The 125575-nt window shown below is 37.0% G+C and overlaps 1 protein-coding gene across 2 annotated transcripts; it reads right to left on the bottom strand.

Annotated features, from left to right (window-relative positions):
• Positions 1–17162: 17162 nt before the first annotated feature.
• RDX (radixin) lies at positions 17163–101850 on the bottom strand. Of its 2 annotated transcripts, XM_019715274.2 has the most exons (16): positions 101669–101850; positions 84623–84695; positions 77492–77575; positions 73408–73503; positions 72651–72925; positions 67903–67986; positions 67554–67700; positions 65028–65124; positions 63745–63908; positions 56429–56559; positions 46338–46498; positions 45346–45438; positions 41266–41508; positions 38004–38164; positions 20280–20376; positions 17163–17777 (listed from the first exon to the last, which is right to left on the bottom strand). In XM_019715274.2, exons 2-15 carry the CDS (start codon positions 84632–84634, stop codon positions 20310–20312), a joined length of 1815 nt encoding a protein of 604 aa, XP_019570833.1. In that variant the 5' UTR covers positions 84635–84695; positions 101669–101850; the 3' UTR covers positions 17163–17777; positions 20280–20309. The 2 variants fall into 2 exon arrangements, with proteins under 2 accessions (XP_019570833.1, XP_019570835.1); XM_019715276.2 differs by lacking the exon at positions 41266–41508 and having other exon boundaries at positions 17640–17777.
• Positions 101851–125575: the final 23725 nt, after the last annotated feature.

Raw genomic sequence — 125575 nt, 5'->3', positions numbered from 1 at the left:
GTTATCGGTATATATTATTATAATTTTAATACAGTTTTCCTCTCTTGAAATGTTTATACTTTTTTTTGGCACCCTTTGTATTTACCCACGGATCTTACAGACTTAGGTAATTTATTTGAACTCCATTAGCAGATTTGATTATTGATGTTCAGCTGTAGTTGGCAGAGAACTCGCATATTCAAAATAAGTATTAGGTGGGAGACGCTGAGCTGAGGATCTAGGAGAATATTAGACTAGGCTACAGTGTTCACTAGAGCTGGTAGTTTATCCCCCGTTCCACTACCCCACCCCCACCTAGTGCCTTTGTCTAAAGAGAAAGGATTCATACATATTAATCAAGTAATGTTTGGGAAGGGAAGACTTGTAAAAAGCAACTACATAATGGTGAGTTTGTTCAAAACAAAAGAACTATAGTCGGGCTTCTCATTGAACATAGGTACTTATTAACATTTGTGCCTCAGCCTCAGATGCTGGTTTAGAGTTAATGATGTTCATTTGGTATTTTTAAAGGCTTTTAAAAGGATTTTTAAAAATCTCAACATTTTAAAGGTTTTATTTTAAGATTTTAAAGTAAGCTTCTAAAAAATGTATTCCTCTCTACGTGCAATCATCAGCCTCTGGACGCTAAAACCCGCTGCACACCCTATAGGTAGAGATGGGCAAGTTACTAAACGGAGGTGATAATCGCCTCATCTCCTAAGGTTGTTAAGACTGAATAAGTTAAATCCTTTGAATGGGCAGATCCATCGTGTGTGTTCCATAAGTGACAGCCGTTGTTACGTAAATCGAGGTATTTAAAGAGTCATTTTCAGACATTCTCCTTAGAGCCTTACTATCTGTACAGGGATATTGTGGAAGAATTTCAATTCTGGCCATAATGTAATGTGATATATTCAATGGTGAGGTTTATTTCAGGAGTGACATTTTAACCTTTAAAGAGTTCTTGACCTGAAGGCTAACTGAACAGCTTCTGCATAACAAAGGAAAGAAACCACAGAAATGGGTAGACGAGATAGAGACATGACATGCTAGGAGCCCCACCCCCAGTGCACAGACCTGCAGTAGGGAGGTATCAATACTAAGGACCCACACACAGACTCGCCTGGACACAGTGGAAATTAGTGGTTTAAAGGGCACCCAGACTACACAGGAAAGAAATCCATTTACTAACCCTAGAGTATCTGCCAAATGGGAGGGAAACTGGGGGAACTCTCCCTGGTGTCGGAAGCACCAGAGAGCACCGTTTGTTCTCCCCCTCCCCCTTGACTGCAGGGGCAGGAGCACTAACTGGGTGCTCTACCCATTGGCTAAGGCCATCCCAGTATGCCCCAGGCCTGCAGCAGTTCCAAGCGTTGCCCTCAGGATTCCTCATGGCCTGCACCCTTTCCAGCTCCCAGCTCACCAGCCAAGATGGCCCCAATGCTGCTTGCCCCTGGGACTCCCCACAGCTCTCGCCCCCGTGCAGCTTGTCCCCTGGACTTCCTGCAGACCACTCCCACTTAAGCTGCAGCACTGGGCTTCAGCATGGCTTGCTTCCAGGACTCCCCATGGCCTGAGCTTGCCCCAATTACAACTCCAACTGGCCTGCCAAGAAGATCCCAGAGTAGCTTGCCCCTGAAACTCCACAGCTTGCACATGCTCCAGCTAAAACTCTGGGCCCCCAGCACTTCCCACAGCCTACGCCCACTCCAGCTACCGCCCCAGGCCTGAGCTCAGCTTACTCCCAGGACTCCCCTTGGCCCAAGCCTGATCCAACTATAGCCCCAGTCACCCTGTCAAAGTAGCCCCAGTGAGGCTTGCCCCCAGGTCTCTGTCCCACACCCACTCCAGTTCCAGCACTAGCTGGCCTGACAAATACACCCAGCATACACAGTGTGCAAAGGGGAAGCTACTGAGGTTGCTGTTTTACCTAATTCATAGAAACAGAGCTAGCACAAATGAAGAGACATATTTCAAACAAATCAGAACAAAACTCCAGAAAAAGACAAGCAATCTACCAGACAAAGATTCCAAAGCAATGGTTATAAAGATGCTCAATGAACTTGGGAGAAGAATAAATGAACTCAGTGAGAATTTCAACAAAGAGACAGAAAATTTAAAAAAACAAAAAACCATTTAGAACTGAAGAATAGAATAATTGAAATGAAAAATACACTAGAGAGAATCAACAGCAGATTAGATGATGCAGAAGAATAAGTGAGCGAGCTAGAAGACAAGGTAGTGTAAATCATTCAATTGGTACAGCAAAAAGAAAAAAAGAAAGCAAATGAGCATAGTTTAAGGGACCTCTGGGACAATATCAAACATTCCAGGATTCAGATCACAGGGGTCCCAGAAGGAGAAGAAAGGAACAGAAAACATGTCTGAAGAAATAATGTCTGAGAACTTCCCTACCTGGTGAAAGCAACAGCCAAGTCCAGGAAGCACAGGAGTCCCCAGAAATATGAACCCAAAGAGGCCAAGACGAGACAAGAAGGTTAAAAGACAAAAGTAGTAAGAGCATGTGTAACTACAGTGATGAATTAAGAGATGCACACATACACACACAAAAAATATGAAACAATGTCAAAAACAAGTGGGGGTGAGCAGAAAATGTAATGCTTTTAAAATGGGATCAAATTAAGTGATGCTTTTAAAATGGGATCAAATTAAGTGATGCTTTTAAAATGGGATCAAACTTAAGTGATGCTTTTAAAATGGGATCAAACTTAAGTGACCATTAACTTAAAACAGACTATAAACATAGCTTGTTATATATGAATCTCATAGTAACCACAAACCAAAAACCTATAATAGATGCACAAAAAATAAAGAAAAGGGAACCTAAACAAATCACTAAAGAAAGTCATCAATGTACAAGAGCAACAGAAGAATAAAGGAACACAAGAACTACAAAACCAACCAGAAAACAATAAAATGGCAATAACTACATAACTATCCATAATTACTGTAAATGTAAATGGACTAAATGCTGCAATCAAAAAACAGGGTGGCTGAATGGACTGAAAAAACAAAATTCGTTCTAATGCTGCCTATAGGAGATTCACTTCAGATGTAGAAACACTGAAAGTGAAGAGCTGAGAAAAGATTTTTCATGCAAATGGAAAAGAAAATTTGGGTAGCAATACTTACATCAGACAAAATGAACTTTAAAACAAAAACTAACAAAACAAAGAAGGACATTACATAATGTTAAAGGGATCGATCCAACAAGAGCATATAACACTTGTAAACATCTATGCGCCGTAAACATCTATGCACCCAACATATTGGCACCTAAATACATAAAGCAAATATTTACAGACATAAAAAGAGAAATGGATAGTAATACAGATATTTAACACCCCACTTATATCAATAGATAGTTCATCCAGACAGAATTTCAGCAAGGAAACAATGGCCTTCACACATTATATCAGATGAACGTCATAGATATTTACAGAACAGTTCACCCAAAAGCAACAGAATACATATTCTTTGCAAGTGCACATGGAACATTTTCCAGGATAGACTTCATGTTAGGCCTCAAAACAAGTCCCAGTAAATTTAAGAAGACTGAAATAATATTGAGCATCTTCTCTGTTCACAATGGTATAAAACTAGATATCAATTACAAAGAGAAAAATGGAAAAAGCAAACATGGAGGCCAAAAAACATGCTACTAAGCAATCAACGGGTTAACAAAGAAATCAAGGAGAGAAAAAAAATCTTGAGATAAATGAAAACAGAAACAATTATCCCAAATCATTGAGACACACCAAAAACAATTCTAAGAGGGAAATTCATAGCAATACAGGCCTACTTCAAGAAACAAGAAAAATCTCAAATAATTAACTTTACACCTAATGGAATTAGGAAAAAAAAAAAAAGGAGAGGACAAACAAAGCCCAAAGCAAGAAGAAGGAAGGAAATCATAAAGATCAGAGCAGAAATAAATGAAACAGAGACTAAAAAACCAACAGAAAAGATCAACAAAAACTAAGAGGTGGTTTTTTGATAAGAAAAACAAAATAGAGAAAACTATAGCCAGACTCATCAAGAAAAAAAGAGATGGCTCAAACACAATCAGAAATGAAAAAGGCGAAGTAACATTTGACACCGAAGAAATACAAAGGATTATAAGATAATACTATGAACAATTATATGCCAACAAATTGGACAACCTATGAAGAAATGAATAAATTGCTAGAAACATACTCTTCCAAGAATCAGGAAGAAACAGAAAATCTGAACAGACCAATTACTAGAAACAAAATTGAATCAGTATCCAAACAACTCCCAGTGAACTTGAGTCTAAGACAAGACAGCTCCACAGGTGAAGCCTACAAAAATTCAAACAAGAATTAATAGCTATCCTTCTAAACTATTAAAAAAACTGAAGATGAGGGAAAGCTTCCAAACTCATTCTACAAAGCCAGCATTACCCCGATACGAAAACCAGAGAAAGACAAAGCAAAAAAAAAAGAAAGAAAGAAAATTACAGGCCAATATCCCTGATGATCATAGATGCAGAAAACCTCAGCAAAATAGTAGCAATACATTCAGCAATACATTAAAAAGATAATACATTGTGATCAAATATCCCAGGGATATAAGGATGACTCAATATTTGCAAATCAATCAACATGATACACATCACAACCGAAATCACAACCGAAATGAAGGATAAAAATAATATGATTGTCTCAATAGATGCAGAAAAACCATTTGAAATAAAATCAACATCCATTTATTTAAAAAAAAAAAAAAAGCTCTCAATAAAGTGGGTAAAGAAGGACCATACCTCAACACAGTAAAGGCTGTATATGACAAACCCACAGCTAGCATCACACTCAAAGGTGAAAAGCAGAAAGCTTTTTCTCTAAGATCAGGAACAGGACAGGGATGCCCATTCTCACCACTCTTATTCAACATATTATTGGAAGTCCTAGCCAGAGCAAATCTGACAAGAAAAAGAAATAAAAGGCATCCAAATTGGAAAAGAAGTAAAACTGTCACTATTGCAGATGACAAACTATACATAGAAAACAGTAAAATTGTCATCATTGCAGAGGACATGATATTATGTGTAGAAAACCCTAAAGATTCCACCAAAATACTTTCAAACTAATGAATGAATTCAGTAAAGTTTCAAGATAAAAAATTAACATTCAGAAATCTGTCGTATTTTTATATACTAATAAATTATTCTAAAGAGAAATTAAGAAAATTCCATTTACAATTAAATAAAAAAGAATGAAATACCTAGGAATAAAGTTAACCAAAAAGGTAAAAGACCTGTACTCTGAAACTGTAAAATATTAAAGAAATAAATTGAATAATACACAAATAAATGGAAGGATATACCATACTCATGGACTGGAACTTGTAATATTATTAAAATGTACATAATACCCAAAGAAATCTAGGGATTCAAAGCAATCTCTGTCAAAATACCAATGGCATTTTTTACAGAACTAGAACAAATAACCCTAAAATTTATATGGAACCACAGAAGACCCCAAATAGCAAAAGCAATCTTGAGAAAGAAGAACAAAGTTGGAGGTATCATGCTCCCTGATTTCAAATTATGCTACAAAGCTATAGTAATCAAAATAGTATGGTACTGGCACAAAAACAGACATGTAGATCAATGGAGCAGAATAGGGAGCCTAGATATAAACTCACATATATAATCAATTAATCTATGACAAAGGAGGCAAGAATGTATAGTGGGGGAAAGACAGTCTCTTTAATAAATGATGGTGGGAAAACTGGACAGAAACATAAAAAAATGACCACTTTATTACACCATATGTAAAAATAAACGAAACGGATTAAAGACTTAAATGTAAGACCTGAAACCATAAAACTCCTAGAAGAAAACACAATAAACTCTTTGACATTGGTCTTGGCAATATTTTTTGGATATTTTCTCATGCAAAAGCAACACAAGCAAAAAGGCAACATAAATAAAAATAAACAAGTGGGACTACAACAAACTAAAAAGCTTTTGCACAGTAAAGGAAACCATCAACAAGACAAAAAGGCAACCTACTGAATGGGAGAAAATATTTGCCAAACATATATCCAGTAAGAGGTCAATATCCTAAATATATACAGAACTCATAAAACTTAACACCAAAAAAAATAAACAATCTGATTGAAACATGGGCAAAAGACCTGAATAGACATTTCTCTAAAGAGGACATACAGATGGCCAATAGACATATGAAAAGATGCTCAGTTAGTATCACTAATCATCAGAGAAATGCAAATAAAAACCACAATGAGACACCACCTCACACCTATCAGAATGGTTATCATCAATAAATTAACAAACAAGTGCTGGTGAGGATGTGGAGAAAAGGGAACCATCGTGAACTATTGGTAGGATTCCAAATTGGTGCAACCACTAGGGAAAACAGTATGGAGTTTCCTCAAAAAATTAAAAATAGAACTATCATATGATAGCAATCCTACTTCTGGGTATTTATGTGGGGAAAACGAAACAATAATTTGAAAAGATACATGCACTCCTATGTTCACTGCAGCATTTTTTACAATAGCTAAGATATGGGCGCATCCTAGGTGTCCACTGATTGATGATTTTATGAAGAAAATGTGATACATATATACAATGGAATATTATTCACCATAAAAAAGAATGAAAGCTTGCCATTTGCAACAACATGGATAGACCTAGAAGGTATTAATGCTAAGTCAAATAAGTTGGACAGAGAAAGACAAATATAATTTCACTTATATGTGAAATCTAAAAAACAAAACAAATGAACAAACAAAACCAACACAGAAACTAGCTCATCGATACAGAGAACTGATGGTTGCCAGAGGGGAGGGGGATAGAGGATGGGCAGAAAAGGGGAAGGGGATTAAGAAGTTCAAACTTCCAGTTATAAAATAGGTCAGCGGGGATATAAAGTACAGCAATATATACTTTATATAGTCCATAATGTCGTAATAACAATGTAGTGACAGATGGGTACTAGACTTGCTGCACTGATCATTTTATAAAGCATATAAAATCGCTGAATCACTATGTTATACACCCGAAACACACAATATTGTACCTCAACTATAATTAAAAATAATTTTTTTGAAAACGATCTTGGTATCCCATTTCCTTGCTACTCCCGTTGTCAGGCCCTTCCTGGCTTAAAAGTTTTCTACATATCATAATAGGGAAATAAATGGAATAACAAAAACACTGATAATAAAACCAAAGGTGATCCTTCCAGAATGTCACAGTTCAGTAGTTCACGGACTGCATTACTGACCCCGTCTGAGCTCTACTTTCATTCCTGAAGATGACATTCGGCAAACCTGTCTGTACCCCTTCCCTGACCTGAGGGAAAGGGAATGACGTCCCACAGTATAGGAACCCAGGGGCCAATCTGGACAGAGCAGTAGGTGCTCTGGGGCCTCAGGTGACAGTGCACATTTCTGGGGAGATGTCAGGTGAAATTAGGTAACTGGTTTTCTCTTTGAGCATTTCCTCCTAGTTTATAACTGCTGCTCTCAAAGTTGGAGAGACTGGGCTGATGGGGAGACCACTCACGTTTGAGGGTCCAGTACTGTACATAAGTTAAACTAAAAATCCTCTGAAATGGGCATTATCCCTATTGTAGAGGCAAATCCCACTCTACATGCTTCCAAAATTCTGTTTTTCCTTTTCACTGTGCTGCAAGTACTAGGAATGGGCCCACAATCATCCTTATGTGGGTCATTCTATAAAAATTTAGGTGTGAAGAATGAGCATCAGTGATACTGTAACTGGACGTACTTACATGTGCTATGACTACCCTGGGACAGGGAAACACTAGGGAAAAATATGAATAAGAACTTCGTTTCTCTGCTTCAGTAGACACACACACCTTCACTCTGCTTTCGTTTATAGTCATGACAAAGATGTCACTTGTCTTGGAGGGAAAGATTACCCAGTGATCGACCTGTCCTGAGGCTTGTGATGGTGGCCCAGGACCCACAGCTGACCAGGGCTCAGTGCTCGAGGTCTCAGGAAACCCACTGCCTGCAGCCTCTCTGATAAGCAAGACCAGTCGGTAGATTCTATGCCAAAAGGAAATTAGAGTCTGGACTCATGTCTACAGTCCCTAGTGTCCTTTGTAGTCCTAGAGAGAAAGGCAGCACACTTTCTCAGGTTTCCAGCCATGCACAGAGCCCTTCTCTGGTGTCTTTCAAGAAGCCCCACGTGCAGACTATTGACAATACCCACTGCAAACACAACACCTCAGATGAAGCAGCTGCCATTTGCGTTTCCCATGCTTTCTAGTTGCACAAACGCAGCATGAGATTAGAAATAGAAAGGTTTAATTAGGTGGTGGAACAGATTCTCTTCCCAGTTCCCCCGGAGAGCTCAGCAAGAGACAGAATACTGAAAGAATAGGAAATACAGTGTTGAAATGCACTGCCCATTGGCCAAGTCTCTGGCCTGCCCTGCTCTTACCCAGAGGCTGTGCTGGCGAGCTCAGTGCTCACCCGCTGATGAGGTCACCCTTCAGCCCCTCAGGGGCCCCTTACAAGGGCTAGACAGCTCTTCTCTCACCCTCTGCTTTCCAAAGATGTAATTATCATTCATTTAACTAATTGTTTCAAATATGCATATGAAAAAAAATAAAGGAGATGGCAAATGCAATTTTGTAACTACATGAAAAGCTCAGGAGGAGATTTAGGGGTTTGCTATGTACGTTTCCAAATTATCAAGACCAGGACAAAACACACTGCGCTGTTGTGAATGCAACACCCATTAAACACTGCTAATTATACAGCGAGCAGTGAGCAAAATGCCTGTCATGTGGAGACCCTGCTCGCTGCACCATTTGTCATGCTAGGCGGCCTGTGGGGTCTCTGGTCCCGCTCCCCACATAAGAACGCAGGATATGGCTAGGTCAAAAAGGAACACCCACGGAGCCATAGGTAGGCGAGTCATACCACTATGGTCTCACTGGAGGCTGGAGCCACACGACCTGCAACCTGCTGTCCATTTTTCTGCCTGCCACCCTACCGACCAACCAATGCAGCCACGGCAGTTATATCAGTGGCTAATTGGCTAACTAGTAACAGCTGACGGTCAATTAGCCACAGCTGACGGCCATCTACTACCCAAGTCAGCACCTTTCCATGTGAGGCCAAGGGCCTGGAAACTGCTCTCTGGGACTGTGTCCCCACACTCCACCCCTACAGGGTCTCGCCTCACAATCTATGTGACAAGCGTCTTCTGCGAGGGTCCCTGTGCCATAATAGCCTACAGGCACCTACGGACAGAAAGAAACAGACTTAGGAACCAACAAGGGCAAATCCCTTCCATCTGGGAGGATACATGCCAGCTTTTTGTCCTGGGAAGAGGGCCACTGCCACTGGCACCTTTCCCAGTTTGTGGTACCAGACTTTTATGGCAGTGCTTGGGGTCCCTTGCATAGTTTCAACATGTAACAGAACAGGGGACCCCATAATAGACCTCAGAATAGTGAGAGCACATAGGTTCCCCGCATATTAGGGTTGAAAATAGCATGTCTCATACCCATTTCACAGATGACCTGCGTAAGTTCCGTATATGACTGCCATTGACTCACAGTGTCTGGCAGCTCGCCAGCCTGTCCCCATACTGTGCGTACCGCAGCAGTCAGCCACTCCATTAGAGAATGGTTGCCCTGGTCGTGGGCCAACCTATGGCAGTGCTGTAACCTTTGTCGCAGGGACGGATGCACTGTCACGAAGGCTAGCTTTTCCATCTCGCCTGGGGAGCAGAGAATGCTGTCTGCTCCCTCATCCCATAAACGTAGTAGCCAAGCCGAGACTGGCTCTCCAGAGCGCTGTCGGTACCGCCTCCCCAGCTCCTGCAACTCAGTGGGAGTGTACGGGGTGTAGGCTGTGCACTGGGTCACAGCTGGCTTGCCGGCAGCAACGCCCCCGGGGCCCAAAGGTTGCTCACGTTTTACCCTTTGCTTCAAGATTGGCCGGGCTTGGGGCTTGGGAACCACGTTGTCTCCACTCGCTTCCTCCGCCTCTAGCTCAGAGTCTCCACTGTGGGGCCCCTCTTCCAACAGGCGGACCCGAGCTTCCAGTGCCTCCAACCGGGACACCTGGTCTGGCACCTGGGCCATTTCATGAAGCGCGTTTTCCGTGTTGAGACTCAAGGCCGTGAGGAACATCCGGACCACATGGCCAGCTGTAGCGTTTGCCTCCTCCGACAACCACTCAGTCAGAGCCTGCAGGGCCCTCTCCCCGCTGGTTAGAGAGCCATCCATGTCCTCCCACCCCTTCTTGGGGGTCCAACTCCTGAGAACAGTGGCCACTGGGCACCACACACTGTGTGGGAATCTTGCTCGCCACGCCAGGCATCTGAGTGGGTGGAGGTCTCGGCGTAAGATGTCTGCAACTCTCGGAGCCTACAGCAGCAGCCCACCAAAAAGCCGGTAATGCCTGCTATAGCCAACAGGGCGCATGACATCCGGAGGCTCAAGAGGACCACCAATTCACCGAGGGGTCACGTCTCTCCCAGGCAGATTGCACTCCCCATCTCTGGCACTGCTCCTCATGGGCTTCCCAAGACTGAGTTTTCACACTCACAAACTGCTCTACCATTCTTCAGAGAGTTTTGGCTGGCGCCATACACTACTCGCTGAGCCATTTGTTGTGTGAGAGACCCTGCTCGCTCCGCCATTTGTCATGTGGGGTGGCCTGTGGGGTCTCTGGTCCCACACAAGAATGCAGGATATGGTGAGGCCAAAAAGGAACACCCACGGAGCCATAGGTAGGGGAGTCATACCACTATGGTCTCACTAGAGGCTGGACCCACACTACGTGCGACCTGCTGTCCACTTCTCTGCCTGCCAACCCACCGACTGACTCGACTCTTGATTCCGACTCACCAACCAGCGCAGCCGCGGCAGTTATATCAGTGGCTACTTGGCTAACTGGTTACAGCTGGTGGTCAATTAGCCACAGCTGACGGCCATCTACTACCCGAGCCAGCACCTTTCCACGTGAGGCTGAGAGCCGGGAAACTGCTCTCTGGGACTCTGTCCCCAAAATTTCTGTTCTAGTTCAAGCTCACCTTCATGGACTATGTGGGACTCAGCAGGTGGGGAGCAGTGGGAGGGCCTGAGTGGCTGCAGGAGGCCACTGGCCCGGGGAGCCGGTCCCCCAGCGGCAGGTTCTCAGAAACCTCAGAGCAGAGCTTCCCCAACTCACAGCCCATTTCTTCCTGATCATTAGTTACCAAATTGTCAGTCCCGCACGCCCTCTGTGATGGGCCCTATTTATATCTCCTCCACAGCCCTTCTCACCATCTGACACACCACATAATTAGTTTATTGTTCACCTCTGTCATCTGGAAATGTAAACTCCATGAAGGCAGGGACTTGACTTACTTGGTTGCACAGTCCATATACGATGAATGAATAGACAAAGCTCCTTTGTTGCCACATTCCAGGTAGCACCTTGGAGTGTCTAGCTGTGCCTGAGTGAGCACAGCTTAGGTGGCAGCTGGGCCCCAGCCTACTACTCAACCTGTGGCTCAGGACTGTGGGTCCTAGCCCCCCTCTCAGGTTGGGGCCCCTTGGGATTGGCCCCTTCCCAGTGTCTCTCACTGCAGGTCTGGGTGGGCAGGAGGTCAGGGCTTGGCTGGGAATCAGGCAGTGGCCCCTGTGCCCTAGTGTTATGCTGTGTGGATTTGAAGGGTATTTCCAGAGAGGACAATGGGCTGTGCAGTCCAGAGCAGAGCTACTATTTCCCAACAGAGCAAGGAAAGGGGTCATCCAAGGCCCAGTTACCACATACACCAGGGAGAGATTTACTAGGCATAGCCATTTTTAATCAGCTCCACTGTTCCCAGCAGCAGCTTTTACTCCCAGACACTGTTAGTCACCTCAGACCCAGGCCCAGGACACACCCACGAGTCAACTCTTGATGGGCTGGGTATAAGTGCTCTGTCATGTGGCCATCCATATACCCTAGAGCCCTCCTTGTCCCTCTCAAAACTTGCCTTGACCTCTCCGGCCGGCCTCAGGACAAGACCTGAGCAGAGAGAAGGGCTACACACAGCAGCCAGCTCGCTGTATGAGTAGCTTTCTCAAAGGAAAAAGTTGCAGCTTCCAATGTCACCATGAATTATCAGCCTTGCACTCTCCCTTGAATCATCAGCCAGCGAGGACTAACGAACACTGCCAGCGCCTTGCCCAGGACCAGCGGAAGCAGGAGATGTGGAAGCTCAAGGGTGTAAGAGGCCCTTGCAACCTCTCATTCTGAGAGCAGGGCCCAGGACACAGTCGATGGTCCTAAATAGTTTTTGAATGAATGAATGAATGAGTGGTATTCTCTAGGGTCACCCTATTTCTTTAAACTTGTACCAAGTCTCTACATTTCTACCTTTAGGACACCTCCTGGCATGCGTCCCCCAGGGCTAAGTGAGCAGGCTGCACCAGGATAACAGGACACCTGACTAGCATTGCTGTGTTAAATTAAGATAAAAGGAACTGAAAGTGGGTTCTAAGCACCTATAGACTTTATCTATTTGAGGAGAAAAAATATATATGTAACAGAAATCAATTCATTATTTTACCAGTAGAAATTAAAGTTCAGAGAGGTTAAACAACTGGCCGAAAGTCACACAGCAGAAAATGATAGAGTTAGAATTAGAATGAGTCTCATTTTCAAACCACAGAGGCTTGTTCACCGTGAGGACAGGGAAGAGCAATGATGTCTCACTCGCTCTAACTTGGGTTGCCTTCACCTTGGGTCAACCACCAAACCAGAAAAAAAAGCAGTGCCAAAAGTATATGTGAGGTTCAGGGTGCAAGAGGTCTGTGTACACCCATTCCCAAGGCCTCTAGTTCCTCTCAGAGGGGGCCCGAGGTGCTGGCCCATGTGCAGTGAGGGGCCACCAGGTGAGAAGCTTTGCTCTGCCCCGGGGCTTGCTGTCTGCTCTATTTCTGAGGATGGGGAGGAAGCTGGGTATATCGCTCAGGTCCCCTTCTTTCTCAAAGGGTAAAAGGGGACATAGTCTGACCTTAAGGCACAGTGGGCGCAGCAGAGACAGTGGTGCTCACCAAGTATCCCCCTACCTTTCCCAGGCCCCGTGTGAGTAACAGTGGCCCGTGACTACTGATCAGTGAAATATGAGCAGAAGAAACCTGGGCCGAGGTGGTGGAAAGCCTTGCAGGGTTCTCCAGTCTCTGTGCCCCTGCCGTGGTGCCTGAGAGCCTACATGTTCCACATGGCGCAGGGAAAACCAGGTCCCCCAGAACTGTGAGGAGTGAAATATGCCCAATGCACATGAGCGAGGGATGAGCCTGAGGTGTGCGCATTCTCACTGACCAAGCTAGAGCCTGGCCTGTTCTGACTAAAGGAAATCTGACGGGTGGGAAGGAAGCCCTGGAGGTGGGAGGGAGGTCCAGCTGTTGACAGTTAAGGGGGACCTGGCTCTAGGGAACAGCCACACTGTGGAGGGCAGTGGAAAGGCTGGTGCAGCAGGCAGGCACGGCATGCCTCATAACAGAGGCCTGAGAGGTGGGCCAGAGCGAAGTGGGAAACAAGACAGACTGGGTGAGAGTGATTCTGAAGAATTCAGGAGTTTGTTGAGTAAAAGAAAACAGACACGAGCGAGGACATGCTGAATGATTGCATTTATATAACGTACCTAACAGTAAAACATACCTCCCATTAGAATTCAAGGTCGTACTCACCCTGGGAGGGAGGATAAGTAACTGAGGAAAGACAGCAAGACTCTTGGGGGGTAAATGTTCTCTTTCTGGTCTGGTGCTGATTCCACTGGTGCTTTCAGTCTGTGAAGATTCTTCACGTTGTCCACTAATCTGCAAATGTTTGTGTTTTATATTTCAATTAAAAGCTTTTAAAATGCACTAGCTTCATCATTACTGAAAAGCCCCAGTTAAATGTTTATTCGTGCACAGTGTTCTACATGGTTTTACCAAAGGAGAACTGCACACATCTCTTGGATTCGGTGTTTAAATTGGCATTTCAGGGCTGATTTATGGCTGGCATTGATTCTGCTGCTGTTCTACTTAGAACAGAAACGAGTATAATCCATAACCATTTGTTTCTCCCCAAGGCCGTGGGCTAGGAGAGGATATTGATTTGTAAGAGTTACTTACTCATAACTGGCCAAAGAATGTCTGCCGCCCTGGTTTCTGAAGGACGCCCAGCTGACTCAGACAGCCTGGAGAGAACACTCAGTGCCAGAGTCTGAGGGACCTATAAACAGAACTCCTTACCTCAGCCAAGCATTCCCTGGGTCTGTTAAGTGTGGCCCCCAGAGCAGCAGCGCAGCCCACAGCCTCAGTTGGGAACTTGTTAGAGACGCACATTCTTGGGCCCCACCCGGACTTGTGAATCAGACATCGGTGTTTCAACAAGCCTTCCAGGTGATTCTGACGCACATTAAAGAGAACCACTGTGCTCAATCAATTGGGAATGAAAGCAAAAGAAGGAGCAGGTGAAGGTGGGAGAGCACCTTGATCACTGATGAAACCAGTACTGGAGAGGTGGCAAGTGGCTTCCTAATGTTGAATCCCAAATTAGGCAGACTCACGCTTGTGTGGGAGCCCGGGCCTGCCTCTGTAAAACCAGGCCGTAGAGGAGCAGACTGTAATCTGCTCCTGTAGACAGCCAGCTCCCAGCAGGAAAAGAGGAGGAAGAACCATACAAAGCTCCTCTACAAACTCACCAGTCAAGCAATTCATCCCACCTGCCTGGCAAGGGATGAGCGCGGGCCAGGGGGGCAGGACTGTCGCTAGTGTTGTGTCTCTGCTGAAGGTGGGAAAAGTTCCTCACCGACGCGTTCCTTAAGTGTGTGTGTGGATTCTTAGTGACTGGAAGTGATCAGCTTTACTCCCTTTCGTGTGGCTGCACCCGTCAGCTGTGCAGGTCTGACCCGGACTGAAGTCCACCAGTTTACAAGGGCCAGGGGGCGCTCTTCCTGGCGCCGCCCCGTGGGTGGGGTGGGCGGTTGTGGGGACAGAGCCCCAGAAAGTAGTTTCCAGGCTCTCGGCCTCACATAGACAGGTGCTGGCTCAGGTAGTAAATGGCCATCAACTGTGATGGGATGGCCATCAGCTGTGGCTAGTTGGCCGTCAGCTGTAACCAGTGAGCCATTGGCCACTAATATAACTGCTGTGGCTACGCTAGCAGAGAGAAGGAGAAGAGAAGAGAATGGGGGCTAGCAAGAAGATGGCGGCTGGGCTGGCAAGCGTGGATGGCGGTTTGCAGACAGTGTGGGTCCAGCCTCCAGTGAGAATATACTGCCGCCAGAGAGAGTGTAGTGGTGTGGCTCCCCTATCTATGGCTCCGTGGGTGTTCCTTTTTGGCCTCACCATGTCCTGCGTTCTTGTGTGGGGGGCGGGAGCGGAGACCCCGCCAGACACCCAGCACGACAGCGGTTCAGGAAGAAAAGTGGCTTCTTATTCTGAGGCTTCAGCGTCCCACCCGCCTGTCCCAGCAAGTGTAGACGGCAGTCTTTCTGCCGTCTGCAAAACAGACCCCAAGAAGAAATCCAGCCGATAGGATGTGAAAAGGGAGAGCTGAGTATATTGTTTCCTCAGAAGGGTTTGACCAGGTGGTGCTTTGACTTGTCGTTATCTTAATGCAGTTCTCAGTGTCTGAAAAGAAGTGATCTTCCTAACTCTCTTTTGCCTCTCAATTGCCCATTTTTGCCATCCCATGACCTTGCTTTTTAGCATTAAAAGTGTGCTATACTGCCTTCCCTTTCTCAAAGGAAGAGACTCAAAAAACAGAAAGAATCTTAGGAATCACTTAGTCCAAACACCTCGTTTCCCAGCAGATAGATCATAGGTCCAGAGAGTTGAAGTGACGTGTTGTCCCGGGTCTAACTGCTGGCCGAGTCACCACCCACATCCAGGTGTAACATGCACAGGCTGAAAATGCTCAGTAAACAGCTCCACAGCTCCATAAACAAGCTTATAAACTGTTGCTTATGTAGCATTATCTCTAATTGGGCTTATCTTGTATCACACTATAATCAGAAGCAACTGATAATTTATCACGTATCTTTTTAAATAATTTCTCCCTGTATCACCAGTCCTGGCCAGACAAATCTATGTGGAGAATAGGCGTGTCAAGTGGTATCGCAGGAACTTGCCGTGGAAGGCTGCAGCCTACACCATGCCTTCTTTATCTTTTGACCCTGAGCCTCAGGTTCTCTGGTGGATCTATTAAAAGGTGAAAGTAAGAACAGACCTGGCATGATCGTTCAGATAGTTATCTGATCAGTGGTTCAAAGGGCTCAACCTGATGACTTCCGCAAACGCTTCCAGTCACCTTGTTTTAATACATAAAAAGTAGGCTTTCAAGTGCTGCCTGTGAACCTGTGCCCGGGGACACCCAACCTCCCGCTCCTTTGCCTTCCCAGATCTTACGACCAAGTGGTTTTCCAACAACTTCCGCTTATAAAGGAGAAGCCTGAGAGACAGCACTTTGATAAGAAACCACAATAAAGTATGTGGTTATTTTTTAGGGATTAGAAAAAGGATTGATAACCAAAGATTTCAGATAAATTATGAGAGCACTTTGGGAATAAATATTCCTTTGATAGTAGACAAATAGCATAATTTCTGCCAAACAAAAGGTTATTTGCTGATGTGTCTGCTTCAGGAGGACACTGTTTCTAAAACAACTAGACTTAGTCCCCCTGAAAAAAACATCAGGTGGAAAATTCAGTGTCATGTTGGCATATTTTGTGTGGTTATCTGAAAATGTTAAAGGGTACCTTTGTGCCTGGCACGTAAGTACCTGCCATATAATCGCAGCACAATACATTCGTAAAGGATGTAAGAGTGATTACTAAAATAGCTGACTCATGTTGCAAACTGTCACCCAATCCTCCAAGCTTCAGTCCCTGGATATTCAAGCCACCTTCGAGTGCCAGGAATAGTGCCACCTAGTGAATTAATAATGCGGCTTCACTCCCAGCTCTGCCACCGTACGCCTCAACCGCCTTTCTCCAAACACTGGCCAACTCTAAACTAACACTTTGTGAAATCAGAGAAGATGAGCACCTGAGATGGGGCAGGCAGGCCCCACCGGTCAGTAGGGCAGTTCCTCGAGAATGTGATAGTCACTGTCTGCCATCACCGTGCAGAATCAAGTGGAAAGTAATGCCCCAGGCCGATGTTAGAATATATTTATTGCTACATTTATATACAATTATACAAACAGCCAGGATGGGAAGGGGAGTGTTGCATCAATTTCTCCAGATTTCACAGATGCGCACAAGTAAACACAGCTGTACACCGTGCGTCTGCTCTGAGTTCAAAGCCAAAAATAAGTCACATACATTTTTTGAAAAAGTGGAAAATTCTTGGAAATTCTCTCCATATGTCCCTCCTTACAAGCTAGTCATGCAGACAAAAGTGGGCTCTCAGGAGCTGAGGCCTGCAGGCATCTGTTTGGGGGACAGTGCTTCGAAGACGGGATGCAGTGGGTGCTGGCTTGGGACTGTAGGGTGCATTGCAGGATCCCCAAGCCCTGGCCCGTCTTTCTGAGGTCTGTCCCTGGGAAAGGCAAGCGAGGGGTTTGGAGAAAGACAGGAGAGCAAGAAAGGGAAAACCAACAGTCAACTGAGATGTGGAGAGAACCATCAGCGAGAGCCCTGGATGCGGGAACACGTGTCCATCTGGTTCCAGCTGAGATTCTGGACTTTTGGGGATGTACACATTCAGAACATCAGGCATATCTTGGTAGGACCTTATCCTAAAGCTCGCCATGTGGCATATGCCAGGGGCCTGCATGAAGACATAGAAAGTGAACAGGAAATTTAGGTAAGAAAGAAGAAAATGAAACTTAAGTATTACCAGAATAGGATTGAAATGGACACGACCTTAATTGAAATGCACGTATTTCATAAATAACGTTTAGCCGTGGCTGAGTTTACTACTGAATTATGAAGGGAGATGGATGCTGAAGAAATGCCATGACATACAGATTGCACCAACACAAAAGCAATTCGACCAACTCTACACTCTGAGCTCTGCCCGGCTAGAATTAAGTTTGGTCCCCAAGAGAATCTAACAAACTAGTAGATCTTGCAATTCTCAGATCCAGAATTATAATATGGAGATGAGATCATGGTACAAACACACTCCCCTTCATATAAACTTTTGTGACGTGAATCACAAGAAAAGTCTTTGGGCAGCCTGTGGGGCACATGTGCCCAAAAAGGTGAGCTCACCGTACTTATACCAGCTCCATCTGACCCACCTCAGGCCATTTCCTGACCCAGGGGTCCAGGAGAGAGAATCTTCAAATCAGGTCTAACGTGGCCTCCTAAGCGCAAATCAGCCTAGCCCCTCAGAGAAAGGACAAGGCCTGTAGGCTGAGAGAAAGAAGTTTGTGGGTCTGAATACACCAGACTGCCAGAGGCATTTGGGGCTGATTAGTAATTTGGATGTAGCCTGGTACCTGAGATTGTTGGGCATTCTATCCCTGAAAAACAAAACAACCCCCCACCCCCCAAAACAGCCAGCTATAGCTTGTCCATGGCTATAGATGTTACCTCTAATTCCTCACCACCATAATCCCATAGGCCACAGGAAGACAAGACGAGCAGACACCCTAAAGACAGTGGGAGAAGGATCGGAAAACCACTCAGAAGTCCCTGTGCTTTTTCTTGGGTCAATAACACTATAATCAACTATGGAGAGGCCCAGCAGATCTTCTGAGGCTGCCAACTATGTGACATTTCAAGCTGAAGGATGTGGCGACTGCCAACTCCTTTGATCCTTTAATAAATTAATCTCTGGATGATTAAAAATCTCTGTCATTTGATCTTGACTTTTCTGGTGAGTCATGCAGAAAATTTCTTTTCCTGCTTCTGACAACAATAGCACAGAGTCAAATTCACTCAAAGATTTTGTTCTCAAAAGCATTAACAGATAAAAGTCAGTGATGGAAAACTGCAAAACATCAGGCAAATTTTAATTTGGGGGATTTTATCAATCAGCAAACAAAATGTTACATTAATTCCTGCATTAGAAAAAATGATTTAAAGATGAAGAACTGAGAAGAATATTGTTCATGACAATCTATGGAATACAAGAACATGTTCTAAACAAGGATTTTAGCTCAAGTATCAGGAATAAGACTAACTGGATTATATGAATTCGCAATCAGCTCTACCTTTCACACTGAGTGAGAGTGAATGGTGATGGATATGCCACAAGCCCTTCAGGTGGGTTTGAAACAATGAAGTATTTTGGTGATGTCACGGAATGTCAGAGATTCTTGCATGCCTTTCAACCCATTTCAGACTGATCTAAAATCAAGGCCAAAGAAGCAAATCATTTCTAAAAATTCCCCACCTGAAGTGAACATGCCTGACCATTTTTTTTTCATGTCACATGAAAAACATCAAAAAATTAATAATGTTATAATGGACATTTATTCTACATCTTAAAATATAACCTCAAATATTTTCACATATAGCTAGAGTTAGGTTTATAGAACTTTGACAGGCTTAATTAGCAGGTTGAGGGAACGCAAGTGAACCCTTCAAGATCTATAGGATAAACTGCATTGCTGTGGTTTTATTTAGAAATGGGATGGGTCAAAACAGTCTCTGCCAAATAAATTAAGGAATTTTAAAACAACCTGTTATCATGGGAATTAAGTTGATCAATGATTTTCAAATATTTCAAAACTGAGATCAAGGCATAGAAATGCATAAAATCAATGCGTTTTATTCAACATACATATTGAATAAAATAATTCCATTGCATTGGAATTCCTTTATTCAATATATATGTATGGCACTTCATTCTTAAGTATATCCGACTTTTTTTTTAAATAAGAAAAGAACCTCATGGCAGCACACAAGTGTCATACGTGTGAGCTTGCCCCATAATACTGTACACCCAGAGGGTTCTTTCACAAAGGTAAGAGAACAGCCTAGAGTAGCATGTCCAAACATTCACCAGGACTACAGGTAAAATCTCAGTTTAATAAACTCAGACCTCAAAATTATTAAACTGAAGGAAGATGATTTTGACTGGCAAAGAGCCAAAGAGATGTAAATAAATGAGAAGGAACCTGGAGGGGTGGAATTAGCTGCTGTAATGGTAGGGGTTACTCTGGGTCAGCTCCTTTGACTGAGAATCCTCTAGACTAGGTAAAGGCTCTGGGCTATGGGTAAAACACTTCAGGTTTTACGGGCTCCTGCCAGCATCTTGGCAGTGAGAGGCGTGGCAGGTCTCATGGGAAGGTGGGCTGGCCTGGCCAGGTGTACTTACCTCATGTGGTAGCAGCCTCCTTCCTAACTGTTACATTTGCTTTATGCTGTTTTGGCAAGAACGCATCTGGAACAATGCATACAGTTTGGGTCCCCACCTTTCAAAAGAGACATCGAGAGGTTAGAAAGCAGTTAGCAAAAGAACACAGACGGAAGCCAAATAGTACGGAATGCCAGGAGCACAGCCACCGGGGCTGTGTGGGATCTCTGAGTGACTACAGTGCCAAAATCATGTCCTTCTTAATCGTTAACTTTTTCTCAGTCCCCTTTGGAATCTCCATGATTCCAACATGGAAATAAGAATACCTTTAAATCTCCCTTTAAACAGATGTTAGAATTCTAATAGCTGCTGCAACCCAACGCAAACTGAATAGTTTCACAATAATGGATCTCAGAGCTGTACACATCAAAGCTTTGTATTAGAGCAATGCTTAAGATACATTTTACATTTTATTTGAGTTCTCTTTTAATTTAGGCACGGTTAAAATGTCTTTCAGGCACCAACCAGACTTAGGGACCCAAAATACTTTGTGGTGCCTACTTTGAGATCAACAGTTGGCAATCCTTGAATCAGCAAGTTCTCAATGTACTATAGCTGCAAACAAACAAACAAACAGTAAAAACCTCTCCTGCAGCCATGCTGGCTTTGCTGTGGTTAAAGAGAAATTTCAGCCCTACTCTCTCTGGTCTGTTTTCTTCAGCTGACTCATCTGCGTCTGTCAGATACAGTCCTTAGAGCTACCGAAAACAAAGTCACAATTCACTCTACAGAGAAACTGCTAAACCAGCCAAGCTTATCCATGTGTCAGTTCTCTGAGTGTAGAGAATATTGTGTACAGTATTTTTTATGCTCGTGGGTTAAGCAATTAGAAATGCAGTTACTGGCAATTTTTATCTAATAAATCGGTTATGTACAAAAAGGGCATCTGTTGTGCGCTGTTTCCCATGGAAACCATGTTATAGATGGTAGTTCAGTTTCCAGGCAGCTTACCCATAATGAAAAACTGAGTCTTTGCAGTAAAATATAGCAGAAATCCAAATTTGTCAAAGCTAGTAATAAAGGAACATAGAAACAATGAAGTTTATTAGAAGTTTTATAATTTTTCTTTAATGCTTGAGCTTAATGTTAAACTGGGCAGAATCAATTAGATGAGTAAGTAGTACTTGAAATTTAAAAATATTTTAAAGGGAATTTAAAGTATTTTCCAGGACCTGGAAAATTAGCAGAGCTGACACTTTATTGTATCAACTGTCACTTGAAAATGTATTGCTGTATATTTTTCCTTAGTCACCAGCACTATTCTCACCATGATTAACTGTAACTGAGGTAGATTTATACTCATAAAGGAACAAAAGGAGAAGGAGCATGGAAAAGAGAATGGTTTCCATGAGTACACTGAGAAAATATACAAAAGAAAAAGGAGGATGGGGGAGTAAAGTGGATAAATGTAAGGCACGAGAAAGAAAACAGAATTAATGAGCGGTTACAGTGATAACAGAGGAAATTACGTGCACACATTTACCTAAGAGAAAAAGAAAGAAATCAAGTCAGAAATTTCCAAAGTGTGCCACCAGGTGGCAACATGAGATTAAAATAACTTGGTTGAAAACAGCAACTCTGTGAGGGGGAATATATAAATAAATCAGAGGGGCTCGGGATTCATGGAGTGCCCAGCCATTGGTTAGGACATATATCACGTTGTCCCAGGAATGCAAACTTGGTTTAACATTAGAAAAACCTATCTAATTCAGTATGCTAACAAAGAAACAAAAAGCACACACACATATTATCTCAATATATACAGAAAATGCATTTGATAAATTTTAAACCTTTTTATTAAAAAAAAACAAAACTCTAGCAAAACAGACATATGTATATAAAAGGAAGTTTCATTAACCCAAAAAAGGACATGTACCAAAACCTTACAGCACACATGTGGTGGCAAATGTGAGAAATGTTAGAATTCCTTTTAAATCAGAAATAAGAGGCCACTTATGTTTAAAATTGTATTGGAAGTTTCAGTCAAGTCAGTAAGATAAGAAAAAGAAGTAAATCTTATTTGGATTGAGAAAGACTGAGAACTATCATTATTTTCAGAAGATGACTATTCATGTAGGAAGCCCAAAAGACTTCAGAGATTTCAGAAACAATGAGTCAAGCAAGGTCAGCAAACAAAAATTAATTTCATTTCTATACACCAGCCGCAAAGTTTTAAAATGTAACTCTCAGAAGATAGTGAAAATAAGATGCTTAGTAATAAACCTAACAAAAGAAATATATTACCTTAACGCAAACATTTAAACAACTTTACTGGAAGGTATTAAGGTAGACATCAACAAATGGAGAGAGAAAACATATTCATGACCAGGAATACTTAATGTTATACAGATGTAACTTCTTCCCAAATTAATCTATTACTACATCTCCAACCAAAAGTGTTTTTTTTCCCCATGTAATTTAAGGGAAATCCTAAAATTTACATAGAAGAACAAAGGGCCAAAATCAGGAATTTATTATTAAAACATGGCGGGGAAACTTTTAAAGAAAACACCACCCAATATTAAGACTCATCATAAAGCTAAGGGTAGAGGAATTAAGACAGAATGGTTGACACAGAGACAAATTGACCAGTGGAACAGAACAGGGACTATACATGTGCACACTTGATATTGGTAAGAAGTGGCAATGCGATCAGTGGGGGAAGGATGAACTGTCAAACTATCAAGACAACTAGTCATCCAGATAGGAAAAAACAAAACAAAACAGCTATATTGTTTGCAAAAACTGGGATAATCCAAATGTCCATCACGAGGGGAATGGATGAACTGCAGTGCATTCATAAAATGAATATACTCACAGCTGTGAAAATGAATGAGGCACTGCTATATTCATCAACATGGTGTGGGTGTAATGAAACTATATAGAGTTCACATGCATGCAAAACCAGACTATATTGCTTGTGGATACAAACAGTAAAAGTCAAAGAAAAGGATGATGTGATAGAGGAGGAATACAAAAGCCAAAGTTACTGGGAGTGTACTATTTTCAAAACTGATACATGAGTATCTATTATATATATGTTTTAATATATACTCTATATAATAATATATATATTCCTTTATTTATATTTCAACGCACACATCTTTCCCTAATACTGTTGTAAAACAATCTCCAGTTTTTAAGCGTTTATAACAGAAATTGATGGAGGAAAACTACTATAATAAACAGGGAAATTATAAATTTGGTTCCAATTAGCACTGGTCTTTGAACCATTAGAATTTTGACTGTCTCCATGAAATCATCCAGGTAGAAAAGTCAATAGTTACTCTAAGGACACCAAGGAAAAGAAGCAACCTTGTTATTCCCGCAACGTTGGGCACCCTCATCTCTAATAGTGATTCTCCAGGTCTGGTCCCAGAACAGCATCAGCCTCACCTGCTGAAAATGCAAGTTCTTGGGCCCCACATAGATTTACTGAATCAGAAACTCAAGGAGAGGGCCCTGCAATCTGCATTTTAATGAACTGTCCAGGTGATTCTGATGCAGGATTTTGAGAAACACTGCTGGAAGTTTTTCAAATGCATAAGGAAACCTCTTCACTCAAACAAGACAAGATCTCCCCTATGATCCAATCAAAATTACAGACAGCTGAGAAAACCAGACCACTGGCCTTCGGAAGACCATGACTGTTTTTTAAATCCTTCAATTCAGAGATCAGCAAACTATGGCTTGTGGAACAAATCCAGCCTCCCCCCGGACCCCCCATTTTTGTGGAGACCATGATTTAAAAGTTTTTACATCAGAAGTCGAATATTTCATAACAGGTAGAAATGAAATAAAATTCAGATTTCAGTGTCCAAAAATAAAGTTTTATTGGAAGGCAGCCATGCTCATTTATTTACATATGCCTACAGCTGCTTTCGTACTAGTGTTGTGTAGTTGTGACAGACTATTTCTCCCACAAAGTCAAAAATATTTAATATCTGCACCTTTACAGAAAGTTTGCCAACTTCTGCTTTAATTTGATAATTAGAATGTAACAATCTAAAAGCAAAATATAGGCAATCATAGCGATATTCTCTTAAAAAGTTTTCATTTGAATCCTACAGGCAAAAATCTAGCAGTTTCACGAATCGTAAGGAAAGTTAAATCAGATCCTTTTTATCTACAAAGTAAATAACCCACACAGAGGATCTGGAAAATGTTATTATGCTGCTTTCTCTCTTCAAATTAAGTGACAAAGAACTGACGGTAAATTTTAATGCAGTACCATATCACATTTAGTTCTGAAAACTAACTTAGCAATCTCCTCCCACCAACATTTATTCAGGTGGTTAGCTTAAGCTGTAGGCCTGTCTGGAACGCTGCACATGACCGTTATTTCTCAGGCCTCACACTGTGGCCACCTTCCTCCTTTCCCCAGGCTGGAACTCCTCAGGCCAGAGCCTCTTTCCTTTGACCTTCAACCTTGAATTTTTTCCAGATCAAGTTCAGTTCATATTACTGAAGACATGCTCACTGAGTTCCTGAAATATTTTATTCAACAACTATTGGGTAGCTGAAGAATCCTATTTTTATCCATATCCATCTTTACCTCTTGAATTTCATCTTCCTCCAAATTTCTAAGATCCGTTGAGCAGAGACCCTTCTTTTGATTTCGAGGGCTTTAACACAATAAAAAGAAAAGGATGCTTTCTCACCAGAGTATTTCCACTCATGTATTCCCACTTAAAATCTTTAAGCTGTATTCACTTTATCTTGAAAATGAGAGAACTAAGCTCTTGACAGTTTGGTGATACTAGCCCACACAAAATAGTTGAATTAAGTCTGGTCTTCAATTTGGTGGGCTTTGATCTCCCTATGTTCAACTTAATATTTAAAGCATTCTTGTTTGGCCTCTAAATTAATGGGCACATTCACTTTGAATTATGCAGACAAGCAAATCCTCCACAGGGCACTGTCATGTAAACATATCTCAATTGGAAAGGTAGTTTTGTAGTCAAGAGTGGATGCACCTCCAGTTCAAAGGAAACCAAAACCCAAATGTGGACTCTGCCCCTATGGTTGCTTTTGGCCACGTTACTGAATTGCAAAGTGCAAGAGCGCACCTGCCCTCAAGGAAACCTGCAGCACTTAGGACATCTTTGTGTGGATTAGGAAAAGGTACCCCTTTCTCCAGACAGGCAGCTCTGTGTAGCCCCAGGGTACACATTTGTGGAGTGGAGGACACACTAAATTTGTACTTCTGTCTTGAACTTTTGCCCCTACATTTTTGTGAGTGCTTGTGACCTGGCTCTGTTCCGACTTCATCTCACACACCATTCTCCTCTGGGTTCACTTAGCTCTGGATATACTGCCCTCCTTTCTGTTCCTTGAACAAAGTCAAGCCCTTTCTTGCCTAAGTTCTTTGCATATGCTGTTCCCTTTACCTGGAATTCTTTAAAGCAAAGACTATAAATTGGTGTTGAGTGAGCCACTTGTGGAAAGCAGATACATTGCTTGGCTTGCAGAACATTTTCTAAATTAAAAAAAACACAAAAAACTATAGTAGCTGTCATGTAAAAATTGGGAGATTTCACATAAAAATTACATTTCAACTTAAGTATCTAAAGCACTACTTTGGATGCTTTTTAAAAATCCGTTCTGGCTTATCTTGGAAAAGTACAAGCGTGGGCCTACTACCTCTGGGAAGTTGGTGGCTCCCTAGACAGGGTGAGATCCCACACAGCCCCACCCAGGTCCGGGGCACTTGCCTCCCTCTGGCGGCTGCATCCACTATCTTGATTTCAATACCAGGAGAAGGAGCTAGCCTTCTCTTCTTTCAGGTGGCTGCTTACTGTTTCCCCGAAAATAAAACCTACCCAGACAATCAGCTCTAACGCGCCTTTTGGAGCAAAAATTAATATAAGACCCGGTCTTATTTTATACAAGACTGGGTCTTATATAAGACCGGGTCTTAATTTTTGCTCTAAAGGACGCATTAGAGCTGATTGTCCGGCTAGGTCTTATTTTCGGGGAAACATGGTATATGCCACCTCTTCACAGACTGTTTCTGACTTTCCTGTCCTAAATTATCATCCCCATATTTTCCCCAACTCACTCCCTTGTTTCTTTCACAGTATCAAGTTGATATAAATTTGCTGCTTTTTATAGGCTAAAGATGGCTGAATTTTGGCAGTTTCACGATTCAGTCTAATACAATTCACAACTCTTGTTTTGCTTGTGTTTCATCTTTCTATAGAAACTAAGTCCTTCAGGATGAGTCCTATTCTCAGTGACAAGGACGCACACATCACCTGGCAGGCACTAAAATACTTGGATGAATAAATGAAGACACCTTCCACCAAGAAGAGTTCCTTAGCGGCTCCAGAACATAGAGAAAATCCATTTAACCTATCCTGTGGTCTCTAGAATTAGCCTAAGTTATAAGTGGACTTTCCTAACCCTCAGTCCAAGGCCCTCAGGCTTGGATCTGATTCGCTAAAAAAAAAATGGACTAATCATTTATTAGCTGAGGAGAGGAAGACTGAGGCAGGACGAAGTTATGGGGCTGGGATCCTGAGTTGGGTTTGACATAGTAAGTTCGAGGTGCTTATTAGATATCAAAGTGGAAATTTCAGGTAGGTAGTGGATATATAAGTTCAAACTTCAGAGGAGAGGTTTGGCTGGAGACTTGCAAGTTTTCAGCATACTGATGGAACACTGGATAAAGTCACTAAGAGAGCCAAGTGTAGACAGAAGGCCTGGGCCTTGGGACACTGCAATATTAAGAGGTTGACAAGAGAACCTCACTTATCCATAACACAAACATAAATTATTTGTCTACTGGGAGTAAACTGTAAACCATTCACTGCTCAGGACAGACCATGTCTCTTTTTATCTCCACATACTTAGCACAGGGGCTGGCACACATGCTAATAAACATATGCTGAGCAAGACCTTCTAAGAGAATAAGTAAAATCTTTAAAAGGCAAACAAAAGACATTAAAAATGAAATCCAAAGGACTTGGGTACAAATACTAATACCCACAATACTGACAGATGACCAAAAATCATTATGAAAACAAAATGACAGAAATTACTGCTTATTAACACCTTTCATATGCCAGGCTGTAAACAAAGTATCCCATGCACGTTAGTGCAGTCAATGCTCACAGGATCAATAGTGTTACTCCCATTTAGCCGATAAGGAAACAGGTTCCAAATGACTGAGTGGCTTCCCCAGCTAGTAAGTGGCTGGGCCATTCTAATCCAAATCTAGTCCTCCAAAACCCATGCAATTATCTGTACATTGTGCTGCCTCACATCTATCCCAAACACTCTCTGAATACCAGACTATGTATTTAATTCGCCCTGCACTGATAAAACCTGGATCTAGCATTTTCTGTAAAAAAAACCCTAAACATTTGCTGAAGCAGTAGGAGAATCTGGGAAAGGATCCCTGTAGACTGAAGAGAACCATGAGACACAGAATCTGTAATTTGACTACTGAAATACCCAGAAACACTATGCAGAAACAGATGGCAGGCATCAGCAGCACTCACTGGACAGCTGAAAGAGCACATATTACTATTTCAAAAAATTTTTAAACACATACATCACTTATGTAAAAAATAATTTCCTATATTTTAGGAATGCCTAAGATATATTAGGTTGGTGCAAAAGTAATTGCGGTTTTTGCAATTATTTTTAACCTTTTAAATCGCAATTACTTTTGCACCAATCTAACAGATAATCTTATGTAAAGTTAACCCATCCACTGGACTATAACACAATTTCTTAAAGAGGATAAAACACAGCAGTGTTTGTACAAGAATACATCACAGTACTGTTTATGATAGCAAAGGATTGGTAAAGACGTTCATCAGAAATTAAGTATTCATGTATTTTTATACTGTGGTATTTTTGTACTGATATATAATGATTTCAAAACACATACCGTTCAGTGAAAGAAGTGCAAAACCGTGTTTACAGAATGCTATTAACTTATGTAAACAACAAAAAGTACATAGTATATATATGCATGCTTATATAGGTAATCTCCAGAAGGAGGCACAAGTTGAAAACAATAGTTACCTCTGGGGAGAGCTACGGACTAGAGGACAGAGAAAAAAGGCTTTTTTTTTTTTTCATTCAGTGTTATACTAGTCAATTGATTGAATTTTTTCATGTTTATATAAGAATTTTAATAATTTAACCAAGTTTTTAAAAATAAGGCTTTGGCCATAAAGTAGCTAAGTATAACCTAAAGCACCTTTAGTATTTGGTAACTTCAACACGATACCAGAAGCCAATGAAAAATATACTTTCCTAAAAATATTTGTAATTTAATACCTACTTTTCTAAGTTTTTTAAAGAAAAAACAATTTTTTTTGAGCGCAGCTGGAAAAATTTTTTTAATAAAAAGGAGGTAATTTGGCAATTATTTTAATGCTTAGAAACAATCTCCAAAGAAAAAAAATAACTCCCCCCAAATCTTAAATATCCCAGTTTTCTGATGCTTTGCTATGATACAAGCTATTGCTATTATAAACTTAAAAAAATTAACAATTAACAATTGTTTGAGAAGAAAATTCTACCCACACTGTTTGAGGCAAGGGATATCCTGATGTTTACTTGAAGTAGAAAAATCATTTGTAATCAAATGGTTAGCTTAATAGTGAGTTAAATACAGTAGTTAATAAAAAAGGACATAAGAAAACTTTAATATTAAATTATGTTTCAATATTGGCTATTATACTATAAACCATTATTAATAAGGTTTCTTATATTCAATAGACTCTATTATATAAAGAAACCAGATACATTTATACTTGATATTAAAGAATATCAATTCCTTAGTGGCAGAGGACTTAGTTAACAAATCTAAATTACTAGCTAGCCTATCTAGTGATTAATTTATACCTTTTGATGCTAGTTAGCACCTACTAAACGACTTCTCATTTCCCTAACTCCTGCACATTTTATATCAATTTTTCTTGTTATTTACTACTTTATATTCTAGATCTTAGTTTGGGTCCATGTTTCAACTCCCTGACTTAACTACAATTTCCATGCCATAGTCATAGGATCTCATCCGTTTCTCATAACTCTAACGGTGTTTTGCATCCATAGCCATTGCTCTGTAGATCACTGGAAGAATGAATGGCTGTATGAATGTATATGTACGTATGTATTAGTCTTATTACTTTATGGGAAAAAATCCATGCCTCCTTGTCTCCCATTCAGCATTGCTTTCATAACATTATGAAACTGAAAACCTTTTAAATTTCTAATGTCTAAGAACTAAAGCATAACAGATCGAAAATAGGAGGTGGTAGAGAACATTTTCTTACCTGTAGACATCACATTAGTTATCTAGAAGACACACTTGCTTCTAGTCTTCCTAATGCTTGAGAACATTCCAAAAATATTAATTTCAATAATGTCCTCTTAAGATGCAAAACTACTTTTCCAATGAATACACTGTCTATACATTTTGATGCAAAGCCTTTGATACAGTCTATGTCCCTCCAACTCATTGTAAATATCCCTAAAATATCAGCTTATACCAGAATGTAATGTGGCCCAGTACATGAAACTATAATATAAACTATATAGATGATTAGGTTCTGGGTTCTAATTCTATGTTTTATACTGCTTGGTACTCTAGTTTTTACAAAATAGAGGTATTCTCAGGATATTTTAAGAATGCATATAAACTAACAATGACTTTATTTTATTTTGTACCTATCAAAAATATTTTTTCATACTTATGATCAACTTTTAAAAGACGGTTGTATTTCTAGGAGAAAAAAATGATAATCAATGTAAAGGTTCTAAGAAACTAAAATGAGCTACTATTAAGGACTATCTACATATTAGCAGTTGTTATATTTTACAAAATTAGTAGGAAGGAAAATCACCCACTTGTAACTTTGATTACCAAAAGATTGTATTTACCTATATTCAAAAACTTTCATGGCCTAAAACTTTCATGGCAAAAACTGAGAAAAATACGGTTTAAGGGATTGTAAAGAGGAAATAAACAAAAGAGGGGAAAAACCCTAACATATCATTTGGGCATAAGTATGGTTCGTCATACCTCTAGCGAAAGCTAAGTAGATGAAGCAGAATCAAATATGATCAACTTTTAAAATCTATAGGTTTTCCAAAGTAACTTATTCAAGGCTGTCACAGCCACTGAATAATTGTGTGTGTATTTTGAGATAATCTTCACTGAGTTGTGTTTTGGTGAATATAATCCCTTCATAATGATCTTTGAAGAACTATTTTTCTAACTCCTTAAAAACCTGTTTTCAAAACACCCTTCATGTTTCTTCTAGTCACAACAATGTTAGGATCATCTGGGAGCAAAAGGATATTAATAGAACTGCTGTTAGCACACTCTGCAGTGATAGTTTTTAAACTATAAACAAGTATTAATAATTCAAAGTACATGGACATTAACTCTTGGTCAGGCATTACCTTTTGGGGAAGATAATACATCTGGAATCTAAGTCTAAATCTGATTCCAGAGAAATGCTCTGAGACAGACAACCTAATACAGAATTATGAAACTGCTTATAAAAACAAGAGTATAAGAGAATGTAAGATCTGGAATTAGACCTCAGTATCCAATGCATATTTTCTTAGATGTCTTTAATTTCTAGTTCTTTTTGTGTCACTGAAGAACCCATCCAGCAAAGGTCAGATAAAATATAAAACAGGCCTTAACTCACAAAACAGGTCATTTGGAAAATAAGCAGAAGAAAAAAACATTACTACACATAGCAAACATGAGAGCAAATCACATCTAGATATTTCCTTTAAATTCTCAGAACGTAGTTAATGCAATTTTCCCAGGACCACAGCCTTTCTTCAAGCTAATTACAGAATACGTAGTTCTTCTAAGTTCTCTTTATCCTCTGCACTTTCTAGTATACCTTAAATAGCAGCATGAATTTTCCTTTAAAGCTTATTGTTCCCTTCTGTAACTGCACTCCCAAAGGCATCAGATGTCTTCTCAAACTAAACCACCTCAGTACAGGATTTAAAGGTCCATAAATTTCTGATCCAACCTACTTTAGTTTTACCAGCCTAGAGTCAGTGAACAGTGAATCACATTTTCTATTCCAGTCAAGGCAGTCTACTTTTCATCTCTTGACTCTAACCACTGTACACAATACCCCTCCTGGTCTGCCTCTTTTTAGTAATACCTTCTTCATCAAAAATTATTTTTTCTCTTTAAAACACATGAAGGCTAAAAGCACAGGCAATAAAAGAAAAAAATAGATGAATTGGACTTCATCAAAATTAAACATTTTTGTACATCAAAAACATGAGTGAAAAGGCATTCAACAGAATGGGAGAATATGTGCAACTCATACATCTGATAAAGAATTATTTGCAATTCATACTATTTGATATGGAATATTCAGAAAATATGAAGAACTACAACTCAATAACAAAAAACAAACTCAATTAAAAAATGGACAAAACGTGAATAAAAACTTTGGCAAAGGAGATATACATATGGTCAATAAGCACAAGAAAGATGTTCAACATCACAGAGAAATGTATCATAGGGAAATGCAAATCAAAACCACAATGACATATCACTTCATCCATTAGGATTGCTATTATCAAAAACAAACAAACAAAAAAACAATTGTTGGTGAGGATGTGGAGAAACCGGAACCCTTATGCACTGGTGGTGGGAAATGTAAAAATGGTACAGCTGCTATGAAAGACAGTATGGCAGTTCCTCAAAAACTTAAAAGATAGAATGACTACATGATTCAGCAATTTCATCTGTGGGTATGTACCCAAAAGAACTGCAAGCAGGGACTTGAACAGGTATTTGTACACCAATGTACATAGGAGCATTGTTCACAATTGTCAAAATGTGGAAACAATCCAAATATCCATTGACTGATGAAAGGATAAACTGTAGTACATATATACAATAATTATTCAGCTTTAAAAAATAAAATTCTGATACATGCTATAACATGGATGAACCTTGGAAACATTATGCTAAGTGAAATATGTTAGACACAAAAGGACAAATGAGTCCACTTATGTGAGATACCTAGAACAGTCAAATTCAAAGAGACAGAAGTAAGACAGTGGTTAGCAGAGACTAAGAGGGAGGAATGGGGAGTTAGGTAGTAGTTGATGTGTACAGAGATTCTGTTTAAGATGATGAAAAAGTTCTAGAGATGGATAATGACGACGGTTGCACATGTGTTAATGAATGTATTAATATTAGTGAACTGTACACTTGAAAATGGTTAAAATGGTAAATTTTATGTATATTTTAACACAATAAAAAAAAAAAGAAGATTCAACCGAAAACAGCTAATGCCATTTAATTTCTCAACATTTAATACAGATTATTATGATACTAATTATACTTGAATGGTTTATCAGTTGGGTATAAAATACTCTTTCTATATAAAGTTAGAATTTTTTAAATTTGGCACTTTTTTTAGGATATCTTTAAATACTGACCAGAGTTTAAAATCTGACTTATGAAATGAAAATTAAGTAATTTATCAGACAACAGCATACTTGAGAAACTATACTGTGCATTCTTATTCTCTCCATCACTAACTCTGCTCTGTTGATCTTCTTTATGTTGCAGTAGTTTCTTTCATCACGCAAGTGTATATTTTATCCAAAATAGCTAAAATTTTAAAGTGCATTAAGTATTTAAATGGAATGATGGCATATAGAATTCAAATGCTAGACTTGAATCACAGACTTTTCAGTATAAACAACAGGAACAGGAGGATGGAGGTACTGCCTTATGAGTCTAAGACACATGCCATTTCTAGGTCTAACACAGAAGATAAAACATCATAATTTAACTTGTAAAAAACTAAAAGGGGTATTATGGCATATATTATAACAGCGCAAGAATTTCATATAATAAATCCATGTTTTATCAAAAGGAACTCTTCCAAGGATAGTCACATAAATCTCAGACATTCTGATCCCTATAGTATTGCCACTAGGAAGATGGACATTAGGCTATATAAACTTAATAAACTAAAACCAGTACCACTATTTTTAGGAGCAAACTAAATGACATGCATAAATATCAAAGAATATTTAACTTTTGAAATCATTCAATGTGAACAATTAGAACAGAATAATAAAAATAATAAATTACATGGATGGAAGCAACTGACTAGATACAAGTATGGAGGAACCTGGGCATACAAATAACACGAATCAACAAAATGGTACTTCCATTTCAAAAGAAATCTGGTATTGTAACAGATACCTGTTTCCCTGAAAATAAGATCTAGCTAGACAATCAGCTCTAATGCATCTTTTGGAGCAAAAATTAATATAAGACCTAGTATTATATTATATATTATACCCAGTATTATATTATATTATATTATATTATATTATATTATATTATATTATATTATATATTATTATATAAGACTGGGTCTTATATTAATTTTTGCTCCAAAAGACGCATTACAGCTGATAGGCTGGCTAGGTCTTATTTTCAGGGAAACATGGTAAATGCAAATGATCTAAGAGCTAAGATAAATTAAGATTTGAAGTTCCACATGTTAAGATAGGCCATAACAAAGGGTCACAGTCATTCTGATCCTGCTTCTATATCCCAGAACATAGCTGGTATTTAATAAAAATGTACTGGCTATCTGAAGATCATTAAATAAGAACCTGGAACCATTTAGTAGCTAGGGAAGTCCAGAGCCAAACATAAAACTGAGTTTAAAAGATGTGCAATAGGGTAATTATCTCAGTCATGATCTATAACCTTAAAATTCTGTGGAAAAGATGGCTACTCAACTCCTAAGTGTGTATGTAACCTGAAATCAGAAAACTCTTTACCATAGAGTTTAAGGGAGCTGTCAAAACATAGAGGCAACAAAGCCAAGAGTTACCATCTTTCCAGAGGTAAAATGGCAGCTCTTCAAAATCGTGAAAGATAGGCATATTAAGAAGTAGGTCTACCAGGAAAAAAATGGGAGTTAAGGTTTAATTGGAAAAGTCAAGGATGGAAAGGTGATAAATAAGCTTTGACATATGACACACTATTGTTAGCCAGGTTTTCCTGGTTACCAGTGTAGAATTGTGAGGAGTCCGATTGCCTTGACATTTTACGAAACTATCAAAACATCTGCAGAATTCACTGAGCTTTTGAAATGTCCTAGAATACTGTCATTCTACATGATAAACCACATCAGAATATTTGATATATAAATCTTCTAGTTAAAAAGTACAGAATAAGAAAATACTAAAGTTCTGTTCACTTAGAACAAACTCAAGAGAGCAACTTGTCTACCAGTATAACTCCGTATTTACATGTTTTCCCTTATTCTTATTTAGGATATCTAAGCTTTGGTTTACTAATCAATTCAGCAAATTTAATTCCTTATACTTCAGTTTTAAGCTTTAGATTTAAAAAAATGAATTGTTTTATCATGCGTACATAGAATGGGATGCTCTGGGATCTAAAAAGTTTTTATCTTCACTTCTAAAAACATCACAATCAACAAGGTAATCAAAACTGAGACAGTAAGTGGTAGGCATTTATTTTTAATCAGAATACTAACACTGAAACTCCTTTCTAATGATAATCAGGAGTGAGAGTTCCAATACAGTCTAAGAGAACTTTTTAAGTAATTCTAGTTCTTTCAGAAAAACTCTGATTAGATATAAAGCAAAATCTTCTGAAATTCCCTTTTCTTTTCTGACTCGATCAGGATAAAGAAATCACTACCCGCCTTTGACAATGGAAATGATAAAGTGAGTTAAATATTGCTATAAACTGAGAAGATAACTGGCTTTTCCCATTCTTAGATTTATCGCTTGTTTATTTAAGAAGAAAAATCTTAATGTTAAAAATTAGTAGGAAGCTTTTAAAAAGACAATTTACTTCTAGATTTATGGTAACTGCTCTGTAACATTGCTTTAAGAATATGTACTTAACTAAATGCATTTAGTATACTGTTCTTTAAAAAACATTAGCCTTTTAATAGTGAGATTAATCAATGACAATGAAAGTAGCTTCCTTAGGAAAAAGAAACTAAACAATATACAATAAAGGCAATGGCTGAAAATCCTAAATGATTTCTATTATCAAGAGAGTTGATTTAATTTAATGATTGAACTTTTCCACAGAATTAACAACCACCATTACTTCCATTCAAAAGAGGTATAATTTGGGGGAAAGAGTAAGTCTGTGAGGATTTTGAAATTTTTCCTAACCACTTATCATTTTTAAGATGTGATGATTCATGGGTCTAATAGCGATTGTAATTTTCAGGAAATGTACCAAAAAATCCATGTTAAATAACAACAGTGGACCTTAAAGGCATGAGCTTTTGTCACTTTATTGTTAACCAATGAATGAATGTTATCCAAAATTATAGATGTAATTGTAACTTAATTGTACAACACAAAATTATACTAATGGTAAAAAGCCTGGTGGAATTTACCAAATACTCATTAATATACTTTTACATTGCTATATGAACATGTGCTCTCAACTGCTAATAATAAAAGTTATAGTTGGTTTAATCACTATGAAAACCCATATTGCAAATAGTTGTTCCTGTTTAGAAAAATTCACACAGCTTTAAAAATGGATTAAATCCATTTTAATCCTAATCTACAAACTGATTATAAACAGCAAATATAACTGGTAATTTTTCAACACTGATATCAAACTGATGTAGCAATGGTAGTGCACACAATTCAAAATGATGAAAATTAATAAAAATCCAATGGTAGTCCAAGTTTTCACCTGTTGTGGTAATTGCTTTAATGTTTTGGAAAAGTGAACACATGCTTTAAACCATGCATAGTAGGGTTCACCATCTATTCCTGTAATGTGCTGCAAACAGAAACCTTGTCTTGCACAGGGATTTGAAGGATGTGCACAACCACTGTACAACAGTCGCTTCAAGGCTAACCAGTTATCTCTTGTCCTACAAAGTCCAACAAATATATATTAAATGCCACCTTTCCTTTTCATAATGTCTGCCCAGATTAATCCTTTTAAAGTCAGCAAAATCAAAAAAGCACAAGGGATATTTTCAGACACAACTTGAACCTACTGTGTATGAAAAATGTCCTAACAAAATGGCAATTTTAATAGATAAATGTAAATTTGAATGCATAATACCAAATGGAAAGTAGCTGAACCACACAGAGAAAACAAGGCTTTCCTTATCTCCAAATCCAGATGTTTTACAATAAAGAAAATGTTAGAACATGTGACTATTAGAACATCTTTCACACTGGAAAGATTTCTTCATAAGATATAATTCAACTTAATATAATCTAAAAATCATAATTTCTAAAATAGGATTAACAAACCAAATTTAAGTACTCTTATAGAGACTGAAAAAAAAATAAGCACAATGATTTAGGAACCAAATATGCTAACATGATTATGTAACAATTATATCAAGAAATGAAGGTATAGACACTCTTCATATACTACAAGGGCAATATCTCTCTTTTACACACACACACACACACACACACACACACACACGCCCCTTCCTTAGACATTCAACACCCCTCCAGAAAGATAGTATACCAGTGAGAGCTTACAATTTTAATACAAATAAGAGTCCCACAATTCAACTCAACAAAAAGGCAGTTAAAAATTTAGCACTCTAAGATATTCTGAAAGAAAAGGAAATCTCAAAAATATCCCTTCATGACTGAAAGCATCACTATGTATTATAAAACATATAGCTTACACACTCCATTGTGTTTGAACAACCAGTCATCGCAGGTGTAGTAGTGAGGTAGTATTACTGTCCCCTCATGGGACTGATGTTTTCATATGCCACCCTTCCAGGAAGGTCCAGGGTTTTTCTTAATGGTTATAATCAATTACCAACAAATGTGTATTTCCTTTTATTAAATGTCTGTTTGTCTAAATTAATCTATGAAAGAGGAAAACCTTTTAAATCTTTCAGAGAAAACTGTTATCTGCAGGTAGTGTTTCATCAGTAAAGTCTCCTAGGAGCTACTACCTGCTGTGTAAAGGAAAACAGAAGATGAAACACCAATCAATTCAACTGTCAAAGATGACTATAATCAAGTAAACAAATACCAAACATACAATAATGTAATAAAATTTATACTTTTCATGATTCACAGCTATCTTCTTCTACATAATAATCAAAGACTGCCCACCTGTGTGACCTGCCCTCACCTTGAACACTGCCAATGATCTGTTTGGTGGTTGAATTATGGCTTATGGGCATGGCAAGATATGGGAAGGGCACACTGAGAAAATATAATGAGAGAGAATGTGGAAATACATGCAGGTATAATAGGGAAGGGGCAAGGGAAAACAACCTAAACACTCATCAAGTCACCATCATCCTTTAAAATGTACAAAGTGCTTAAATCACACATACACATTTGTCAGACATGATCATTAGTATTAATCTTCAACAGAAAAAAAAAATGGAAAATGCAAAATGTGAAAGGAGGTGATGGAACACTGTTCTCCGTTCCCTGGCCCAAAAGAAAACCAGCATGATATCACACTGCCTTTATGTTGAAGAGCTCCCCTTAATAAATATGTCTTTCAGCCACGACAGTCAAACTGGTATAAGTGCTTTGGCAAGGTGGGATGCATTCCATCACATCTGCAAAGGCCTGCTTTTCTCTGTTGGTGGTTCAGCTTATGAAGAACATGTATGCAAAAATAACAGTTCTCACATTGCTTCAAACTCATCAATACGTTGCTTTGTGTTGCCTTGTCGAATCTGTCGCAGAGTCTTGTATTTATCACGGCCTGCTTTAACATTCTCAGCATGAAGAACATCATTTTGTGTTTTCTTGCTTTCATCTCTGGCCTGGGCTAATTCCGAACTTAATGCCTATGTTTGAAAAATAAAAAAGTACGACAATTATTTTTTCTTACAAAAATACACATAAAAGAAATCTGCTTTTTGGTACATTAAAGAAAAAGATTTCAAAATGGAATTTTTAAAGTGTGTAAGTTTGTTTTACTTTTAGTTAATGGTGGGGATAGATAGGGATTAGGGAGGAATACCCATGGCTTTTCATCTCTACACCCACCAACAATAGTGATTTAGTGTATTATTCTAAATTTCCTTAACTTTCTCACAATACTTGACATGACTTAACAAAAGAGTCAATGTAGCTGTTACAGAATAATGTTAATGTAAGATCTAAAATATACACCATGAGAGAAGCTTTCTCCAAAAGTCTTACTGTATTTATTACAACTATCACCTCATTTTCTTGTCTTTATTAATATCTAAAGATTTCACCAATTAAAAAATTAGGGAACTTATCTGGAAAAGTCTAAGAATATTAATTTCTCATTTTGATATAATTATGTAAGTAGATCAATAAATAATTCAGATTATGTAATGTGATACAGGTAGCCTGTTAAATTATCATTGCTTTTTAACGTACACTTTACTGTTTAAAAACTAAATTCATTTGTTTTTTTTAAACACAGCATTAAAATATTTTCGCTTTGTATTAGTTTCAGGTGTGCAAACCAACATAGTGATTAGATATTTATAAACCTCACGTGATAACCCCAATAAGTCTATTACCCATCTGATGCTGTACATAGTTATTACAACATTATTGACCATATTCCCTATGCTGTACTATATATTCCTGTGGCTATTTTTTTTTAAATTATACTTGACATTCAATATTATATTAGTTTCAGGTGTATAAAGTAGTGGTTAGAAGTTTATATAATTTATGAAGTGATAACCCCGGTAAGTCTAGTACCTATTTGACACCATACATAGCTTTTACAAGATTATTGACTATATTCCCCATATTGTACTTTACATCCCTGTGTCTATTTCGTAACTACCAATGTATACCTCTTAATTCCTTCTTTTCCATCACCCATCACCCAATCCCACTCCCATCTCCCAACCATCAAAACGTTTTCTGTATTTATGAGTTTATTTTGTTCTTTAGATTCCACATATAAGTGAGATGATATGGTTATTTGTCTTTATCAGTCCGACTTATTTCACTTAGCATACCCTGTAGGTCCACCATGTTGTCACAAATGGTAAGATTTCATTCTTTTTTATGGCACAGTAATATTCCATGGTATATATGTATCACAATTTCTTTATCCAATTGTCTATTGATGGGCACTTAGGTTGCTTCCATATCTAGGCTATTGTAAATAACGCTGTAGTGAACATAGAGGTCCATATGTCTTTTTGAATTAGCGTTTAGGATTTTTCTGGATAAATACCCAGGAGTATAATTGCTGAGTCATAAGGTAGTTCCACATTTAATTTTTTAAGGAACTTCCAAACTGTTTTCCACAGTGACTGCACCAATTTGCAATCCCACCAACAGTGCACCAGAGTTGCCTTTACTCCACATCCCCACGAACACTTGTTTGTTGATTTAATAATAATAGCCATTCTGACAGGTGTGAAGTGGTATCTCATTGTGGTTTTGATTTGCATTTCCCTGATTAGTGACATTGAACATCTTTTCATATGTTTATTGGCCGTCTGTATACCCTCCTTGGAGAAACGTCTATTCAGGTACTCTGTCCATTTGTTAACTGGATTATTTGGGTTTATTTTTGGTGTTGAGTTGTATGAGTTTTTTGTAAATTTTGGATATTAACCCCTTTTCACATCATTGGCGAATATCTTCTCCCATTCAGTAGAAAGTCTTTTCGTTTTGTTGATGGTTTCCTTTGTTGTGCAAAAGTTTTTTAGTTTGATGTAGTCCTATTTGTTTATTTTTTCTTTTGTTTCCCTTGCCTGAGGAGATATATCAGTAAAAATATTATGGTTAATGTCTGAGAGTTTACTGCTATATTTTCTTCTAGTTTAATGGTTTTGGGTATTACATTTCAGTCTTTTATCCATTTTGAGTTTATTCTTTTATGTGGCGTAAGAAGGTGGTCCAGTTTCATTTTTTTTACATGTATCTGTCCAGTTTTACCAGCACCATTTATTGAATAGACTGTCTATACTCAAGTGTATATTCTTGCATCCTTTGTCATAAATATAGGGATGGATTTATTTCTGGGCTGTCTATTCTGTTCCATTGATCTATGTGTCTGTTTTTATGCCAGTACCATCCTGTTTTGATGACTATGGCCTTGTAGTATAGTTTGGTATCAGGTGGTGTGATACCTCCAGCTTTCTTCTTTCTCAGGATTGCCGTGGCTATTTGGGGTCTTTTGTGGTTTGATATAAATTTTAGCACTATTCGTTCTAGTTTTGTGAAAAATGCCACTGGTATTTTGATAGGTATTACACTGAATCTATACATTGCTTAGAGTCGTATGGGCATTTTAACTACATTAATTCTATCTTTGAGCATGGTATATACTTCCATTTATTTGTATCTTCTTTAATTTTTTTCAATATCCTATAATTTTCTGAGTACAGGTCTTTTACTTCCTTGGTTAAATTTATTCCTAGGTATGTATTTTTTTTGATGCAATTGTAAATGGGATTGGTTTCTTAATTTCTCTTTTCGACCATTCATTATTGGTGCATAAAAATGCAACTGATTTCTGAATATTAATTTTGTATCTTGTTACTTTACTAAATTCATTTATCAGTTCTAATGGATTTTTTAGTAGAATCTTTGGGGTTCTCTCTATATGGTATTACGTCATCCACAAATAATGACAGTTTTACTTCTTCCTTTCCAATAAAATACTTTTATTAATCTTTTAACATGAATCAAGCTATCATTAAAGAATAAATTATTGGTTAAGGCCTGATTACAAGAGGCTTCCAAACATTTGCTAATGGGGATATACAACGGAAGAAATGAAATGATGTGCCTGTAGGCCAAGCACTCACAAACCAATCACAAGGCCAGCTAGTGCTAAAGCTTCCAAAAATCAAATGTTCTTTTTAATAAGTCTGTCTTGATAAATGGGGAAAATGCAAGCTGTATTTTAAATATGCATATAACTGCAAGTTTTAAATACCTGGAGTTGCTTCTTAACACGCTCATTTTTCTGTGTTTCTGTTACACGTTCTTCCTCACTTCTGTGGTTCATTACCCCGTCATTTGATAATTCAGCACTAGCCTCAGCATTATTCTCATCATGTTCATCGTGCTCATTTTCTGTTGGAGGAATTACTGGTGGTGGTGGAAGTGGAGGGGGGGAAGACATCACAGTTTTTAACTCTTCTTTGGTCTTTTCCAAATCTTCCTGGGCTGCAAAAGCCTGAACATTAAAAATAAGTTTATCAGCAACTTACTTCAAAAACTGGTCATTAAAAGAATCAAGTTATCCTTCCTTCCTAGCAAAAGCTATATTGCAGGGTAATGAAAATAAGCCCGACTGATGAAAGCTCTGTTGTTATAGAAGAATGTCAGCAGGTAGCAGTGATAGAATTAAAAAACATTACTCTGGAAACCCTAATAAAATGATTAATTCTGGCAAGGTTTATCAATTGCTGCTGAAACTGTTCTGCAAATGGTTGATGAGAAGTGGATATTAGTATAATGCCAAAGGATGCCATACCTAATAGATTACATTTTAGTCACAAAAGGGAAAATGTAACCAGCAATTAAGGAATCAGACTATAATTACTCTAACCCAAAAGTCAATTAAAATCACTAATGGTGAGTTAACTAGATATTAAGTGTCTTCTGATATGCTAAAACAGTAAGCATTCAACATCCCCAATTATTAGGGTGATCACATTGTGCTGGTTTGCCTGGAAAGTTCTGTTTTACACTCTTGTCCTGGTGTAATTATTAATAACACCCCCTTTCACTTTCAAAACTACTCCAATTTGAATGATAAATTATATGGAAGTCTCACTTATGAGGTGTTGTAGCCAAAAACTTCTAACTTGACTCCTTCAAGCTTTTATGTCTAATTTTCACTTTACAGAAATACTGGTAATAAAAAGACAAGCTGAATAAGACCATGGAAAAGCAACTAGACAAATATAGGAAGGAAAATCTTCAAGTCCTTTCAATAAATCAATATCATAAAAAGAAGAACTGTCCTACCTTAAAATAGACTTAGAGCAAACACATACAATGCAAAGTCCTACTTTGGACACTGGCCTAGCAAATTAGCTATAAAAGACTTTTGGAGTCAACTTTGAATACAGTCTGCCCAGAAATAAACCCACACATATATGTTCAATCAATTTATGACAAAGCTGCCAAGAATACACAGTGGAGAAACGACAGTCCTTCAACAAATGGTGTTGTAAAAACTGGACAGCTATATGCAAAAGAAAAAACTAGACCACTATTTTATACCATACACAAAACCATAAAACTCCTAGAAGAAATCATAGGCAGTAAGCTCACTGACATTGGTCTTGGCAATGATTTTTTGGATTTGACACAAAAAGCAAAGATAAACAAGTGGGAATACATCAAAGTAAAAAGCTTCTGCAGAGCAAAGGAAACCATCAACAAAATTAAAGGCAACCTATTGAATGGAAGAAAATATTTGTAAATCATATATCTGATAAGGGGTTAATAATATAAAAAACTCATACAATTCAATAGTTAAAAATAAATAAACAATCCAATTAAAAATGGGCACAGGATCTGAACAGATATTTTTCCAAAGAAGATATACAAATGGCCAGCCGGTACATGAAAAGGTGCCCAACATCACTGACCATTAGGGAAATGAAAATCATAACCCAATGAGACACCACCTCACATTTGTCTGAATGGCTATTATCAAAAAGATAACAAATAACAGTGTTGGTGAGGATGTGAGGAAGAAAGAACCCTTATGAACCGTTGGTGGGTGTGTAAATTTGTGCAGCCACTATGAAAAGCAGTATGGAGACTCCTCAAAAAATTAAGTAGAATTATCATAGGATCCAGCAATTCTACTTCTGGATATTTATCCGAAGGACACAAAAACACTAACTTGAAAAGATATATGCATCCTATGGGCACTGTAGCATTATTTGTAATAGCCAAGATATGAAAGCAACCTAAATGTCCACTGATGAATGGATAAAGAAAACATGCTGTGTGTGTAGATCTACACACACACACACACACACACACACACACACACACACACACACGGGAATATTATTCGGCCATAAAAAAGAAGGAAATCTTGACTTTTGTAACAACATTGATGGACCTTGAGGGCATTATGCTAAGTGAAATAAGTCAGACAGAGAAAGACCAATACCATATCACATACATGTGGAATGTAAAAACAAACAAAAACACAGAGCTTATGGAGAGAGAGAACAGGAGGGGGTGGGTGAAATTCAAAAAACGGGTTAATAAGTACAAACTCTCAGCTATAAAATAAATCACGTGGATGTAATGTACAGCATTATGACTACAGTTAATAATACTGTATTGTATATCTGACAGTTTCTAAGAGAGTAAATCTTAAAAGTTTTCATCACAAGGGAAAAAGTTTATGGCTATGTATGGTGACTAATTATGGTGATCATTTTGCAACAGATACAAATATGGAATTATGTTGTACACCTGAAACTAATATGTTATATGTCAATTATTTACAAATTTAAAAATTTTTTGAACATCGTCTAATGTTAGATGAGAAGAAAATTGACTAAAATGAGATAGTAGGTACAATATGTAACATATTTATGTGTACGAAACACATATGCAAACAGGAAAAGATCCTGAAAGGACAATGCACTAAGGTGTTAAAACAGCGATCCTAGTTTGTGGGAATGTGACTCTGTGTGAATTTCCTAATCTCTACAATTCATAGGATTTGCCCCTGTGATACATTATTTTTTTATTTTTTTTACTATTAATGCTGCATGTCTGTTCTTCTTGTCTTTTTCTTTTTATTTATTTATTTTAATTTATTGGGGTGACAATTGTTAGTAAAATTACATAGATTTCAGGTGTACATTATTTTTAAAAGTTTATGTGTCTTGGGGCGGCCGATGGCTCAGTTGGTTAGAGCGTGAGCTCTTAACCATAGGGTTGTCGGTTCCATTCCCATATGGGCCAGTGAGCTGCACTCTCCACAGCTAGATTGAAGACAATGAGCTGCCAGAGGGGTGGATGGATGGCTTAGTTGGTTACAGTGCAAGCTCTTAACAACAAGGTTGCAACTATGCACACCTTTGGGTGTATGTAAAAAGTTTAACTATAGTCGCATTTCAGAATTCATGTTATTTAAAGTTGAATTAAACTCTCATTATCTAATATTCCCCACTCCTCCAACTAAACTCTGATTTTTCACTTGTGTGCTTGCTATTCCAGACAATAGTGGTTTCATCTACTTATTAGAAATCTCAGTATCATCTTCATTGGATCCCTCTAATTCAACCTTATATCCAATCATTTGCTTGCCATACCCCTTTGAGTCTGCATAAACTGTCTCTCAACAATTCATGTTCTCTTTATTTTCACTGCCATGTCCTCAGTTTGGGTCTTTAGCTTTTAAGTAATCTACCCACTATCCCAATCCATCCTTCACAATGATTGTTATTTTTATAAAACCATACCGATCATATTACAATCCTGTTTTGAAATCTTCAGAGCTCAGTGTCTACAGATACTCCCCATCATCTTGCCTGAGCAGGGCTTTTATTTTAAAGCCTTTCGCAACTTAATTTCCCCTCTAACTTTGCAGACTCATCTCCCAAAATGTCTAAACCTATACTCTAAGCTTTGCTTGCCTAGTGGCTATTCTCAAATCTGTCATGTACTTTCATGCTTAATATACTCATGTAGTTCCCTCTGTCTGGAATGACTTCCTTTAGTCTCTAATAACTCCCAATCTTCTCTACCCCCAAAGTGAATTTATTATTTAAGACCCAGCTAAACATATAAAGGTTTCCCCAACACCTGCCTCATTTGCACAGAAATTAATCACCTCTCCTGTGTTCCCAAAGTACTTAGTTTACATCAATAATATTAATACTTACAACAATATACACACATTCATATACACAGGTATCTTTCCCTTCTAAATTTGTAACAGTATCCTATATTCAGCTCTATAAATTCAGCATAAAGCTGGGTACAAATTAGGTATTCAATAAATGATAGTGAAGGAATAAAGGATTACTTTATGTTGCCACTCAGCAGCTTCCTCTTCCTTTTTCTTCTTGGCTTCTTCTAGAAGTGCAATCCTGGCAGTGAATTCAGCAAGTTCTGCTGCCTAAAATAAATAATTACCAATACTAAAAATCAATGTATTTTCAATAATTTATATTAAGTCACCAAAGTTTTACTGTACATACTTGGGTTGTTTTATGCTTTTCTGTGATACTCTTCCATGTTAAAAAAAGGTAGTATTTCTGTAAGATCATAAATATCTTATTCACAGTAGGTCTAATGAGCTAATAATGAGCTAATAAGGAGAAAAAGTGAAAGAATTATTATTCGATTGACAAGAAGTTATTCATGTTTCAGTAGCAGGAACTTGAAAATGTGCAACTCAGAAGCTATTTTTAAACTTTTATCAGTAAAGTATTTGCTAAATCCTACAAAAGAAAAAAAAATGTATTTATATAATGCTTTATAGTTAAAGAGGACTTTTCAAACAATCTCATTTGATTTCCCAATAATCCTATTACGTGGTATTCTTTTTTCAAAGAGAGGGATCTGAGGCTCAGAAAGACCCAAAGACACCTACATAGCAAGGAAATGCCTGAACCAATATTCAAATCCAGGATCTTTAAAGTGACATGACTACCCATTATTTACAAGTCCACTAAACAAACAAAAATCCCAATCAATTATGGTCTGCAGTTTTCTTATAGGAATTAGAATATATTCTCAGTTTATCTAAAGCAAAACATGGCTTATGCAAAGTTTTTGTGAATCAGAATCTTTTGTTAGCAATAGGCTCCATTTATGTTTTATTGTCATTTTTAGGTGTTTTTTTTGTTTGTTTTTAAGGCAGAAATAAAATTTTTAGGTGTATTTCCACCTTTGTTATTTTGTGACTTGTATCTTTGGTTTGCTTTCCAGAGGTATAATATATTTAGTTTTACAAGGTTCACTCCATGGTTTTGTCTACATTTTTCTTTTTCTCTTAGAACTAAGGTTCCTTACTAGCTGTTCCTGAGTCTTCAACTGGTCAGCAGCTTGTTTTGCTATAGCTGCCCTGGCCTCTTCAGCAGCTTGACGCTCCTTTTCAAGCCTTTCTGCTTCTTCTTTTGCTCGTTTTCGTTCCTGGTCCAGTTCTAGAGCTTTTCGAGTCTGTTCTTCTAGTTCTGTCAAATACATGTATGTCACCCCCCACACAATGATTAATTTCAATTATTATTCTCATTATTAAAAGAAGCCAAAATAGTTGCAAGGAATCTAATCTGTATAGTTTCTAAAACTTAGCACATCTACAAACGAATATATACCTCATTTTTAACTTGGCGAAAGCCCAATAATTCTTTTAAAATCTATTTCACAATTTAAAAATGCAATAAAAGAAAATACTTTGTAATTCAAGTTATGTCATAAAATTAGAAGCACATCCTTTTTAAAACAATAAACACTACAAAGCTTTGACCTAAACAATTTGTCATGTTTTAAAAATTTATAACACACTATAAAACTTACCTAAAGTTTTACTCATCTAATTATAAGTAAATCCAAGACATTAAGATTGAAAATAATACTTACGGATTCAAAACAAGAATTTTGATGTGAATTATATGAATTATTGAAAATTCTGAATTATTGGTACATATTCATTCCTCAGGCATGGAGACAATATTTGGAGATGAATGACATGAACTTTAATCACTAAGTGTACCGATCATAAAGTTAATTTTCTCTTTTCTTATTCCAATGTGTTGAATGAAAAAGAAAATATTACTAGCACAAAGCCAAAAATATTTAGTGAGTTAAAAAGTACTAATTTTAAATATTATTCTGACAATTCTTGGTTAATAACAAAAACATTTTGTGACAAAAGACTATAAAAGGCCACCTATTAGGATGCAATATCCTACAAAGAATGAATGACTCTCCATTCTGTACACTTTAGAAAAGAAAAATTGAAAATCCATGTTATGACATTTGTACTGTAATTTACACGCTTCTCTTTACTGTTCTTAATTTTGTTGCTTTTGGTCAGAACTAATTTAAGTAATTGCAGTTAAGACTTGGGAGGTTTTCAGAGGGCTGGGAAGAAAAATGACTTCGGTTAGGCTTTAAATTCTTGACAAAATAATGTAAAAATTCTATGTGGCTATCTGGATATAAAGATGAAATATATATAATGGTGAATGTTACCATAGCTAAATTCTAAGATTATTCATTTTAGACTTTGCCCTCTAAAACTTGGACATCTCTTATGATCGTTCTTTCCATCTGGTTGACTGGTATATAAAATAAAAGTCCACAAAGCACATGGCTTTATCATTCATTCATCTAAACAAGCAAACAAATAATAAAAAAAAACGCTTCATTGCAAATAAAAACAATGCTTCATTTTCTCTCAAAATAAAAATTCTTTCTGTACTATGAGACAAAAAATAAAAATAAGTTTGGGTTAGAAGGTTAAATTTTAAAGTAAATATTCCCCAATATTCATTATTTCCTATTAGTTTTTCTGTAATAGCAATTTAAAAAATGATAGACAAGGCAATAGTTGTTTTGTGATATATTAAGGATTATACAAAAGTCTAAATTTTTTTAAATGCTGTAAATGAATTAAATACTTCAAATCTAACTCTAGTCTCTTCTAGAAAGGAAGGTTTTGAATAGCCATATATTCCATAAATGACTTCTCTTGTTTCTTTCCTCTCCAGTTAATTGAGTTAGAACAAAGACTGGCTAACTATGGCCCACTGACCAAACCCAACCCAATGACTTGTTTTTGTACGTAACAATTTATGTATGAGGGAACATACACCCTCATTCAATGAAGGTACACAATATTCTTATACATTTAGGTATTGTATATGACTGCTTTCATGCTGCAATGGCAGAGTTAATAGCTGCAACACAGACTGTGGGGCCTGCAAAGCCTAAAATATTTACTATCTGGCCCTTTACAGAGAGTTTGTAAGCACATGAATTAGAGTATTTCTATGAAACAAATATCCCTCCAGACCTTGGATCCCGTTAGAACCCACACACAGAAAGAGTCGAAGAGAAAAGCAAATGATATCAATGTTTTACCTATCTGGTTCATAAAAATCTTAAACCTACAATTTTTGAAGTCTGGCATGGCACGTGAGAAAAGGAATCTGGCTTCTTTTAGCATTATCGTTTCTTTAAGGATGAAGGTCAACAGCTGCAAGAATAAATTGCTTCTCTCATTAATAGCATTATATTGATGTAGATGGTTATGATGTTTAATTGGGAGTACACCAGGGAAGTTATCCCAAGTTCAAGCTAATAAAATTTGTGAAAGCTTCTCTTTCTTAATCAGGCATTACTTGATTTTGAGAGGTCTAAGATTTTGCAAGCCAAATAAATGATATCTTATGTTACCCTGAGGGCAAACTTTAGAAGCTATATAACTGCAATAGTATTAGTAAAAGTATTAAAACAAAATATCCCAAAAAGATTATAGATTTTTCTTCCTCTTTCCAGTCTAGGAGAATAGTTTATTAAATTCCACATTTTTTACCCAAGGAAACGAACTAATACTACTGTAAAAACACAAATAAAAATTCCATAATCAAAATTCTTAGAAATCACAGAAGAATGTGATTACAAATTACTCACTGAAAAAGCAATTTTAAAATATCTGTACTACATCTAAGCAATGGAGTATTATGTCACCATAAAAAAAAAGTAAGGAAGAGCTCTATGATTACATATGTAATGGCTTTCAAGATTATATTAATTGAAAACAGCAATGTGTAAAAAGATGTATGTAATATACTGCCTTCTGTGTAAGAAACAGAAACAAGAATAGATTTTTCTGTGCGCATTCTGTATTTGCTTGTTTTGTGTGTGGGGGATGCCAAGGCATCCAAGGCTTGAGAGGCCAAAATCCTGAAGAGGAGTGAATAGAAAAGTTAGCCCTAAAATCTGCATGCTATTTCCCCTCAAGAAGTGCAACTCCTAAAATGTAAACATATGGGGTTAGTAAACAAGCACAAAACAGCTATAAGAGGCCAAGGAGCTGAGCAGAGAGGCCGACACTCTCTTGCAACTGGGGAGTCAAAGGTTGGAGTTCAGAGCCCTCTGAGATAGAAGGGCCCTCGTAAATATGCAGTCTTTCCATGATAGCCCCAAAGGGCTATAGCCTAGCGGTGAGGGAAAACCAGAAAGAGACCAACCTTAACAAAGCCCGAGACCCAGTTCAACACCATCAAGGTGATCTGCACATATTCTTCCTGTCAAAAGAAAATTAAATCCTCTCTAAAGGAAAATAACATTATTCAAAGTCTCTGTAACTTTTCATATACAATGTTAAGCATTCAACCAAAATTACGGGGCATACCAGGAGATGGAACCAAATGCCCCCATCCAAATCCACCCCCCCAAAAAAAGAAAAGCAGACTACGGAATAGGTCCAGAGGCTATCCAGTATAATGGATTATACTGGAGTTGGCAAACAATGTCCTTAAAGTAACTATGATGACTGCCTCTCTAGGAGAGCTGGGAAAAAAGCAAAGTATGAGGAAAGAATCAAAGTCCAGAGGAACACTGACAATCAGTGTAGGAACTGATCTTTAGGCATCATACAAATCCTCCGAAAAGATGCCAAGGGCCACAGTCCCCTTTATAATAAAAAAGTTCAATTTATCAGTCTTTACCCAAGGGTTATTAACTTATTCTCTTTTGCTATCTTCTAGAACCTTCATTTTACCTTTAACATTTAAGGTCCACAATCCAAAGCCCCTCCACAGAGAAATGTCTGCTAAAAATTCAGGAGATCTTAGAGACCCAGATATACTATTAATTTTATTTCAGCAAAACAGTGAGCCACTAGAACCATGCATTGAAACAAAAGCACCCACCCCAAAAAATAACACATAACCACCAAAAAATTAGCAAAAATGTAAATGTGGAGAGCATGGGAAGTTCCTCCTATAATTGAGAATGAAAGGTTTAAGAAAGAACATCTGAAAAGGCCAGACTTGGAGGGTGGGGACCCAGAAGAAAAGCCACATTCAGAAACAGTTATGACATCTTCAACCCACACAAATTTGTGGCAAAGTCATCCCAACAACTGATCTTCCTCTCTTGGACTTTCCAGCTCCAGAACGTCCTCTTCAGAAGCTCTCTGTTCAGAAAAGGATTATGAATAACTAGAGTGGGGCGCTATAGAAGATGGCAGGAAAAGAGATGTGTAGTTTATACCCCCAGCAATACCACAGGAGAAGAGGGCACGTGCTGTAAAACATGCAGAACATCCCAACTGTTGACTCAAACCAAGGAGTCCAGTCTTGGCAGATATTAAACTCTTCTGGAGATTTAGTATGTCCTGTTATAAACTAAATGGCTTCCTATAATACTTTATTCAAGTAATTATTTTCCTTTTTTCAATTTCAGGTTTGTAATTTATAAAAGTATGTAGTGTGTTAACAGTAATTAGTGACATAAAGGGAAATGTAAAATCTAAGTCGTAGGTAAGCCCAAGAGTTGTCTTGTCTTTGAAACATGCTTCCTACTGTGTAATGATTCAATGTATTTTGTTGTACACCTATCAGTTACAAATCTTGCTAGATACAACTGGTAATTGAACAGCGTGGCATTGGCAATAGGATAAATTACGTAAACGGAACAGAACAGAGTCTAGAAACAGACCCATACATATACAGTCTTTTGGATTTGTGACAAAGTTGATGCTGTAGTACAATGGGGAAAGAACAATCTTTGCAATAAAAGAGTCTGTGTCAATTGGAAAGATATATGGAAAAAAAGAAACCTTGATCTTTACAAAAATGTTATATATAAACTGTGGATCTAAATGTGAAAGGTAAAACAAAGTTTCTAGAAGGTAGTACAGAATAACATTCACAACGATAAGGAAAAGAGTTTGATAAATGGAATTAAAATTAAGAACTTCTCTTCATTAAAAGACACCATTGAGGGGCCGGCCCGGTGGCTCAGGTGGTTAGAGCTCCATGCTCCTAACTCCGAAGGCTGCCGGTTCGATTCCCACATGGGCCAGTGGGCTCTCAACCACAAGGTTTGCCAGTTCAATTCCTCGAGTCCTGCAAGGGATGGTGGGCAGCGCCCCCTGCAACTAAGATTGAACATGGCACCTTGAGCTGAGCTGCCTCCCAATGGCTCAGTTGGTTGGAGCGCAGCCTCTCAACCACAAGGTTGCCGGTTCGACTCCCACAAGGGATGGTGGGCAGCACCCCCTGCAACTAAGATTGAACACGGCACCTTGAGCTGAGCTGCTGCTGAGCTCCCAGATGGCTGTTGGTTGGAGCGCATCCTCTCAACCACAAGGTTGCCAGTTCGACTCCCACAAGGGATGGTGGGCTGCGCCCCCTGCAACTAGCTATGGCAACTGGACCTGGAGCTGAGCTGCACCCTCCACAACTAAGACTGAAAGGACAACAACTTGGCTTGGAAAAAAGTCCTGGAAGTACACACTGTTCCCCAATAAGGTCCTATACCCCTTCCCCAATTTAAAAAAAAAAAAAAAAGACACTATTGAGAGAGTAAAAAGGTAAACCATGGAGAGAAGGTTTTTTTACAACACATGTAAAGAACTCCCACAAATCAATCAGAAAAAGAAGAAAATTCAGTATTTTTAAGTGGACAAAAGATGTGGAAAGGCACTTTACAGATCGTTACAAGTACTTGCAAAGGTGCTCACCTTCGTACTGTGCTCATCATCAATGTACTGTAGTCACTGTACTCACTAGGATGACTAAACAAAACAAAAAAGAAACTCTGACAATAACAAGTGGTGGGAGTAATGGTGAAGATACAGAGCAAACGAACTTTCATTCACTATTGGTAGGAATGAAAACTGACACAATCACTTTGGGAAAATGGCGGCACTATCTACTATAGCTGAGTATAGCTGTTATCTAGCAATCCCACTCCTAGGGTATACTTCCCCAAAATTAAAACATGTGCTATGGGGGTGGACGGATGGCTCAGTTGGTTAGAGCGCGAGCTCTGGGCAGCGGGGCTGCCAGTTCAAGTGCCACATGGGCCAGAGAGTTGCGCCCTCTGCAACTAGAATGAGGTCAATGAGCTGCCGCTGAAGTCCCAGGTGGCCACATGGCTCAGTTGGTTGGAGCATGTCCTCAGTTGCCCGTTGGACTCCCGCAAGGGATGGTGGGCTGCACCCCCTGCAACTAACAACGGCAACTGGACCTGGAGCTGAGCTGTGCCCTCCACAACTAGATTGAAGGACAATGACTTGACTTGGAGCTGATGGGTCCTGGAGAAACACACTGTTCCCCAATAAAATTTAAAAAAAACAAAAAACAAAAAACAGGCAAGACTAATCTTAGGCGTGACACCAAAAACACAAGCAACAAAAGAAAAAAATAAACTGGACTCCATCCAAATTTAATAGCACTGGGCTTCAAAGAACAGCATCAACACAGTGAAAAGACAACCATGGCATGGGATAAAATATTTGTAAATCATGTATCTGATATCTGATCAGGGACTTGTATCTGCATATATAAAACACTCTTAAGCCTCAACATCAAAAAGACAAATAATTGAAAAATGGGCAGAAAATTTGAAAATAAGTTTTTCCAAAGAAGACATATAAATGGCCAATAAGCATATGGAAAGATGTTGAATATCATTAACCAGTATACAAATCAAAACCACTTCACACCCAATAGAATAACTATTATATAATCCAAAACACAATCATTACCAAGTATTTGTGAGGATGTGGAGAAATCATACATTGCTGGTGGGAATGTAAAATGGTACAGTGGCTTTAGAAACCAGTTTGGCAATTCCTCAAAAAGTTAAACGTAGAGTTACCATGTAACCCAGCAATACCATTCCCTGGTTTATACCCAAAAGAAATGGCCATATGAATGAATGCGTACAATTACTAGTACACATACCAGTACATTCACAATAGACAAACAGTGGAAACAACCCAAATGTCATCAAACACTGATGAATAAGAAAAATTTAAATCCATAGCATATTACTCAGCAACAAAAAAGAACGCCGTGCTTAGTCTGCTACAACATGGATGAACCCTGAAAGAATGCTCAGTTCAGCGAAAAAACAATCACAAAAGATCACATTTTGCATGATTCCATTAATATGAAATGTCTAGAACAAGCGAGTCTATGGAGGTAGAAAGTAGATTAGTAGTGGCCTAGGGCTGGAGGAGAGAGGATTGGGAAGAAATGGGAGTAACTACTGAAGGGTATGGGATTTCTTTTTGGGGTGATGAAATTGTTCTACAATTGTGCTGGTTACACAATTCTAAGAATATACTAAAAACCATTAAATTGAACACTTTAAATGGTTGTGTGGTGCATGAACTGTATCTCAACAAAGATACTAGAAAAAAAAATAGGTAAGACTAAACTCTATGATGATATAAATCAGAATAACATAAGACACATTTGGGGTGAAAACATGACTGGAAAGGGATACAGGGAGGTTCCCTGAGTACAGGGAATGTTCTGTTGCTTGTTTTGGGTAGTCACAGAAATAAATTTGCTTTGTAAAAATTCATAGAGCCTTACACCTGAAAGGTATGCACGTTACTAGACCTATGCTATAATTCAATGAAAAACAATTTTTTTTAACCTATCTATAAATTTGAAAAAAATCTCAGAAAACGAAGTCAGAGATTTTAGCAATTAGGAATGGAAGGAAACTGAGAAGTTAAAATGACTTGCTGATGGTCATATTCTAATCTAATGACAGAATTAGAGCCTGGCTCCTGTTTGTAAACAACGTATACCTAAAATGGACAACCCCCTCCTACTCACAACTACCGTTACTACTTTCATCACATCAGCATGCTTACTTCCCTCACTGCACTTAAAACTACATAGTAAAATGATTTTTATTATCTGTTAAGAACAATGTCTAGTACACACTAGGTACTTAATAAGTATCCAGAATGAAATCACTATACCCCAACTATTTCTAGTGGTTTGTCTTTTTGAAGGTGGGAATCCATTTTGTTACTTGTTATAACAGTGACAGAATGCACGTCTGGCTGTATTATATCTCAAATATAGTCATTAATAGACCTTATAGTGGTTAAAAAATGATAAATAATTTAACAATGATGAATTAGAGAAATGTAAAATGGCAGAATGGTTCTCTTTGATGTGACATTTTAAATAATTACCTCAATAATTTATTTTTTAGAAATGACAATAAGGAAGTATAGAAAAGTTTCTTCTCAAATGAAAAAATATGTTTATTTACTAAATATTATGACTTAGATATAGTCAGAGTTACTGCATTTGAATAAGAATTTAGCATAAATTACAAGACAATTATGCAGTTAGGACAGCCTGGGAAAGCTTTATTGTTAGGGGGAAAAAAACAAAACACAAATTAGATGTCCTTTGTTTGCCTTAAGATGACTGATTTTAAATTGTCTTGATAGGGATGTTGTATATTCTTTTTTGTGTTCTATCTTCCTTCTATCCTTTAGCGCTTCTTTACTTGAGTAGCTTCCTGTGTGTAAATCACTAATATTTTTATTATACATCCTAAATTAATGACTCAAAATTTAGTAAGTAGCTATTCTCTCAGAAAAGGTATTACGTAAATGAAAAAGTGCTATCATTCAATCTTTTCTTTAAAATCAGACCACGATCATAAATTCTTTAAGCTTTTTTTAAAACATACTTTAGTACATTTCAGGGTTGTTGTTTTTCCCCACATTCTTCCACTAAAACTATTGCTTATACTATTCACATCGCACTTAGTACACAGTCTCACCTTATTAATATTTTTATGTATATATCTTATTTCTGCCAACCACACAGACATCACTCTCATGCATGCTATGTATTTGTATACCTAAAATGCAGCACAAAATAGGCACTTCATGAATGTCTGTTTTAATTAATGAAAGGCAACTAGAGTGGTAGAAAGAGCATCAAGCTGGAAGTCAGGAAACAAGTTCTGTCTGCCCTTACGTTGTGGCCTGTGAACAAGTCTCTGCTACCTCTGCGTTTTGAACTAAATAGTTTCTAAGTCTTTTCTAGCTCTGAGAAGTGAGGCTTCTAATGAATCCAACAGATTAAAATTCAGTTTATTTTCTATTTCTGCCCTTGAAATACTATTTCCAATCCTCTTGGAATTGGAATGATCAACCAGTTTATGGATTTATAGCAATTTCTGTGACATCCTCCTCTAGCTACTCATTTGCAAATTATTCTACCCACTGCTCAAGAGCATCGCCCCACCACAGCAAGCTGGTATAAGGAATAAAAATAAACCTTAAGTAAGGCTATTATTTAATAAACTTTAAAGAGAATAACAACCTTATTCTATTTCCAACAGAACTCATGGCTGGTTCTAGTATTTGTCAGGAAAGCAGTTATTAGTTCTAGTTTTATAAATAGTGTAGATTTTATTGTAACCCCGAGATCCTGTTGCTTAGGAAGGAGGAAAACATCTTCTTTTGCTCAATACCTTTTTTCTCCCCATTATTGTTTGAAAGTAGTATACCCTAGAGTTACTTAATATAAACCACACTCTCTAAATCCAATGTATCCTTTCCATACACTACAACATTTTCATACTGCCTAAGAATTAGGTTCTTCACAACACTTCTAGGTGTTGTGTATTTTTTAACACACTGAAATCAAATTTAGAGACTGAGTTCCAAAACAGTTTACATAGTCAGAATAGCATAAAATGCCTTAGACTACTTAGATGCTTTGAAGTACTTAACTATTCATAAAGCACTGCATAAATATTTTTGTTTAATGCATTTTCAACACAAAGTATTAAAAATATGTTTTTGTTTATGGAACCCTAAACAAGAGGAAGAAAGTAATATATTTAATCACTTACAATACATAAGAGTACACATGAAAACATGTAGTAAATGAAAGAAAGAATACATGAACGTTGCATAGTTGAATGTGCCTTAGTTAAACATGGTTATGATGTGATTCAACTAAGTTTAACTTGGTTAATTAAATTAATTATTCTCTATATGACAAACGAGATTTAATAGTAGTAAGGAAACACTACTATCTGACAACAGAGCAAAAATTTTGAATCCAGTGTTAAAAAGAAACTTTTACCTTTCTGGGCTTTCAATGTCTGTTCTTCAATTTGCCTTAGACGTTCCATTAGCTCTTCCTTTTCACGTTCTATTCTTTCCTTTTCCTTTTCTGCTATTTCTCTTTTCTTCTTTTCATTCTCTAATTGCGCCCTTAAAAGGAATTTCAATTGCTTTGTTAGAAATTAATAACTAGAAATATTCACACAAAGCCAAAGTACTGTGAATCAACTGAGAAAAAACTACAGCATAAATATGTCAACAATTCATTATATTCAGCTGTGTTCAAAAATAAAAATCACAGTTAAAAATATAGGACTACCCTGTTATATACACACATACGGGATTACAATATGTTTCTTATTGTGGAGTCACAACAAATACAGTCAATGACTATTTTTAAAAAATATTAAAAAGTCATTTTAGGAAGCTACTCAAAGGACAAATTTTCAAAACTGCTAGGAAAGTAAAACTGTCAAATACATCTCTTGTGTGCAAAGCAGACTTCTTAATGCAGACTAGTGTGAAGGACAAAAATTAATTTTATCACTTGCATACTCAATGAACTTTGACAATAAATTATAGGTCAGCACAAAAGGATTTAACTTTTGGAGTTGCCATACCCAAGAAAATAATTTCTGTAGATTAGCAGGAACCCTCCATTGGGGGAAATAACAAAACCTTGAAGGGAGTGCACAAGGCTGTTTTATTTAAAATGGTAAAATAATCTGGGAGGGCAACAATTTTCAATCATTAACAATAAACACAAATTTAATTTCTAAGGTAGTGCAAATTTACGCTTAGATACAAGATGGCAAATCAGTTTTATCTCTTGACAATTCCATTAGAATGACAGTAGGTATCTAATGCTATTTTAAAAGATCACCATGAGAGCTTGGTGGGAAAGACTGCCTCCATCACTTAGCTGTACTGCCACGGCCTGAGACTGTTTCTTTTAAATATAGCCAAATTCACTCATCAAACACCTACCAAGAGCCTACCATGGGTCTGACTCTATACTGAGGGCCAGAAATACAAAGATAAATAAGAGATAGGATACTATGTTGATTATCAGATAATATCAATTTAATAAGTTTAATCAATATTAAACATTCCCACTACATTAATGGGAATAACTTTCTAGTTAAGAAATTTATTATATTTTCATCTCTGAAACTTACATGAATACATTTTGTTCCCCCAAAAAACATCACTGCTATTGGTGCCAATTCTGAATGTCAGGCACAAAACCATGTAGTTTCTCAACTTCCAGTCTCTGATAAACTTATCAGCAAAGTTTTGCCAATTTTTTTTCCTTATTCTCTAAAAACCAAGTTTAAAAATTCTTGCAGCTCCTAGATACCTATCTGCCCCCAACATAGAAACAGAATAAAGCTTTGGGGCAAACAGAGTTGTGGGAAGTCAGCAAGAAGTAAGACAGGTAACTGACGGTGACCTCCTAGTGCACTAAACTAAAACATGAAATGTAAGGGTCACCAGACCTCCCCAATGGCTTTAATGAATCCTTGCAGTATTTAAGATTCTAGGGCTTGGAGTTCATTCATTTGAGGGGAGCTCCACCTCTGTTCTGAAGTCCCATTACAAGGTACTTTCTCAGCATCCAGGGGGAAGAGTCAACAACTAGCCCCCCACTCTCCCAACTTGGTCTCACTCACAGCACATTCACCTCTTTCTTCTTATCCTACTTAAATCTATAGAGAATATACAAGTATATTCAGGCAAAGAGATTTAAGGACTTGGAAGCCCTCACCCCTCTAGAAGACATGAGTGAAAGAGGCTTAAAGGAATGTGTGAGTTTCCCAAGTTCCTTGAGCAAAAGAAGGGCCTGGTGCCCCCCCCCCCCCCCCCAAGGCTGCTTGCCCTTTCTGTATATTCTTTAGAAAGCTGAAAACACAGGCTGTCCCTGAAAGCAAAGGCACAGTACTTTTCAAGTAATTGCTAATATGGCCAACCGCTACTCTTTTTTCATGTCAGGCTGCCTGCCGCCCTAGGATGTTGATTAGTCTCCCAGCCTTTGCTGAATCACATCCAGTGATGCCATAGTCCCCAAAGACAGGTATCTTCCTCCCTTCCTCTCCGAGGCCCTAACATTCACACCACTAATCAGATCCCAAGACCTAAGGCCCACAGTAATATTCCATGAAGGCAGAACTTTGCAGGCCCAGCTCTGGCACATATATGGCCCCTTTTGGAGATGTATGCTGATTTTATTTAGTTTGTCCCTATTGATGTTTTGTTCTTCCTCAAGGATGGAGGTAAGGAGATATGCAAACAGAAAAAAAGACTGAATGAAGTTATGTAACCTGGCCACAAGCAAGTTGGCGGGAAAAAATTTAGTCTTCGTAGTGAAAAATGGAATAAATATACAGCAGGTATTTAACTTGATTATAGTATTTTAAACATTTTACAAAGTTTACTCTGCTACACTCTGATGAAGCTTGTGTCTCACATCCTATAAGAATTCTCCCGACTACAGCCATCACCAACTAACACTCCATTCAATTAATACAAATGCCTTTGGCTCTCCCCATCCTCAGTGAGACCATTTTTGCAGACATGTCTTGTCTCCCTTATGAAACTGGAAGAACTTAATTCTCCCCTAAGCACTGTTCAATTGGGAGGACTAACCTGCTATTCACTGGCCCCTAGGAAAGCTGTGCATATTCTTAACTCTATACTTTTGCTTATGGTGGCTTCGTCTTCTAAGTCTCAAGCCTATTTCTAACTTTCAAGCCTTAGTAAAGTCCCATTTCCCCATGAAGCCTTTTGTGTAATGATTACTCTAAACCAGGGGTGTCCAAACTGCGGCCCGCGGGCCAACTGCAGCCCGCAATCCGTTTTTTATTGGAATGCAGCAAATTCCAAAAATATATTTAGTTTACTTAAATAAACCAGGTGAGGCAATACGTACTTCACCTCGAGTGAGTAGCCCGGCTGTTTGTGTATTTTACCTCGTATGGCCCTTAGTGAAAAACGTTGAAAAAAGTTTGGACACCCCTGCTCTAAACCATAGATGTAAATATTTTTATTTCGAGTTTGGGTTTGGAAACACTCATTTGACCAAGTTGTTCTATTTCAAAAACATAAATAACATATTAATAAACTATCAATTCTCTGTACCAACCTTCAAAAAATAAAATATTTTAGAATACCTTCTTTCTAAAGACTATCAGAGGGGCCCAATCACATTTTTCTGAAGTGAAGATTAAAAACTAACTTATTTTCAACTTCTACTCAAACTACGTATTAATAATATTAAGAATTGTAATAGCTACTATTTATTAAGTACCAGGTACACTGCTAAATGTTTGCATGCCACTGTCATTACATGTCACAAAAACACTTGAAAGTAGGACTATTATTTTCACATTAAAGGTTAAGAGGACATTGGCTCAGAAATTTTGCTCAACAAGTGTTAAAAGAGGATTCAACCCAGATTGACCTAGTTCCAAAGCCTGTATTCTTTGTCTGACAGCAGCTGTGCCAGGCAGCTAGCCATAACATAGAATATCCCATTGCTAACCTATAACTGGCACGTGGATATCTGACAATAAATTGTAAATTTGAGGCTCTCAGTTTTTAAATTTGGTAACAATTTTAGCCATACAAAGAATGTTCAGAATTACAGAATGAATCATCCTTCAATTTGGATGTAAATAACTTCAGAGCACAGACTATAGAGATCAACAATCCACGCTATATGACATCATTTTCACTGAGAAAAACCCAGTTATGAGAGTTATGGGTAAAGAATATAGTTTGGAAAGAGGCTTCCTTGCTGCCCCTTCTCAACTACTGTCCTTGCCCCAGAGAGTGCAGCAGCACGGGCAGCGTACCTCTGAGCATTCCCCCAAGAATGTCTGCTGGCTATTTTGCCAATGGGCTTGACCAAAATTGATCCCACATACACAGTTGTCATTTCTCTCTCTCTGACCTGTAAAGCAGGGAATAAATGAAGACCTGGCATGCCATTTCTGAAAGACATGCCAAATCCCTATGTGGCTAGACTAATATAAAACATCCTCGTCATTCAAATGAATTAAAAGTTATGAATTCCTACTGTGTACAAGGGAATCAATAATGCTTGCTAACGAAAGGCAGTCAAGTTTATCCAAGACAGGAACTAGAGTTGTTATTGTGTCAAAAAAGAAACCTAGTCTTCCACTTTCATTTAGGCCTTAGTGTAACTAAAAAGTAGCACCATCACCAAATGGTGCTTATAATCATACTACATATACCAGAAGCCATAGAACACTCTTCCCTGTGTATGAGAAATAACGGACAAGTAAATGAACATATTTAAGGTAAGAATATAAATAACATATCAACATTAAAGACAAGCAGAACAGTTAGGACATATTATGGAGTGATCATTATGAGATAATATAGTTTGCCCTCTGTATCCACCAGTTCCTCATTTCTGGATTCAACTAACTATGAATCAAACATATTTGAAAAAAATGTTATGTTGTTGCTGACGTGTACTTTATAGTCAAGCCTACAATGGTCCTATCTGTACTGAACCTGTACAGACTTTGTTATTATTCCCTAAACAATACAGTATAACAACGACTTATAGAGCATTTATGAGGTGATCAAACAATACAGTGAATGCTTAAATTTTAAAAGATGTATTACAGTAAAAGACACATTTCCATTAATCCCCCTCAAAATACTCCCAATCGTTTCAAACACATTTATCTCATCGTTCTTGCCACTTTCTGAAGCAGTCCTAGAAGTCGCCTTTCATGAGTGTCTTCTGTTGCGTTATTGTGGCTGCCTTGATGTCCTGACTTGATTCAAAACGTTTTCCTATCATGGCCATTCTGACTTTGGGGAAGAGCCAAAAGTCACACGGTGCCAGATCCGGTGAACAAGGTGGATGAGGACACACCATAATGTTTGTATTTGACAGAAATCGCAGTACCAGAAGCGATGTGTCACATGGAGCCTTTCAGTTTTGATCACAAAACATGGTGAATGCTGCGGCCGAGTGCCATACAACGGAAAGGCAGGATCTTCTATATGGGAAGCAGTGCATCGAACCTTAGTGTGTGACAAGTTTCAACTTGTTCAATGCAGTCAGTCGGGTGTGAACTACGGTTGAGAGGTGTGTTTTAAAGCGTGCTATAAATCATCTTAGATCATGACAATGCTCTGTGTCACATCGCTTCGGGTATATGGCAATTTCTGTCAAAAACATTACAGGGGCAGACGGGTGGCTCTGTTGGTTAGAGCCCAAGCTCTGGGCAACAGGGCTGCCAGTTCGATTCCCACATGGGCCAGCAAGCTGTGCCCCAACCACAAGGTTGCCAGTTCGACTCCCGCAAGAGATGGTGGGCTGCGTCCCCTGCAACTAAGACTGAACACAGCACCTTGAGCTGAGCTGCCGCCAAGTTCCCGGATGGCCCAGTTGGTTGGAGCGCGGGCTCTCAACCACAAGGCTGCCGGTTCGACTCCCACAGGGGATGGTGGGCTGCGCCCCCTGCAACTAACAACGGCGATTGGACCTGGAGCTGACCTGTGCCCTCCACGACTAAGACTGAAAGAACAACCTGACTTGGATAGAGCTGATGAGTTCTGGGAAAAACACACTACTGTTCCCCAAAACAAATAAAAGTCCTGGAAATACACACTGTTCCCCAATAAAGTCCTGTTCCCTTTCCCCAATAAAATCTTAAAAAAAAAAATCTATTACAGTGTGTCCTCATCCACATTATTCACTGGATCTGGCACCGTGTGACTTCTGGTTCTTCCCCAAAGTCAAAATGATTCAGGACATCGAGGCAGCCACGACAGAGCAGCTAAAGACACTCATGAAAGAGGACTTCCAGAACTGCTTCAGAAAGTGGCAAGAACAATGGGATAAGTGTGTTTGAAGCGAGGGGGAGTATTTTGAAGGAGATTAATGGCATTTTGTCTTTTACCATAATGTTTTTAATTTAAACATTCACCGTATTGTTTGATCACACCTTGCAACTCATAATAGGAGATCTTAGAGACTGGATGGAATGGGATGGGATAGGGAGGGGAGGATAGGAGATGGGGTGGGAAGGAAAGGAGAGGAAAGAGCAGAGAAGGAAAGGGAAGGGAGAATGAAAATAAGGATCACGGAGGGAAGTAGGGAGGGAGGGATAGACAGAAAGTTTTGTCCTCAAGAACGGTAGAGGGAAAGGCTATGATGGATAAGAATATATAAAAGTAAAGCCCAATAAAAAACTACTTTAAAAGCATGTAAGACTAGAACCACAATGTAATCCTCAGCCACATCAGAGTAGTAAAAACTGTCAGAGCCCAGCTGAAGTAACAATCCAACTCAGTATCTCTAATGGTGGGTCAGGAATTACTGTCAAGTTTCATGCCTACATAAAAAACGTTTTGTGAACTTCTTTAAGGAAGACAAGTTGAGGGAAGCAATATGAATTAATAAAATATCTGAATTACATATAACATTTAAGAAAAAAGTTACATCATTAAATACAAACACTAAAAGTATAGGTAGCAAAAGGCCTATTTAATTATTAAATTCAAATCATGTAATTTTCAACATGTAATTTCCAATATGCTCGAAATACATAAATTTATGTTTATGGCTCCTATTAATCTACAAAGATTTCCTCAATAAAGGTTAACTTAGTTTGGTGTCTAAATGTTTTCAAATAAAGGATAAAGTATACATTAATGTAGAATCAGATTTGGAAATTTTGTTGCTAGACCCAGTAATCTGCTTCCAGGGTGGACAAGGATTTTGTTCAATATCTTTCCATTTCAAAAACTCTCAATTTAATATATTTAACAGCATTTTTTTTTTTCTTTTCTCAAAAGTCTAAGTGAACCATGGTTAAAAGATCAGTGTTGGTGGCAGGGAGTACTGGTTTTGCTGTACCCTATACAGTGACTTTTCACTTGAGTTCTACAATGTCAATGATATTGTTTCAATGAAAAACATTCAGCACATTCTTACCCTGAAAAATTAAGAAATATAAGTCACAAGAAAAACAAACATGAAAATTTCAAACTACTATATCCAAACCAATGTCTGTCAGTGAGAAGCAAGCATACACACACACACAAAAAGCACGTCTATGAAATCATGAAAAGCTATTTTCTCAAAAATATCTGTCAAAGATTTCTAACTTGAAAATTATACATACTCATTTTAAAAGAGCATGGTGACAATACTGTCATTCAATTTTTAATACAATGAAAATAATGTAAAAATGTAAATGCTGAGTATGTTAATGAACAGATGAACACTCTTAAATTTTAGATAGCCTTCCCCTATCAACCAAGAATAAAAGGCTATAAATTCCATACCTTTCCAACTGCTTCTGATGCTTCTCCTCCCTAGCCTGGGCCTTCATCTGTTGTACTTCAATAGTATCAGGCTTCCTTCTTCGCATGTATAGTTCATGGTTTCCCATACACAAGGCCAAAATCCGCTTATTGATTCTCAGACGAGGTGCATAGAAAACAAAATCCTAAACATAAAGTATTCTGAATTTAAAATCTTCCTGAAGAATAGTCTCTCTCACAATAATCTGTACTAAATTTCAGTACGTGGTATGAATTCTAATGTCACATTACCTATTGTTTAGAAATCATAAAATTTCATAACTCCTAATGAGTACACCATACTTTCATGTATCTGGTTCCACATCTTTTCATCCCCACCACTTTTGTAGGGAGGCTAACTTTATCATCTCAATACATTAAATGTCATTTATTATTTTTTTCTTCTCCAAAGTAACTATGAGCATCTGTTCTTTCACCACAAGAGGGTTTTTTTGTTTTACCTTCCATCATAATTATATTAAAACTGGTCTTTGCTCAGGGCTGTCAAGTTTTTTAACCTAGAAATGTTCTCCTTTATCTTTTTGTCTTTTCAGTAACTAACAGAGAAAACGCAAGAATATACCTGACACTAGAGGAATCAAAGAATCTATTTAAATAAAGATGTCTTAAGTTTAAGGATTCAAGTTATAAAAATACCAAGTTCATAATGCAAATCTCCATAAACAGTATTACTGTAGAAAAGGGTTACCTCTGCTACATTCTAGCCACAAACAAACAAGATTTTTTATTAATTTACTGGGATGACATTGATTAATAAAATCTTATATAGGTTCAAGTATACAATATACATCATCTGTATATTGCATTATGTGTTCACCACACAAAGTCAAATCTTCTTACGTCACCATTTATTTCACCCCCTTTACCCTTTTTTACTTCTCCCCTCCCCCTTTTCCCTGTGGTAACCACTAAACTGTTGTCTGTGTCTATGAGTTTTTGTTTAAACAAGTAAGTTTTTAATTGCTTCTTAGGAATGGTGACTGTTTTCAACCACCTCCTAATACCTTATAGTTGAATTTCAGTTAAAGTAAAACTCTAATATACCAATATATATATGTTATAAAAAAATTAAAATTTGTATTTTTAGTAACATTTATTATTTCATCATGAGGAAAATTAAACTATGAAAAGAGAACGTTCCTCAGGAGTAATTCAATAAATAATGCCATTCTTCAAGTAATATCATAGCAAAAAGGCAGAAATTTAAAGTTAATATATAAAACATATAAAAGAATTTTACTTACAGGTGCCTTTTTGTCGATCGGCTTTATAACAAATTTTTTATCATTAAATGAAATATTTCTGATTTCACTCCAGGGAAAACCAATTTTAGGTGTTAACCTTAAAAAAATGACAGCATTCCTTTAGTAAAAAGCAGGAAACAATGGACAAAATTCCTATCAACTTTTTGGGGCCAATTTAACTGAATGACCAGTCTCAAGAGTTCTAGACTTTCAAAATGTATTACCTTACTCAGAACATATTGTTGACATTATCTTTTAACGGGAAATTTGATCAGTTAAATTATATAAAACAAAGAATAACTCTCCAAAGATTTCTTAAATGTATCAGGAACCTTGATTTTCCTAAAATACCTAGAAAAAAACTACCTAGTTTTGGAGTGTAGAACTGAGCTTCTTGGGGTTTGCACTAGCTCTATTTAGACTGAAGCTACTACAACTATTAATTTTAAATGAAGAGGGGTAAAAAGGATAGCCTTTACAGCTTTTCATGTGAATCATGGAGATAAGTTGCTAAATATTAAAAAAAAATTATTTCCTTTTTCTGTTTAATTCTAAAATCTTTTCAGTATTTGTGACTATACTAAAAACACTAAATTTTCAGTAAGTTTAAAAGGATTAGTTTTATAGTATGTGACTTATATCCCAATAAAACAAATTTAAACACTCACATATACAAATGTTCGGGTACACAGTAGAGCTGAAAATCTTACTCTATCACTATACAATAGTTGCCTCCATTTATCGCCCTACAACAAAGATTTACGGAAACAGATTGGAACAAGTAATTTTGTTTCTGCTTTTCACATATTTGACGGTTTCAGACTACCCAGCAAACGTGTCACTGTTGTCCAGTAACAAGAGTGTGAATTGACTGTGACATCTATGTTGGCCAAAAGGCATCTTTTAGTCAGTGTTCTGACAACAGAGTATGAATTCCTACCTATTCATAGTCCTTTTTAACTCTTAAGCAGACTAGGAACTGCAGCACAGCAAATAATTTTTTCTACAAAAAACACTCTTTACTCTATATGCATGCATTATATTGCCCTCTAATGGCCATGGAGATAAGTCAAATTACCTACTTAAAAGGGAGGCTGTTAAAACACAGTCTTTGTAAGGTAATATTATATTTATATGTTACTTTAAAAAATTCTAAAGCAATTTCCTCATATAATTCTCACAACAATCTTGTGAGGTGAGCCTGGCAGTTACACGTATTTCAGAGAGTTAATAACCTGACCAGGGTCACCAAAGTAAATATTAGGTTGGTGCAAAAGTAATTGCAGTTTTTCCAATTATTTTAACCGTTTAAACTGCAATTACTTTTGAACCAACCTAGTAGCAGAGCTGGTAAAAGAACTCAACTAACCTTTTAAAGTTGTACTCTACTTTTTAAAAAAAATTGGAAATATAAGTAATAGCTGAATACATTCTCATTATAAAAAGAAAGTGGATCATTACACATAAAAGTCCCATTTGTTCACAATCCTCAATCCCAGTCCCTCCCACCCTGAACTAAATCCCTCTTTTCCATATTCCCCATCTTTATCTGTACCCATATCTATAATGAATACTACAATAAAACGAATTCAATAATTTTTTAACAAAAAACAAGATTTGGTCTATACTAATTAGTCTTGAAGTTATTTTTCCTTTCCAAAAATTTCAAAATTTTCTCTTCTGAATGATATATAGCATTTTACTTTGCTGTGTAATATAAAGGAAAAAATATACCAGTAAAATTAATAAAATGCTCTCTTCTGGAGTCATTATATATGCTCAGAAATGTGTATTTACCAGTCACCTGTAATAATGAAACTAAAATTCTGGAGCCAACCCAGAATAAAGAGAAATGCCTTAGGAGGTGTTACTGGCACAGCCTTGGACGCTTACGTGGTACGGTAAATAAATTAAAGAATGGTATAAAGCAACTATAGCTATCATTCCTGAAAAGTGCTGTCAGTCTGATGTATTTTACATTAATATGAAAGTTAATACCTGGTCAATTTCAAAATAAAATTATACGATTCACTATACTTAATTCAGGGATATTCTACCTTATTGATGTCCAAAAATATTCAAAACAAGTCCTATGAGAAACGTTCAGAAAAGGTCATACACCTATTAATTTCACTTTTCTCATTGCTCCTGATTTCTTATATATGGCAATTTGAACCTATATGCCAGGTGTAACATTTAAAGAATTATTTTTCAACTATTGAGGGAAATAAATTTAATTAAGTTATTAGACATAACTCACAAGAGATCAAGAAGCATACTTCAAATAAAAGTGAATCATCCCATTTGATAAATACACTGAGAAGTAGAACTATGAAACCACAAGATACTGAGAAAATGCAAATATGATATCTGAAAGCCTACGTGGCATTAACTAATCTTTGAATTTGAAAAAAAACAAACAAAACCAGTAAGGGTAATCAAGCCAACAAAGAACTATTTACAAACAGAACGTAAGATTAAAGCCATATAGACCACTGATTAATGACTAGTTTGCTATTTACTTACTTGTCATCATGCTCATAAATATTCAGGCCCAAAGCATCAACACCTAGCCACAATTCAGTTCCTTTTTTATTTTTTATTTCAAAATAGTTGACTCCATACATTTCTAGATCCTGTGCAATCTTCAGGTATTCCATCATAGAATCTTCCCTGTTGAAATAAAGCTAATTGTAATATACTTAAGTAAGAGTATCTAATACCAAACTATTTACAAAAATATTTTGGACTCAAATTTAATGCTTCATATTTATTCATACAAGTCAAATGATTTTCTGGGATATGATGTAATAATAAATGTTATGAAATAAAAATATTTTGAGGAAAAACACTAAGAAAATAGCCATCCAAATACCTTAGCATTCCTCTATGTTCTTCATGCCAGTTCTGTATTCTTTCTTCCCACTGTTCTTTTGTCAGTTTGTGTTGTTCCAAAACACTATAAAGAAAGAAAATCTATGAAAATACCTCTATGATTGAAAATCACAATTCTTTTAAAAATCTACAATGATATCTTGACTGTGATGGTTGTCATACAAATCTATACATGATAAAATTGCACAGAATTAATAAATACACACACATACACACAAATGACTGCATGTAAAACTGATGAAATCTGAACATGGTAGGTGGATTGCATCAATGTCAATATTTTGATTGTAATATTATACTAAAGTTATGCAAGATGTTACCAAAAGGGAGGGCTGGGAGAAGAATACAGAGGATCTATTATTTTTTATAATTGCATATTAATCTATTATTACCTCAAAATAAAGTTTCTAGGATCCTGAAATTATTTTAAATAACATCTTTAAAAAGTAGTTATTATACAGATAGTTTATAAGAATTCAATTGTTTCCAAAAAGTAAAATATTGGACAAAAAAGGAAAATGACTTTCTCATTATTAATAGAAAAATTACAGAACAGATTGAAAATCAGAATTCTTGAGACTTATTTCTTCTTTTACTCTGTGTATTTGTTTGCTGCTAAATTTAATTTTATTTTCTATAGGTAATACTTTATATAAAAGTATACAAGTGTAAGTCATACTTTTTTCACCACCCCTCGCCCTCCAAATAACTTATTAGTTTCTTCTGTATCTTTCCAGTGTTCCTTACGCAAATGTAAGCAAACACAAAAGTTATTTTCTACTAGTATATTTGAACACCAAATCAGCAAGTCGAACATGCATATAATTTACCTACTCTGTAGACTATAGACTATGTGTTTCTATTCTCTTTGGGTTATACAATGATAATTATTTATCTTTCTTTATTGGTGAATCCTCGGATCCTACTTTACTGATAACAAAAGCTATGGTGTTAAAATATTGTTCTGCTATATAAGAATTTTTACATAAAACCCAGTAATTTCTTGGCAGTATAGAGGAATCTTAGGATGCAATCTTCCCTTGGATAAGCTACTATTTAGAGTGGATATTCCTTACTGGGTTCTCAGACAGACCATTATGTTCTTACTACAAACTGCTCCTTTCTCAATGTATCCTCTTGTAAGCTCTTGCTTTTGGGGAGAGGAGTTTTGTCTTCCTCCTTACAACACTTAAGTTTCCACATTTTTCTTGTCTTTATACTCCCTCTATCACTGTCTGGTCTCTGTGCTCACCAAGAGGAATGCAATCAGCCTTGAGGGCACAATCAGGTCAGCCCATTGCTGGTATCAGGATGTTAACTTTATCTGAAGCTAAGGGGTTTATTACATTTGATGGCACTAAGATTTATGCTGTAGCTTTTTATATCTTGCATTTCAAATCTCATTTATTTGCATTTCACTTAATGTATCTGTATTATTAATATGAATGACTGATTTGCAGGTATCCAAAACATCCTTTTTTCCTTCTGTCCGGAACAACGGAGCCCCTTTTCACGCCTAAAGCCAATCTGTCCAACTTGACTTTTAATCTGTCTATCTGGGCCTTTAAATGACTTCTCCCTCCACTTTCTCAGGATCTTCACTCCATCATTTTTCACCGAGGACATATTTATTGTCCCCTGCCAATATACATTATCATCAAAACTTATTTGTGTTTCAGACGGCAAAGATCACATCAATGTTGCTCACTACTATATGCCGAGTGCCAGCACCAAATAGTGCTCAAAAATTTGTAGTGAATAAAGGAATTAAATAAATTCTTTCCCATCTTTTACAGAACGTGTCTATAAACCCATGCTTCCCTACTCCTAGTTTTTTTCTTCTTTTAAACAGCAAACTTCATTCAAGAACTCTCCATATTCACTATCCTTCATTTCCGTACTGCACATCTACTGCGCAACCCCCAAACCACCACAATCTGGCTTCAATCCCCAACACTACTGAAGCTGCTCTTTCTAAGGGCACTACAATCTCATTGATAAACCCAACAGACATGTTAGTTCTCGTCATACTTGACCTTGCTGTACTATTTGATACTGCTGACCAGTCTCTCCTTAAAGCATGCTTTTACCTTGGCTTCCATGATGTAACACTCTCTGCTATTATTCTTGATTCTCTGGCCATTTTTATTTCCTCAGTATACTTTGCAGGAGCCTCTTTCTCTGTATTTAAAACTTAAGTTGGAACTTAAGATCTGCCCTAGGACTTTTTCTCATTATATACGTACTTTCAGGTCCATCTCCTTCACTCTCATGAGTTGTCCTCTATTTGCTAATTACTCCCAAAACTCTATCTAGAGCTCAAATTGCTCTCCAAGATCTGACCCCACATCTACAAATGGGTACTAGCTCTCTTGGTTATATTGTAGATATTTCAAACTCAGTAGGTTCAAAACCAAAATCTTCCTCGTGCAAAATGTATTCCTTTCCCCCACATCTTGGCAAAAAGGTATCACCACCCACCCAGATGTCAAAATCAGAAACCTGGCACGTAAAAATTTGTGTATCAAGCTCTAAATTTTTAAAGGAGAGAGTTACTATCTGGTGGAGTTGATTGTCCATTATCACCAGAAAACTAAATTCTACCATGGGAGAACAGATGCTTCTCTGCATTTCTCAACACAAGAATTAAAATCATCTGTCAAAATCATCAAATTACTGTGTCTGATTTATGATCACCAAATAAACTTCTGATTACTAATTCCGCCCCACCCCGTACTTAAATAGTGAGAAAAAAAGTGTGCTATATACCATAAATGGAATAAGTTAATCATTGTGAAAGTATTTCTTCATTCTAAACCAAAAAATTAGTACTCTGACATTATGAGTAAGCCTCTTTTAAGCTTAGATAGCTGGAATTAGCACTTCAGAGACTATCAACTTGACGAACACCTATCTGAACCTTCAGTATTAAAGACTGAATCTTAAACACATGCTATTTTCCTTCTTTTTAAATAGAGTGGGTTAAAATACACATGCATTTAAAAATAAAGGAATTAATTGTACTTAAGTGTGATTCCAGTGTTTAAAAGACTTTTTTAAAATCACATCACTATTAAATGTAAACCAATTGCTTCATCTGGTGTGTAACCAAACATCAATCTGATTTAACACTGAAAGAACAACTATCTATGTTATAGTTGTTGAGATAAAATTGTTTTTTTTTAATGAACAAAAAAAATTTTAGGGGTAATTTTCATCATACATAATACCTTATGAGCTAACTTAAAACTTAATTTGCTGTATATTTTACTATATATAAATTGTACCTCAACTAAAAATAAAAACAAGTCCTTATCTGAAATTCTACTGTGCCAGTAAAATCAATTGCTCAATTCAGTGCTTAAAAAAATCTGAGACAAAGAATTTTGGGTTAGAATAATAATCAAAATCAGATAAACATACAGACTAACAAATATCTTATATTCTGATTTTTTTCGTGAACATGCATTATTTTACCTTCTAAGATAATCATTACTGCAATAATATTAAAGGGGAAAACAGTGTAACTTTAATAGTCAAATATTATTGGTATGTTATAAAGCATATGTCCATAGAACACAATTTGTTAGGTGAAAATAAATGCTAATGCTTATAACCATAGGAAATTATTAAAAGTGGACAGGAAGTAATTTAGTCTTTCTTCATATTTAGTACTTATGAAAAAGAAATTACATCTAAGAGCTTAAATACTATGAGGCAGTGATACAGAACTGAAATTTTAGGTTAAAAATATACAGTTTTGCATTTAAATAGCATTTTTAAAATTTGAGAATTTGGACTAAGGACAGTAACAACTTCTCTCCAGGTTCTAAAAGAAAGATCTCCAGGTACATTCTAATATCGGGGACATGTGTGCTACAATTAAGAACTGAGATACTTAAAAGTAACATTTGATGCTGTGCTTTCCTTTCTTCTATTTTTTTTGAGGGCGCAGCTCACAGTGGCCCATGCAGGGATTGAACCGGCAACCTTGGTGCTACCGGCACCATGCTCTAACCAGCTGAACTAACCGGCTACCCCGATGCTGTACTTCCTAAATTTCATAAGTAATACTACCAACTAACACTTATATCACACTTTACAGTTAAAAATGTAAACCATGCCATCCATGAATAGTAATCATAAACTGTAAGGTACGCAGAGTAGAATTATTATCCCCATTTTCAAGATTCAGATACCAAGACTCAGAGATCTCAGTTTATGCACCCAATTGGTACTCAAAATCCAGGTCTTTTAATGATTGTTTCTCGTGTCGTGCTATTTTCAAATAACTTACAGAGGCAGCAGTATACTTCAGATGAGAACAGAGCACTAGACTTGTAGTCTGGAAAATGAGTTTAAAATGTCTTTTAAAAAGTTAGACACTTAAATTTTTAATTCTATGGAGGAAACAGGCTGGTACTTATTCTCAAAAGCATTTATCAAGCACCTATCTGCCTGTGTGAGAATTTTTACCAAGCAGCAACAGTCACATCCTCCCCCAAGCCCAATCTCCATTTATTGTTTATCTTGTGGAAATGAGGAGAGAAGAGGCAGAAATTTTAGGTAATTAAAGACTATATAAATCTTTGTAGCTGCTGAGTCATGATTTTTAAAACAATACTCTCTGATTCAGCTAACAACTTAAAATCTTAAACAAAAAATCTATTTACAAACTTCTGAAATATAATTTTTCAGAGAACGTAACATAAAGCATGTTTCGCTTACCGCTGGGGTAGGAGTCTATCATTAGCCAGGTAGCCTTGTTTGTGAATCTCTTTGTTATAATCTCCATACTTGGCTTGGACAGCATAGGAAGCCAAAAGGACCGCAGTTTCTGGTGGGCAATATATCTCATCATTTAAGATAGCTTCTTTAACTTGCAAGAAGAAAAGTCTTTGAGTTATTTCTTGAATTAATTCCTCAGAAACATCTTCAGGAAAGAATTTAGCTCTAAATTTGAACTGTAAAGGATTCTCTTTTTTAACATCTTGCTGTGTCACCTGGAACAGTAATTTCAAGTATAATCAAAAAAAAGTATTTTAAGTTCATAATAACTGAACCTAGTCACATCAAATTCTTTTTGGAAGAAAGTAGGATGTGAAACATCAAGAAGATTCTAAACTTATAAATAAGATTGGAGGTGTGTAAGATACTAAACCTGTAAAAAACGTGAGAGAAAAAGATTCTATGCTCATGAATGTGACCTATAATTCATGAATCCTATCTAGTAACCAAACTGAAACCTGGTTCTTGAGAAGCTTGAGAAGCTTATCCTGCACATGTTTAAATCAAAGTACTAAGTTACTGCTAGTAATATTTATGTGTTAAGTTAACTGAATTAAAAGACACGACACCTTTAATAATTCAGAGGTAACTGCAAAAGGAGGCCTAAAATCAGTCACACCCTGAGCCTTTCTGCTATAAAATCATGATCACAACTTCAAAATAACTTATTAGCTGAATGTTATTATGCATATTTTACCTTTTTATTTAGTTTAAGCCACGTAGAATAACCTTTGCTGTCCACATATTGCAGCCCAAAAAACCAGACCTCACGCAAACCAACTGTTTTCACCACCTTAAAAAAAAAAAAAAGGGCAATTTCAGTTCAACATTCACATTATAACTAGATGGCACTATACTTCAAAACAAAACCACATAGGCATTATAGATATATTCCTTTGCTACAGAGAAACTCTTTCCTAAATTTAACATGTTAATTAAAGGAACATTGCTGAAAATTTTAATTCAGGTTTTGTATATTAAATTTTATAGTGTCATTTCAATCTTATTTGATCCACTTTTTTATACCTCCTTTTCCTTCTCATCTCCCATCACGACCCCAACAGACAACATGAAGAGTCTGGGAAACAGAGACAGAGCTGTCATTATCCCACTTTCCTGTTTCAATTTATCCCAACAACGACACTATTGGTTAGTCAAGGCAAATAGTATTTTGGTGATCAGAGTCTCAGAGGACATTTAAATGCCATGCCCTAGGTTATCCAGCTGGTGATTTCACACCCACTCCTTCTTCCCTTCACTCATCATCATATATTCTATGTTCTTCCCTAACTGAGCAAGAAACCATTCTTAGAACATGCCATGAATTTTACCCTTCCACAGCTTGGCTCATGCTTTTTCCCTCTGCCTAGAATGTTTCTTCTGTACCTTACCACCTGTTGAATAATTTATTCCTCAAGGCGCAGCTCAACTAACATGCATTCTGTGAATGAAGCTGTCCTATCATCTAGATAAAATTAATCACTTGTTCCTTGATGTTCCCATAGTACTTTATCTATACTGCTATTAGAACATTTACTCTATCATATCATAATTAACTATATTAAAAGTGAGTCTATTTACTCTCCTTGACTGTTTAAAACTAAGGACAGATTATTTGCCTTATTCATTTTAATATCCATATCATCTCAAAGAATAATCAGCCTGTGGTAGGCGCTTAAAAGTATTAGAGTAAATTAAGTGGTAAGCTAGGATACACACTCAGGATTGCACCAACACTTAAAGTATATTTAAAATCCTATATTTAAAATAAAATGAAGGAATTGAGCCAGAGGAAGTGTTAAGTTTATTAACATTTTATAAGAAGGATTTTAACATTTTACAGAAAGATCCAACATTAGTTCGTAAATGATAAATATTTTTGGTACATTTCTTTAATCTAAAAACATGCCAGGCTTTTAGTTTCAAAATAGCAAACTGAACCATTTAGTTTACTTTCCCTCTCTTGAAAACTTTCACTGAAAATCATTTCACAAAAAATTTAAATACATTTAGCTGTACTAGGAAAGGTTATCATCAAAATAACCAAAACTGAGAAATTTTTGGATCATATGGGCTATAAAAACTCATACCGATACAAAAGCTGATCAAAGCCAAACAACTAAATCTTCAATGTGGACAAAGAAGGTCACAGATAATTCAACTTTGGCAAAAGATAAGCTGTCCCAACAGCGACAGAAAACATTCCAACTCAGAGTGGCAGAGATAGGAAATTTACACAGGTCAAGGGCCACAACAGACAGAAGTGTAGCTGGTCAGCTTTTGTCTCCAGGCTTCGTGTGACACACAATTCTGGCCAAGTAGAAAGGGGATTTGCCACCATGGGCACAAGGGACAACACCTGAACTAACTTCAGGCTGTCACATGAACACCAGGAAGAGCAAGAGAGCTCAGCTGTGAAATTCCTTAGGGGGCCCTATCTCCTCAGTGGCCCTTTATCAACTTCTGGAAGTGTTCTTGAAACTTTCAATCACATACTTCTATAAGTTAAAAAAAATGCCCGGGCACATAACTACAATATATTTATTTATAAATTATGCATATGCTATCACATTAATACATTAAAAAGCACTTATTTTTAAAATAATCTGAAAGAGGAAAAGACAAAAATGTAGACAAATATTGTAATATTTTTTCTTGTATCCTAACAGATCCTATTAAGCACTCTCCTTGGAGGTATGAATACTGTCTTCTTTAATCCCATAGGTAGAAGCTAGAAGATGAGGCTAGTAAAGGAAGAGTCAGCAGAGAGCAAACAAAGGACCTCAAGCATTCAAGTAGAGCCCTCTACACACAGCAGCTGGCCTCAATCTAACATCATAATCAGAAGTGAGGCTTTGCTACAGGTGGACTCATGTAGCTATGTACCCTCATTTGAGAGGACTCCTCTATCTAGGTCTGTTCTTGGCCTGACCCTGAACCTACCTACCTACCTGCCAGCTCACCTCATATACTCACTACACCCAAGGGAAAGCCTGCTTTTCGATCCTTGCATTCAGGCTCAAGAGAATTTGTGGAGAAACAGAACTGTGACTATTAGAAATAATTGCGGAGAAAGCCCATTAACATAATAATACACCTTAATCTAGACTTTCCTTTACAATATGAAATCTACATATATGTGTGTTGTATGTGTCAAATACTGTTTGATGTACTTTACATGGATTCTCAATTCTCACAACAACCTTCTAAGGGAGTAATGTTATCATCATCCTAATTGTACAAATGAGAAAAATAAGGCAGAGAGAGTAATTCGTCCAAAGTCAAACAGTTATAGCTGAGACTCTACTGCAGGCAAATGTGGCTCTACACATTACTGCGCTATAATAAATGTGGTTTCATTTTCCCTGGTATCCAAACTAAAGCAATTATACCTAATAAAAAACAAGTATTTTCTCAGTATCTAATATCAAAAAGGCCCATTTGCTAATTAGTTTTTGACGACTACAAATATTTCACTCATTATAAGTAACATTTCAACTTGCTATTAAGTACAATAAATGCTAATTCTATTCACATTTTTTATTCATATAAGATAGGCTATATATATTTACAAGCAGGAAGCCTAGAAGAATCAATAAAAGTGGATATTAGTTCACAAGGTAAAATATCTATAATGTGTGATGCATGTAGCTGCTTATAATTTTGTTTTAAAAATCTGCTCACACACACTTAAAAAAGCCTTTTCGCTTCCAAAAAGACTTACCAGGGCTTTCAAGATAATTAATTACCTAATTGGGGGATTAAGTATATCACTTTGTCAAGAAAAGAAACAACTTTCCAGGAATTTTTAAATTTTATTTCATTAGAATTTGGATCAGTATGTGATAGAAGAACACCTAATAAAACAAAGAGATCTAATAGGTCATTTCGTGCTGCAATGCCAGAAAGGCTCTGTCCCGTTCTCTAAGGTCAAGTTAGCCTGACCACAGACTACCGCACTCCTGCTCATACGTAAAAGTTTATGTAAAAGTTATCTTCCTCTAAGTTTCATGTCATGCAAGAATATCACATTCCTCCTTTTTGCAATCATCAATTCACCTTCTTAATTACTTGACCTCTGGGCACCAATCCCTCTATCCTCCTTTTCTCATTAAAACTTGATTACTTACAACATTAATAAAATTTGATTATTTATAACATTAAGCTCCTCAGCATCATCACCTGAAGAGCTTAAATAAAAAATACTAACAGTTTAGAGTAGGCCCCAGACAATTAAATTAGAATCGCTGGATGTGGTTTCCAAGCACTGACTTTTTTGTTAAGTGCCACAGGTGACTCAAGTGTTCATTCAAGAGTGAGAAAAAAAGACACGATTAGTAATCAAAGTTCTTTAACACGACATCCATGTTCTAACCCCAGGCTAACATATTATGAGCCTATGACACCAAATTTCTGTTAGGTGCCTACTCATAGCCTATAATTCCCTATGCTTTTGCTCCTGCTGTCACCTCTGTCTAGATCTCTACCTATTCCACTATACAGAATATCTGAATTCCTTTTAGTAGTTAATACAATGATTTGCACAGCAAATATTAAATACCTGCTAGTAGTATTTTTTAAAAGTCCTATCCCTCAAATCTAGGAATGAGAAAGAATAACAATATTGCTACAGATGTTCGAGATATCTGAATAGGTATTGTGAAAACTTTCAGTGCTACAGTGCTGCATTATTCATAAAGGTATACAAAAACACAGAGAAGCTACAATAGCATCCACACTGTGGTGTCAGAAGTTGCATACTTTCTGTGGTTAAATGATACCTGGTCAAAAAGTTGTTTGCCAGTAGTATTGGGCTGGATGGCAAATTCCAGCTCAGCATCCATTGTGGTTACTCTTACATTGATCTACAATAAAAACAAAAGGGATAATCAATAGGAAAGAGAATACACGTATTAAGTATTAGGCATGAGAAAATACTTTTATCTGATTTCTAAAATAAAGTGATACAACATGCAGGCAGGCAGTAAAGAGCAACTTCATAATTATACCTAATAGTTTCTTTATTAGCTAGTGGTAAAGTTTGATTTTAATCACAGGAAATCATAAAACTATTTGAAAAACAAAGATCTTATGAAGTCATCTTTTAAAAACATTGAATACTTCATTCACATTTATTAGGCAGCATGCTATGAGTTTTCCTATTTTCATTTATCCCCTACAACAATACTAGGCGATATGTTCATTTCTATAAAAATGGAAAGAATTCTCATTACTTGCCCAATGATACATCGATGTCAAATGCAGAGCAAGTATTTAAATTGAGGTATAACTTGGAATTATTTCAGTGTCATTCATTATCCCATATTTCAACACAAAATCAGACAGTTGTATTCATACTACAAATGTATTCACTTTACAAAAAGCATTCATCCATTGCCCTTTGTTAGATTCTATTTTAAATCGTAATTTTTTTGTGTAAATACCTTTCTAGTTGCATATCTCACCAAAAACTTAATTAACATGCCTTAACCAAAGTTTTAATTCCAGAGTGGCATCTTTACCTAGTACTCACCATGATGTGATACAGATATTTTTAACTTTTACTCAACTCTTAGAACTCTAAATCAGACTTATTTCTCTTTTCATGTTTTATTCATTCTACAATAACAACTACACATGTAGGTCTTATACCTTCCCTAATCAACTAAATCTTATAAATTATTCCTTCTCTAAACTACTATCTATTAGGAAATATTGATACACATAAAACAATACATGCAATATATGTAAACAATGAAACATAATAAACATAATAAAATAAAACCTACTGTGATATAAGTAATATATATTTGGTTCCTATCAAAGAAATATTTCATCCTGGTTCCTATCAGAGCCCCTAAAACCCTTGGAATTTTCTATTGAGAGATATGAGGAGCATCTGTTGTTATTCATAATAAGCCTCTTTCTTCCATACCAGAGTTTATGCTAATGAGTGACTCTAGATGGACCCCTAGAGAGCTTCAGGATGAGGGCTGGTAGCCAGAGAAACCAACCAAGTGATTAAAGAAACCCACCCCAATCTCCAGGGAGGAGAGAGAGGCTGGGAATTTAATTCATTGGCCAATGATGATGAGCTAATCAATCATGCCAACATAATGGAACTTTCATAAAAACTTTAAAGGAAGGGGTTTCAGAGAGCTCCTGAGTTGGTGAACGCATCTACTTGCAAAGAGGATGGTGCACCCAAATTCTGTAAGGACAGAAGCTCCTTACAGTGCTCAGGACGCTTCTGGATTTCTACCTTCTGTACCTCCTTCCTCTTATGTGTAGCCTTTATATTAACCAGTAATAGTAAGGAAAGTATTTCCCTGAACTCTGTGAGCTGTTTCAACAAATTATAGAAACTGAGGAGGGGATCATGGGAAACCTCAATCTGTAGCCAAATTAGACAGAAGTGTGGGTAACCTTGGGACCCACTACTTGTGATTTGTGTCAAAAGGGAGGGGGCAGTCTTGTGGGACTGAGACATTAACCTGTGGGGTCTGTGCTAAATTCCAGGTAGGTGATGTCAGAATAAATTAAACTGCAGGACACACAATTGGTATCCCCATAGAATCGGAAAATTGATTGATGTTAAAAATCCACACATTTTGTGTCAGAAATTTTGTGAGTAAAGAAAGTTTTCATTTATCCACAAATCTACAATCCAACTTAACTAGAAATGACAAATAATTTTGCATATACCAGTGTATTTCTTCTTTGCGAATTACCCTGTCCCCAATCTCCCCCAGGTAAACACTAACCTGAATTTTGTGTTTGTCATTCCCCTGCTTTTTTAAAAAAAGAACAGTGCTATCACAAATGTAGGTACCTATATGTAAAATATTTAGTTTTTCTTGATTTTTAACTATATTAAAATTGTACAGTACTTACTAATAAAGTCTTCTTTCTTGATGTAGGCAATGGTTACATGGGTGTATTTTATGAAAATTCATCAACTATACACTTATGATATATTTGATAAGTTTAAACAAGTTATACTATACTGTAGTTTGCTCTTTCACGATTATATATCTAAGATCCACTGATATTACTGAGTAGTTACAATTCATTTTTATTGCTATACAATATCTGCATTAAACAATTTACCCATTTCCTGTCAGTGGACATTAAATTGTTTCCAATTTTTGGCTATTAAGATTAATACTGTATGAACATTCTTACGTAAGTGTACACAGGTCTCAGTTTCTCTGGAAGCATATATACTCAGAAGAATTCCTGGGTGATAAAGCATGCATAGCTTCAACTTTACCATTTAATGCTAAATTGTCTTCCAACACGACAGTATCAATTTAAACTCTCATCAGTAGTGCATAAGAATTCCTGCTCATCTGTATTTTCACCAACAGTGAATATTGAATATTATCAGATTTTTTAATGTCTGACAATGTAGTAGATGTAAAATACCTCAATGTGGTCTTAACGGGCAAATCCCTGAATCCTAATGAGGCTGAAAACATTTTCCTATGTGTAGCATGAAGAATTCTAAGATGGTCCCCATGATCTCCATCTCATGTCACTCTCACGATGACCATATTTTGCCACGGATAATGCGCACTTTTTGCCCAAATTTGTGAGGGAAAAATAAGGATGTGCATTATACATGGGTAGTACTAATCTATAGAAATGTTTTTAATTCTTTTATTTATGCTTATGAGTTAAAAGTATAACTTTAGAAATCAATAACAATATCCATATGCAAAACAATACCCTAGAATATAATCGGTTTATTGCACTTATGACAAACTTGCAAGAACAAAGAAGAGTTGTTGGCCTTCTATGATGGGTAAAAATGGTAAATTTGTTACCGGTACATAAAATTTCTTGTACTTTTTATCTGTTCTTGTGTTTTGTAATTATTTGTTACATACAATTTCTTGTACCATAATATGTTAAAAAATAAATGCTAAAATTCCTTTATAATACAAAAAAACAAGTACCTAAATGTAAACAAATAAAAATTTGAATTAAAAAATTAAAACGAAAGATTTTTTTCCCCTGAAAGTTTGGACCAAAAATGTGGGTGTGCATTATATACAAAAGCGCATTATACACGGCAAAATACGGTATGTTATATTACATAACAAAAGGGATTTTGCAGGTGTACTAGGATGTCAATCAGTTGATCTTAAAATAGGAAGATTATGTGGGTAGGCCTAAGCCAATCACACGAATCCTTTAAAAGCAAAGCCTTTTCTCTGAGTGGCTGCAGAAATAGTCAGAAACTCAAATTGTGGTGATGAATTTGACACAAAAGGAGGTTCACCAATGCTGAATTGGAGGGGCCATGGGGCAAGGACGTAACACCAGCTTCTAGTAGCTAAGAGTGACCCCTAGTCAATAGCTAGAAAATGGGAGCTTCATCAACCAATAAAAAAAAAGGATGAATCATTCTGCAAGGAAATCAATGTGCCAATAAAAGGAATGAGCTTGGAAGAGAACCCCAAGCTTCACATGAGGAGAATGCAGCTGAGCTAAACCTTGATTTCAGGCTAGTGAGACCCTGAACAGAGAACCCAGTCACGTCATCCCATATTTCTAACCTATAAAATTGTGGGATAATGAATGAAAGTTGTTTTAAGCTACTAAATTTGCAGTAATTTGTTACAGAGCAACACAGAATATGTTTACTAACTACTCAGTCTCATCTTTGAAATGTCTATTCATGTCTATTGCTTATTTTCCTAATTAGGTTGCTTTTTTCTTACTCCTATGTTGGAGATCTTTATCTATCCTAGATATTAATAATTTGTTATTTGTGTTATAAAAAAAATTATTTCCCAGTTTGTAGTTTGTCATTCTACCTTGTGAAATGCCCTTCTTTATGGTAAACACATCCTTAATTTTAATACTGAATTTATCAATGTTTACATACAGGTATCCTTTTTTGTGTGTCATATTTAAGAAATCTTTCCCTATTCTGGAGTCATGAAGATAGTCTTCTATTTCCTACTAAAGTTTTTCTTTTTTTTCATCATTTGTCTTCAATGAGTTTTGCTTATGATTTGAGGTAGCAGTCCAATTTCATTTTTTAATCCCCATAAGAATAAAGATATGGGGATTAAAAATATCCAAACAATATAAACTGATTAGTTAATTCATTCCCCAAAGACTACGCTATCAGAAATCAAATGTTTGTAAGTATGGGTCTGATTCTGTGCTAATTCTGTTGCTTTGGTCAATTTAACTATTCTGCCAATACCATACTGTCTTAACTACTATGTCTTTAAATAAGTCTTGATACCTGACAGGGCAAATCTCCCCTCTTTATCTTCAGAACTGTTTTGGCTTTGGTTGGCTCATTCTTCTTGATCTTGGCTTCATAGAAAATTGTAAATTTTTCATAATGAATCATACATTAATTTAGATTTTGAATATCTTCCAGTGTTTATAATTTTCTCCATAAAAATCATATTAATCATCTGTTAAATATCTTTCCCCTAGGTCATTATGGTTTTGCAGTTATTATAAATACAGGTCCCCAATCCCTTGACATCCTAAAAACATTGAAAACTGAAGTTTTTTAGCTAATTTCTAGCAAAAATTTCACATGAAGTGATGTGAGACTTACTTGTGAATTAATTCACCCACTTCAAATGACTATTCACACATTGATCTACAGAAGTATTAATGTTTTTGAGGTAATACAACATACCTTGAAAGAAGTTTCATGATATGATGACATGTGCATGTAATATATGGTCTAGTCATTCACCTTTCTAAAATCAAAAAAACCCCAAATACTGAAACTCATCTAGCTGAAAGGGTTTCAAATACAGGATTGTGAATCTGATGAAATCTCTTTCCAAATTTTTTTCTGGTTTTGCTTCTGTAGAAATGCTATTGACTGCTGTATCGATCCTTTTATCAGTCCCTTGCCAATTGTTATAATGAGCCTGTAATTCTTTGTGCTTATACAAACCAGGGGCCAGAAAACTTTCTTTCTGTAAAGGGCCAAATAGTAAATATTTTAGGCTTAGCAAACCATACAGTCTGCTGCATCTACTCAACTATGCTACTATATCAACAAAGCAGTTATAGAAAATAGAGCATACTACGTTCCAATAAAACTTTAGACACCAAAATTTGAATTTCTTACAATTTTCATTTCAATGTGAAACAACATTCTTTTGATTTTTTTCAACCATTGAAAATGTAAAACCATTCTTAGTTTATAGGCTGTACAAAAAACATGTGGTGGGCTCGATTTGGACTATGGACCATAATTTGCCAACCCCTGATATAAACAAAGAGTCTTAACTTCTACAAACAGTGTTTCTTCCTTTGTAATCCTTGAGCTTTGATCCCTTTTTCTATACAGATTTCTGTTCAGGGATGAATAGCGGCAATGATAGTGTATATCTTTTGTCTTGTTCCTGATTTTAAAAGAAATGCTTCCACTGTTAACACATTAAGAACAGCTATTTCTGTAGCTTTTCTTCTACACCTAGCTTAAGAGGTGTTGGTTTTTGTTTTTTAAATCATGAATACTTGTGCAATTTTAGCAACTGCTCCCTCTAAATTATATGATTTTTCTCCTTTAAAGTAACCACGTTAATTGTGGCAGAGACTGCTTGTTGTTTGACCACCAAAATTCAATACAATTATAGTTGGACATATGACTACTGAGCTACAGAACATTTCTCAATGTCTGTTGAAATTAAGTACGGTTCTCAGCCACCTCTGGCCTATAAGCATAAAATAGTGAACATACTTCCCTATGCTTTTTGCTCCCTTCCTGCTGGTTGGAACTCAGCAGTAACTCACCTTCAACTATATAAGACAATAATAACACCCTAGACCAGGAGTTCTCAAACTTCTTGATCTCAGTCAGGCTCTCTTTACACTTCTAAAATTACTAAGCATCCCCAAATACTTTTATGTCAGTTGTCTATCAACATTTACCACATTAGAAATTAAAACTGAAAAATTTTTAAGATACTAACTCATTTAAATGTAACAAGAATAAACATATTAGATGTTAACATAAATAACATTATGAACAATATAAATATTACTTATCAATATCTTTAACAAAAGGAACAATCAGGCAACTTTTAAAGCCTTTACATTTCATGTCCTCTGCAAATAGAAAATTTTACTTCCTTTCTGATGATTATGACTTTTATTTCTTTTTATTCTTCTCTTCCTCCAACAATGCACACTTTGTTAATTGAGTCTTGAAAGTAATTCCAAAGTAATAATCATGCCAGAAAATTCCAATAACTATAACCAATGATTTTCTTAAATAGATAACTGGCCAAAAGAAAATTATTGAAAAAAAGACCCCAATTCTGTTAGATGAACATTTATCTTACGACAAAATAAAACTCAGTCAAGAACTATATGATTATAAAACTAAGTAAAATGATCACACCTATACCCTTACATAAAAATATCTAAGACTATATAATGTCGGCATTGGTATCACTAGCATCAAAGCCAGAATTATGAGAAAATTAATAATGCATGAACCTCCCATTACTTTTTCCTGAGCATTGAATGTATACAAAGTTCTTCTAATTCTCACCATTGCCTTGAGTAAGTAATTAACTGTATCTCCATTTTATACATGAGAAAATTAAGAATTGGAGAGACTGAACTAATCTAACAAAAGTCACTCAAATTAAGTGACAGAGCCAGGATAAGAACTAAGATAGTTTGACCCCAAAACCTATGAATTTTAATCTTAATTACAGTGTTTCCTATACCTCTTCTTCACTGGCCCACATAATACTGCTCTCTAGCCACATTAATCTAAAACAAATAACAGTAGTATCAGTGCCTTTTTCTTCCCGATAACTACCATAATACTTTGTCTTGTTACAAAAGGAACTTAATGCTATTGGTATTTTATTAAGTAAGTAGTGGCAAAAGTAAAGTACACTTACTGGTTTCGGCATTTTCCTTCTTTTTTTGTTACCTTCTTTAGAACTTCACTTTTATGAATTCTGTTGTCACCTTCTGTTAAAGAAAAAGCATAATCGATCTATTATCTTTACAATATAATGCTTTTAACATAATGCTTATAGAATAAAATTAAAACATTTTAAAATGTTGATTTAAAGTAACAGAGCTCTCTTACTGAAATTTTCAATGTTTCTATTATCATTTCTCTAACCCTTTCACTGCGTTAATTTCAAGTTTTCTTTAAAATGTGTCAGAAATCCACAAAAAAACAAAAAGTGGGTATTTTGACTATTTTATGCATTTAATAATAATTTGAGCTGCTTTGCATATAAATGACATTTTTATGTATAAAAATTTCCTATTGTTATTCATTCTTGAAAAACACAAAAATATAGAAAAATGCACATCTGCTTTCCTAAACTTCCTTTCTGGAAGTTTCTATCTGCAATTAGCGGATGGAAATATTTATTCGGATATACCCAACCATCGCAGCAAAAGAGTTAAACATACTTATAGCTGTGATTTAAAATAGTATATATTGCAAATAACATAATAAAAGCATACTGGTCAACTAAAACTTTAATTAGAGACAACATGGAGCAAGGACAAGATTGCTAAGGGCCCAAATGCTGTCTCTGAGTCAGGTTCACCCCTAAACTTAGCCTGGTAGAGAGAGGGATAGTAAAAGTTGGGATAAATGGAATTCAGAGTCTATAGAGATGAACTCAAGAACACTTTTCAACCTTTTTTCTGTATTGCCAAAAGATAAAATGATATTCTGATTAAAGTAAATTGTAAAAAGATAATTTTTTAATGAAAACTATTTTTTCTTCTTGACAGTCAGAAAAACATAAGTAGAAAAGCATATATATATATATATGAGTAGCTTATTCACCTGAGGTGTACAAAACAGCCACAGCCCGCACACTAGCAATTTGCATGCTCCTTACTCACCAGCAAGCTAGTGGCCTACACAAAAATGCAGAATTGTCCTTAAAACCAATGTTAAATTCTATCTTCCCACCGAAGGCAACAGAACCGAATCCTAATCCACGAAAACCATCATGCTGTCTTAGGGTAAATGTTTTTATAAACATCCAACAAAATTGGTTTTCCCTCTACAAATCTACCAAAAGACCGAACATTTTTAATCACTGTCCAGAAAAAAAAAAGATTATCACTCCAGTTTGAAAACCTACAGTGAAAAGTATATAAGATAAATTATTACTTGAAGATCAGCTTATATTGGTAATATCTATGCCAAGAAACTTTATTCATTATTCTAGTTTCAACTGAATTAATATACAACTAGTTTTGTTTTAAAACTATATTATTAATTGCTTTTTAAGATGCTGTATTTAAATAAAACTGAAAATTCTCCCAATTGAAACAAAATTAAAGCATCAAAGGTTAGTTCCCTAAATTTAATTTTTTCACATGCCAATAAACCTCTCTACAGAGGTAACTTCCTCCTGAGATATTTATCTTATACACTAGGCTACGAATTTCAGTTCGAAGTATTAAAATCAATTCCTAACTCTTATAATTTCCTTAACACTTAGCTAGGAAATGATATACTACAGTCACCTACTTTCATGAACCTAAAGGTACAGTCCTATCTTCTAATTCTATATCCTCTTTTTGTCAAACTACCATTATCTTGGTTCAGATTCTCATCGTCTCAGGTCTTAAAACAGCCTCCAAATTGACCTGCTTTTCTTATCACTTATAAGCTAGTAACTCCCAAATCAGTATATATCTCCAGAAATTGTGTGGCTAACTTGGTTTCCTCAGCATCTAAAGATTACCTCAAACATAACATGGCCAAAACACAAAAATCCCTGCCCCACAGCTAAATTTGCTTTTCTATAGTTATTCATAGTATTCACTCATGATTTTTTTTAATATCTCTACTACATCTGCAGTTATAAGCCTCTTTTCATTCCTAACATTGTTAATTTTTGTCTTCCCTTTTGTTTGATTAATTTTGCCAGAAGTTTGCTTCATTTATTGGTCTAAAAGCCAGCTTTCAATTTTGATCTTCTGTTTCTTATATTTTCCTCTTTTGTTAATTTCTGTCCTCATCATTTTTCTTCTCACTCATTTTCTAATCCCTAAAATTTAAAGTTTACATTAAGTAATTTCTAATCTTTTTTTCTTTTCTAATACATGCATTAAGGTCATAAACCAAGTATGTCCAAGCAGATCCAAATACAAAGTGATCCTCCTATTTTGTCAGTGAGAAAATTTTACAATAATTTTATCATTTGAGTATGTAAAATAATCAAATATATATTTACATTAGTATAGTTAAATATTAAAACACATGATCTATAGACTATTCAGAATATTGCTTATCTCATTTCATAGAACAATCTGCCTCAAATTTCTTACACATGAGAAATGAGTGTCTCTGAAAATTTTTTGAATCACAGTAAATTTTCCAGATTACATAAGAACTCTTTGAATCAGTATATTATCACTAAAATTTTATTCCAAGCCACAAATATCAATTTATATAAAACATTAGGACTTTTTTCCTATTTGTACTGTTAGAATATAAATATTTTAATATCTACAGTAGAGTCACTGTATTACTTTTTAAGTGATTTTTTAAACACCAGATCTGTTCTAGATTTGCCTCTTATCAGATGAGCTCTGTGAGCTTTCCAAACTCACATGTACTAAAGGCACTTCAGGTCAATGTGCATCTTGAACAGTACTTTCATGCTCAAGAGAAAGAGAACATGAGACTTGCAATGAGAGCTCCTAACAACACAAATATAAATATCCTTTCCTGGGAAATATATTTTGAGGACAATATCTTGCCTTCTATTTGAAACCACAGCATTTTGCTAAGTATCACTTTAGGATTTCCCACACAAGTTTTTATATGCAGTTTTTTCATTGTTGTTTAGCTCTAAATGTTTCATTTTCCAATTATGATTTCTAATCACTACCAAGAAAAACTTCAAGTTTTCAAATGGAATTGTTGGTGGCCTGGAGGCACAGTGCTTTTTATGATTCATTTCTAAGTTTACTACACTACAGTCAACGAATTCATTAAAAATTCCTTTACGTTTAGTACTTGGTCAGTTTATTTTTTTTGACTTCCATACATAAATCAAAATAATGTATTTTCTGCATTTGATAAGTTAGACCAAGCTAAACCAAGTATGTAATATTCTGTTTATAGTCTCTACGATTATTCATTTTAGTCTACTAAATCAATTTGAGAAAAATATGTGTTAAATTTTCTCAAGTATGATCATGGATGTTAATTTCTTCTTGTAAACTGTTTTTGGTTTTTGTTTTTGTTTTTATTGGGAAATATTGGGTACAATGTTTCTCCAGGGCCCATAGTTCCAAGTCGTTGTCCTTCAATCTAGTTGTGTAGGACACAGCTCAGCTCCAAGTCCAGTCGCCGATTTCAATCTTTAGTTGCAGGGGGCACAGCACACCAGCCCAAGCGGGAATGGAACTGGCAACCTTGTTGTTGAGAGCTAGTGCTCTAACTAGCTGAGTCATCTGGCCAACCCTCCAGTAGCTCGGTAGCAGCTCATTGTCTTCAATCTAGTTGTGGAGGGTGCAGCTCACTGGAGCATGTGGGAATCGAACTGGCAACCCTGTTGTTCAGAGCTCACACTCTAACCAACTGAGCCTTCCGGCCACCCCTAAACTGCCATTTTTATTTTTATTTATTTATTTTTTAAAGATTTTATTGGGAAAGGGGAATAGGACTTCATTGGGGAACAGTGTGTACTTCCAAGACTTTTTCCAAGTCAAGTTGTTGTCCTTTCAGTCTTAGTTGTGCAGCGTGCAGCTCAGATCCAGGTCCAGTTGCTGTTGTAGTTGCAGGGGGCGTAGCCCACCATCCCTTGCGGGAGTCGAACCAGCAACCTTGTGGTTGGGAGGACGTGCTCCAACCAACTGAGGATTGGGGAGCTCAGCAGCAGCTCAGCTCAAGGTGCCGGTGTTCAATCTTAGTTGCAGGAGGCACACTCCACCATCCCTTGTGGGAGTCGAGGAGTTGAACCAGCAACCTTGTGGTTGAGAGCCCGTGCACCAACCAACTGAGCCATCTGGAGCTGAGCGGCAGCTCACTGACTTCATTCTAGATGCGGAGGGCACAGCTCGCTGGCCCATGTGGGAATCAAGCCGGCAGCCCCGTTGAGCTTGCACTCTAACCAACTGAGCCACCCATCCGCCCCTAAACTGCCATTTTTCAATTTGTATTCTTTCAGGCTATGTTATTAGGTGAGCACAGTTTTACAATTGTTATATCTTTCCAGTGACTACTTCCTTTTTTCATTAAGTAATAATTTAATTGCATATAGAATCCTAAACTGTTATCCTCTCAACATTTGGAAGACACTATTTTTCTGGGATTTGTTACTGCTGATAAGAAGTTGGCTGTCAATCTCACTCATTCCTTTCAGGTAATATGCCTTTTCTCTCTGCTTTAAAGGTTTGTTTTGTTTTTCTGGTGGGGGGGAGTCGTCTTCAGATTTACTTTTACTTGGTCTAACAATTAAGTTCGCGAACTTGCCCGTGCGCTTACATTGGCAGCAATGTACAAACAGCTCGGTAAGGTTTCAAAACCTTGGTATATCAGTGTCTCACAGCTGTGTTTGTGTTTTGTTGAATGGCATTCATTATTGTTGCGTGTTTTTGTGTGCCATCCCCAGAATGTCTGAGCTTGAATTAGAGCAATGAACAAACATTAACTTTCTTTAACTTGGCAAGAGTGGAAGTGAAATCAGGGACATGTTAGTCCAGGTGTATGGGGATAATGTAATGAAGAAAACGGCAGTGTACAACATCGGAGTAAACGTTTCTCTGAGGGGAGAGAATGCGTTACTGATGAAGAGAGGTCAGGGTAGCCAGTAATGAGCACAAATGATGAAAACATTGCAAAAATTCATAGAATTGTACATCAGTGAAAAGCACAGCAGACCAAATAAACATCGATAGACAAACAGGAAAATCTTAACTGAAAATCTTGGCATGAGTACTGTGTAAAAATGGTCCTGAAGGAGCTCTTGCATCACGACAATGCACCAGCTCACCCAGCACTGTCTGTGAGGGAGTTTCTAGCCAGTAAACAAATAACTGTACTGGAACACCCACCCTACTCACCTGATCCGGTCCCCCATGACTTCTTTCTTTACCCGAAGACGAAGAAAATATTGAAAGGAAGACATTTTGATGACATTCAAGACACGAAGGGTAATACAACAGCTCTGATGGCCATTCCAGAAAAAGAGTTCCAAAACTGCTTTGAAGGGTGGACTAGGTGCTAGCGTCGGTGCATAGCTTCCAAAGGGGAGTACTTCCAGGTGACCGTAGTGATATTCAGCAATGAGGTATGTAGCACTTTTCTAAGATGAGTTAGCAAACTTAATTGTCAGACCTTGTATTTATCTTGTGCAAGATTTGGTAAGCTTCCTTGTTCTGAAGACTCATACTTTTCTTAAGTTCTGGAAAGTTATTATCCATTGTCTCTTTCCCATTCTCTCTTTTCATTCAGTTATTGTGTTTAGATACATACTGGACATCTTATTCTCTAATCCATGCCTGCTTTTTCATATTTTCCATCTCTTTATTTCTTGGTGCAACATTCCCCAAATCACTAATTCTCTCCAGTTGTTTTTAATGTTTTGCCTGTCCATGGGTTTAAAATTTCAGTGACTATACATTTTTATTTCCAGTAATTCCTTTTTCAGCTTTTCAAAAATGTTTTTCAGTAATGCTACACTATTTTATAATTTGTTTTGAATCCTCATTTTATCCCTACTAATGTTTATTTTATGTCACTATATTATTATTCTACTTTTTTCAGTTCATTATGAAGTATTTCTTTATAGAGTTTGTAACTGTGGACAGAAGACTCATGTCTCTTACCCACTCCCCAGTGTGGGAGTCCTACAAGCCCTGAGTTGCATATATATCCCTACAAAGGTATTCAGGTTTACTCCTACCACACTTGATCTTAGCCAAAAGGCCGAGAAGCAATGGGTTTGCTCCTACCAGAGTACAAGAAATTTTAATAGTCCTAGACCAATTTTTACATTAATTTTTTGATTTAGCATTCCATTATCATATCAGACCCAAAGGCCACAGCTTGGAGAAGTTTGCAGAGACTCAAGAGTCATGCACAATGTGAGATCTCTCATCAGTAAGGAAGATGAAAGGAAAGAGAGTATTAATTAATGATATACCAGGCTGTAAACAAAGTTAAAACACTCAAATTATAGAAAAAAGCATTTATCAATACAGGGTCAGTTAAGCAGGCAAATAAATAGCAAGTATGTGGATTTGCAGAATTTCTGAAGTTATATATCAATAAAATACTCAAACTAAATAAATATAGGATTTTTTTTCTTTTCGGAAATAATTTATCCAAGTCTTCAATATTAGAATTATTTCAAGTTGTACTCTTTAGAAAAGGATCTTTAGAGCAAAATACTCCATTATTAAAGTTTTAGGTTCAATACGAGAACTCTGGAAACTAATAAAAAAATTAAAAAGAAAAAATAGAACTCTGCTGACATAAAACAATATATCCTAGATTAGTACACACAAACCAGGTTTTTACACAAGCTAATTAAGTTTTAAAACTCTCCAAAAGCCTAACTGAGCTAAATGAACTGTGGGACAAGGAGGACCTAACCAAAGCCTTTGCAAATAAAGATACGGTTGCCTTCTAAAAGAAGCTTCTAAAACTGTGTATTTTCAGTCGAGTGTTCTCGCTTACAAATAAAGTTAGTCTTCACCTTGTTTTATTTCAGTTAATTATAAATTGTCTGTAAAGAATAATAATACTCTACCTGTTTATTTACCAACTGAACATAAAGTGATTACTTAACAATAACTCCTTGTATTTATAGAATACTTCATAGATGCAGGGTCTTATACACGACTTCATTTTTCTACTAACAAAATACTTAGGAGACAAACAAGACAGGTTACATTATGAACATTTTATAGTTGAAGAAACAAGGTCCACTGCATGAAAGTGGTTTTTATGCTAGAAAAAAACCTAAGTCACATGCGTAATAAATGGCCAAATGGTCTTTTGACATCCAGTCCAGAGCTCTACCATATACCAACCTGTCTTCCGTCTTTGGTATTAAAAGAAGTGGGAAATAATTTCATTTTGTGGATATTTACCCAAATAACAAATGGGTAAATGGTATAATTACAAAGATTATATAGTTCTACTTACGAAAGTATATGTATGCACCCCTATTTTTACCACAGTGCTATTCACAATAGCCAAGATACAGAAACAACCAAAATGTCCATCAATAGATGACTGGATAAAGAAATTACAGTCCATATATACAATGGAGTATTACTCTACCATAAAAAAAGAATGAAATCTTACCATTTAAAACATGGATGAACCTAGAGGGTATTATGCTAAGTAAAACAAGTCAGACTGAGAAAGACAAATACCTTATGATCTCACTTATATGTGGAATCTAAAGAACAGAATAAACAAACAAAACAGAAATAGACTCATGGATACAGAGAAAAAAACTGATGGTTGCTAGATGGGAGGGAGCTCGGGGGGAAGGGTGAGAAAGGTGAAGGGGTTAGGAAGTACAAATTGATAGTTACAAAATAGTCATGGGGATGTGAAATACAGTCTGGAAAATAGTCAATAATACTGTAAAAACGATGTATAGTGCCAGGTGGGTACAAGACTTATGGGGGGGGGGGGCGTAAAATATATAAATGCCTAACCACTATGCTGTACATCTGAAACTAATATAAAATAACATTGAATGTCAACTATAATTTTTAAAAAGATATATACTCATGGAGTATAAAGTACAGCACAGGGAATATAGTCAATGGTATTGTAATAGCTGTGTACAGTATTAGAGGGGTAGTAGACTTGGAGGGTTATCACTTTGTGAGGTGTAAATGTCTAAGCATTATCTTGTTTTATACCTGAAACTAATAATAAAAAAAAGTATAGGTAATACTGAGAGGTTAAGTGAATCATATCTATAGGTTCTGCTAGACCACAATACAGCCAATCAAAATGTTATAGAAAAATAATAAATGACATGGCAAAATATTCACAAACTACTAACTAAAAAGGCAGATTATAAAACCATATATATGGTATCATCACATTTGTTTTAAAAAGTATAAAAGAGAAGAGACCAGAATGATTATATTCCAAAATATTGAGTCTCTAAGGAATTAGAATTAATCTATAAATTTCTAAAATAAAAATGTAGAGCTTCTGTAATAAGGAAAACAAACTCCTTAAAATGAAAGAACAAAATTATTCTAATAAACTGAAGTTGGAATTATAACTTCACCATAACATTTAATAAAAATTAAGTAGGTTATTCTTTTTTCAAAAAGAGACATAAAAAAACCAATTCTTGCTTTGGAGGAAAAATATGACTAAGGAACATACATAGGTTATGATGAAAACAAACATTTTATTTAAAATGCCTACGTAGGTAGAATAAAATAAACACCAAAATTATAGTAATAGAACAGAAAAATATGCAACAGCCAAAGCAAAAAATGATCATGGAAAGTAAAAAATAATTAAATATATAAAGATATCATTCAAACCCCACTCAGTAAATGGTTAAATGAGAAACTCTTTACCAACAAATACTATGTTAACACACACACACACACACACACACACACACGGCGCTGCTGGGCGGCTCAGTTGGTTAGAGCGGGAACTCTCAACAACAAATTTGCCGGTTCAATTCCCATATGGGATGGTGGGCTGCGCCCCTGCAACTAAAGACTGAAAACGGCAACTGGACTTGGAGCTGAGCTGCGCCCTCCACAACTAGACTGAAGGACAACGACTTGGAGCTGATGGGCCCTGGAGAAACACACTGTTCCCCAACATTCCCCAATAAAAAAATTAAAACACACACACACACACACACAACTGTGTTACAGATTAAAACTAAAAATCAAAATGGCTTTAAGGTATTACTGATTATTATATACTCACTAAACTAGCAAAACAATTATTAATTATACAAGCCAGTACTGATGAGACCGTGTTGGTAAGCAAGTAGATATATATTGCTGGTAGTACCATAAATTGGCTTCACATTTCTAGAAAGTAAGTTGTCAGTATATAACAAAAGCTACTAAGCTTTTCTGAACAAGAAATTCTGTTTCTGGAATATAGCTCAAAGAAATAAACAACCACAGAAAAGGTAATCTGTACCAAGATATTCTCAGCAGCATTTGTTATAACAGCCAATGACTAAAACCACAATTAAAATATCGTTGAAACTATGTCACATGACAAACTACAGGTTTTGTGTTTTTTTGGTATATTATGACAAACTATGTCAACATTTATATGAGGATAAGTGAAAGACAGAAATATACCACCCATTATACCAGGTAAAAACACAGATATTCTTACAAATATTTGCATATACAGAACTGAGGATTTAATTCTAATCAGGGTCTTACTTTTGTTAAGTTCCTAATTTTAAAAATCAGATGAAAATTTAAAGAACACATTTCACTGAAGTGCTTATATATCAGTTTATTAGCTTACATAATATGATATACATAAGAATTCCGCCTTAAATTTTTTAGGATGAGGCTGTGTATAAATAACTAAAACTTAAGTTTTTAGCCAATTGATTATTGAAAAATATTTATATCATGATAATAGTATTGAACCTCAATCATAATTTCTAGTTCTTCTATGATTGTATATTTTTTCTTGAAACTGGCATGTTAGCAGCAGAGCGGATGATTAAATAAAATGTTACCTGAAAAGCCATACCTAGATACATGTCCTGGGGTTCTACCTCTGATTCAGCTTGAAAATTAACTTTTCTTTCAGTGTCATCCTTTCTTTCCTCTCTAAAAAATGGTAATATGTAACCATCTAAAGCACTGTATATCACAGATATATAATAAAAATCAACTCTTCTTCTCTGCCCTCATAATACCTAATTATTGAGAAAAAAATTTACTTCCTCCTCCCCACTCTTCCTAAATTTCTTAGTGGTCTTATCCGACCTCTTTTCCATTCTACTCCCTAGAAGCAACAAAGTGCAATTATGGCAACAACATACACAACAATTAATGTTAAGAGATGCTAGCAGCATACACAACTCCCATTTCCAGAAAATTTCACGTACGAATATGTATCCAAACATGGTGCCACATATTAGAGACAAAACCTTCATATAAAATATTCTCTTCTTTGTCCTTTAACTCTAAGGGTAACCCTAAAACAGCCTCCTCTCTACCTCACACAATGGAAAAACAGCCTCATGCTTAACACCTTGAGCTCTATTAAGTCAGCAGCACAACAGACTCTTCCCACCTGTCAGGTGGTAAAACAGGTGTTAAGTCTAGTCCATACTGGGCCTACACTGAAGCTTCAATAATTTATACCAGGCTGCCTAATTTTACGCTTAAGAAATTCTTTTCCCCAAGCCTGGTTGTAATTTTTTTCTGTCTTTTGAGACACAGAATGAATCTCTGAACACAACTGTGGTTTCTCCACAGACTAAAAAATTACAAAAGAATTCCTCAGCCAATTTACTGGGGGATTGGGAAGCAATATAACAAAGAGAAATATAAACTGAATTAATGAGATAACTCTGGCAGTCAAATCCACACAATAACAGCGTCTACAAAAATGCTCTTAATCTTTTCTTTCTCCCTGCATGGGCCCCTCTGGTGAAGCCGATGAACATCTTCCTAGAAAAGTGTTTTGAAAATGCACAAAATACATAAAATTATATTAAAATCCAATTATACTGAAATACAATCATTAAAATATAAAAAGCACAAATTTATAGATATGTGCTTCTTTATTAATCTTCAAATAACAGTATCTACTAGTGGATCTAATAATTAAACTTCTCAGTAATGATGAATATAAATGCCTTTTAAAAATATCTGCAACAGTAATGGATTATGAAAATATCTGCAATTTCTATTGGACATAGTCTCTGCTACTAATCGCCAATGCTGCCCACATTCACAATGGAGGAAAATATGTAAAGATGTACTTTTCCCCCTATCCAACTTCATACACCCACCGGCTTAAAACCTCTAATATACACAGAACTATGCTTACTACATATTTAGCTCAGTGTTAATACTGAATAGCAATAATGAACTTTTACCTATACAACAGTGATTCCCCAAGTGAAACAAAGAGGACAAGAATTTTCAGCTCCATTTTGCCAATAAAGACGTAGGGCCAAAAGCAAGGGCAAGGGTAGTGAGTAGAGTATTTGTAGAATGCTCACTCTTCAGCCACTTTAGCTACATTATCTAATCTTCATAACTGCCCTTCCTCCTCCTGCCCCAGATTGGTATCACAATCCCTCAATCTTCTAATAAGCAAATTACAAATCAGATAAGTGACTTGCCCAAAGTAATAAGGCTAGTTAACAAAGCCAGAGGTCCTCCTATATCCTCGTTCTGAGCTCTTTTGGTTATCTCTGCCTTTTTCTGACATCGGTCTAGATAAGCTCATTCCAAACAACTACTAGAGCTTTTCAAGAAGTTAAAGCTCTTTCCTCTGTTGTTTTCAAGTGAAAATACTACCTCTAAAGATGTACATTAATACTGGTATAATCACCTCTGTAAATGGATTTCCTATATGGGTAACGTGCAGATCTAAATGAGATATGAAGTACTTGCTAATGTAGGAACTGATTTTTGTTGAAGGATCTTTTCCAGGAAATGAAATATTCAACATTTTGAGCAAAATATACATGTCACTGAAAATACAAAGCAATTGTTAGAACTTAAATATAAAGCAGAACTGCAATATTTTTTAAAAGTTTTACATTGAATTTACACTCTATTCTAAAAGAATTTTATAAATTTAAAAGAAACACCATATCTGTACTGTTCCCAAGGTGGGTAGAAAAACAAATACACTACCATTTGCAGCGATTATTTTAAATGCAAAAAGGTAAGAAAGTTAAATCCAGCCCAATTTCTTCATTTTACATTTATGGAAATAAAGAATTCACATAACAAATGTTTAAAATGGAAAAACAAAGAGGTTCAATGCTGTTGCACTGAATATTAACTCCAGTTTATATACTCAAGAGCACTTAACACACTCTGATGTATTATACAATATGGTACAACTATATTCCCATTGTGACCTTCTCAGTATCGTACACATCAAATATAAAAAGAATTTGGCATATGATTATGTCTGAATGTATGAAAGAAACCTTAAAACAGGGGTTGCGAAACTTCCTGTAAAGGACCAGATAAGTAAACTTTAGGTTTTGTGGGCCTTATGGTGTCTGTTGCAACTACTCTGCTGTTGTAGCATGAAAGTTGTCATAGATAATATGTAAACAACGAGCTATGATGTGTTCAACTAAAACTTGATTTACAAAAACAAGCAGGAGGCTGGATTTGGCTCATGGGTCAGTTTGTCGACCCCTGCCCTAAGTATCTTAAGCAAGAAATCACAGGAAATCAACACTGTTCATTTCGTAATTTAAACAAACTTTGTACTCATTAAGATATGAACTCACATCTTCATGCTATACTACGTATAACAGATCAATCTCGGATCTGATTTTGGGTGGGTTAAGAAAGAACCCAAGACATCTGGTATATGAATAAGGAAAATAATCTAATGGGAATAGAGTTAGAAGAAAGGGCAATTCCATTATCCTTGCCAGTGACTGGCTAGGTATGGAATGTGTTCCAATCTCGGCCAACAAGACTATGATATCTGCAGGGGGGTTTCTGGAAAAGAGACAGTCCTTCTCATTCCTTTGGATATTATTATGTCTGGATGGGATGCTAGTCCTGTTATAGCCAAACTGGGACCACAGGAAAGCAGTCTTATTATGAAACTAATGGTAAGACCACAGGGCACACAACTGGAAAGAGAATGAGTCATTGGTGTGATCATTGAGTTATTCTTGAGCCTCTGCACTTTATTATATAATAAATTTCCTCATTATTGAAGCCAGTTTGATAATTTTCTGTTATTGTAGCCAAAGCATCTTAAATGATATAAGGGCTTGAAACTGAAGATTGCTCATTTCACAATTGCACCTGCAGCCAGTCCTCTTAATTTCAACTTTTCACAAATAAAAGAAACATCTAAGGTCCTGAAAGCCCATAGAAATTACCTACAACTCAGAAAAAAAATCTGTATCAGTTACTGATAATGACTCAAAACTTTATAAATTCTATGTTTGTGGAGAAAAAAACAATGCAGTACCTCCTTCTTTGACACTGTATCTAAAACACTCTTTCAACAGGATATTTTTTTCTCTAAACCAAGGGTTGGCAAACTTTTTCTGTAAAGGGCCAGAGAGTATATACTTTAGGTGTTGCAAAAAGTACAGGCTCTGCCACAATAGCTCCTTTAAAAGCAAGCCAATATGTAAACAAATGGGCATCTCTGCATTCCAATAAACCTTTATTTACAAAAACTTGCAAACAGGCTGGATTTGGCCTTGCAGATCAGTTTGCGGACCTCTTCTCTAAACGATTAACAGTAAAGAGAATATCTTTCTCAAACAAATCAACTTTTATTAGAACTTAATAGTTTATTTAAAATGTATATAAATTATGTAGAAAAATAACAAGCATTTCTTGAGCATTTTATTCATAGGGATTAAATCACTCGATGTAAAAAGTCTTGTTACCTTATTTATATATAACTTCCATAAAATGTAATTTAGAATTCTATTAAAATGTAAAGTGTGTTACAATAGAAAATATAAAACTTATTTTATATAAATTTATATCTACTGAAGAAATAAAACTATTTAAAATTAGTGAATTTGCAAGGATTGACTATTCAAAGAAAAGAAAATCCATGTATCTAACCTGAATGAACCCCTCTCTTCCAGAAAGCTAAAACTAGAGTTCAAAATGGAATGAATAAAGAAGTGAATCATATGGACCATATTTCCCGTCCAAACAGTTACCCATTACAAAGATACACATACTATATGGACATTTCACTATCCAAATCATAAACCCTTTATCAAAGGACATCATTTTTCACTGATTTATATACCATATTCTAGGAAGAAAACAAAGTAAACCTCGCCTTCAATCATGAGCAAAGAAAATTTGCACACGTACATAAACACACTTGAGAATTATTAAATTTCATTGTTATTTCACTCAGATAAAAAAATCTGAGAAACATCAAGTAATGTGATTAACACAATAATAAACACCCTTTCAATGTCTGCTACAAAATAACCTTATTTTAACACTTTAAAATCACAAATAAGATAAAAAGCATATGTTTATCCTTTCATAAATATTGATATTTCCTATACACAAGGAATTGCTAACTGTAATTACCTATGAAAAACAGGACTGGGAAAAAGAGGTTGGGGTGTTCCAGGAAGTGAGGAGGGCTTTTACCTTTTCCTTTATATCTTTCTGGGTTTTTTCACTTTCTCCTAAAATGTATTATTTTTCAGTCTTTAAATATGGTTTAAAATACATGTTCAATATAAATTAATATTGAAAAATATACCAAGAACTAAAATGAATAGGAAAGGTAGGATTTCTCTGAAAGAGGCTAGAAATTGAGGAGCTCTCAGGGGTCAGAATAGCCACTTGTACCACAGTAAGAGGTGAGCATATACTGGTTGCAGAAGCCAGGGAAGTTCCGCAACAGCCTTTAGCCCTCAGTAACACTCTGAGGTTTAAAATAATCTTGTAAGGAAGGGTGGAGTCTACAGCAACTCAATTCAGTTCCACTGATCCAGTACCCCAAGTATCAGGGTAGGTAAGAAGTGCCCACTAGTTCCTGATCCGCAGGAGGTCCAAGACATCCAACAAAGGGTGACTTCCTTGACTTTCCAGAGTCACAGCAGTAGCATAAAATTCTCCTAGCTATACCAATGAGGTATGCTCCGCCAGCATAGCTCAGGCTTTAAAACCTTAATAGAACATGTTTTTTTAGGCTTTGGTCTTTGGGAGATACTGGTTTAAAATTGCCATTTTTAATGGCGTAAGTTAAAATGCAGTAAGTTAAAAATGGATGAAAAAACTAGACTCCCACTATCATCCAACATTTCAGACTCTATTAGACGATGCATAGTAGATTAAAAGATTGAGACTGAAATAAAAACATATAGACTTTGAACAGCCTGCATAAAGATAAAAATGAATAATAAAATCCAATTCTGCTCTGTGAATGATGAAGCAATGAACAATCCTTGTTCTCCCTCCCTGAGACTACTGAAAGTTAACGAGAAAGAACAGCAGTCTGTCATTTCTTACCACAAGAAAAACAGTGATTTGATTTCCTATTAATAACAAGGTCCAAAACAAAGGGCAGACGCAACATAATTTCCCCACACCTAAATTAATTCCATTTATTCTACAAATATTTCTGAGCCTATCCTAGTGCTCTTTCATGTGTAGGAATAAAGGAGTTAAACAAAACAGTGTATAATCCACAAGGGCAAGAATTTAATAATTTCTAAATGTCATAATAAAATTGTCTAACTTAAATAAAACTGTAAAGAATTCCAACTCATATCTATGTATTCCTTACTATTAATATATTAACTGTTTACTAAATTCCATCCCATATAAAAGTGATTAAACCAAGAAACAAAGTCAGTGAAATCCTTTTTACAGCATACTATTAACTTCAAAAGAAGTGTTACTTTGTCATATTTAAGGTAAGATATTATTAGTCTCTCTGGAAGGAAGATAAAGCACACTCGTGAAAGCAATGGAATTCTAAAAATAAAAGAAAAATGCAAGTCTGAATATTAGTCTCTCGTCTCAAATCTACTAATGCTGTTTTGGCAAATGGATTAAGCCATTATTTATCCAGCAAAATGAACAGGGCAATTGTTCATTCAGAACTCCGTCAGAAATATAAAAGAGTATTTAAGTGTTCTAAAAAAAAAAAAAAGTACGCTCTGCAAACAACAGATTGTAATGTCTATGTCCAAGTACCCGTTTATCAAATAAATCCTTATTATCTTAGGCTTTTGCATTTACATACCAGTCTTAGTGCCAAAGACTCATTAAAATGTCTTTCACAAAATTTCAACTGTATTTTAAATACGTCTTTGGTGAAGTTGACTTTACATTTCCAACCTCAAGATGAAAAAGAAAATGCCAAATATTGCTGACGGTTAAAGAACCATGACCTATCTATATAGGTGATGTGCTCTTTTTAAACAATTAGTGTTGTGCGCCCCCGCCACCCCCCCCTTCAGAGTTAGTCCGGCAATTAAGTTTAGAGCCCTTCAAAGGAAAGGGGGACGGTAATGTACCCAACTTTTCTAGTGGGGTCTAAGACACTAAATCGGATAGCCTCAAGGGCCCGAAAAGTTAGGCTGCAAAGCCGCCGCCGCCGCCAGCAGCAGCAGCAGGTAGAGCGGGGCGGCCAGGAGCCGCGGCCCTCGCCTCGCGGGTGCCCAGGAGTGGCTCCGCGCCCCACACCCCGTAATGCAACATCCCCTGTGCCACTAGGGCAGAACGCTCGCTCTCTAGTAATTCAACACCCTTACTTTCAAACTGGAGGCTGAGCAAGTTCTAATAAATTCCTAACCTACAATGCAAATTATAATTCTACCTACGCTTAATATCTGTATTTTCAAACTACACTGAAGCGACGCGCCAGGCCGAGCCCGCGGCCGCGCCCAGGCGGCGGGAACCCGACAGTCCCCCGGGGCGGGGAGATGGGGGGGGTCCCGGGCCGACACCTCAGGAGGACCCCACGCCCGCCGGGAGGAGAATCGCTCCGCGGCATAGTCGGGCCTCGGCCGGGTCACGACTCGGGTTGGGCCTCGAGGCTCCCGCCGGCCCGGGGGAGCGGCCGGGCCGGGAGGGCCGTTCGGGTGGCGGCGCCGTGGCCTGCGGGGCGCGAACACAAGCGCGTGGAGGCCCTAGCAGCGCGGCCGCCGAGCAGCGCGGGGCCCCGCAACTTCTCGCGGCCACCTCAGCGTCTCCGGTAGAGCCGGAGAAAGGGAGTGGGGGAAGGGAGAGCGCCGGCGGCTTACCCCAACGGCTAGCGGGTCCTCCCGCCCGGAGTGTGGCTGGGGCGCTGTGCGGCGGCGCCGGGCGTCGCGGCTGCGAGGGAGAGGCGACAGTGGGAGCGTGGGGCCGCTAGAGAGGAGAGGCGCCGCCGCCACCGCAGACAGCTCCGCAATATGGCCGCCCAGCGGCTCCTCGGGGGAGAGGCGGGGCTGCCCTGCGCCCCCCGCCTCCCCCTGCCGGCCAGCCGGCCTCGCGCGGCGGCCGGAGAGCCAACGCTGCTGCCGCCACCGCCGCCCGCGCTCCGCCCCGCCCCTCGGGCTCTCCGTCGCCCGCCGCGTGGGGCGTCGCTGGGGGTCGCCGTCCGGGGCCCTGCAGCGCGAGGAACGGGCTGCAGGCGCCGGAGCCCCGAAGGAAATGGGGCGCGTGAGTGGAAGGGGGACTCCTTCCAGGGAGAACTAGGCTTGACGAAGCGGGCTGGGGAAGCGGAGCCGCCCAACCCAAAGTGCGGAGTGCGCCCGCCGCCTCCCCCGCGAGTGGAAACTTGAAACTCCCGCTGGTGCCAGAAAACACATCGCCCCCAAGGAGGAATTCTTCCCCAAGGGAATCCAGAACGAAAGCGACCGTGTTACCTGGGTGTTCAGCTTGAAAATCTTGCATCAGGAGAGAGAAGGGGGCTTATCTCAGAGGAATTCATATTTGCAACGAAGAACGTTTAAATTATTTTGGCAGGTTTTACCCAACTAGCAAAACTTGCTTTTTCAGGGGCAATTTTTTTTAGACTTCTCCAAAACCTCGATGGATATGGCCCCAATCGAGAGTGCAGATTTTTATCCAGGCAAAGATATTTGATAATTTTTTAATTATCACCGACATTCTTGGGCAGTTAGAAGGAGTCGATTAAAAAGAAAAAGTTGCAACCAATGCTAAATATTCTAAATTTAGAGAAAGTTAGAAATTTGATTATAGTCTAACTCTAGCCTACTCACTTTAGTGCTGGGACTAGATAGACTTCTGGCCAGTATTGTGTCATCTATACCATGCTCCCTCTCTTCGGTATTTTCTGCTGGGATTTAAAGAGCAAAACTTGGTATGAGTATGCAAACAGCAAGTGCACAAAATCAGATTAGCCGAGCTTGCCCTGTTTGCAATGCTCAATATAGTTTACCTTTTATAAACAAACTTTGGTTCAAATAAAACCTCGCGAGTGTACTTCACTTTTAAGGAACGATAATTCCTATCCTTCCTTCCTTGGCATTTGCCTTCCTCGAGACCGTAGCATTTACGGGAATTCTCCCCAGGTCACTTTCACTAAGCTTGCTCTTCAGTGAACTTCCACCATTGCCTTTTGAGACCTCTCTGAGCAATTAAAAGCCCCAAGAGTGAAATTCAAAAGCCTTTAAATTGCAAATTCCCAAAGGATGGAAACTAGGTGTATGGTTTTTTTTTGTTTTGTTTTGTTTTGTTTTTTAAACTAAAAGATACTCCCTGACCTCCCTGGGGGGGAAGAATTATCCAGGTAATTATACAGCCTTCCATATCAAGTTGCGTGTATAAAGACAGTCAAAGTATTTTGTAAATTCCTAGCTAGTACACTAATTAAACAAAAAAATATATTAATAACATACTTTTGCAAGGGGAAATGAAGGATTCACTGTTGTTTGTCGTGCTTTTACACGACTATCTCTTAATAACAACAAACCTGTGCTTGGTGCAAATATTATTACAACCTAAAAAAAACACAAAACAACAATGAGTGAAGAGAACCTCAAAGGAGTTAAGAATTTTGCTCAGTGTAACACAGCTGGGAAGTGGCAGCACTAAGACCAAATCCAGTTATATTTGACTCCAGAGCCTTGATTTTTATTCCATACTGTGCAACAGCAAACAGAACAGAAATTGTAACATTTTAGTTGGCAATCATATTAGTAAATATTTAAGTAAAAAATAATATTCAAGGATGATGAGATAAAAGGGTACTTGCAGGCATTTTGAGTGGGAGTGTAAACTGAAACAACCTGCTTAAAAAACAATTTGGCACTGTGACTCAACCAATAAAAATGCTCATATTCTTGGAACCCGTCATCCTTTATCTGGGATTCTTTCTGAATGAAATAATCTGAAACAGCAAAAGCTTTCTTCATAAACTCTACAACGTGGTATTATTTATAGGATGCAAAAATAAAAATATGGAAACTAAATGTCTTTAAAGTATGTCTATTCTGTAGCATTTTAGGTAACAATTGTAAATGTATATAACATCATGGCAAGTGTTTTCTTCTAGTATTAAGTGGAAAAACAAATTATAAAACTATCTGTGCAGTATGATTACATCTATGTTTAAAAACAAAACAACACCTATGAGGTGCTAGGAAAAAGAAAAGATTGAAACCCAGATTTGTCCCTGAATAGTGTTTCTATGGGCATTTTTTCTTTTATTCTGTTCTTCTGTATTTTCTATATTTTATGGTGTAAAAAAATAAAACAATTTATTTAAGTTGAGTTTTACTACAATATGGGTTGTCAATTACAAAACCAGCAAAACCACTGTTTCCAAAGCGCGAGGCTCTTTTGTGAAGAATATCATGAACTGAGTTGACAGGATTTTATAGTTAGGGGGCAGATTTACTATTGATTGTAAATGTAATCTAAACACACTATTGTTTTATCTTGTTCCTTACATCAAATATATGCACCTTTAAATGAAATATTAGAGACTTAATTGAAAATTTTCTGTCTCGGTTTAATTCCAACATTTTAGATTTCGACTGGGAAAAAAAATCACATACATTTGCTGAAACTACTTTTTTTCAGAAAAAAATCTGATGATATCAGTAGTTACAAAAAAAATTATATATAGCACATAATATACATAAAAAAAGAAAGTCCAAAACCAATCTATTACAGTCTCTTACTAAGTCTTCTATGTTACAATCTTACTCTACTCCACCACAACATGATGGCTACTTCTGAATTCTAGAATTCCAGTGATTGTTACAAAGCATTTGTCTCACTAGTACATGTAAAAGATTTTCTTGAAAATGAAGAAAATTCATTTTTGCAATTATGGTTTATAAATGGAAGTTTTCCCATCTAGGAAAAACATTGAGTTCCAACCCTTTGCTAGTTTGAATAACATTGGTCCCTGCCCTCTAGATTCAGTAATGAGAAAAGCAAACAAACAATGCTGTGCAATATGAGCTGTAATAAAGATAGACATGGTGTCGATGCAGACAGAAAAGAAGGCAATTAACTCTGCCTAGAAAAGAAAAGGCCACAGAGGAGGGGAGAGTAAAGAGATGGGGGGTGGGGGGTGGGGGGTGGCGACGGGAAAGGCAATCAGCTTTGAAGACCGAGTAGCAACATGGGGTTGATGTTTAGACAGGTGTTTAAAACCAGAGGTTTCAGAAAGGTAAATTGAGATCTGTTTGGGAAGTTCAGAATTTGCCCTCCCTCCTTGAGGAGAAATAGGAATCCAGAAGAGGTGTTAAGAAGAGGAATAATATGATATGATTTATGTTAGTAAGTAACTGGTAGCCATGTGGATTGCTTGGGACAGAGGTTCAGTGACAGTGAAAGTAGATGGTGAGATCATCAGGGATTCCTTGGATAGACTTTTGCTATAAAAGCCCCGGCACTAGAGTGAGGGACTGAATTTGGGAGTTTATGAGGATGAAGAAAAGGAAATATATAGAATCTTTAAAAAGCTTTGAGGAGTAAGACAAAAGATGTGAAAATGATTTTAGGTTTTCCAACAAGTACCATTGAGATAAATGAGTATAAAAGAAATAGAACTGAGAGACCAAGAGAATTAGGCAGGTTAGGAAGATACTAACTTTTAAATGTCTACGGGCAATCTAGGAATAAATATATATTCAGTAACTGGAAATATATAGACTGTAAGAACTATGGCAAGTGAGACATCCAATAAATAGTTGGTTAAATAAATGAATATACAGAGATAGCATGATAAAATAGGCCTTTCATTTCCAACTATTTCTTTGGAAAATATAGTTTTGTTTAAGCCAAGGATTTTACTACTGTGTTAGATATTAATCTGAAGCCTCATACTAAAATATTTTTCCTTCAAAAATTTTGATTTACTATTTTTAAAAGCTTTAAGAATGAAAAATCACAACTATTTTTAAAACATTTACATTGAAAGAAATGCAAAAGAGAAATTTCTATTATAAGCAATGATATATCATACTATTTCCACTATCTTGCATATTTAAGTACATATTCACAATTTGTTCTCCAACATAAAAGCCCTTAGTAAAAATAAACAAGTAAAACTATCTTATCATTTGCTTTGTATGCCTAGTAAACCATACAAATGTAATTGCTGATATAAGCTATAAAATTTCAGTACAGTCAATAGAGGTTTGATGGCTAATGTACCTAAACTAAAAGTCAAGGAACCGCGGACCAATTTCTACCTTTATTCTCTCCCTATATAAGATCAAATTACATAAGTACACAATTCATAATGTGTTCACAGATATGAGCATTTTAATCTCCAACAAAGACAAGGTAAAAGTTATTACTCAATCCTCTCTTGTTTATATAATAAAACCAATTTAGTTTGTGATAAACAGCAATAAAATTTCAGAGGTAAAATTTCAGAGGTAATAAACAGAGTGGAAAGAGTCTAAATGAGGGAATCTATAACTGGCTTTATTCCCAAATTCTACAAACAAGTTGCTTAAGTGACCTTGAAAGATCCAATGAACTAGTGTGTAACTTACTTGCAAACAATGTTAAAAGAGGCAGTATGTTACACCTATTCTGCCTTTTCCAGAGATTGTTTTCAGACATCATAGATTTTCAGGACTAGAAGAGGACCTCAAAGAGCATTAAATCACCTCTCCAAGAGTATTGTGAAACGGCCATCCCATCAACAGTGTCTTTCTGCCACTAACTGTCTGAGAGCTCTAGAAAAATCTTCTTTTTTTAATGGACTCAGTTTTCTCATCTGTTAAGGGAGATGCATTAGACAGACTATCAGTAAACTTTCTTCAAGCTCTAAAATACTTCAACTCTGACTCCAATTCACATATAAAATATTTTATTCATATACATAACAATGTGCAATTTCTCGAATTCTGTATGTATAACATGCAGAAAGCATTTATGTATAGATAATCACCATGATATTTCATAATTTTTAACCCAAATATCCATTCATTTATGACTCAATAAGACTCAATAATACAAAGATATAAATACTCGTATATATAAATGATAAATACTCACCCTGAACTTTAGTACTGAACATCCTAGGCAGCTGTTTTCTAATTTATAACACTTTAGTTTTATTTTAATTTAATTGAGTCTATACAACAGTGTTATTTACTATAGAGGAATGGTGCCCAGTACTTCGTGAAATGTCAAATGTAGAGGATGTAAACTTTACTGTGGCAATTTTAAAATATATCCACAAATTATTTAATACTCCTTCCTTTAAGAGATGGAATTCCCCTCCCCGTGAGTGTGGGCTGGACAGAGTAACATGCTTCTAACAAATAGAATAAAGTTGAACTGATGTTATGTGACTTCTGAGACTAGATCATAAAAGGCACTGCCCCTTGCTCCTTGTTGGTTCTCTCTGGGATCACTTGTTTTGGGGCAAGCCAGATGCCATGTCATGAGGACACTCAAGCAGCCTATGGAGAGGCCCATATAGTGAGTAACGGAGGCTATTGCCAGAAGCTAGTGAGGACCTGAGGCCTTTGGCTAACCGCCATGTGAGTGAGCCACTGTGGAAGCAGATGAACCTTCCAGCTGCAGTCAAGCCTTCAGGTGACTGTAGCCCTGCCAGCAGCCTGAATGCCACCACCTGAGAGACCCTGAGCCAGACCACCCAGCTAAGCTGCTCCTGAATCCCTGATCCGCAGAAACTGTAAGATAATAAATATTTGTTGTTTTAAGTCACTAAGGTTTGGGGTAACTTTTTATGTAACAATTGATAACTAATGCATTTATCTATAGAGAATTTCTATTCTAATTAAGCTACTCCTTATTTTCAAAAAATGATTGAGTTATATATACAAACATGCGATTTTAGAACTGGACAAGACTTCAAAGAAAAGGTTGCCTCTTATTTTCCAGAAACAGAATTAAGATCTGCAGTCTGTCTTGCTCAAATTTGGTATGCTTCCATTGTTCCTATCTCAGCTAGAAACGTAGGAGCCATCCTTAACACTTCATGTTCCTTCACCGCCTTCCTATCCAGCCTATTACTTAATCCTATTACTTTCACCTCCTCTTGCTTCTCTCCACTGTTTTATATCACACCATTCACAGCCAGGCAGGTCATAGCAGTTATCTCTTCTAGACTCCAAGCAATAGCCTCCTAGCCAGTCATCTCGTGAGTTTTTGACCCCTACAATCAATTCTCATCACTGAATCCAGAGTTCATTTGTTGAAATACAATTATGATTATCTCTCATCTCCTTTTCATTTCCTCCCCACAACCCCAAGATCCATTTGTTGACTTCCTATTGCTGGTCATTGGTTTGCACTTTACTTCAAGCTCAAGCCATTCTGGTCTGTCATTCCTAGAATAGGCCTGCTATCCCATCCAGGCCACTGAGACTTTGTGTAGGCAGTTCCCTCTGTCCTACTCACCTAGTTGACACCTAACCATCCTTTAAATACCATTCTTTAAATCTCAATCATAATCAAGCCTGTACTGACCACCCGACTTAACAGCAGTTGTATTATTTTTTTTTAATTATTTTATTGGGGGATAGTGTGTTTCTCCAGGGCCCATCAGCTTCAAGTAGTTTTCCTTCAATCTAGTTATGGATGGCGCAGTTCAGCTCCAAGTCCAGGCACCATTTTCAATCTTAGTTGCAGAGGGCGCAGCCCACCATCACATGAGCGAATTCAACCAGCAACCTTGTTGTTGAGAGCTCCCGCTCTAATCAACTGAGCCATCCAGCCACCCCTCTGGAAGCTCAATGGCAGCTTGTTGTCTTCAATCTAGTTGTGGAGGGCGCAGCTCACTGGACCATGTGGGAATCGAACGGGCAACCCTTTAGTTCAGAGCTTGCACTCTAACCAACAGAGCCATCCAGCCGCCCCGACAGCAGTTGTATTATTAACAACTAGATTTTTTTTTGAATTGACATTTGTCCTCTCTATTAGACTACAAGTGTAGAGACAATGTCAATTTCTTTTTACTCTTATGCTCAGCACTTAGCACAGTAGCCAGAACATTATAAGGTATTCTATAAATATCTGTGGAATGAATTAATGAAATCACCCAAGAAGTTAATGTGAGACTAAAATTTAGGTTTCCTGACTCCAAATTTAATGTTGTTTACAACCCACCTACTGCTGTCAATTTGGTGTACTCAATTCTGAGTTTCAATACAATACATTTAATAAATGCAAAGAAAATCATTGATATTCCTCAAATATTGTTTTTGGTAACAGTAATGGTTTATAATATCTAGGCATAGCGACTGTATTAAAATGACAAAGTTGTCTTGTGGGCTTATTTATTTTGTGACTTTGCCACTTATTTCCCAAAATCCAACTGTGATGGCTAATATTATATATCAACTTGACTGGTTTATGGGATGCCCAGATATTAAAAAAATTACTTCTGGGTGTGTCTGTGAGGGTGTTTCTGGAAGAGGTTAGCTTTTGATTCAGTAGACTGAGTGACGAGATCTGCCTTCAATGATGTGGGTGAGTCATCCAATCCATTGGGGGCTGAAATGGAACACAAAGGGAAAGGAAAGGCAAATTCTCTTTCTTTTTGAGCTGGGACATCCATCTTCTCCTGCCCTCAGACATTGGTACTCCTGGTTCTTGGGCTTTCAGACTCTGGGACATATACTGCAATGCCATGGTTTTCAGGCTTTTGACCTTCAAATGGGAGTTACACCATCAGCCCCCCTGGTTCTCAGGCCTTTAGACTCACACTGAATTATACCACCAGCTTTCTGGTTCTCCAGCTTCCATCTGCACAATGATACTGTGCAGACTGTGGGACTTCTGGGCTTCCATAACTGTATAAGCCAATTGCTATAATAAATCTCCATATATATGTTTCGTTTCTCTGGAGAACATTCTGTTCTGTTTCTCTGGAGAACCCTGACTGATACAACAATCATTACTGAAAACAATTCAAAAGCAACTTGAGTTATAAATTGTCTTACAAAATATGAGATTTAATAAGTTAGTAACTGAATGTATGAATGCTTTTTTATTCAAGAAGTTAGCATATAAGTATAATGATTGTACATTATAAGAAAAGTTGGAGGGACTGTGTGAATTACAGTTGGCTGTTAGTGAGAAATACCTAGCTATAACTGATAGCCATTTGTGAAGCAAGGAGGCAAACTCTAGGCCCTTTGCAAATTCACTTGGCTCCTTGATCTGGTCTTATTATTAGTCTCTGGAGTGTTTTCCAAGTCATTGGGCTGTGCCTCTGTTCCCTTCCTCAAGACTCCTCCTTTAGACATTGTGACCTGATGCCAAAAGTGGGTGACTAGGGTGGCACTGAAGTATTGAGGTAGTGACCTCCCAATGTTCTGACCTGCTTTCAGTTGTATGGCAGACATGATGGCTGCCAGGATGCATGTGCAGGGTACTATGGTAAGTTCTTCAGGGGAAAAAGAAAAGAATGACATTCCCAACCAGTAAAGGGTTTTTTGGTGTAAAGCTATGGTAAATACCTTTGGAATGTGAATGGTGTTTTTTATTTATTTCCTGTGGAAATGATTTTGAGGAGTGGTTCATTTCTGAGGCTAGCCTGCAGAAGTCTATTGGAACATCATATAGCTAGACCAATGATACTGTGCAACCAAACTGTTCGTGATCCTGTTTCCATTGGAATATATATTGGGATTTCAATTTGAGATGACAAGAATATGTTCCTTTTTTGACTGATTGCAGTTCATTCATTCATTCATTCATTCAATCTGTCAATCAATCACCAAACAAAATTTATTGAACACTGACAGTGTTGCAGTCCCTGATCTAGGTGCTGGGAACACAAGATTAATGAGACTACTTCTCCTCCAAGAAACTCAGTCTACTGAGAGGACCAATGTCACAAACAGAAAATTACAAAATCATTTGAGAAGTGCTCTAGCTGAGCCCTCTTTCCTGAGCTCCAGGCTCATATATTCATCTCCTGAGTAGCATCTCTATTTGGTGCCCAGGAATATCTCAAACTCAGCATCCCCACAACTGAACCCATTATCTCCTCCACTATATCTCCTCCCTTTTTTTCCTTCCCCTTCCTCCTCCACTTCCTCTTCCTGTATACGTTCCATCTCAATTTGTGAAACCATCTTCTAACTAGACATCCATCCTACAAACTTGAGAATAATCCTGAACTCATTCAGCCTCCACTTTCCATCAGTGACCAAATCCTACTAATATTATCTCTTAGAGAGTCCTCCAGCCTACCCACTTCGCTCTAACTCTGCCACCTACCGCTGTCTTAGACAATCTAGGTTCCCAAGAAAGCAGAGCCTGAGGCAAAAGTTTATGTGCTTCTTTACCAGGAAATAAAAAAGCCAGGGAAGCAGGAGTGAGAAGAGGGGAAGAGTGGTAGGGAAGCAAGAACAAATAAAAGAATCTTTACTGAGCTGGCCATCACTTGGTATCAAGCACAGCTGACTGCTTGATTTTATAGGACAGTTCTCAAAGAGGAGTGTGAATGACTGCATCTCAGAACAGTATGTGGAGGCAAGATAGGAGGAAAAATTCAACCACTGATTCCTATTGGTTGAGATTCACCACATCTGGCATTAACTTCCTTGCAATTCCAGGTATTTGCATGGGCACTGAACAGGTCCTATGACATCTCTCGCTTCAGCATCAATAGGCATGAGACATGGGCATGAAGGGAGTCACCATCACATGACATTTGCATGAAGTCAGAGTATATGCAGACCTGGGACTGCAGCAGCAGCTGGGCCCAAACAAAAGTCTGAAGCCTTGGAGACAGATGAGTCTGGAAGATCTCAAGTGGCACCTAAGAGATGTCTGATACAATGAACATCCAGCAGTCTCTGCCATATTACTCTAAATTTGGATTAACCTTTTAGTGACAAAGCCAGTGAGCCCCTGGTTACTCTATGCCCAATAATGAGATACTTGCACAACTGAATCTGTAGCAACAAAAACAATAGCATATAGCAACTACCTGCTCTAGGCTGATAGTCTGCTAAGAACTTTACAGGTACTCTTTCATTGAATCTTTACAACAAAGCCAGATGGAAAGTACTATTTTTTTTGTTGGTTTTTAATTTTATGAGGAATTTAATTATATGAGGAAACAAATGGGCACATTAACAAAGCTGATAATCAGTAATACCAGAATTTACACTCAGGAAATCACCCACAGCTTGCATGTTGCCCTGCTGCAGGGCATTAGTAATGAGAAAATTGCAAAATATTTTATATAATTTTAAAGTTTGACTATTCCATGTACTTTGCATTTTCATATGAATTTTAGAATCAATTTGTGAATTACTACAGATAAAAAGAATGTTAAGATTTTGGTGGGGATTTCACTGAACTAGCGATCAATTTTGGAAGAATTGACATTTTAACAATACCAAGTTTTCTGATTTGTGAACATGCTGTCTCCACTAATTTGTCTTTTCTAATTTCTCTCAGCAATGTTTTGTCATTTTCAATGCATAGATCTGAATATGTTTGATCAAATTTATCCCCAAATATTTTATATTTTTTGATGCTATTGTAAATGATATTGTTATTCTAAAGTTGAGATTGTTTTTCACTAGTATGTATAAATATAATTGATTTTTTAATATTGATCTTGTGTCCTGCAATATTGATAAACTCAATCATTAGTTTTAGTAGCTTTTTTGTAATTTCATAGGACTTTCTGTAGGGGATCATGTTGCCGGCAACAAAGACAGCTTTACTTCTTTCTTTTCAATTTGTGTACACTTTATTTCTTTTTCTTGTTTTATTTTACAACCTAAGACCTCCAATACAATCTTAAACAGAAGTAGATATCCTTGCCTCATTCCTAGTGCTAAGAGGAAAGCATTCAGTCTTTACCGTTAAGTATGATGCTAGCTGTAAGTTTTTCATAGTTACCCTTTATGAAATTGAGGGAGTTTCTTCTTATTCATATTTTGCTAAGAATTTTTGTTAATGGATTTTGGATATTTGAACATTTTGAGCATTAATTGAAGTTTGAGCAATTATTTTAACATCATTTTAAAATTTGCACCAAATTCGTACAAGGGTAAGTCATGTTTTATTTTTATTTGTAAAAATTTCAGTGGATTTATAGTATCTCCAGTGAATTAAAATGAAGAATTTTCTCATTAATATTAAAAAAAACAGTATTTGACTTCTTTTTGGCAGCTTCAATAAAAAAACAGAATCTTAAGTGATTTGAGGTTGAGGACTATTTTCACAACCGACAATTTAAAATTTAAGTTTTGATATATAGTGGGTGCCAAAAAAAATGTATGCACATTTTGAGAAAGGAAAAAACTGTATTAAATTGTAATACTTTGTACTGATAATAAAAGATGAATACAAGTCACGTTTGACTTCTGCAATTACAAGAGGTGCTCAAAGTGGTTACCGTCAGCATCCAGACTCTTCTGATGATGGCAAACTACTGCTTGAGCAATGTTGACCAAAGTGTCCACTTGTATACATTTTTTTGGCACTCCTGGTATTGTGACAACTAGGATAGTTATTTAAGCAGCAATTACTGCAGTGTGCTAATAAATACAGATGCTGGGTTTCAAAGACATATATGTATGAAGCCTTTGAGTTATATGTTGTAGTTGACATTTGGGTAGCAGTGCTGTCTCTGCTTCGCTCTACTCTTTGATTGAGTAGCGGCCAGGCTGCCATACAAGCAAAGTGCCTCTCCTTATTTATTGTAATGGGGCATGACAAAGCTCATATATTAAGGGAATTGGACTACAGTAAAGTCAGCCTTCATATACAGACTAACAAAGTGAAGAAAAAACCATTGAAAATAAAACTCCTCAAACACCCAGAATCAAAAAGCTGATACCAAAGACCCATTGTTTCTTATCATAGGTGCATAATGTACCATTTTATGAAAATATTCAAAGATATTATCATAACCTCTAGATAGATTGTCAGGAAATCCTCTTTTTTTAAAAAAAAGAAAAGAGCCACACCTAATTTACTGTTGTTTGGAAAAATCCATTGGTTTGTGTGATAGTGATAAACACTAAAATAGACTGATTATACATCTGACTAGGTGCCAAGCCATTCTTCTGTGAACTCTAAGATAATGGACCTTCATTGTTCTGTTTGTTATCATTGCCAATTCCTGTCAGATTGGTCCTCAGCAGTTATGTGGGCTTTTGCCATTTATCAAAAGCCTGAGGCTTAAAAGTCCTCTCTCTACTTGTCTAAAACAACAATTCATTTGTTTAACAAACATACATTTGATAAAATTTGCAAAGTTCACATGTGATTGGTAAACTTCCACTACTTATAAATAGAAGAAATGAGTAAAACCATATTGCCTTAGGAAAAATTATAAAATCAGATACATTTGTCTTGGGTAGAGACATTTTATCTATTCTTTGATTTGACAATGAATCATTTTTAATTTCACTAAAATAAGAATTTTTTATTATATAAAAGAAATTATATTTGGCAAAATATGAGATAACAAACTCCACACAGAATTAGTGATAGTGTTACAAAATTATGTAAACTTAAAGCAAAAAGGGACCTGATTTCACTTAGGAATAAATTCTCATAGAATTCCTATGCTGGCTTTGATCTTCTAAAGATGAAGATTTCACTGTGTCTGTCCTTTGGTCTTTTTTCCACCATTTAACTTCATACTACCAGAGTAATAAAATTCTTTTGCTGAAATTTCTTTTTGCATTTTAATCACAAAATCTTTCAGTTCTGCCCTTTTTAGGAATAGGAACTGTTTTGTCAGTTAGACTCTAAACCTGTGAAACTGCGTTTTTACACATCTGTAAATGTAGGTTTATAAAACAATAATAACATCAGCTCAGAAACTACCCTATATAAACTTATAATGGTGTTTTGGTTTGGGTGCATGAGGATATTATAGACTAGGCTGCAAAGAAGAACAATAAAAATAAGACAAAAACATGACTTCCTAAATTCACTTTGGAACAAAGCTATTTTGAAAAGTGAGTATTAAAATAGAACATAAAGAAGAGACAGGAAGTAGGATTGTAAGTTATTTATGTATTAGTAACAGAAAAATAATGAATTTTTGTTAATGTCATACTTTATTTGCTTAGATTATACAAAAGAGATTAAAGAAAGACAACGTATAAAATCTTCACACAAAGGAGAGGAATGTATTTTTTTAAAAACTAAGAATAGACCTTTTTTTAAAGTCCCTCAATATCTGGGAAATTTCAGAATTGTGAAAGCAGTTGTGTGCCCCACCAGAGTATCCAGGTACTCTGTGAGAAAGACAGAGTAAACTGGAAGGCAAGGTGTGTTACATCCACTTTTTCTGGCTTCCTCAAAGCTCTTAAACACACTAGGAGTCTGCAGCAATATTTGTCAGAGTCCCATTTCCCATCTCTGAGGTTGAGCCCTGATGCTCTATTCAAGAATATAGCCTTCCTAAATCCCGTTCCCTGGGAAGGGAGGAGGCGGAAAGGACAGGGCAGGAACCTGGGTTGTAATCAGGTAAGAGGGTTTAAATTCATGTTCATGTTAACAACCTGCGCAGTTGTGGAGGTTGCTTTTGAACTTAGCCACTGCCCCTGGATGGGTGCCCACAGACAGGTCACTTAATCTTTCTTTGCTTCTGGTTTTTCCTTATATTAAAGGCACTAATCTTATTGTGTTAATCATTTTGAAATATATACATATGTCAAATCATCACATTGTACACCTTAAACTTACACAATATTGTATGTCAATTACATCTCCATAAAGCTGGAAAAAAATAAATAAAGGCGCTAAAGACTATTTATTTTAGGGGCCAGTCTAAGATAAGACGAAGATTTCCCTGTGAGAGAAGACAAATGCTTTTCTTTATGATAATAAACATTCCACAATTCCACAGAGGCAATCCTTCGTTAGTTCTTCCTGTCCTGACAATGGGAAGTCCCAAGGCCTTTTTCACCTTACATCGGAGGCCACTGTGCAAGCACAAACCAAGGTAAAGCACTAAGTAAAGGGGAAATTCCCTAGGAAGGAAGGTATTGGTATGTCCTGCTGTTTAGAACTCTTCCCCATTCTCCTTCCTCACTTTTCTCTCCTCCTGATTGCCTGGCTCTACCGCCACAGCCTCTGGAGCATTTCCATTATCTATCCAGATTAGGTGTGGGAAATCAGCTTTCCTCTTGGTTCAGCTGGGACTTGGTTGGAATTTTAAAAACAAAACAAAACAAACAAATAAGAAACAAACCTAAAAACAAAAGGAAAAGAAAGCAAATATGAGAGAGGAGAAATTGATAGGTTTACAAAACCCAGATTTTTTATCCTAATCTCACTGAGGTCCAGCTATAGCCTGGTTAGATTGGCAGAGTTTATGAAGTATACCCAGCTCCAATTCTTTTTCCTGGCCTCCACACTGTCTGGCCCGATAGGGTGAGGTTAGACTGAGCTCCTCGGATTTCTGGCCCAACATTATTTTGGAACAAATGATCTCTGGTGGAATCTCAGTCAGGATTTTTCACTCCTTCTGGAACTTGCTTCTGTGTCTGTTCTCTGGGATCAGCCCTCTGATTGTTAGTTGCAAATTGGGGCTCAACTGATATTCCTTCATACAGTCCTCTGACTCTTTTGACTCAGTTTTATTTCTCCGTTCTTCTAAGTAGCAAAAACATTTCCCTCCTTGATCTACAAGGATTCTGCTCCTGACCTTTAGGCATTCATATTTATCACTGGCACTCCAGTTAGTCTTTATGCCTCTGGCCTATGGAGATTCTACTTTTGCTCTAATCCCTGCCTTTCTGCTTGGTTGGTTTGTCTCAAGTGTGTTATTAGGACTGGACTTACTGTTTGGGTGTAACATAATATAGTTTGTTCATTTTACTCTAAGCCAACATCTGGGCTTGTCTCATGTAGCTTGGGTGGTCACTGTCCCCTAGAGCTTGTCTCCCTCAAATGATGAGGAGCAGACACCTTCTCTATTCCTGTTTGAAAACACACACCCTCATTTGGAAAATCCGGTTTCCTATTTGAGGATGGTCTCCAGTTCTTAGCTCAGCTTCTGTGCACAGAATGACATATTTTGATCCCAAATACTTTACAGTTCAGTTATCGTTAACACTAATTTTCACCAGATTCTCTGAGGCAACTCATCACTCAGGGACCTGCCCCCTTCATGGGAGCAGGCTTGCTGGGTCTCAATGCTATAGCCTTATAGCTTAAAAACAAACAGATACACATATATACAGTCCTGCTCACCATCAATGAAAGAAGAGGGATGTTTTATCACAGTTTTTAGTTTTTTCAACTCTAAGCTTCTTTTCTGCAAAGGCTTAAAACCCCTGAACAAATTCTGGAGCTCTGACTATACTATTACATCAAACAGCTGAGTTTCTAGAGGCTGGATGACATAGACGTCAAGCACACATTTGGCTCTGGAATCAGGTTATTTGACTTGAATCCTAGCTTTGCTGCTTACTAGCCATTAACTATTGGCAACTTCTCCACTTTGTACCTTAGTTTCCCCATCTGCAATATGGGGAAAAATGTTTTTAATAAAACATTTAATAAAATATTTAAATAAATTTGATACCATTTCTGATTTCTGAAAGCAAAGTATACTCTATTCCCTTATGTGTTATAAATAAGAGGGAAGGAACAATGTTCAATAAATGATGAATCTTTGGCTAGCTTTAGTACAGAGTGAGATTCAACTTATGTTCTCATCTCCCTTCACATACCAAAATAAATATTTGATAGACTAAAGATGAAATTTTAAAAAGTAAAGTACAGGAAAAAAATAACAAGCATTTTGGTTGAGTATGAAAGACTGAACAAAAGAAAAGACTTCTCTCTTTTCTCCTCAAAACTCACTAAAATCACCTAAGTGCCTACGGGGAGAAGATAAGAAGTGAAATCGTTACTGCCTTTAAGTTCCAGAAAGATTCAGGCATGTAGTCTTCAGCAACCTTTGAATGCAGGGGTACAGGCTTGGGCTAGAAAAAGGAGGTTTGGTTGAAAGGAGCAGTTAGTACACCCAGATCTCCTCCTGTACCTTAGGACCCTTTCTTTACCTCTGCAGAAACTGGAGAAAAATTCACTCTGGAGAAATTGAACCAGAGATACTTTGAACTCGGAAACATTAGGCACAGATAAAAATGGGGGTGAGCCACCACCACATTGAAAAAGGCAGATTTGAGGGGTGTCAAATTAAAGTTATAATAATAATTAATGGGATTTCCTGGAATTCTGAGAAACAAGCTTATATTATACTCTTTAGGCCAGAAATTGGAGGATTTCTTTCTTGTGAAACTGACTAGCCCCTACAAGGGACTTCCACATGCTGATATATGGAGGAGGTTGCTCAAAGAAACAGTCACACTGTACTCAAGTAATTCATTTTGAAATCCATCCATTGACAGGTCTTGCCCCTACATGAAACTTTTCCAATGAGCTATTTCTTTTCATTCTTTCTTTTTTTTTTTTCCCAGCCGAGCTTTAGAAATTATTCCTCTAAGATTAAGATTCTTCTAAGGTTAAGTCTTTAAAATTTAAAGCAAAAGATTATTCATTTTAGTGATGACTAAATCCTGGGCCCTGGGGAGTTGCTCAGCCTCTCTCACCCATTTGAAATGGTTTAGTGAAGAAACATCATTTACCAAGAATGGGTCTATGGCAGCCCAATGTTGGCATATCCATACTTCCACCGTTACACAGGCTGAAACTTTGTTAGCTGAAAAGAGCCAGTGCTTCAGAAGAATATAATAGATAACTTGATTTTGCAGTATAGATCATTTTTGTCAGAATTATTATTCCAAGATGCCTGTTTGTGATCTAAGAGTTTTCAGTATATAATTGACTTGTATTAAATAATCTGTTCCCTGTGTGGAAATGTAATCAACTAGTAGAAGAAAAATCCTTAAACTTGAACAGCTTAATTTTCCTCTTGAAAAAAGGACACAGAGGTCATTCTATTATTGGGAGAAAAAACAGGCAACAAAGAATGAAGGCCATGGAGATGACAGTATAGGCTGACGACAGGCCAGCAGAAGGCAGGGGCTGAGGAGAGAGTAGCAGAAAAGATGGTGGCCAAGGAAATGACAACTGAGGAGATAGTAGCACAGTAGACTCAATGATTCTGAGGCAAGAGTGGTAGAGACAGCAGCAGCTTAGGTCACGTGGTGATGTGGTATCTCCTCATGGTAAATCCAATGGCAACAGCAGCCAAGGTGGCTGTATCCCAAAGACAACAGGCCTTATTGGTGATGGGAAAGGCAGCAGCTGTTGATAAGGAGGAGATGATGACAAAGTTGCTGTGACCAGAGGAACTGGAGATAGGAGATAAAGTTTTCACAATAAACAATGAGATCTTTCCCTTATATCCCAAGGGGAACATAGCTGCAAGTAGAAAGAAAGGCCACTGCAGGCATAGCTGTTTCTCGTGGCTGTCAGTTGTCAACTGGGCTCTCTTCACAAACTTCAATGTAAATAGTCTGGTCACCTTTAAGGTGTTTATATGTGAATGCCCTCTTCTGTGGCCTAGGGAAACTAGAAAATAAACAGTCACTGGAAACTAGAAAATGAGCAGGAACCAGAAACTATTTGCTAGAAACAAGAACCACAGATCTATAGAGGACCTCAACATCAGAGCTCCAGCTTTTGAATTCCCTTTCCTGGCTACTCTGGAGGGCAGTTCTTCGTTGTGAACTCCCATGGGTGTAATTGGAATTGCTGGACACTTGGGGGCAGGCATAAAGATAACTAGAAAGACTGTTGATGGGGGTAAAGACTCCCTGAGCAGGGGCTACAGGCTCAGAAGAGGCTGGCTTCCTCCACATTCTCTAATACCTTGACATTCTTTTCTCTGTGTCACTGACCAATTCTTTAGTGAAAGGAAGTAAACCAGGTCTAGCCAGACACAATCTTGTTGTACAATCACCCAAGACTCCAACTCTTCAGAACGTATTCTCTGGATCATGCCATACATTGTACCGCTCACCCACACACACGTGTGCAACCACCATATTCTGACCCCAGAATAACTGGTTAACTCCAATCCTAATCTGTCTTATACATGAGTTAGTCTCAGCTGGGCATTCAGAACAGGGTCACCTAGTCCTGCTCTTGAAAATGAAACTTTTAAAGTTGGGAATACAAATCAAGTTTATATATTAAACAGGCATATATACATATTTATTTACAATGACCAGTGGAGGCAGGAGATAGTGATGGAGATTTGCACTCAAGTAGCTAAGGGTCAATATGGTCTATGCGGTATTTTTGACCTAGGATAAAATCAGGAGAGGGGAAATAATAAAGGCTGTTAGAAAATAATGTTGCCACAGTGAGCCTGACTAGGGGGGCCTGGGCTGGTGACATTGAGGATCTTCAGGAAAAAAAAAAGAGTCAATGTCCAGGCAGCTGATATCTCTGGGAAATTATTATAGTTTAGAGCCACCCACTCTCCAGACAATGCTATAGACAAACCTTGATGCTCCCCTGTCTCAGGAACAGATACCACTTTCTTCCCTTCTTTTCTACTCTCCTCCAGAGACTGCCATTCCTCTCCCACTGCACATCAAGAAACTAAGTCCCAGAATTAATGTTAAGGGCTTATGAGTGGATGTTGTCTCCAGACACCAACCAATACCAACTTGCTAACTATGAGGGTCAGTCACCTTGAAGTCCCCATCAAGCACTCAGATGGCTGAAGCCCCTAATTTAATTTTGTGAAAGTTAGGGCATTGATTGGGACATTATGGCACCCTGAAACTTGGGATGAGAACATTTAGTTGGACTCAGACCCCTGAGACACTCTAAGCTTTCCTTTCCAGTACAATTAGCTTTCCTGCTTATGTCTGAGATGACTAGCCTTGATATAATAATCTCACTTCAGGTATATGTATATGCCTTGCAAGGGGAGGTTCTTTCTTGTCAAGACCCACCACACTCACCCTTTGTTTTCATTAGATCCATGACTATGATCAAATCTCACCATACTTCAGCGGGCCAAAACAACTGTGGAAAGTAACAGATTACACACCAAAAGCATCACAAGACTTTGTGACTATATATCATCCGAAACTGGGGAATATGTATGGAAATGGATTTTAGAGGTTTTGGACGGAGGATGGTAGAATATAAAAATGGGTGAATGAGTTGATTTGAGTGGACTTACTTAAGAGTCCAGATTTAATGTTTTAGCTCATGCACCTGTAGGTGCCTCTAGTAGCTTACTTGATGGATTTACTGAAACTCGGACTGATTGGTGGCCTATGACAGTGATATTGAGACTCCAGAGTTTCCTTCAGGGTAAGTGTTATAAGTATTGGCACACTTCCAGGGGTACCTGTACCCCAGTTGAAGACCGCTGATATAGAGAGTATTTCAAGAGACTTGGCACTAAAGGGAAGAAATAAGATAGTAACTCAAGAAGGATGCAAAGTCAAGAGAGTTTTGTTGTTGTTTCTCTAACCCAAACAGAGTTAAGTATGTTAAAGAGGCAAACATGGCAGAGTAATACGTCCAGGAATGAACCTGTGGCTTTATTGTGTGCGAACATGGCAGGGTAATACCTCCAGGAATTAACCTGTGGCTTTCTGTTTTTTTTTCCCCTTTCCTTCCATTCTCTCAGTGGTACTGTGAGGACACTGTTTCTCTTCCCCAGAGCACTATGATAGCCATGAGTTACCCACTTTGTGAGCAGAAATCAAAGCTCAAAGAAGGAAGCTGTGGAAGCTTTATCTCCGGGGGCCTACATAAGACATCATGGCTGGGGAAAGCAGGGGAAAGAGCATACAAAGTATGTTTGGAAAAATGAGGAAAGAGAACACTTTCAGCCTGTGAAAGCAGATTGAATCCAGAACTGCTTGCCACTAACCATACAGTGCTCTAACATCCTCCCCGGTCCTCCCTCTGCCTGCTCTTTGCCTGTGGTCAGCTTGTCCGGTAGCATTCTCATACACGAGTGAGCCTCCTCATTTGGACACCCATGGTAGAGGTGGTGTATCCCCTCCCAAGGTGGGATGAAAAGAACCAACTGGAAATTTTCCTATGCATTGGGCTACAGTGGACATGTACCCCGGTTATTTGTATAGGTCATAGCTACTCTTTGGACAGTGTTATGGCGCTGTTTATCTTTGTTACACAAAAACAGGTTACTTGCCTCCTGAGCTCCTACCTGTAGGTTTTTAGTTTGTGTTGTTAGGGACTGAATGTTTGTGTCGCCCAGAATTCATACATTGAAACACTATCCCCTGAGGTGATGGTATTAGGAGGTGTAGGGCCTTGGGGAAGTAACTAGAATTAGGTAAGATCATGAGGGTAGAGCGCTCTTGAATGGGATTAGTGCCTGACAAGTGTCATGGGAGAGCTTGCTTCTTCTCTCTGTTCTCTGATGACACAGTGAGAAGGCAGCTAGCTGTCTGTAACCCAAAAGAGGGCTCTCACCAGAACCCAACCATGCTGGCACCCTGATCTTAGACTTCTAGCCTCCAGAACTGGGAGAAATAAATTTCTGTTATTTATAAGCCATCCACTCTATGGTTTTCTGTTACAGCAGCCTGAACTGACTAAGACATTTTTAGAAGTACGATTGAGTAAGACTGGTGACTAGGCTCAGAGGTAAAACTTGGAACATGGATTTATGAGAATTACATGTATGAGTTTGGCCTCATTGACACATATCCCCCTAAATGGAAATGACACAACAAAAAGAAACTCATTTAAATATTGGCAGCTTATAGGGCCATTAATTCCGGATGAATATTTAAAATCACATAAATACATTTTCTGATATATTTTATCTTTAAAGTAAAACTCATGAGCTATATGGAGACATAACAAAAGCAACAGAAAAACAAAGAAACAAATGCCAAAGAATGAGAATTATGTATTTACAAATATTACACCATTATAAATAAAGTCTGTAAGGAACTGTTTACTTTCCATTTCAAATATATTCCAAGGAAATGAATTTGACATCTGCCAGAGAATTGAGGAACACAGAGGCTGATTATGATATACCTTTGGGTTTCCTTTAGAAGCACTGCTGCATTTTTTCATATTGTATTTTCTGGTAGCTGTTCAAAAAAGAAGTGCCATAAATTTGGAAATAATATTGAAATATGTCTAATAGTAGATCCCAGGCTTTCAGGACACTTAAAACTCTTCTGTCAGGGCAACTGGATGGCTCAGTGGCTCAGTTGGTTAGAACGCGAACTCTGAACAACAGGGTTGCTGGTTGGATTCCCACATGGGCCAGTGAGCTGCACCCTCCACAACTAGATTGAAGACAACGAGCTGCCGCTGAGCATGGGTTGGTGGGCTGTGCCCCCTGCAATGAAAGATTGAAAACGGCCACTGGACTTGGAGCTGAGCTTGCGCCCTCCACGACTAGACTGAAGGACAACTCCCTGGAGAAACACACTGTCCTCCAACATCCCCCAATAAAATTTATTACAAAAAAATGTTCTGCCCTGTTTAACTGACTTTTAGTTTAACACATAGGCTATTTTTATGGAATTTGGTACCAACATGTAAATAGGCCACAAATGAAGATCTAATCGATACAGTTAAAATACACATTTTGAATAATTTTATATACAGATAGTGGTAGTAATGATGACATACAGTCCAAAAGAATTTTAAGGTTTGAACTTTATATAAATACTTGAATATAAATGTCATGATTATATATAGAAGTATGAAAATACAAAAAAAGTTCTCCCAAAGAAGAAAAATAGTCAACTACACTTTGAGCCATTTAATTGAATCACATTGAAAAAGAGAAACTTTGATATCAATTCTTATCTTATGGACCTCGACAAACAGTCTCTTGGATGGTGTAATGGTTTTCCTTATACAGCTTTAGGAAAATATGTTCATTAACTTTAGAAAGAACTATAATTGCACTTGGATCTGCAAAAAGAAATGAAGAGCTCTGGCATAAATGAAGGTAAATATAAAATTCTTTTTTTCCTTATTTTTAACTGCTCTAAAAGATAATTGATTATCTAAAACAAAAATCAGTTCTAGCAATATATTTTATTTTTATAGCACATGTAAAAGTATAATATATGATAACCACAGTGCAAAGGATGGAAGAGTGGAATTGGAAATATACTGTTGTGAGGCCCTTATCAACATGTGAAGTACTACAATGTTATCTGAAGGTGAACTGTGATTAAATAAAGATGTATATTTTAAACCCTAGTGTAAGCACTAATATTTTTTGAAAATGAAGTATAAATAGTAACCCAATAGTGGAAATAAAATAAAGTAAAAAATACTCAAATAATGTAAAAGAAGGCAGAAAGAGATGGAATGAACAAAACAGTTACAAGATGATAGATTTTAATCCAACCATATAGATAATTATGTTAAATGAAAAGAGTCTAAACACACCAATTGAATGACAAAATTGTTGTTTGGATAAAATGATAAGATCAGGTAAAGAAAACAATACCCAAGAATATACTATCTACAAGAAACTCACTTTAAATCTGAAGACATAAATTAAAAATTAAATCTAGCTTAATCCTCTACTTATTAAGGTAGACAAAAAGTTCAGCATCAGGCATTATTGCCATCTCTTCTCTACTCACAATTAAGTTGCACAAAAATATCAGAGCCTGTAGATAAACAGAAAGCCTGGTCCATTGTTTACAAAGAGCTACACTTGTTCCTTCTACTACTACCTGATGTCGTTTTCAATACCTTCTTAGTTGTCTCCAAGCCTTGGACAAGAGAAATACCCTTTACACAGGACCCCACCTCTGTTTTCATGGCTGTAGCCCTTGGTGACACAGGAAGAACCCATCTGAAGTCCTACTCCTCAGAGGCACTGTGTAAGAGCCACTCGAGTCCCCAATGTTTGTAGTCTCTAATAGTTTCCCATCCCCCCCAGTCTCTCTCTCTTCTCCCAGATTGGATACCTCCTTTCTCTTGAAGAATTCATCTCTATTCTCCAATTAGTTTATTTTAAAAAATAAAAACATCTTAGCTCTTTCATGGCGACCAAGAAGTCCTAGCCTTCAGCTTATAAAGCTCTGGATTCTCTCTCTAAAGGGGGCCTTGGTGGGAAGTACCTGTCTATCAGTTAGGCTTGCATTCGCCTGCAAATAATAAACCTACAGTTGCCCAAACCGATACAGGTTTATTTTTCTCACTTAATAAGAAATTAAGTGCTGGCCTTGGTTTTCCAAGTTGGTGATGTCAGAGTTGATGTACCTGTGGCTCTCTTGCTCCTTTTCTCATGGTTACAATCTGGCACTGCAGATCCAGCCATCAACTCTGCATTCAAGAGAGGAAGAAGCGGGTAGAAGGGGAAAGGCAATACCAGTCTCATGTGTTTTCTTTTTTCAGGAAAACAGACTCTTTCTCAGAACCTCCTGTCTCTTGACCAGCAGGCCCCAGTTGTGTTTCATGGGTCAGAACTGGTTCCTAGGGCCATCTCTAAATGCAAGGAAAGATGGAAAAGCAAGTATCCTGCTTTTCTTGCTTATACTATAGTGGAAGGAATAAATGGAAAAGAAGTTTGGGAATGGCTTTTTAGCAGCCATTTAACATTATCTTCCATAACCCCTCATTCTTTCCTGAGGAGTAGGAAACAAGGAGAGTTAATTTCTCAAAAACAATACATTGGCCCTTGCATCATAGTAGGTTATTACGTAAATGTGATGTCCAGACATACAGATAAGAACCACTGTACTTCAGTAGGTCACAAAAAGAAAGAACAAAGAGCACTGCGCATCAGAAATATGGAAAAGTGG

This window comes from Rhinolophus sinicus, linkage group LG06 (assembly GCF_036562045.2).
Source record: "Rhinolophus sinicus isolate RSC01 linkage group LG06, ASM3656204v1, whole genome shotgun sequence".
In the NCBI taxonomy this organism is placed as follows: Eukaryota; Metazoa; Chordata; class Mammalia; order Chiroptera; family Rhinolophidae; genus Rhinolophus; species Rhinolophus sinicus.
Note: the sequence above shows the minus strand (reverse complement) of the source record. Positions and strands in the feature narration are given on the sequence as shown.

What these genes read in the sequence shown, in the direction of transcription:
- RDX (XM_019715274.2), bottom strand. An exon ending in GACATTGAAAGCCCAGAAAG is followed by an intron (nt 46,499 to 56,428) that starts GTAAAAGTTTCT and finishes TGTATTTGACAG; the next exon opens with AACTAGAAGAACAGACTCGA. An exon ending in ATTGATGAGTTTGAAGCAAT is followed by an intron (nt 20,377 to 38,003) that starts GTGAGAACTGTT and finishes CTCTTTTGAAAG; the next exon opens with GTGGGGACCCAAACTGTATG.